Below are 130,447 nucleotides of genomic sequence, written 5' to 3'. Positions count from 1 at the left end.
TCACTTTCAACTCAAAACTTTAAAGAGAAATGGTACCATGACACACTTTTACTTTGACACAGAGTATAAGGGTAAAATAGTCTTAAAAGTGTAAAATTTTGTATTTTTTCAAGAAAGAAGAGAGTAAAAAGTAAGTAAGGGTAGTGTCAAATGAATGTAAAAAATTTAGGTGTGTCAAAGAATATTTTTCAACTTTAAAGCAAGAGTACCCATACATTGACATGTCAACGTGTCAAATACATTCATTTCATACAGTGTCATGTCATTAATTTATAAAATAACCCAATGTGATTGATTGAATAAAACTATTATTGAGACCCAAAATGTGTCATTTGAGTGTCAATGAATAACCGTGTCAAAGTATTATTATTCTTAAAGTAATAAATTTAGGTTTGTCAAAGAATCATTTTTCAATTTATAAGTCCTCTATTTTATATATTCTTCAACTTTCTCGTTAAGGTGGAACTTAAACTTACACTTACCTTCCTAATAGCTATGATTTGGGATGTAAATAAAAGGTGATGTTGAAGGTGGAATGAAGTTAAGGATGAAATGAGTACATTTTTCCTCAACTAACACTTTTGGAAAAGTTTTGGAAGAGTGTTTATAAACGTAGCGTACTCTGATGAACAATTACAAGGATAATATGGTTTTCAATTTATTATACCAAGCTAGAATTTGATCATTGGGGAGTTAAATTCTAGCCTCAATTATTCCCAATCAACCAAGTTCAATTTTCAAGGAATCAAAATTTAGTTGTTTTTTTTTTTTAAATACTATTAGTGTATAACTCTGCATACCAGAGTCTGTTATGTTAGTTTCTATAGTCAGTGTTTCTAATGTCTATATAAGGCTGTTTTGATTCACGTACTCGGTAGAAGAGATTGAAGCTTTGCTTTCTGCGCATGAGGAACGCTTAGAGAAGCACAAACAAACCTCTGATAATATCTTTTAGGTTAATGCTATCACCATATCTTCCTGGAATTTATCCACTCGTTAGCAAGACTCAAGATCGTGGTCGTGGTTGTTCGCCTTCTAACTCTATTCGTGGTGGATGAATCTACAAGAACAATTTTTCAAAACCATCTTCCTCACACCACAACAACGCCAACACGCGAGTTCAATGTCAAATTTGCACCAAGTTTGGACACATAACTACTTCTTGCTGGCATCGGTTCAATCAAGATTTTCAGTCCTTTGTTCAAATACATAATTCCCAGGTTACACCTTCCAATAGCGATATCAGTTTTGATCAATTTTCTTCTATATCATCTATGACTGAATCTTTGCGGTACCCTGTCAGTGGGGCTTCACATCACATAACAAGTGATCCTTCCAATTTTTCTTCAAAATCCACTTACACTGGTTCTGAACATGTTAAACTTGGAAATGGACCAGGTTTGACTATTGCTCATATATTAGTTCTGCTAATCTTTCATAGTATGATTCTCATTTTATTTTACACAATCTTTTACGTGTTCCAAAAAATCTTAAGTGTTTCTAATTTTCCAAAAGACAGTTGTGTTTCATAGTTTCAAAACAACTCGGCCATCAAATAAAAACCATTCAAACTAATAACACACGTGAATTTTTACACTTTGATAGGTTTCTGTCAAAATCTGGCATCACACAGACACAGTTGAAATTGGCTTAAGTTTTCCAGTTGAAATTGGCTTAAGTTTTCTTGCTCACGCATCTATGCCTAGGATTTTGTTTTCAAAGTTGCGACATTTAGTTATTACAGTGATAATATTCATAACACACTTTTATATTCATTTAACACATATTACAAAGATAAAATAGTGTAAACTTTTATATTATTTTAAAAAAATAAAATAAAATAAACAAAAATAATATCAAATAAATGTAAAAAATTTAGGTATATCAAAAAATCATTACTCTAATTATTAACAACTTGCCTACACTACACTTACGTTACACTGTAAAACTCCTTATTTGAAGTTCTCTATAATCATCCCTCCAAATATCTCTATAAACATACTATAAAACTCTAAATTTATAGTATGTTTTTATTTTTGCTCTTATTTGTATTCACACTAAAGAGATTGTTTTTTTATTACATCATAAATATATATGAATTTTTATTAAAAAAATTCATAGATAATACTTACTTTTTTTTTAAATATTTCTGGTCGAAAATATACATATATCTTTCTAAAATTTTCTTTTACTGATGATAGCTACAAAATTTCTTGTGCTTGCAGAAAAAACTCTTGTAAATAATTATCATATGATAACTATAGCTAACTTGAGTTGGAATAAAATATAAGATGAAAGAAGGGAAACCATGATGCAAGGGTTAATATGCTGACTCATAGAATTAGTGTGAAAAATTCTTAAACTATATGCTAAGTAATTACTTCTAATAGGTTTCTGCTTTACCTTCAGCAGGTCGTGCTTTCTTTTTGTTTTGTACAGTTCAGAACTGTGTCTGACTAGTTTTGTTCCCTCTTTCCTTATTCATTGGTTTTTCCACTTCCTTTCTGTTACCACACTTCTCAAGTTATCTAGGATTCTAATAAGTTTTGATTAATCTATGTATATATAGTAGCAGTAGCCTCGGTAGTTTTCGAAACTATTATTGCTTTCGGGATTGTTAAGATATCGATGCTTGCAGCATTCTTGCATTGTCTTCAGAGGTAGACAAAGCCAGAAACAGAGATACAGATTGGGAAGAAACATATTCAGATAACTGATATACAGGTCTATGATTTTTTCTTTTGGTTTCTTTTTCTAATTTTCTTGGCAAGTTTTTCTCAATATTTTTTTGTAATTAATTTAGTACTAATTCTCCAGCAATGGGTAACTGGAACTGAAAAAAAAAATGTATAGCAGAATTGTTGAAGCTAAGAAAAAAATATTTGGGGCTGGGGTTAGCTGATTTAATTTTCAGAGTTTATTTTCTGTTCATGTGGTTTGATTGATATTTATGTCATTCATTATAATTTTAAGGACACAGAATCTGATATTATTAATGCTAAATACAGATTATGGGATGAGGTTAGCATAGACAGAAGTGAAGACTTAACTTAGAAATGGCCAACTATAGTTAAACTATTTGGGTGAAGATAAATTGGATTTCTGAAAATATAATTTGAAAATAAACTAAATTTAAATTCATATGTTTTTTAAAAGAACTTAGTTTAAATTTTCATAAACCAAAATCTAAATAGTTAGATTGAATTTCAAATTCATAATTTTCAAAAGAAAATAATTTGTATATTTATATTTGGGTTTGGTATGAATTTTAAAATTGATATTTTTTGAAAGTTAATGTTAAATTTAAAATGACTTTTAATTAATACATATTTTATGATATAAAATTTTTCATATTTTATAAAACGGATCATTAATTGATAATTTACAAATAATTTTTTGTATATTTCATATGTTTATTTATAATAGATTTATGCTTGATAGGATGTGAGTGCATGTACATAAAAAAAAACTAAAATAGTGTACTTAGAATTAAAGTGTGAGAATTTTTTTTAATATTTTAATAGAAAAATATATAATAAATATAAAACTAAGATGAGTGTTTTATAAACATAATTTTTTAAGGAGTTGGCCGAGCTTTTTTTCTTTTTAAAAAGGAATCATAATTTATTAAAAAATAAAAAAATGAAATATATATATATATATATATATATATATATATATATATATATATATGGTAAACCATATTTATATGTTTTTAATTCATATCTATTTAATGTTTATTATTTTTTGTAAATATAATATAATATTTTTTAAAAAAATATCCCATCATTTTGAATAGAGTTACAAATCTGTTAGATTTTTTTATGTTATATAACCTATTGAATGTGTAATATTCTAAATATTTATTAATCTTTAATTTTGAATTATTTTGAATCTCTATTAGTTTAATAAAAATATCATTTTTAAAAACCCAAACCCATCTGTGAACAAGAAAATTATGTGTTTAGAATATATAGATTTAACTTGCAATTGAATAATGGAATTTTCCCCCTCCCTGATCTCCCATGGCTCTTATCTTTTGCTTGTATTTTAGTTTTGCAAACTTAATGGACATTACTTCCTTCTTCTTTTCCTTGAAATTTGGATACGATGATCCTCATGTATATTGGAGAGAAGCATTTGCATTTGCGTCTTCATTTTCATGCTTATTTCTTAATAAAACGTGCAAATGCAAGTGCAGTCTATTTTGCCTGCATGTATGATTTTAATATGATGGAGAAAAAGAAAAGTAGAATTATTGTATGAATAACAAAATCTCATTTTGACTCCCACAGTGGATTTGATAAAGAGAAAAAACACTTTTCTACTATCTTTTAATGGAAACAATCACTGACAAATCCAGAGATCAGTCAAGAAACATGGATCATAACCCTGTTTCAGCTAAGACACAAGCAGATAAAGATCTTGTATCATCGATCAAAGAGAAGCTTGAAGCGGTTTCATCTTTGAAATCCATCTTCAGAGTCCCATTGAAACTCCTAGAAGTAAATGAGAATATGTACATCCCTGGCACAGTTTCTATTGGTCCTCTCCATCATGGCAAGGATGGTCTAAAGTACATGGAAGATCGCAAGTGGCATTACCTGCTCACACTGCTGAGTCGACAACCAAACCAGTTAGAGTCAAGTTTGCACGAATGTGTGAATGCACTGAGCGATTTAGAGAAGCCAGCACGAAATTTTTATGCAGAAGAACTGAACCTCAGAAGCAACCAGTTCATCGAGATGATGCTAGTTGATGGGTGTTTCATCATTGAGCTTCTCTTGAAATATGCTCTAAAGGGTATAAGACGTAGTGGTGACCCCATATTTGTCACGCCAGGGTTGCTCAATAAGGTTAGATGTGACCTTATATTGTTAGAAAACCAAATACCATTTCTCATTCTTCAAAGGTTGTTTCAAATTGTACTCGTTCAAGTACAACATGACCAGACCCTGACCCTCTCTGAGCTTACCTTTCGTTTCTTCAGAAAACAGTTGCCGGGGGATAGAGAATTTGTGAATGAGATGTTTAGCCAAGAGGGTTACCATTTGCTTGACCTGATTCGCCAGTGTTACCTTCCAAATTATGCAAGAGTAGTGTCCAAGAAAAGTGTATCTCAAGGTGATCTTGAGTCGGCAACAAAGCTCAAGAAGGATGGGATTAAGTTCAAGAGATCCAAAGCCAAGTGCTTACTAAACTTGAAATTTTCAAATGGGGTGCTTGAAGTTCCTCCCTTCACACTCCATCATTTCACGGAAATGCTATTTTCCAATATGATAGCATTGGAACAGCACCAGAATGATAGTCAGCCTTTCACATCTTATGCCCTTCTAATGCAAGCCATGGTGTGCACTGAAAATGATGCCAAGTTGTTCCACAAACTAAGGATACTGATCATGAATAGTTACCCTGAGAAAGAAGCTTGTGATCTGTTTAAGAGGCTTTGCAGAAAAGTGGATTACGAGGAGGATAAGTTCTATTTTGCAGGTCTGATTGAACAAATTTTGGAGTATAAAAGAGTCCCGAAATCATGGAGGAAGATATTGAAATGCAGCTGGCTTAAAACTCGTACTACATGAATCGCATTATGCAAATTTGGAGGATGTTGGTTGTTTACTTGCATATATCAATCAATCTGTTGCATTATATCTTGGAGTGCTAATGCGGATAATGTCTTCTGAGGTTTTCAAAGAGATGCCTGAAGTTAAATAAATATATTTTCCTTAAACAATATTTCTTTTTCGATTACCGAAAACAACATATACCTGAAAATAGACCTCCTTAAACAAATATATAAAGAACCAGAGTTAATGTCAAATATAATTTTAAGCAAACACATAAAAGTTAATTAGCACGTGTACGTCCCATTTGAAATAGATGCCTTCAATCTTTATATCTTATGTGAAACTTGACTTTGGTTTTCCCCTACTTTCAAAGTATTTAATATTTTTCATTTTTGATGATGATCCAGTATTTAATTTTTTAAAAGATGTATTGATTAGTATTTATCTTTTGCAAGCTTTTCCGAGGTGAGGAGAAAATGTATCAGAACCAAGAGAAGTGCCACCTGTCCCAGTTCATCCATTCCATCCAAATATGAAAGTAGGAAGAGGGGTCTTAGCACGGAGTATGCTGATGCAATGCAGCAGTTCATTTTTATTTTTTTCTTATACATGGTCATTGTGAAAAGTACAATGTTGTTTGTTGTTTCCTTCTAATTCGTTCAATTGAACGATAGCTGTGGATGTTCTTAAAACAGTTAAATCGCTCCACTGCTCAAGTGTCAAGTGTGGCGAATTTAAGATCTAAATAAGACGTTATTGGTTACGGCTGATTTTGAAACGAGGAGAGAGAGTAGAAATCTTTTGGTGTTTCGGTTGAATAGATTTTGCATGTGGGTGTGTGTTACTCTATGATGGTTTCTCATTTATGTTGTTTATTTTGTTTTTAATTAACATTGCAATGTAGATGGTTTTATTAGTTATCACTAACCATGCAGTGTGGATGAACCCTAGTTTGAGCATAAACAATTTTTGAAAGTGAAGGTTTTTTAGTTTCCTTATTTTTGCTCCTCTTCTTTCAAAGTAATTGTCTTCTATTTTATCCAACGTTGTCACTGATGAGTACTTTTACGTCAGTACGCATAAACTAGGATAAGTCATAACCAAACAAAAAAGCATCATAACTACCATATCGTAGACCCTTGCTCACGAACTCAAAGCTGTAGTATATACTTATATTTATATTACAACAGTTACAAGAGATACATACGTACACATGAAAAGATCATAAAATATCATTTCAGTAAATAAATGCTACACTTCGCTGTAAACTACCATCGGGCCAAGAATCTTGATCTTTAAGCCAACATGAGCAAGAATTAATCTAAGACTCATCCATGAAAACAGCACCATGTCCTGTAGATTTAACGAACTTCTTCAGCAAAAGAACCACAATTGCTATAGTAAGTCCAATAGCAGCCAGCGTGAACAATCGGTCGTCTGGTTTTGGAGCCCTTGTCTCTGGTTTCATATTTTGAACCATTGCATCTGACTTTTGGATCAACTGGTTTCTTGGGACACTAGATGTGTTCTGCTTTGAAACTTCAACTCCTGCAAGGTTAGGATTAGCATTGGCAGGATGTTCTTGTTCTTCAATTATTCTGTCACCTGCTATATCTGGAATCCCCTCTCCTGCAGGTAAAGGCTCCGGATGTTGCAAATTCAACAGGGTCTCAGCCTCCTCTGTGATGGATTGCCCCTCAGAAACTTGTGAGGGACCAACTTCTGGAACAGGGGTTGATTTGCTTAGCATATTCTCGTGTATCTGGCATAGAAGTGCTCAATCAGTACATATTACAGAAAGTATGCACCAAGATTCAAGAATAGACAACATGCAACATTTTACCTAGTACGATCAGCATAAGATAGCACTGCAAAAATGCACTGGACAAAAAAATGAACAACATTTTACCTCATCAATAAGTTTTTGACGTTCAGAAGTCCCAAATTTTGGAGGTGCTTCACGGGATTTAATGGCTAGGGAACGCCTGTCTTCTTTCTTGTAGCTTAATGAGCCCAGCGCGCCATTTGGGTTGGTGGGCATGAATGCAATCAGCGCAACTAGAGCAGTCCTCACTGCCAATATAAATTTGCATCAACTCAGTGAGAACTTGCTTCATCAAAAGCAAAGAATGAAGCTTCAATATTTCAAATCAATGGCTTTTAACAAGAATTGCAATATATGTTTTAGATGATGGGAGGAAGAGAAGCAAAATTATGTTCCCTCCCTCAATTTCCGTTCCTGTTGGAATAAGCAACAACAAACAAACTCTAGTTTAGCGTATGCTGCGAGTGAAGGAGGAGGAAGAAATAAAACTTACCACTCCATGATGGTTGCCAATGCTCAGGGTGATGATTTGAAATGCTCAAGCAAATCTTGGTTTGGGTCTCAAAACGGCCACTAGGCTGAAATGATAACAGTGTGAAATTAAGCATGGTATTAGCAAATCAAATCAAATCAAACCAAACCAAACAAATTCAGATAAACATTTCAACATAAGAATCAACTAACTCCATAGGGAAACAAACATCTTACCGTCAGCAGCATAAATGAAGGAGGTTTGAAGGGATATTCTGAAGGCAACTGAATCCGTCCATGATAAATACCACCCTCAAATTCAGTATCACGAGGTCCCCTAATCGCAAATTGCCATTCAAATATATTTTCCTGAAAGAAAGCATCACACTGAAGTTGCTCAGAAAACACTTTCAATGAAATAAACCCCTTGGTAACCTAATTTGTTATATAGGCTGATTTTTGTTTATGAAAAAACTCATTTTTGTTTATCTAATTCTTTTTTTTTCTCATATATTTATGAAACAATATATCCTTACAAGATTGTTTCTTTTTTAAAAAATGGTCCCTCCCTTTGCATCTTCAAAAAGGACCACAGGTCAAAATGTTCACAATTATCGGATCCAAAAAAGAAAAAGAAAAATTCACAATTATCCGATTCTAAAAAAGAAAAAATATCTGCTCACAATTATATAATCAAATCAACAATATTTTTTATTAAATTGCAACTGGTAGCAAAATAAACTGACCCTGTCAGCAAACAATTTGTTGAACTGAAGACCGAAAAGTAGAGACGAGGCAATGTAAAACCCTAAGAACAATTGAACAAAAGGGAAATATGAATGAAAAATTGAAAAGGGAAAAAGAAAACCTCGAGAGGGAGACTGAGGTAGTCATCGGAAGGGTTTGATTGCATCTCTTTCAACTCTTGGAGAATCCGTTTGACGGCTGGATTCTTGAGGTTGTGTTTGTCGGCCATGGCGTGCACCCAATTCTACTGTGAAACCGAACCACAACAAATGCACTGCTACAGGAAAGTACTATGGTGTATTGTGTTGTGTTGTTTTGTTCTTTATAGTGATTGGGAGAAAATATCAGAATGGATATTGCAGAGGAGAAACTTTGGTTGGCTCCTTGGGACACGTCATGATCTATGTGTTTTTCTTGCGTGGCACTCTTTCATTGGATTTGATGGAACTGATGTGTATACTCTCTTCTATTGACTTCGGAACCTCAAAGTCATTCAAAATTAATTAAACGATAAACTCTCACAAAAATAATTAATAATTTTTTAATCAGTTTATGTAACTTAAAAATCAAATCAAATTTGGAAATGGTATTACGAATAATTTATATAAACTAAGCCTATTTTTGTTTTTTAAGTTTAATCTCATTTCTTTTCTTGATCATAAAATCTAATTAACAACTATTTTGGTAATAGTACCCTTCGGTTTTAAATGAATTTTTTTATTGTTGGTTTTAAATTTCGTGTTTAAGTGTGAATATATATATATAAAATGTTTATTAATTTATGTAACTTAAATTTAAATAACAAAAAAATTCCTATTCATAAAAAAACATACTTTCAACACCAAATATTTTAATAATTTTTATTTTTAAATTAAAAAAAAAATAAAAATTTATTTAAATACTCTTTAACTTTAAAATTTAGAATCTATAATATGTAAGAATATTTATATCAACTAAAATTTGATACATTTTAAAAATTATATAAACTAGTATATATATATATATATATATATATATATATATATATATATATATATATATATATATATATATATATATATATATATATATATGAATTTGCTTCCAGGTTTTAAAATGTACTAAATTTTAGTTGACAAAAAAATTCTTAATCATAAAAAAACATACTTAAATATAAAGATGTTTTAATAATTTTTATTTTTAATTTAAAATAAAAAAATCAATAAATTATTCAAATATCTTAATTTAAAATTTATAATTCATAATATATGACAACATTTTTATAACTAAAATATGGAGATTAAATAAGTTACAAATTATATATATATATATATATATATATATATATATATATATATATATATAAATTTAAATATTATAAGAATTTGTAAATGTAAAACTATTTGAACTCATCAATGTTCATAATTATATTTACGAATTCTCACAAATTAATATTAATATTTTTTTTCATTATGGAAGAAAAACTTATAATTATAAAAGTTTTATTTAAAATATTTAACAGTAGTTGACATCTCTTCTTAAAAGTATAGATATCTAAGTCATAAACAAAATACAAATATATTTATAGAAAACGTAAGTCTTTGCGAATATATACATTTCTATATTTTTTATTAATCTCATTTAAAAACGTTTATATACATAAGTACTGACATGTATTTATATGAAATAAAACTTGTTGAATAAGAAATTAAAATTACAATGATATCATAAATTATAATCCTAACAACCCGGTAAGACAGGATTTATTACAGTAGTTTTTGAATCCAGAAAAAATAATTTTATCATGATGATCCTACATAGCTTCCTTAAATTTGCCTGGTGGAAAATATAATAGTATAGCAAAAAAGTTGTAGAATGGAGGAAAATTGTCATCAATTAGCAAACATGATCCATAACTTAAGGATCCAGCAAAAGATGGGCTTATAGGTAAGGTTGACTTTGAAAATTGAGGCCCCAAACAAAGGAACTGCTTGGGCCTTAATAAACATTAATTTTTACAAAAACTTATATTAATTATAATATTAAATGAATTTTAATTAATATAGTTATAATTAATAATTTACTTGATGAAAAAAATTAAAAAAATTAAAAAAAAATAAACTTAACATTCTTATACTGTTTTCTTAACTATTTTATTTATTTAATGTTGTTAAAAGTTAAAATAAAATAAAATAAAAAAATGAACTTAAACTATCATATAAAGCAAAAAAAAAAAAGTAAGCAAGTCAGAATATTAACTATCAATAATGTGTTAAAAATTTAAAATTATTTATTATTTAATTATTTTAATTTTTTATGTGCATTAAATAAATTATGAATTACAAAGAAAAACTATTATTAATTATTAAAATCTTTACAACTATATAATATTTATGAATTTATATTATTTTAATTAAAAGAACTAATTATATCGTAAACAATGTTTTCGGATATTAGTTAACATTCCCCATTTTTCTTTTACTATTCAATAAGTTAATTTAATAACTATCCATCAATTTCAACTTTGAACTAACTTTCTAACTGTTTTATTGACACGTATATATTGCATGCAAAATTTAAGCTTTTATGAAGAAACTTTATTAAAATATTAAACGAGCAAATTATATTCTCAGCCAATAGTTAATAATTTTTCTTCCATTTTTCACTCCAACCGACATCGTTTTGATAATGGTCTCATTTCCTCGCGTAGTGAATTGTGTGGAAAGTACTAATATTTGGAAAACTTGGACACTTGTAAGGGCTAAGCCCGTCAACATTGCCAGATGTACTTCTGCATGCCCTTCGACTTGCTTCAAACCCCACGTGGCACCAAAAGTTTTTGCATTATAAAGTCATTATTAATTCAAAGTGCTATGCTGTTTTTTTTTTTCAAAATAATTTTTCAACAATATCAATACCAAACTCTAATTTCCATATAAACACCATTTTTTTAGAATTAATTGTCGATGTACTCTTAACAAAGAAATTAGTTTTAATAAAACAACATTATATTATATATATTTTTTGTTTTCAATTTGTTTTGAAGCCTATAAATGTGAATTGGCTGTGAAACAAGAGCAGCAACAGCTAGTGAGAAATCGATATGATGGAGCAAAAGTCAAAAGAGGAAGAGAAGAAGGTCGGTGTGATTGAGACATGGTTGAGGAAGCATCCTCTTCCCTTCAAAGGAGCCACAAGGCACCCTCTTATTCTTAGCATTCGCGATGGTTCCATCGACATAGCTTCCTTCAAATCATGGCTGGTTAGTAATACTTTGTTTTTCTTTTGTCAGATTATTGGTTTCTGATTTATATTTCAGGTTCCTGACATTATATTATTTAGTACAATTTTGAGTAGCTCTGTCAAAAATTTAACTATTGTTTCGCAATTTGTGCAATGTCGCACAGTTTTTTGTGTTATTTAAGGAACTCGGTTTCAGAATACCTAATTTTTAGTGAATTTTAGTTGATAACAAAATTTGTGTTGGAAGAAGTTTGCTGTTTATATAGTTGTTGTATTCTTGTTATGCAGGCACAAGATTACTTGTTCGTTCGGGCTTTTGTCCCATTTGTAGCCAGTGTGTTGATAAAAGCTTGGAAGGAATCAGATGAGAGTGGTGACATGGAAGTAATATTGGGGGGCGTGGCTTCCCTGGAGGATGAGATATCATGGTTTAAGAGAGAAGCTAGCAAGTGGGGTATTTCACTCTCTGAAGTTGTTCCTCAGCAAGCAAACAAAAAATACTGTGGGTAGGTTTGCTGTTCTTCTGCCATCACATTCTGATCAATGTATTATAGGCAACAGAATTTTCTCACGTTTCTGCGGGAGATTTAAGAAATGATTGAATTTTGAAGTGGTCAATAATGCCAAGGTTTAATGAACTGTAGACTAGATTTTTACGGGTTAGATCCTTTCCTAGGTGTACTCTAATGTAATGAAACAAAAATCCCTCGGATTCTAGACATGGATACATGGAATTTTAGACAAATCATTTGGTACTCTGGTCTGCTAGGTTGTTTGTATTGTGTTGTAACATATGAAACACTGTGGCAGGTTGCTGGAAAGTCTGATGAGTCCGGACGTGGAATATACTGTGGCTATCACAGCATTTTGGGTTATTGAAGTAGTGTATCAGGAGAGCTTTGCTTACTGCATTGGAGAAGGCTCCAAAACTCCGCAAGAACTGAAAGAGACTTGCGAAAGGTGGGGCAGTGAGGCTTTTGCTAAGTATTGCCAATCCCTGCAAAACATTGTCAATCGGCGCTTACAAAAGGCTTCTGATGAAGAACTCAAGAAGGCTGAACGTATGTTCCTAAATGTTCTGGAGTACGAAGTTGATTTCTGGAACATGAGCCGGGGAAATGTGTGATTTTGTTCAAGAATCAATGGTATATTCATATGCTTAAATAATCAAAGCCTAGGAAAATGCTACATATGTTGTTCGGTTGGACCATTCACATATCAAAGTACAGCATGAAATGTTTATTTCCTAGAGAAATAATTCTTAGCAAAATCTCAAGCATATGGACATAACATGAGTTTGGAATCTTACATTTTGTTCAAGTTTTATGCCCTTCATTTATCTCAAGTGAAAAGAAGGAAAGAGGCTTTGTTTCTGCTGAATGCTTTAGTTGGAAAACCATTACTAAACAAAAAACCAGTTAATTTTAAAGATCGTGTTTATGAAATTGCAATATTTCATGAGTTTGTATCAGTGTACTTTCATATCAATTAACAGTGAAAACAAATAGGTTCATAGCATGAAACATCATATCTCTCGTTTAAGTTATCGGACATGCTACTTCCTCAATAATTTTTTCAACAAGGGAATGAATTATTTGACAAATTTCTAACTAGCATTATAGAACTAGATCGGTTAGAAACTGCTATGACAGTGATTAGCATTACAGTGGTAGTCCCGAAGTTGAAACAACTACAGTTGTAGCAGAAAGAACATGCGAGTACTAACTTTTGGATGTGGTAAAGTGGTGCCGACAGAACTAAGCTGCTTTTCTAAGTTGAGTTTAAGCATGAATTAAGAATGTATTTTGAACAAGGATCATGGATTTCTTCTACAGAGAGTAGTATTGCCAACAGAGTCAAGCTTTGAGCGCCAAATTCTTCTCTATCAAGCTAAAATATGCAAGGAGATTCGTAAATAATCGATTAACTTTTATAATAACGTAATAAATAGACAAATAAACAATGACCATAGTTTCAAATAAATACCATGGAGTTAGTTTGTACCATATCTTTGACCAGTAAAAGATAAACTTGTATTTTATTTATACGAAATTTAATTTGAAGTGTATTACAGCAACATGAAAAAAAAAACCTATGATGGTCTCCTATCAAAATCGTTGCAAGATGTTTTTTTTAACTAAATGTGCTTTAGCATTAAAAGTAAATAACTGAATGAATTTTCCAAAGAATTATTTAGTAACATATTCAACTTAATAGAAGTCTTTATATTAGTAAACTATTAATTTCAGTCTATTATATATTTTTAAATAAATTTGTAGAACCGTATAACCAACGAGGTGGCTGTAGTTTAGTGGTAAGAATTCCACGTTGTGGCCGTGGAGTCCTGGGCTCGAATCCCAGCAGCCACATTGAATTTTAATTTTTAGTTTCCTAGGAATCAGATCCCCACTCTAAAAACTTCATTTTGAAAGTTTCTCCGATTACAGTATCCCTGTTATGGTTTTAAAACAATTTTATTTCATAAAACATTCAGTTTTAGTTTTAAATATATTTAACTTTATATAATATAAAATAAAAAATTTCCTTATATATTTTCATTATTTTCCTGTTTATTTGATGTTTGACGTATGAGAGATTGAATGATAAAATCTAGATCGAGTGATTAATATGTAATAAAAAATTAAATTAGTAATTGTTGGCTATTTTTCTTCTTATATTGGTATTAAAAATCATTCTTTTATGTAAGAATAACTTATAACTATTATTTTAGGTGATTATGGATGATTGTAGTTAGAATATGGATATTATATTGGTTTGTTACTTTTTTTCTTCCTCCTACTGCTTCCTTAAATAATTCAAGGAAGATATGGATAAGTGACTTAACAGTTCTGATGTTTTGAATTTTAAGATTTCTTACATTTATCATGAAGACGGTCATTCTATTTATCCTATTTATAAACTAAAAAATATTGTAATTAATAAGAGTTAACTTTATTTGCTTAATTATCTTTCTTCTTGTTTTAGTTTTATTTTTCTTAGTAATAAGTTTCAATTCCTATTTATTTTTGTTTTATTCATTATATCATTTGAAGGAATTTAGTTATGGGTTTTATTTGGTTGCCCCATATTTCTTATAAATGTTTTCTTCCTCTTGTATAAATGTACTTTTTCATGTCATGACATATAATTGTTAAATATGATTGTTACATATTGACGTGTGAACTTAGTTAGGATACTAGCTAGTATTTCATAATAATGCTTAATATATGAAACTTTTTACGTATAAACAAATATAATTGATTTATTCAAATAACTAGTTAATTAATATGTGATTACAAGATAATTAATTAATCATTTTTTTAATGTCTCTCTTCTTTTTGCCTCTCTGTGTTTATTTCTTTATTTGTTTCATTTTTTTTTCTATTTCTTTCTCAGTGTTTATCTCTTAGTACTTAGCTTCTTCATTGGTGAATTCGTTGTCCTTATATAGGGTTTAACCAATGTGTATCGTTTACATCACTAACATAGCACGTCTTTTTGTTTAAAAGCTGGTATTGATTTATTTTAGATAATCTAATGAGTATTTGAATAATTGTTTTTATTTTAAAAATAGATAAAAATATTTATTTTTTCTTTCTTATTTTTGATAAAATATTTTATTCTCTTTCTATACTTTATATTGTAAAGAAGATACTTACGTTCTTTTATTATTTTAGATAAATATTCTCTTGTATTTTTATTACAAAGATAATTACATTTTCAAGATAAAATATTTGAATATAGTATGTTTTTCTTTTCAATGATAAATTTCTTTTATATATATTTTTACCATATATATATATATATATATATATATATATATATATATATATATATATATATATATATATATATATATATATATATATATATATATATATATATATATATATATATATATATATATGGGGTTTGCTAACGTGCGTACGCTTGTTTTTCAGTTGGTACATTTTAGCAATGTATCGGGTTTTAGTAGACAAAAATACCCTTATATATCATGGATTCGAAGTTTTAAGGTTAAGGGTATTTTAATAATTTTCATTCTCAAAATTAAAAAGAAACCCCCTAAACCCTTACTCACCTCTCTCATTCCTCTCAACCCTTTCTCTTTCATCTCTCTCACTCCAACCTTTTCTCTGTCATCCCTATAGCCCAATTGAAAAAAATCAGAAAACAATGTCTTTGTAAAGAGTTGAGTCATTGACATATTCACCTTAAGACAAAGGTTCATTCAAGATCTCTTCAATTTCACCATTTTTACTAACCTCTCTTATTTCATCATCTTCATAGGTTGAATCATCATCTCTAAAAAAATCCTCCAGGCCAATTACCAATTCCTTCAGATGTCATTATGCCTGTGAAATTTAGATAAATGATATACGACAAAAATTATAAAATAAAAACTCATTATAAAATCATTTTTTGTAAGAAATTGTTTAACAACGAGTGTTTCTGATTTTTTTTCAGGCCAATTACTAATTCCTTTGATGTCATTATGCTTGTGAAAATTAGATAAGAAAAAAATTATAAAATGAAAACTCATTATAAAATCATTTTTTGTAAGAAATTGTTTAACCGCGAGTATTTCTGATTTTTTCCAGGTCAATTACCAATTCCTTTATGCTTGTGAAAATTGGATAAAATTATATAAGACAAAAATTATAAAAGGAAAACTCATTATAAAATCATTTTTTGTTAGATTGTTTAACAACAAGTGTTTCTGATTTTTTCAATTGGGACTAGAGAAATAGTTGGAGTGAGAGAGATGAAAGAGAAAGGGTTGAGAGGAATGAGAGAGGTGAGTAAGGGTTTGCGTTTTTTTTTTTTTTAGTTTTGAGAATGAAAATTATTAAAATACCCTTAACCTTAAAACTTAGAATCCATGATATATAGGGTATTTTGTCTACTAAAACCCGATACACATTGTTAAAATGTATCAACTGATATATATATATATATATATATATATATATATATATATATATATATATATATATATATATATAATTACATTTACAAAGCTTTATTAATAGTTGAAGACTTTTGCTGGTGCTTGAAAGTGTATAACATATTAAGGAAACCTAGCTTTGATAAAAAAAAAATCCCTATATTTACAACATTAGTAATAAAATTCATTTTTTTTCAACATAGTTACTTAGATTTTTCTTTTCTAAATTAAGATTATCGTGGAGAGATAAATATTTATTATAAAATAATGTAATTTTTTTAAAAAACGTGAAATTGATTATAAAAATTTATAATATTTAAAAACACTCAGTATAGCGTTTATTAAATATATTATTTTTAAATGTAATGTATAAAATTTTATGTATGTATATTTGATACATCAAACCCTAAATAAAAGTATTTCGTTAGTATTTTTTTTAGAGAAAAAGAAACATACATAAAAAGATAATCAAAACCTTGCAATTGATTCCTGCATCATTTTACAGAATATTCACAATTAATGTTTGTAACGTCTCAGATTATATAGAACTATATAATTTAGTAGTCCACATTTTAATATAAGAAGAAGACTTGTAGATAAAGTCTTAAGGTTACAGTCATCCCAAAATAGTTATTATTTAAAACTTTAACACAATAGAGTATTTCAAAATAAACAGAAGTCTATGGATCCTAACTAGGCTAAGCAACAATGTCATCTCCCTCCAAGGCATGCTCCAGAAGCACCTCATCTACTTCTGCTCACATCCAAATGAATGATCATTGCAACAGAAAACACACAAATAAAAGACAAACACAAGTAGAAGGGTGAGCTAGATATACAAAAATCATGTTATAACAATCACACCCAACATGTAAGTTTAATTCATATATATTGGGTTACTTAACACAACTTGTTACACTTTAAACTTGACTTGTCCGGACTTAGAATGATTGCCGAGCTATGGCGGGTCATGCACTCGTGGTGGCCTCTACTGCTTTGCAAAGTCATTGCCAATGGGTTTCACCCTACCACACTCACGAGGTTAGTCCGTTATCACTCACCTTGGGCCATACTGGAAGCACCCAAGACTAGGACCTCCTACTACTACTCACGACATGGTTCAATCCTCTCTACTTGAGAATGATTGACCATTGTAGTTTTAGGATAACCCCCAAGACTGAGCTTCCATGCAAATCATTCTAAAATACACCAAGGGCACCACCATGGATCTTCTCCTTGAAGATCATGAAATTACGTCCAATAACATAGGGCACCACCATGTAACCTCCCTTTGAGATCCATGGAATTACGTCCATCAACCATACTTTTAAAACCACATACTTTGAATCACCAATCATACCTTTGAATCACATACACTTTCACTTTAACAATATACAACATGTTTGAATCCCATCATACAATACAATCTGCTCCAACACATACTTCACAAACCATACAACATTCAACTTTATGTGAAACAATACAAAAGAGAAGATAGAGAATAAAACCTTGAATGTCTCGCACAGCGCACTCCTTCGCACAACGAGACTAAGAGCATTTCGCATAGCACACACTACCCGTAGGGCGAATTAACTTACAGAGGTACCAGGCCTCAAATCTCTCGCATAGCGCACCCCTTTCATTCGCTATGCGAATTAACTCGCCAAGGCTACAAGCCTCAGGTCTTCTCGCATAGCGCACTCAAGTCGTTATGCGAGGGCTTAAATAGAGAGCACATCCCCAAACCTCTTCGCTTTGCGCCCCTCTCACCTTTCGAAGTAAAATGGCAGTGACTCCAGGTCACCACCAGTCGCACAACGACTAGATTCGCTATGTGAATCACCAGACAGAGAGCAGCACTCTCTAGTCATTCGCACAGCGCACCAGTTCGCACAGCGAATGACCCAGACAGTGAGCACTCTCTACAGGGACTCACATGCGAGACAACTCACATAGCGACTCTACATCATCTGCAGAATGCAAATTCTGTAGAATCATGCACTCACACCAGCCCTTACCATTTCTAGGCCTTTTCTCCAATTTTTAACACCCTTAATTCTTTTTTTACACCTAATTAGACTTATCTAGATGTTCCTAATCCTTCTTACTACACTTCTAAAGGGATTACACTCAACTTTTACTCCTCACCATCAATTTCCACAACTTGAAGATCCCAAACCCAATTCTAACACTTTGCACATACTAGGACCACTTTGGTGACTCAAGCAAGTCACAATACACTTGCTAACACTGCCCCAATAGCCAAATGCACTCTGGACATCCAAAGCTCAAAATCACTATCTCACTTCCCCTCAACAGTTCCACAACACTAGTATTTCATACTTCTTCTTCCAAATCCAGGTTATAACAACCTTCTACTCAAAATACTACTAACATGAACAATTTCTACAGTCCAACGCATCCAATATAGTTTATTAACATCACCTTACAGGTTCATAGATTCAACACTTCAGCATACGCAAATTAAGCTACCAAAATTAAATAACATCTCAAACAGCATACCAGTTCAAATTTCAACACACATACACTAAAAAAATTAGAAGAATGTTTAGCTCCCCTTACCTCAGAGTTGAACTGCCCAACTCACAAGAACGCTTCTCTATAGTACCTCACACAACAAAGACCCAACTAAACCCTACAAATAACCACATTAATGGTAGGAACAGCTCTTAGAACTACGATGGAGTAGAAAAGGAAAAAGATGAAAACACAAGACGCATGCAACCAGCAAGAATGTATGTGCTAGGTTTAGAAACGGAGAAGAAGTTGCATGCAAGGACTTACCAGCCTAGAACCCGAAATGAATTGGTCAGTTCCGAAGCCCTCTACGTTGCGGACGTTTGGGCGCCACCTCCTCAGAGATCCAATGGCTCAGTGAAGAGAAATGGAAGAGAGAAGATAAAGATGTGGTAGAGAGAAGGCAGAGAAGAGGAACTAGGGCTCAGAAGAGTGACAAAGTTTTCCTGAGATAATGAAATGATCTTAAGTCAAGAGTTCTTATATTAAAATTATTTTATTTTAAATATCCAATCCCATTATCTGCTGTCACGTGTCCTCTCCTAGAGCTAACTTCTTCCCGTCTTTATAATGTTTTTCTAAGAAATATAGTTTTCAACTTATATAGTCAACTTTTTACATATTTATTATTGATTAATTTTAAACTATAGTATAACTAAAACAAAAAGTACTTAACTCCAGTGGGTCATCAAGAGAAGAGACACCATTTAATCTTTAAGTGTGGATAAAATAATCTCTTATTTATACAAGATTTTGCACATTAGTGGAAATTATTAAGTGCAGAACCTGCAAAAATATTTATTCAGCAAAAAATAAACTTGTAATTTATTTATAAGAAATTTAATTTGAAGTGTATTACAGCAAGATGAAAAAAAAAACCTATATTTAATGTTTGATAGTCGAATAGAATGATGGTCTCCTATTAAAATCGTTGCAGGATGTTTTTTAACTAAATATGTTCTAACATTAAAAGTAAATAACTGAATGAATTTCTCAAAGAATTATTTAGAAACATATTCAACCGTATTAGTTGATAGAAGTCTTTATATTAGTAAACTACAGCATATATGAATTTCAGTATAGTATGTATGTTTAATAAATTTTGTAGAACCCTTCAATCAACAAGGTGGCTGTAGTTTAGTGGTGAGAATTCCACGTTGTGGCCGTGGAGACCTGGGCTCGAATCCCAGCAGCCACACTCACATTTTAACCTTTTAGACAGCTTCACCATCCTTCGCATCTTTTTACGTTTTTTTTTTGTCGAAACGCGTTATTTGAATATATGCTTTCCCAATAAATAAGAAAGGCCAACAAATTCAAACCGCATCTGTTATATCAAGAACAGGAAGAAGATGCTTCAGTGTTGGAACTTCTTTTGATTAAAACAACGTTCCATCAAACGGAACCTTGTACTCCACCAAGAATAACTTTATTCGACAGATTATTCACTAACAAAGTGAATGCTTCTGTGTTAAGTTTCAGAACAACCGTTCTCTCCTTCATCGTGTCTATATAAAAAGGAACCCTCTGTGATGCATTCTGACAAATAAATCAACAATATCTGAAAGAGAAAAGTTTTTATATGGCAGACCTTCGTCAAAAAATTGAAGCTCTGAAGGGTCTTGTTGATGTGTTAAATAGCATGGATGAGGGTGAAAGTGGTCAGAACGCAACGCCACCACCCAACAACGGCGGTGCTTCTGCGGCAGCAAGAACAGGAAGTAAGGGGCGTTCTGTTGGAAAATTCAAGAACACCGGCGATCAGAAGATTAAAGGTCTCAGTAACCAAACTGGTTTCACCGAAGGGAACGGTAATGGAGCTATCAACTTTGGTGATTTGGAGGTCTAAGTCACTGAAATTGAAGGAATAAGGAATGTATAACCTACGCGATTATATATGTATGAACTATGAACGTCTCCTGAAATACGTAAATAATAAATAATAAGAATTTCGCAGTTTACGTGTGGCTCTAATATTTTCATGATGTCTTCTTAATTAGGTTAACGGAAATCATGATCCAGAGTCTGCCACCAACACAATTAAAAATAACTCAATTCATCAAATCTCCATAGAAAAAGCTAATATTTATAAATTTATTCTTACTATTATGATTAATGTTATTTTTTTAAGAAAGTTATATTTTTAATGAATAGTATAACCACCGATCTTGACTAATAATTTTAGAAATCAAAATAATATATTTAAATTAAATATAGCTTTAATATCCAATTTTCATACAAAATTATTATAGTTTATTATTTATCAGTGTTGTAGAGGAAGTGAACAAGTTTTTCTTTTTATCATCTTTACCTTGCCAGTATAGTAAGTAATATGGAATAATTATATTTCTTTATTCAGTAACAAATTCTCAAATTAAAAACTTTGAAAGATCTAAATGAGATTGGAAACCAAGAATATACCATCTTTTATAAGCCTCGCCACCACCATATGTTTGATTTTCCTCCCTTAGTTGTTACATGAAAAGAAACAAATTCTTGCAAAATAAAATAATTTGCAAATTATATGATTTTTTTTAAAGACAACCTTTTACTTAAAGAAAATTAATTTCGAATATTTTTTTAATTTTTATTTAAATATTTTGAAAAGAATATATATATATATATATATATATATATATATATATATATAGACATATAGACACACACGTACGTACGTGTGTGTGATTATGTGTATAGTCGTCGCTTTTAAAAAGGAAATATCCTATCTAAAGGACATTCTAAAAAGATGGACTAGTTCTCGAGTAAGTGAATTAATATAATACATTGACGATCATATAATTTTATATAATCGCTCTATAACCATTTTTATTAGGTTTTTACATAAAATAATCTACTTTACATTTTAATTAAATATTTTATCATGAAGGAATATTAAATAATTATTTATGAAAATTTTCAAACTATTTTTCTTTTAAAATATGTATATGCACATCTTTTAGCTTTTGGTTATTAATATATTTTTTTAAAAACTTCTCTAAATTTTAATTTTTGGATAAGGTTGTCTGGTTGGACAAAAATTCCCTTAAGCTAACAACCACGTGATTTTTCATAAAAGTTATTCTGAACGAAACTTTAACCAAGTGGAAGAAAGAATGTTGCATAAATGAAAAAAGAGAAAACAATTTTGAAAAAGAAAATAAAAGATGTAACGAATGCAAAGGGAATAATATAATTGTATCACCTTGGCATTGGTTCTCTGATCACACATCTTTTTATTCGATGTGTGAAGGAATATATAACTAACCTATTATAAAAAAATATAATATAATAGAATTTAGAATTTTCTGCTCACTTATAGGAACTGAATCCCTATGCAATTAACTTGATTGAATAACAAATTATGATTCAGCAAATAAAACAAAATTATATATGATTCATGGGTAGGTAGATAGAGAAACCTTTGGGAAGTCAATACTCAATTATTAGTGATTTAATTATAAGATTTTCAATAAAAAAATAGATATATATTCAAAGTCCATACAGTTATACGTAATTATCCATTAATGACAATTGAATAATTAATTATCGCTTGATGCTAATCTAAAATAGATTTAATATTCTCCTACTTGGATTATATCAAATAATGAATATTAATAATATATAATGATCATTGAAACAAAATGAAAATTATGATCAACATAATTCTTATATATCACATGTTAAAGACTCCAAATTATTAATAATATAGAAATCATAATTTCTAAAACAAAAATAAATGTATTTAAATATGGTCAAAACCTCTAAACAAGTTGTAAGAGATGTTTTTAAAATAACGTGAATAAAAGATATCCTAATGATAAAATTTCACAATATCATACTACCAGCATAAAAGATCTTAGTTAAACTCATGAGTTATACATTTATAAAAAATAAAATAAAATTCTAAGCACTTCCAAATTTAGTTAGCATCTCTATTGAAAATGTTATCTGAATTTGAAATTCATAATTTTTTTAATAGACACGTACAACCATCAATATACTATGCTTTTATGGTACGTTTTTTTATGCTTGTAGTTACATCAATCAATCTTTAAGTCCATCGAATTTATAGGTAAGCATATGATTCCTGGCTTCCTATATCTCACAGAATATGAACAAAAAAACATGATAGGACAAATACAAACTGAAGCATATATATATAAATATATTAAGGATAATAATTTATTAATCTTTATTTTTAACAGGTAAATCTTGGAATGACTTCTCCCCACCATTGGATCACATCAAATAATGCGGACAGACATAGAGAACCAGTAATTGAAGTGAATATATGATCATCACTAAAATGTTCTTCTTCCTAAGAGTATAAAAATGTCTTTCATTCCTCCAAAGCTATCTATCTTCAAGTTTAATTTGCTGAAAAGAAAGTTCAGAAGCTAGAGTTTTCTTTCAATATTTCAATGGCAGGTATTGCATCTGGAATCAGCAAGCTTGCCGTTGGCCCAGGTGATGCTCGACGCCGATCACTACAACCTCAAACTACTCCAGACAACAACCCCGACGCCAACAACCCCGACGCCAACAACCCCGACACCAACAACGTCGACACCAACAAAACCGACACCAACACCACCTCTAACACCGACAGTAGCAGTAACAGTGAAAGTTCTGAAGAGTTCGGTTATGTGAATTCTGCGAAGCAAGATATCAAAGGTCTTACCAACCTAACTGGGTATGTGAAAGGCAACGCCAACGGGGTCATCAACTTTGGCACCTTGAGAGCCTCCGATCCTAGGGTCCAACCATGAACATCAATAAATAAATATATATATATATATATATATATATATATATATATATATATATATATATATATATATATATATATATTATATAAAGCTGCATGCAACTCAATAAGGATAACCTATGCTGTGATGGTGCCTATAGATTGTTTTCATATGTTTTACACGCCAAAACCATCATTATAGGAATAAAATGGAGCGTGGGTGTACGATCATTATCTAAGTTCAAAAATGTTGTTATTCAATAAAATAAATTAAAAGGAGGTTTACATAATTGTTGACTGATATTTCTTTCAGCAATAATTAATATATATATATATATATATATATATATATATATATATATATATATATATATATATATATATATACATGAAAAGGCATTTGGATACTAATGGGTACATATAAGTGTAATGTAATAATAATAAAAATAAATCACTTTATATTCATATTTTCTCTGAATTCAATCTATATAGGCATTGTCACTATTTTTAATTTAAAACATTAAAAAATAAATTTACAAGTCTTTTTATCTTTTAAAGTATTTAACTTTTTATTTTTATTTTTAACTAATCTAAAATTTAAATTCACTTGAATTTTCAACAATTTGATGATATAACAAACTTGATATTATGCATGAATATAATTTAATAAGAATGACTTAGAGGTAAACTAAGAAAGATGTGAAAACGTTGTGGGTTGAACCTTTTTTATTATCAATTTACATAGAAGTGTCTAGCCCCTAATCCATGGATTGATTCTGACATTTTCTAAAATAAAATTTCAATTTTTTAATCCACTTATTAGGAGTTTTTTAATATGTTGGGATACGGTTAGGACGAGACTAACATTCAAACTAAATTAATTCATTTTAATGTATTTTTAATTATTATTTTTATTTACTTTCTAGATTCAATAATTTTAAAATTTTATATGATATTTTATTAATATCTTTTTTAATTAAATTCAAATATATAAATATTAATTTTATCAAAAACTATTCAAAATAATTTGTAATTGTAATTATATTTTAAATATATAATTTTATTATTTTGAAAAGTTAAAAATATAATATATATTAAATTTGTTTAAGTTTAAATAAAGTAACTTTTTACTAATATTCTTTTTCTTTCGATATAAATATATAAATGTTGATGTTATATAAAAAGTTATTTAAAATTATGTTTTAATTGTAATCATTTCTTAGATATATAATTTTATTATTTTGAAAAGTTTAAATATAATATATGATGAGTTTGTTTAAGGTTAAAAATAAATTAATTTTTTACTAATCATAATTTATAAAAAGTTATTTAAAATAATTTTTTTAATTATAATCATATTTTAAATACATAATTTCATTATTTTGAAAATTTGAAAATATGATATATGTTGAATTTATTTAAGTTTAAAAATAAGATAATTTTGAAAAAAAATGTTCAAAATAAGTTATAGAATTGAATAAAAATGCACACAATTTTATAAAATAAAATAAAATAAAAAAATTATGTTAACAATTATAAAAAATTATGAAAAACGAGATAATTGAGTAAATATTATTTAGACATATGTATTTATAAACTTTCAGACATAGATAAAAATATATAAGACATAAATAAAATAAATAAATAAATATTTATCATTTAATTATATATATATATATATATATATATATATATATATATATATATATATATATATATATATATTTATATTTTGTTAACTTTCGTAACCTGTGTACCAAATTTTAGTTTATAAAAATAGTCTTTATGAATTCTAAGTTTTAAAGATAAAGATATATAAATAATTTTTAATATTTTTTATTTTAAATTAAAAATAAAAATTATTAAAATATTCTTATATTTAAAGTATGTCTTTTTTTATGAATATGAATATTTTTATTAACTAAATTTTGGTACACTTTAAGAGGTTATACAAGTTAGCAAATTCATATATATATATATATATATATATATATATATATATATGAAATTACGTAAGTTAATTCAAGTTACTATTAAATATATCTTCGATATTAGAATTGGTTAAGAAAAATTACAATTGAGAATATTATCAAAAAATATTGAGAAGAGAGTAATTTTTCTCATTATGTAAAATAAACTTTTTTAATGAGTACAATATTTTTCTTTATAACGAGTCAACAAATTAGTAAACATGATCTTATAGTTTTTTTCATGTTTTTAATGAATGATACACGACGATATTGTTTTCTTTTTGTTTTTATCACAAAATATATTGTATAAAACACTTTTATTTTCTGAATTAGGGTTAAAATAAATATTGTGATTAGATATATAAGAAAAAATAATATAATAAAATCATAAGTATTATCCAGATATTTGAAATTTTAGAGTTCCTATGTAGTTATTTATTGTATTTGTTTTAGGTTGAAAACACTATTTTGTTAATTATTTATGTTTAACAATTGATTCAATGATTTTTTATTTATTTATTGTTTTATGTGAATTTTATATTTTTTAAACTTTTTGTTAAATTAATATTAATAATGTTAATATAATTATATTTGTCAATTCTAAAAAAGAAAGCTCATTACCTTAATCCATAGTACTTTGGAGATATTTCACCCTGTAGATTTTTTTTAATAAAAATTCTTTTTGACCTTATAGCTTTTTTGGCTCCAACTCACGTGGGTTAGGACCAAATTCCATTATATAGGCTTATTTGACATGTTTGATGGGTTTGGAAAAGAGGGCATGAGAGATTGTGAATTCAACTTTCAGTAATAAATGTTAACAACTAACATTGTCCATAAAATAAAATAGAGACATTTTCCAAGTCTTGTATCATCATTCTTTCTCTAATGAATTCTTAGTCTTTATGAAAATTCATCTTAAGCATGATGAGAGATAATAATATGTAACCAAACATTTAAGGATTAAAATGTTTTGTATTTTAATTTTATTGTAGATTGTGTCATTTGGAAATTGTAAAATTGTAAATTTACATCTCTTTTATATCCCATTTTGATCCCTTTAAGCACACTTTTTGTGACTGCTTGCCTTATGATTGCTCATAGACTTTCACGAACAATAAAAAAATGTGAACTTCTTAGATCGACTCCTATTAACCAAAATCGATTTTTAGTTGATTTTAGACAATCTTTCATCCATTTTATCCAATTACTTATAAATCCCAATATTTCCAATATATTGTGGAAAAAATCCCCTGTGAGAGAATATACATTTTTGTAATCTACCTTTACTATGATATATACGACTTTTCTTTTCCCCTCATCCTTTCCACCACTTCATTTGCAACTAGTATGCTATATAACAATCTCCTTTCTTCAATGAACACAGATTGTGATTGGTCTATAATCTTAGGCAGGACACATTTCAATCTAAAGGAAAGTACTTTTTGAGACGATTTTATACATGTTATTCCTAGGTAAATCCTCCTTCCTTTGGTATCGTGGTGACATGTATTTTTATATTTCCAATGCATATAGCGTCTTGTCTCCTCTCTTGTTCATTAGTATCATTCACATTAAATGCATATATACTATCTAATATCAAACGAACATTGACGTTATGTTTTGTCTTCCTTTGTATATTTAGAAATATTCTAATTTAAATCATCATACATGTTCTTTTCAACATGTACATATATACAGTGTCATACATTTAACTTATACTAATGCAGAAGAGTCAAAACAAAAATTGAAAGAGAAAAAAGCAAAAAAATAAAATTAAACGAAACAACTCTTAAAATAAAAATTTAATAAATGAATTTTGTGTATAAATTTGTAGCATATTTATATCATATATAAGTTTTGAAATATGATATAAACTCGAGTTCTAATTAGATTCATATATACAATTACAAAAGTTTAGGTTAATATAGATAACATCTAATCTACATGAGTTTAAACTAAATCACAAAATTTATCTCAATTTCTAAAATAAATATCTACAGAAAAATACAAATTAAAGTAAATATATACATGAACCAAATTTATCACTATTAAAAAAATAATTGAAAACTTAAAATAAAACATATGAAGAATGTACAATAAAGCTATAGTTATATATATCAAATAAGTGTCATTATGACAATATTTGTGGAGTCATTTGATTATGTTCTTTAAATAGTATAATGACTCAAAAATATTTTACAATTAAATATATGTTTAAATTGAAATAAAAATATGAAAACTAAATTTGAAAAGTAACATAGGCGCTGATAAACTGATAGAATTAACATGTTAAGATAATTTTTTTGATACAATATTAAAAACTAATTTCAGGTTTAGATTAACTTTACAAAAATCATGTCACCCTTAACAAGAACTTATAGTTTCAATTTCAACGAGAAATTGTGAGTTTAGATGGATTAAAAAGGTAGTAGTTGATAAGGCTTCCTTTCATTAACTGAATTTACTTTCACTAAGTGATGACTTATGCATAAGCTATAACAGTATTTTCTTCCTGACAAAAAAATCCTTAAATAGTTATGCAAGGCTAACATGTATTTATTTTATTGAATAGCAACATTTGTAACATTGTGATATTAGATAATAGTGGTACACCCATACTCCTGTTTTATTCATAGTACGATAGTTTTGACTGGTGAAACATATGAAAACAACATAGAGGCAACATGAGTAGCAGAGATTATTTAGTTAATGATTAAGTTGGCTGTAGCTTTATTATGAGAGGATTGATGTCTACGGTTGGACACTAGGACTAGAGGCTGCCATGGAAATCTCCGTAATGTAGCCCTTCAAAAATCTTGTCGGTGAGATATTTGACACGCTGCTTCACAAGTGTTTCATAACACAACATTTCGGAAGAGTCACTCTTATTGTTACTGTCGGTGTTGGGTTTGGTATCGGTGTTGTTGGTGTCGGTGTTCTTGGTGTCTGGAGTGGTTTGAGGTTGTTGTGATCCGGATTGAGCCTGGCCTGCCATTGGAATCTTGAACCAAAACTGTGGCTTCTGAAGTTTGTATTAGACTTGAAGATATATAACTTTGGAAGAACGTGTGACACTTTTATACTCTACTGGAGAAGAACATTTTAGTGATCAGAATATATTCACTTCAACAACTAGCTATGTCCAGATTGTTTGATGTGATCTAATAGTGGGCATGAGTCATTCCAAACTTTACCTGTTATTCCATGAAGCTAACATAGGGATGCAACCCCTACAAAGTGAGAAGAAAATTCAGTTATATTTTATTTAGTAATATGTTTAAAATGATATTATTTCTTGTTATCTGGTTTATTAGGGTGGAATCAGAACCCGTTAGTTATCTAACGTGTATGTATATATGCTCGTCCTAATTTTAATATCAATTTCGATCTTCATTTGACTCTCTACTACTAAAATATCTATAATTTATTATATAATTTGATAAGTTTATATATATATATATATATATATATATATATATATATATATATATAAAAGGTTTTTTAACAATCATTTAACGGCACATGTTGACATTATTAAAAATCAAAAGAAAACACATTTTGAAAGTTTTAAACAATGATAATTGTTCTTGAACAATTTGCTTACTTGTGAAGCGGTAGAGATAAATCATAAACAACAAATCTTCAAATACATGTAAAGTATCATTAATAGATGAGGATAAGACTCGCGACAAGGGTTTTGAACTGTGCGGAGAGCTTTGCACATAAACCTTGTAACATAATATAGAGAGCTTCTCAAAGAACGCATGGGTTTTACCACACGATGCTAAGAAAACAGTGTACAATAAGATCGATAGTGCTTCACAACTATCAGAGGTTTATGGAGGTTCACCACTAACGATAATTAACGATAATGGTGCTTTTGTAAAGAGAAAATAAAAAAAAAAGTGTGGGGGAGAGAAAATGAAAGAAAAAAAAACACTTAAATAAAAGTTGCCCAAACAAAAGAAACACTTCTTTTTTTTTTCTTTTACAAAAGTAGTATTACACGTTTAATTATGCTTCTCTATATACTGATAATTATATCTTTAAGTTTTAACTATGATTATCTATACAACTGTTATTATTACTTGTCCATCTCACTTTTAATAACAGTTAATGACAATTATTTAAATAATTATTATTAAACAATTCACATAAACTACAATTTTGTCACAACACTTTTTCTTATTACGATGATTTGTTAAATGTCATGAATAATATCGTGAAAAATCCTTTTTCACATTAGTGGTATATATATTTTGTACAATTATGTTCAATGATGTATCAAATATTTTTTAAGATACACAGTTGATAACTTTTACTTTTTATAATAATTTTATTTATTATTTTTATCTAAAATATTATTTTAATAAATTTTTATATTATTATATTTAACTCATTTTTATAATTTTATCCTCATAATTGTATTAAAATGTTTAATTTACCATAATATAATAATTTAATATTATTATCATGAAGTTAAAAAGAAAATATTTATATTTAGAATTTGAATTATTATTAGTTTAATTTGTTTTTGAGATTTTATTTAAGTAATGTATTATAATACTTATTAATGTATAAAAGAAATTATTATAATTTAAAGAAAAAAGTGAAGAAACATTTAAAATATTTTTAATATTGAATATTAATTTTTTTTTGTAATTTTTTAAAAATAGTTTTTAACTTTATCAACAATGTTTTCAAAATTAATAGATATTTTGTAATTCTTCAATAGTTCAATTCACATTTAGTATTTTGATTTATAAAAATTAATTAATTAATATTAAAATAATAAAAAAATTAATTCGAACACAAGTATAATATTACACAGTGAGAATAGAGATGAAATACAAATTTAATAAAAGTATATGTTTTTATTTCGAGGATGGAATGAGCCTCTTATCATTATTGTTTCCATTATTATTGTCTATATGTATATTCGATGTTTGTTTTTCAAATTTATTATTTAAATAATTTCTTAATTAAAATAGTTATTTTATCAACTTTAGTGTTTTTTTAACTTAATTATCTTTTTAATTATAAAACTATCTATAAAAAAAAATTGTTCCTCAACACAGATTTCTCATAATATTTTGAACCCATACTTAGTTTAAAATTGATTTTGATAACTTTGGGCGGATTCAAACAGATGTAGCGGTTGATTAGGCTTCTTCTTCTCCTTAAATGACTGATGCATAAATTGAATCTAAGTCGAAGGTTATTTTATTATTGTTGTTATTGTGCATAAACTTTTTTATATGGTAAACAATTAGCAAACCACCTTATTTAATTTGCTGAATAACATCTTTTGAACTTAAGATAATAGTCATACAGCCATACTCCTTTTTTATTGCTATACTATAACATATATGAAAACAATATATAGGCAACATCATCATCAAAGGTTTATATATAGATATGTATTGTTGTTCATGGATGGACACTGGGATCGGAGGCTGTCAACCTGTCAAAGTTGATGACTCCATTGGCGTTGCCTTTCACATATCCAGTTAAGTTCGTAAGACCTTTGATATTTTTGCTTAGCAGAATTTACATAACTGAACTCTTCAGAAATATCACTGTTATTCTTACTGTCGGTGCTGGTGTCGGTTTTGTCGCAATAATTATCATATATGCTTGAGTTTGTATTTGTCCTATCAATACTTTTTTGTTCATATTCTGAGAGATATAGGAAGCCAGGAATCATATGCTTACCTATAAATTTGATGTACTTAAAAGATTGATTATGATGTAACTACAAGCATAAAAAAAATGTACCATAAAAGCATGGTATATTGATGAACTACTCATCAAGTGGCCTAAACTTTGATTTCTAACTTTTATATTGTGAAAAGTATTTCTTCCACTTATGAATGTTCTGAATTTCTAAAACAATAAAAGTTATTCTTTTATGTTAAGTACGGGTTTGTTAAAACATTTACAATAAAGAGATGTTAACTAATCTAATGAATAAATTTGTAAGTGCTAGGAATTTTTTTGTTATAAATGCATAACTCATATGAGTTTATTAACTAAGATTTTTTTATGTATTAGATTAATGGGAAGTACGATATTATGAAGTTTTATAATTAGGATATATTTTATTCACGTTACTTTGAAAACATTACAATTTATTTACATGTTCTGACCGTTTTTAAATACGTTTATATTTGTTTTAGAAATTATGATTTTCTATATTATAAGAATTGTGAGTCTTCAACATGTGCTATGTAAGAATCATGTTCATCATAATTATCATGGTTTTTCAATGCTTAATTGTATTTTGTTAGTGGTCATTATTTAATATAATCCATGTAGAAAGATATTAAAAATATTTTAAATATTATAAATTAGTGTTGGAAATAATCTAAATATGTGTTTAAGTTCTATAAAAATGACAAAGTGTGAAATAATATATTTAAATCTAATGTTTTTGATTAAAATTTGTGTGGCTTTTACGTGGATTTGAATTGAAGTTACATGTATGTAAGTTCTCCTTAATAAATCCTTCTAAAAGAAAAAAAAAAAACTCATAAGTGATATCCGAATGTTGTAACCACTTAGACCATACATCCTTGAAGAGAATATAAAAATTCACTCTAAAATAAAAAATATTAAAAATAATTTAAGTATAAGTCTAAATTCTATCTAAATGATATATATATATATATATATATATATATATATATATATATATATATATATATCAATTATAATTAAAATATTATTTTGATAATAATTTTATAATTAAGTGATTAATTCAAGATTGACTCTTGAAAGATTTCTATTTACCTAATAATAAATTTGTTATTTGTTATTTCAATAATTTAATTAAGTAGGAAAAAATTGAGTAGAGAATTTTTAATTAATTATATTATAATTATTTACTAATAGATTTTTGTGTATCTTTGAACCTTTACAAAAGATGAGTTATATAACTAAATAGAAAATAACATTTCACAATATTAAGATGTGAGACTAAATTAGGTTCTACAATACTATAACAAACGAACCAGTCTTGACTGGGTAGGATAAAAAGATAACCTTAATGAGATGATGTCTAACCAGATGATGATGTGACGAGATCCAAATTAGTTCTAGTCTAACTTGACTAATTACATATTAACATTAAATTGGATGAACTTGATTTCAATTGGACTTAATTAAATGTGAAATCACTCTAACTTGATTTGCAATGGATATTGACCAACTTGACTAAATGACCTTGATTACACCCAACATGCGATTGATCCAATTCGATGTGAGCTAAAATCGACTAAACTCAACCTTTTAAACAGTTCTGGATTTAATTTGACAATTTACACTCTTCCTAAAAAAATGGTGTATAAATGAAAAGAGAAAAAAGCGATTATGAAAAAGAAATAAAAGACAGCTAACCAATGAGCAAACGGAATAATATAACCTTTGAATTGGTTATCTGATAGACAGACGTGTGAATGAATATATAACTAACCTAGGTTCTTTTTCCACTCCCACAAAAAGATAACAAGAAATAATATCATCTGAAAGCTATTATTAAGTAAATATAACATAACTGAATTGATAATTTTCTTCTCACTTTCTAGGGATTGAATCCCTATGCAATTAACTTGATGGAATAACAGGTAAAGCTTGGAATGAAATGACTAATCCCCACTATTGGAAGGTGGAAAAGCATAGAGAAGCTGTAATTAGTAAAAATATCTGATCACTATATCTTTTGCGATCACATCTCTCACTAAAATGTTCTTCTCCAGGAGAGTATAAAAGTGTCACCCGTTCCTCCAAAGCTATAGTCATCTTCAACGTTAATAAACCTTCAAGCTAGAGTTTTGATTCAAGATTTCAATGGCAGGTGAGGCTCAATCCGGTTCACAACAACCTCAAACCACTCCAGACACCAAGAACACCGACACCAACAAAACCGATACCAAACCCAACACCGACAGTAACAACAAGAGTGACTCTTCCGAAATGTTGTGTTATGTAACACTTGTGAAGCAGCGTGTCAAAGGTCTCACCGGCAAGATGCTTGAAGGGCTACCGTAATGGAGACATTTCCTTGGCAGCCTCTACTCCTAGTGTCCAACCATGGACATCAAACCTCTCATATAATAAAGCTACATATAGCTGCAGCCAACTTAATCATTAACTAAATAATCTCTGCTGCTCATGTTGCCTCTATGTTGTTTTCATATGTTTCACTAGTCAAAACCATCGTATTATGAATAAAACAGGAGTATGGGTGTACCACTATTATCAAAATGTTGCAAATGTTGCTATTCAATAAAATAAATACATATTAGCCTTGCATAACTATTCACTAAATATATAAATGAGAATGAGTGATGATTTATTTTCTGACAAAATTGTAGTAGTAGAAAATGGTTAAATATAGATGACTTTAGAAGTTACGAGTAATTTTTAATCTTGTTAAAACTTTAAAATTGATTTGTTTTAAATATAACACCTCGACAGAGCATTTATGGATGAACCTTCCCTGCTAACCCACCCTTCTTCCATCCTTGCATCTGAAGATCCAGTTTTAGATATTCTCGTTCCCAGTGGGTAAACATTTGTGTCATGCGACATATTCTTGCTCCTTTTTTATACAATATGATCAACTTTCTCCTTCCACCAAATCCTTTGTTGCTTCATTAATGCTGTCTCAATTCCGAAAACAATCACCAAGGACCTGACTCTTGATGGAATGCAATAGAAGAGGAACCACATTGTCATCCTTACTTGTGACACTTCGATGGTTCTAAATGTGAAACTTAAGGTTACAATCTGAACTAGATAATTACATGAAACTGGTTGGTAAACTTAATTATCATACTATGACACATTGAGACATTTCTTTCCCATAAAGTATAGTTAGTCATTTCATTTTATTTTCTCAAAGTCCTCACTAGGATACAATATTGTACATCTCAAGGTATTTGGCAAGAGAACTAGTGATAATTAATTTTTAAGACAAAAAGAACAACAAAGTACAAAGTTCACCTCTCTTATAGCCAACTGAATTTTCTAAAGATTAGAAATAGACCGTCAACAATATAACAATAATTCTTTGACCGTATATTATTAGGATTTTTTTTTTACGTTATTTTGTTTTTTTATTATGTGTGCATACATTAGTTATTATTTATCCACATATTATCACTTCAATAATGTTAACATTCTATTGTATTTTTGTGTGATTATAAGTATTGTAATTAATGTTTGTCTTGGTATTGTGATACGCAAAAATTAGCAAATTTGTATAGTATTGAAATATTGACATATTTGTCTAAGTGTTTAACCCATTAGACTTGAAATTTGATGAAAAAATTTATCAATAATATTATATAATTTTATTGACAAATATATTTATCAGTAATGACTGCACTTCTACTTATGATTTTGATCTGTCAACAAAAATTGATTATCTACCAATTTTTATTATTTTTAATAAAGTTTGACAATTAGTAATACCATTTTTTTAGTGTAAACTAAAGTAGCTTAAAATAAAATTACGACATTATTTAATAAAATTTTGTTGTATGAAAAAAGGTTATATAAATGAAAAAATAACAATATATTTTTTGGTAAAACTTGTTATTTTATGAATGCATTTTTAACCGTTCACAAAGAAAGATGGCTATTTAGCTATTCACGAGAGAATAAGTAATTTGAAAAGGAAAAGAAAAGTAGTATAAGAAAGAGAAATTTGAAAACGAAAGAGGAATAATTAAACAGCCATTTCCTTGTGGGAGGGATGGGGACTAAACTAATTCTAGCCAATGAAACGATAAAAAATTATTAACATGTTTATTTTTTAATACATTATAATAAAATTATTAATAAGACTGATAAGAGAGCTTATCACAAAACTTTAAATTTTTTAACAAGTTTTTATTAAAAGGCGTTAAAATTTAAAAGCATATATATCTTCTGACAAAACATGCAAAGGAAAGTAACTCACTTGCATTTATTCTCCCATTCATACAGTGACAGAATGAATAAATAACCTTGTTGCTTTTGCTTTTATTTTTGTTCCTCCACATATACAGCTAATTATTGAATTAAAACTAAATAAATGTAACATCTCATTTTTAACCTATTATAACTTATAAAAAAGAATACTCTACATAAGAAAGAATTCTCATTTGTTATCAGTATATAAATCATCACAACAAAACAAACAAGCACGGAAAAAACACTAAAAGAAACAACATGATAAACTAATGTGCAAAAGAGTTTTCATAAAACAAACATAGAGTTATTATCATACATCATTCATTCCTAAAAACAATAAGATCATACAGAAAAACTCGTTCTAAACTCAATTATCAAAATAAAACATTGATATGTGAAATTTCGAGAGGTCTTGCACTTGGTGACCACTACTGCTCAGTAGAGACATTTTCAATAAATTTCATCCTATCACACAAAAGGTTAGTATGTTAATATCTTTGGCCAAGGTAAAACCCCTAAACTAGGACATTCTCCACCTCTCATCATATACCCCATTCTACTCTACTTAAGCTTGAATGACTATTAAAACTACAAATCAAAAATCAACAAGTTCACACAATTCAATCATCTAGTCACTCTACCATGCAATTATAATTCTATATTTCAAGGTACACATAACTTAAAGTAGTGCAATTAGTTTTCTTTTTTTTAGAGATAGATGAACTTAATCTAACTAATCTCAAATCCTTTCAAGCTCACAGGATGTCCTAGCCATACGTAAGAACAACACAAAAATGATTAGGATATACTGTTATGATCACTAATCAACAGAGACTCATGTAGATGACTAAAAAGACATATGCAAGTGAAAGAATGCGCACATGTTACAACATGTAATAGAAAAGACCGAGAAAAGAGCTGAAACTCAACTTACGCGAATGAAAAAACTTACCGATCCAAATTAAAGAATTCGCCGCAATGATCAATATGATAGTCTCAATTTTCCAATCAAACGAGCTGAGAGTAAAAATACTCTTAGAAAAAAATCAAAAAAATTTAAAAGAATGGTTTTTAAAAAAATGATATATTATAAAATAATAAATGCATTCATAATAAAACTATTTATATTAAAATATTTTAATATTAAAATAATTAAATCTTACTATTTTTAAACTATTATCATTTTAAAAATGTCATTTTTTTAATCTTCACGTCATCTCGTAAACTTTTCATTAAAATCAATAAATTAGAATAGAAAGCCAATAAATAAAATTAAAATCGTTAAAATGAATGATTTTGAATAAATTCAACATAATTACGAAAGAAAAAATTATTCTGAGCATTTATCATCAAGAAAAGGTGGACAAGCATTAACTGGATTCGTATTCTTCTGAGTCACAGAGAATTCACACTCATAAAATAGAATTCTTTTCACCACCCCAATGGAGTCTATAAAAAGGGTATTTTATAATCGCAAAATCACACCAAAGCATTCTCACAATACACCAACAAAAACCCTAATATTATACATAAAAGCCGAAACATTGAATGGCAGGTATTGCGTTTGGAATCAGCGCCCTTGCCGTTGGTGCAGGTGGGGCTCCACGGCAACCAACACAACCTCAATCTCAGTCTTCTCCGACCACTCATGACCAGAACAACACTAACCCTACGCCCTCCGAAGAGTTCGGGTATTTGAATTCTGGGAGGCAAAATATCAAGGGTCTTACGAACCAGACAGGTTATGTTAAGGGAAATGCTAATGGGACCATCAACTTTGGGACGCTCAAAACCTCTGCAAGGAGGGAAGCATAAGCGTATTCAATATATATGAATGTTGAAAAAAAATATATAGCTCGAGGCAACTCAATAGTTAACTAAATAATTACTTCTGCTATATCTCTTATTCTGTTGCCTACTTGTACTATATATACTTTTATGTATTACTTGTCAAAACCGTCAAAACCATCATAGTATGAAGAATAAGATGGATGTTTTAACAGTTCTTCAAGTACTATCTTTTGAATTAATTGATTTCTAGCCAAATATATCATCAAAAGCCATAAAGTAGTTCTGGATTATGAACTCTGAGAATAGGTAGAATACAAAATTTTTCACTTTCTAATACTAGTTGTATCAGTCCAGAACAATTGGTCTCTGCAAGAACTAAAAGTTCTAATCAGATGAATCCCAATCAGTCCTTTTAACCAAAAACAGAGAAACCATTTAGCTTTAACGAGAGTTGTATCTTATTACTCTCTTATGGATGATTTAAGCCAGAAATATTTTTACCATTCTTTCATACAAACACGATCTACAATACTAATTCTGTGAACAGTCGATAGTTATATTAACCTCGAACATTTTGAATTTACTTTGATACTTTTAAGTACATAAATGGGCTAAAACAACTATCAGAATAGGAAAATTTTGCTTTAGAAATTTTTGTTGGTAGTCCTCTACTTCTATCTTTCCGTTATTAAATTTTTTAAAAAATAAATTAAGTATATGTTTTAATATAAAAGAAATAAATAATATTTACCTCTCTTTAAATAAAATTGTATAATTTATTTTATATTTAAAAATGAGAGGCGAGAGACTCTAAAATAAATACGTCTTTTACGAAAAAAAAAAGAATAGATTTTATATTCTTTCCATATTATAGCAACAAAGGTTGTAACAGTTAGATATACGGTGAAACTGGTTCTCAAAATTTGATGAGTTAGGGTTGAGATTTTCTACTGTCAATCCATTTGGTCTGATTAATAATTAAAGAAATTGTATTATATTACTCAAATGATATAAATACAAAATATATTATAACTTAAATCATTAATACTTACAAATTAATTTTTAATTAATAATTATAATAAATTAATTAAACACATAAAAATAATAATTATATTAATTTATTTAATTAGATAATTAATTAATTAATTTAATTAGATAATTAATTAATTAATTAAAATTTAAAAAATATCTATAGTATATTTTTAATATATATATATATAATTTTAAAAATATAACATTAAAAAAATTGATGAATCAATCCGTTCTATCAATCCCTTTTGACTATGGCTGGCCCGTTCTACCTAAATTTTTACAGGCAGGACAAACAAGTGTAAAATGAACGGACTGATCCATTTTAGCACTCATAATAAGAGTGACTAGCTTGTAGGTTCTCTTCCTCCGTCAATTTTATCAGTTGATATGTATTTTATTAAGATTGCTTTGTTTTTATTTTTTATTATATTTTTTTATGATATGAATAGTGTTAGGGTGGTTGATAATTTAGTAAAAGAAAACTAAACCAAACTAAATTAAACTATATATATAGAAATTCAATAATAAATCGAATTAAACTAACATTATAAATTTAGTAAACTACTTCTATCATAAGGTAAATACTTTTAGTAAACATTTTTTTCCTTAACAATACTATTACAGTTACTTAATTATTTTATTTTGCTGAATTAAAACAAGCATGACACTAATATATATATATATATATATATATATATACATATTCTTAAAAAATGCTAAAAATTTAAAAATAAGAAATTAAAAAAATAATAAAAATAGATTAAAACTAAGGAGTTGAAATGATTTTTCATAAATTTAAATGATTTAATTATCTGAATTAAATTTTTATTACACAATAGAAAGGAATACAATAACGATTTATCATTTTATTTCGTTCCAAATAAATTCATTAAATATGGAAGAAAGTAAAATGTTAATAAAAAGTAAAGTTTTTTACCATTGAAACGTAAAAAGTGTTGTCATTTTTTCACCATTTCAATTAACTATTTTGGACTGTGATGAGAGCTTAAGAGAGAGTCTTTGTCCATTTGAATTTGGAGTTGCTGATTTTTTTTTTTAATATATAGAGGTTTTGATAATGTATTATTTCCATATTCGAGTATAATTCATAATCATATAATAATAATAATAGCATTATTATTATTATTGTTATTATTATTATTATTATAATATGAATCAAGTTTATATTAGAAATTAATAATATTTTTAATTCAAAAAATTTAAGATAATGAATTTATGTATTTTTTTCTTTTATATATATATATATATATATATTATTTCTATCTATATAAGTAGGCCAAAGAAATTTTTTTGTGTGATACACTAATTAAAATACAGCAGGATTTATATGATCACACATTTTAAGCATAAAATATCATAGAGCTCTGCAGTGTTAGCACAGTGAGATTAACTCAGTTGGAATATAGCAAATGACTCAGCACTCATATTAGAAAGATGCTTTCTTTTTCATCTTCTTTTTCTTTTTCAATGGATAGTTGCAGTGATGTTTTTCTCATTCATCAAGAGAGCCCAATAACTAAGAACCGCAAAACACGGTAACAAGAAGAGAATAATTTTATCTTTTTTCAGTATTATGCATCGAATAAAAAATTATCGTTTTAAAATTTAATATTTTAAATTATGTCACGTCAATATTTTTCACGAAATTTTCTTATAAATTTTTAAAATCTTATAAATATTTTATTTTAAATATAACACTAAAAGGTTATTTAAAAAAATAAATTATTTTTTTTAAATAATAAAATTGGTATTAATTTAGAATATAATCTTATCCTAATATACTTTTACTATAAGTTCATATTAGTGATATCATTCCACTCCACGCGAGGAATCACGCAATGAAATATTTGTGTATATATCATTATTTTTTGGCATACATATCCCAAAAGAATATTTTCATCCAAAAAAAAGTGTTCTTGCGACGGCTTATTCTTATTATACATGCTTTAATTTAAATATACATTATCCTCTTATCCAGGGGAATTGGAAAAATGTATAGAATAAAAGTGCTAATAAAATCAAGTATGCAGAAAATTCTAGTTGATCATGAAGAATTTGAAGACACTTTTTTTCCAAAGGAATGGAATTTGGAATCCTCAGCTTTCTTCCTCAATACACAAGCATTTTCAATGGGAAATGTTGAAAATCACACTTAGTTGTCTCAAGAAAATTCACTCTTACAAGAAAGTGATGTGACCATTTAAAGTTCCTCAACTATTTTGTATTATAAAAATAGGGATTAAATGATAATTTTATAAAGTTGTAATGACAAAAATAAAATAGTAGAGCGAAAGTGATTTTTAAAAGGTTACATTTAATTATTTTATTATTTAAAGTGTTATATTATAAATAGATTTTTTATGGATATAGTTTTATTTTATAAAAATCATCGTTTTCTAAAATTATTTTCTAAAAAAAAAATTCTACCTTCTTTTTTATGTCTTTGACTTCATTGTTCATTTATTTGAATATCAGAAACCAGAAAAGGATCTTTGCATATAGTTTTACAAATTCAACTGCGATTAAATTCAAAACAAAGGAAACTCACAATTTACTTTCTTTTGAGTTAACGTGTTTCTTTGGTCTATGCATGTGATTCAAAATAACTCGAGAAATCTATGTTAATTCATGATCATGGATATGTATTCTAATATTTGATAAGTTTTTCTTTTTTGTAGTTAGAGAATCATGTACTAACTAGTGTTATTTATTTATTTATTTTGATATGTTGTGAATATATTGTTTTTTAGAGTAACAATGTACATGATTGAATTGTCTCTGAGCTTGGTTGAAATAGTTTGAAATTGTGATATGTATAATGGTGTGAATTTATTTTGAATCAAATAAATCTTATAGATGTAAGATTGATAAATTTATATATATGATGGATAGATTTGTGTTATTGAAATGAAGTGGTTATGAAATTGTCAAACTTGATTCATTATTAAATAGGAAGACATGTGAATTGGGTGAATGATATGTATAATTTGGTTAATTTAGTATATCTGAAGCACCTTGAACTTGTAAAAATGTCATTTGCTAGCTAAGAAGTTTTTAAGAGTGTCTAGAGATACCAAATAACTTATCAGATATGCATAGGGACTTTTTGGTTTATGTTGTTTAAGTTGAGTAATTTTATAGGTCTGATTGTTTTGTTATTTGGTTGGAATTTCATTGCAATTTGGTGTTGATGGGTTTTGAATTATTTTTGCAATAAAATGAATGGATTTCTTGATAATTGAACATGCTTAATAATGTATCAAATGAGCTAATTGAAGATTTTTTTTTTTGGCTTAAATTGAGTTATAGTACAAAACTATCATTTTACAATTATGTATTACGTCAGCTTAGAAAAAATCATTAGAAAACTAAACACGATGGCTTTTTATAATGAAAGGGACTAATATTACATCGGTTGAATAATGACTACGAGATTAAAATCACACCTTTCACACTATTTTCTCTCACTGCTCATTATTTTCTCAATTCCAGTTCGCCTTATTACAAAAGTATTTAAATGATTCAAAACTATTCAATAATTAAGTTATAAGCGTATTCGTATTATTTGAGCTTCCAGCTTTTTGTAACATTATAAGTTTTAAAGAGATTTGTTTTCCTAAGCTTTTTTACTCCTTGACTTTGTTATAGATTATTTGAACTATAATGATTTTTCTTCAATTTCTTCTTATATTGGTTCTAAGATACTTCTGTATCATAAGTTTTCCTACTTTCAGTATGTTTGTTTGAACTTTGGACCATTATATGACTCTAATAGTATATGCAATAGTTTATGTACAATAGTTTATGTACAATAGTTTATTTTGTTAAGCTTTTTGTTTGGAATTAATTTTATTAAGCTTTGTTTAGAATATGTTGAATTATTGTCTCGAATGATTGTAAAATGAATTTTGAAAAATTATGCAAGAATTGTGGATTTCAAAAAAATAAGTCTGAAATTTTAAAAAAACAAACAAACACTTTTAACTATGATTGTTTGAAATAATATAAGAATTCTAATTGACGACATTATTTTACGCTTTGACGATGCCTCTCATAATCGTCATCGTTTTATTTAAACTTTTAGCAACGTCCTAAAGAATTACAACCGAAAGAACATCGCCAGATACCTATTTTAACACTCGTTGAAAGTTTAATCTGCATAATGTCAGTGACTTTATCTCGGGGAAAGTAACGTAACTTTAATTCATTTTCATGTGTTGAAAGATCAACTTTAATTTTTTTTAAAATATAAAAAAAACAATTAAAAATTAAATAAAGTTAACTAAAACTACGTTATTTCTTCTTAGAAAATGTCACTGAATTCGTTAACCTCTTCAAGGACATTAAGGTTGTCGCAATGTGGTTAAAATGGAGTGTATCATCTTTATTACGTAATGATACGAGAAAACGGGTAATAATAACATTCTTACAAGATTTATCTTTTTCTTCTGTTTATGAAGATGGTTTTTGTGTACTTTTTCTTTAGGTTATATTCACTTAAATTAACATGGTTTTTTGTGTACTTTTTCTTTAGGTTATATTCACTTAAATTAATTTGGAGAAGAATGATTGAATGAATTTGAAGATAAATTTTTTTATTGTTTATTTGAATGAATTTGAAGGTAAGTGAGAGTGAATTTAGAAGTAAATTTTGTGATAATTAGTGTAGAATTTAATTAATGTGACAGAGTAAAATAATTTACTTCCAAATTCACTCTCACTTAACTCCAAATCTGCTCAAATAAATAACAAAATAATCACTCACTTATTTCCAAATCTGCTCAAATAAATAACAAAATAATCACTCTCCCTTAGTTTCATTAAAGTGAACAAAAGTTTAGTTTTTTTTTTCTAGTAATAGTATTTCTGTATATTATAAATGTATAAAAGGTTACAACAGCCTATACAATCTTTAAATAATATTTATTTTTTGAGAAAAAAAAAAGCGAAAAGTTTTTGCTTGGTGTGGAAGCTACAACCCTATATTCCGCACCCTCACCCTGCTTATAAAAGCATTCTCAAACAATCAAAAATAGCGCAGAACAGAAAAGTAAAGTAACATTATAGTTGAAAATGGCAGGTCTTGTCGGGCAACTGTTTGGGCTACTTAATGATGGTGGAGAACCTATGCAGACAACACAGCCACGGCGACGGTCTCAGAATCCTGCTGCTCGTTCTGCCCACACTGAGGAGGAGCCAAGAGCCTCCTTTAACAACACAGGCACTCAGAACATGAGAGGTCTTATAAACAACACTGGTTATACCAAGGGTAATGGCAACGGATCCATCGTCTTTGGTGGCTTTAACTCTTCCACAAACTCATATTAATATCTATTATATATCATGTACCATCGCCTACTATTTCCAATAAAATAAAGAGGTTTTTATACCTCCCCTTTATAAATATATACATCTCTATTTCTTTTTTACTGTACAATATCTTCTGCGACTGTAATGCTTCTTCAAGCTAAGGCCTTACGCTTTCCGTGGAATTCAGGAGATAAATATTGGAGGAAGGAAAACAAGGGAAAAGGAAGAGAACTAAAATAAATATAACGGAAAAATTAACAAAATGAAGAATATAAAAAATTCTAGTCATGTATGAAATGAATTAAAAAATAAATTTTAAACTTAATCCAAATTTACAAAAACTACCGGTCTGCATCTATTTATATTTTAAATTAAAAATTAAACTTTATTAAGATAGATTATAATTTATGATTTTAATAGTATGTATTAAAAAGTGATTTTAATATAAGTTAATTTCATAAAATCAATTTGTAAAATAAAATTAATAAAAATATTAATATAATGAATTAAACATATGTATAGACTTTAAATTTAATTGTTATAATGTAATAAACAAATTAACTTATATGAGTATTGGGGTCCATATTCCTATTACAACTAATGGGAAAAGAATAATAATTGAAGTTAATCAAATATTTTAAAATTTGTCTTTTTATATATTAACTCTTCCGACAATTCATCAATGCTATAAAGCTTTCTCTGTATGTATCATCACCCTATGTGTCACCTCTAATTTCCAATAAAATTGAGGTTTTTATAGCTTTTTATATTCATGTCTATATCTTTTTATCATCTCCTGCAATTTCCTAATAACATCCCACAAAAATTTAGGAAATCATGGAGGAAGGAAAACTCAAGAGAGAGAAATGGAAGTAAAATTAACATAATGTGAAATGAACGAAAATAATAAGAAGAAAAAACAAAAAAAAAAAAACATTTCAGCATGTCTTCAAATGAATTGATGAATTAGTAAACAGTTATAAATAAAAATATTTTTGAAAAAAATATTAAACCCTCCTATGATGATGGATATTGAGCATGTGGAGTATAAGGTCATATACTTATTTAAACTTTAAAAATGGTTTTGTTCTTTTATATACACTTTTTCTAATATTGGAGATCCTCCTCTTCATGAATTCATAAACGAAGAGCAATTATGCGTTGTTGAAAATATCGTCGTGATGAGTTATGCCAAATTCTATTCACAACTATCCTTCAAAGTTATCATCTAGCATCCAGTGCTCTCTGGTCCTGATTTTTCTTTTCATAGACACGTAAAATCATATATGACCTGTTTTTTTAGAGCAAATTAAAATTAATTTATACATAACATTACTAGGGACTTATAGTCGACCGATCGGATACGGTGACGAACTGGGTGGAAAAGACCGAGCGGTTGAAGTTACTAAATGTATGGTAGATTACTTGAACCAACGATCGTCCACTTATTAAGAGAAACGATCGTTTAGGTTAACTGAAACGATCGATTAATAACTCAGGCGACCGCTGTTGATAGATAGCGTACGGTCGTCCTTAACCGATCGTCTACTTATTAAGAGGACCTTAATCGATCGTCCACTTACTGAGAGGAACGATCGTTTAAGGACATCCTAGGATTGGTCTCCGCCACCATTGACGTCAACCGTCGTAAGCGATCGTTATCTAACGATCGTCTGTTGATTGAACAAAAGGGCGGTCGGTCCGACATCTTAATCCTGAGAGAGCAGTTGTTGGATGTATCCGGTTATAAAGTCGCAAAATACGGAGTCAACTGACCCAGTATCTAGCACGACTTAACGGTTGTACTCTCCAGAACCAGATTCTCAACCAACCGAAATTTAAGGTAAACGGTTCATTATTACTACAATAAATATGCGAACTAAAGGAGAAAAAAGGTACGTTTTTCCCCTAGAGAGAAAATTAAGAAAGAAAATAATATCTTCTTCTAGTGAACTGAAAACAGTTAGATTGATCATTTTTCTGACTTGAGTGTCGGAGTGCCTTCGCAGGTACCCAGCTCATCTTCTCTCAAAGAACTTTCTATAGGAAGGAGACGCGACGACCACAGTATCAGGGGAAGGAGCGGAGGTGATTCATTGCGCACGTATCTCGGCCTACACAATTCCACTAAAACACTAAACATCCGCTCGGTCTCGACAACAGTTGAGCAGAATTAATGTTGCAACTGTTACTGTCGAGTGGTTAAGGTTTGCATTGATGATCATTAAGAGAAGTTACTAAACATTCGCTCGGTCCCCGACAACAGTTGACGACAACAGTTGAGCAGAGTTAATGTTGCAACTGTTACTGTCGAATGATTAAAGTTTGCATTGATGATCATTAAGAGGTAAATTAATTGGTCAGATTCCTATAAACTCTATAAATAGAGGATTAATTTCGAGGTAAACCCACTTTGATTCATAACTAAATTACTATAGACCTACAGAAAAAAATTCTAACTTGAATGTCATAGTGTATTCTAGAGGTCACCCCCACACTGATCGGTTATACAGAGCGAGGAGCGGAACGGAGGTTCGATGGAAACAAGAACTTCACACAGACGACATCCTCATCCCATTTCAGCAGAAATATTTTGGCGCTCACCGTAGGACCAAACGACATCCTCTGTATCCACAAAGTCAAACGAGCGTTCGGTTTCAGCATCACTATTTCGGATTTCGGCTAAACCCCTACATGTTGACCCTGATCAATAACGAAAGAAAGTCTCACTACCAATATCACCAACTTCGACCCTTACTTTGATTTTGTTCAAACATACATATATTTTATAACTATTTTTATATAACAATCTTAATTTATTATTCTTCGTTGAATAATTTAATTCCTATTATTGTTAACAAAATTTTCCATTATCCCTGTTCATATGTTTTTATCAGCATCAATGGGATCAAGAAAAACATTTCCCTAATTATAAGATAATTGCAGGCCAGATGAATTTCAAAGTGAAATCAACACTATATAATCAGATATCAACCCAAAAATTAAAGCTCAAAAACCACACTGCTTTCATTACGGCCATCATCGGTGTGCTGCTACAACGGCAATTGGCAGAAATCTCACACTCTAAGGAATATGCTAGAAGTTTATATTATTCTCAAAACTTCTAACTTCTGAAAATTTTGATGTAGTTTCACTATGCAGTATGGAAAGGGGTGGATTGAGTTTTTTCAGTGACAATGCTGAAGGAGAAGAGAAAGAATAATGCAACCTGGACAATGGAACAAACAACTTAAAATATTTTGGGTAAAGGATCTCGATCCTACCAAAACACAAACTATAATTTATATATAGTTTCTTCAACTACTTTAATATATATATATATATATATATATATATATATAATCCAATTTTAAAATTTATTTTCTCATTTTATTTCTTTAATTATAAGGAAATTTATACACACAGAACCCTTATAACAACTTCTTTATATTAGTTATAATGTTAAGAAAAAATATTTTGACAAACCTAACTCCTGATTATAACGATATAGATATTTGACTCAATATGTAACCTAACTCTGGATTATAATGTGCGTGCGTGAGTGCGTTTATATTTGTTAATTCACTTTACCGTAATTCACCTTATACTAAAATAAGGTTGTCATATATTGTTTATAAGAAAGTTGGTTGTAAATGTATATTGATTAGAGAAGGCCAGACATGTTTGAGGGAAATAAATTGTCACTGGTGTACATGAAACTAAAAATAATACGTAAAATGTCCGAACACAATGTTCATGATACTAAAATAATTATTATATTAGTACAAATATGTGATATGGTTCATGGATATTCATATATTTCAAATTTCATTTATATTTTTTTTATTTATAATTACTTGTTATATCATATTATGAATTATATTTGTACTTCATGCTTCCTCTTTTTTCTTTAAATATCAAAAATCGTTGGGCATGCACAATTCTTAAAGAGAATAATATACAGTGGAACTTTTCCACACAATATTCCTTTAATCTTTGAATTAATTCTGATTAGACATTAATACATTCGTCACCCTGTGACATGTGAAACCTCGTTCATGATTACGTAGTAGAGGCTCAATAATTTGTTCTAAGAAGTCACATTTTCAATAAATAAGCTAAGAATCGTTAAAATTGTTTAGAATTCCATCAGGATTTTATTTTTAAAATATGAAAAAAAAGAAAAATATATTTAAATTATTAAACGATATGAAACTAATTAGGTGTGATAAAAAATATAAACAATAATAAAAAATAACTTCATATCTCATTCTTCAAAGTGAATAACATATCAAATATAATAATTTATTTTAATGAAGCAAGGATTCCAGGTCATGTCAATTACATCAATAAAATAAAATTAAATATTCTTATTTATTAAATATAAGAATCATAATATAAACCGGTAAGTTCCACATAAAAATTACGGTTTAATTTTGTTAGTTGATCTCATTTATAGACCTAGGTACCAATATGCATAAAAAAAATTAAAATAAAAAATAACCTTATTTTAATGTTTTAAATCTTTCTTATACTTTATCAATCTATCATCGATAATAAAATTTAAAAAAATTAAGTAAATATAAAATTAAGATCCACATCAAATAAATATTTCAAACTTAAATCTTTTATGAAAAAAACATAAAATAAATTATTGTCTAAGTTAGAAAAAACTATCACAACTAATCAATACTGAATGCAGCCAAAAAAAACTACTTTAGGAATTCAAACATAAAATAAATTAATAACAAAATAAAATATAATAAAATATTTCTGTCCAACTTAAAAGATTAAAATATAATAAAAAAATTGTAAATTAAGCAAGCAACTCCGCCTTTTTCTTGGAAGCTAGCAAACAAATGCACATGACTCACCTCAGATTGTCGTGCTAAGTATATGTCATTTATAACTTATTCTAGTTAAATTTATTAAAACTTTTTTACAACTTAAAAATTTCTTAAGTCAATGTTTTGGTGTTCAGGTTCTTGTGTGTTGGATAAGTTTGCTCTATGACAGCATATACCATTCTGGTTGTTATCACAAATTTAGATATATGAGAATATTGTAACCCCACGAAGATACTAGCTTTGCATTGATGCTATAAGCATCACTATCATGTGGCCAATTAGAGAAGGAAAACAAGAGTAGAGGTAGCTATAATTCTCTTCATGCATCTATAAAAGGCTAATAATATCCCTCAACACCATACACAGCAATTGAAGGAAAAGCCAAAAGAGAGTTTCTTGTATTAGTTGTTAATTTTTCTTTGACTTGAGCAGGTAGGTGGTCTGATGGCAGGTTTTGTAAGAGGGTTTGCAGATATGATGGATGGAGGTTACAGCAGTTATCCTCAAAGGAATCCCAACATGAACAGTGCTCCATTTGCTCCTCTTCAACCTTCTCCAGCTGCCCTTCTCAATGGAGACAATCAAAAGCTAATTGGGATTACCAACAACACCAACCTAAAAGTCAAGGGTGATGGTAATGGTGCCTGCACCCTTGGAAACTTCAAATGAAAACACCACTTTTTATTATCAAAATCTCCTATCATATAAATAACCTTTTTATATTTTCAAAATTAGTTCATGTTCAAATTAATATCTCTAAAACATACTTGGTAAATGTTCAATGCAAAAGTACTGGAAAAAAAAATAGAGATATTAATTTTAATATGACTAGTTTCAAATATATAAAATCTTATTTCACTCTATAAATATAGTATACTATAATAAGCGCATGTTCATGTAATAAAATTTCAGGTTGCTTGTCCTGCCTCATTATGTAATAATATTATCAACAGCTTGTAACAAGTTAACCTAAGTTGCTGCTACAACATATGAATTCACTTGCCACATGTTTTAAATGTTTATATATAGGATCTGCTAATTGAAAAAATAGTTTAAATAGCTATGTAGAAATTTTTACATAGCTCTGAAGCTTTTTACCAAGTTATTTAAACCTCTCGTATAAATTAAATCTCGCGTATATAAATACTGCTAATTTAACCCTAGAATTTTGAAGTTGTGAATTTTTTGCATCATTCCTTCCGTCAGCACGAATTTAGCTGCAATAGACACACTCTTTAAGAAAGTGCAATCGAGAAAACAATTATATTCCTCCCACATCATGGAAGAGAAAATTGAACAAAGAAATATAAATTTGAACAAAGAACTAAATGAAGCCCAAATTAAAGATGAAAGAATAAAATATTATATCACTTCTACACCATTAGGTGCGAAGTAAAATGTTAAGAAAATAGCAGGCGCTGCCTTTAATGGAAGAGGAGGAAAAATTAGGCATCAGTTATACATTAGAATAAAAGAAAATTAAACATTTATTGAAAAAACTACTGTAAAACTAAAACATATTCATAAAATCGAAAATTAGCCTTACTGAAATCAACTAAATCCTCTTTTAATAAAATAATAAAATTTATAGAAAAGATTAATGAATTATTGGAATTTAATGTAAATTATTAACTCAAATCTAATAGAAAAAAGCGTTTATAAAAAAAAATTGAAATTTAGATGTCTGGGCAAAGTAAAGTATAAGAATTAATAAAATAGAGTTCAATATGTCTATTTTTGTAAATGAGATAAAAAATTATCAATTTCGGTCACTCCTAATTCTAAATCATCCAAATCATAAAGAATAATATCATTTTGTTTCAGGCTAATTCATGTTATTCCTTTCGATAAATCCAAATATAAAGTCCATGACACAACTTTTGTTAGATTTATTTGCTTTTTGAATAACGACGGATTGGCCTTGCATAGATGTTTTGAACTCGAACAAACAATATGTAAATTTAAGGTATTGGACCATTAATCAAGTCAAGAGTTGATTAAGGAATTTAAGGTGAACAACTACTAATTGTGAACGTCTTCACACAAGTAAATTTTTATATACAAACAAAGTTTCTCACCTAACCAACGTAAACCTTGACTTGCGCAAGATATGAAGAGTTCTACTCTCTCCAACGGTTGCCACAAGTTGGGTTGCAGCAAACAAAATTGAGTGCCGAGCCTTCTTCCCCTTTGGCCGTTGCCTACATACATTCAGAAATTTCAGAACACCCCCAATTAACTAAAACATGGATTCTTGGTGAATTTCTAATCACGGATTAAGATAAGAAGATGATTCTTTTGGTTAGGAATAGTGGAAACAAGATGTTTATCCTAATATGTCATTAGACATTCATTATTCCTTAACATGCAGACTGAAGTTTTAAATTGCAATGAAAAGAGCGTTTACAATGAACTCATTTTCACCCACACATCATATATGTATTAATATTTGTGAGCAGATAGCATGTTCGAATGAAATGGCTTAATTCAAGGATATTTACAAATAATAGGAGTCGCCTAATTGGGGTTCTCTGCTCAGTGTCCAGTGCTAAGGAACTATTTTAGCATTTCAATACAGAAGGTAACTTCCATAAAATATAAAAGACTTCTTACACAACAAAAGAAAACTAATGTCAGTATTGGGTAAAATGTATTATCCCAAATTTGGTCACAATATTGCATCTTCTGATTTCAGTAATGAAACTTTCCAAAACTTTAAAAACTTGTATTGATAAATAAGTATTAGTGTAATATGACTTATACAAGCTTTGTCAATCAGATGAATGATTGATTCAACAATATGGTTTAAATATATCTTTTTAAAGATGTCCTAAGCTATTCTAAAATACTGGATATATCCTAACATGATCTCTCAAACATGAGTTTATTTACAGACCTTTAAATACATGTTTTGGATTTGATTATTTTTAAATTTTTATTGCCAACAAAAACTCACTCGGTATTGAAAATATAAATTTATTTTAACACAGCAAGTAAATCCAACCTTGTTACAAAATAAACAGGATACAAAAGTTGAAAAAACTCCTAAAAATGCAACCGGAAAAGAATTCTAAAAATATTTATCTCCTTAAACCACAGCTAGAAAGACAACTTGAGGAGAGGCCATACACAAGATGGCCATGGGGAAAAAACATAGCACAGATGGTGGAACAATGGATGTACAGACCATAGAACTGGTCATAAAGTTGCATGACCGAGGAGGAAGAGACATCACTGCCAGGATACACAGTGGTCTTTGAAAATATGCACAATGGAAATCCTAATCATGTGGAATTAACACTCTATTCATAAGCATGAAAACAGATCTTCTCTTCCATAGTCAGTAAGACTTAACCTTGAAAAAGACAGCTTCTCCATGGTTGCATTGAGAGCAGCGAATAGACTTGGTGCGAGGAAGTGTTGGATCTGCAGCTACATTTTCCAGCTCTCGAGTGCGCCTTTGAACAGAGTGATGTAACTTATTTCTATAGACAACGTTAGTATCTGCACGCTCCTGCTAAAAAGAGAAAAACTGATCACACAGGCATATCCGTACTTAACTGATAACATCATAGCTGTATGTGGTCCCTTAAAATAATTTCTTTCATCAGAAAAACAACGGTGAACAGGACTTTCTTGCCCTGATTTATATGTTTCCAAAAATTGGTGCAGTTGTGTAAACATCTGATTTCCATGGCACCAATTGATGACAAGAATAGTATGATAGATAAGTAAAAAGAATTTCACTCGTTACTGGTTCAGTATTTTACATGGTAGTTGAGTCAAGTTGCAAAAGATCTATTTTACATACTGTGCATCCAAAACCGTGAATTACGAAATTCATAATCAAAATTAAAACCTAATATATAAAACTAAATAATACATATAGAAGCACACAAAATGCAATTTGGAGGTTTCATGAATTCAGGTGATTCATGGTCCAAGTCAAGCACCAAAATGATTTGTTCATCAAATGCCATTGCCATAGTGTGAATTGTATCATACATCAATCAATACTGATAACACAGTGATCTAAACAAACTTAATAAGTAAAGAGGAAAATAAATAGACATTGAATACATAATAAAGGAGAGATTTTAAGGAAATACTTGGCCCAACTTATTTTGAGCTACTCTTTATAAAATAGAAGCTGAGGAAAACAGAATTTCAAGATAAGCATTTTTAAATGAAGAAAGATTCTGAAAATGGAGCTTTTAAAATTTTAGCGTTTAGGGTTTAACTTCAAAGTAACTTTTAAGCCTTAGGAACAATGGTAAGACACGTGACATATCAAAGAATACTTCATTGTCTTTTACTAGAAGTTGAAACACATATATTCACTAATGCATGGCATTTGAACTGGAAAGTCAGAATAAAAAAGCAACAGCCCTGTACAGAGGTCAAATGCCTATGCAAATACAAGTCAATTGTCAGTAAAGCAAGACAGGCTCTTTGACACATTAAATCGGTATGAGATGCTTTCCTCGGGACCTAACAGGAAAATAGAAGAAATGTCACTCCTATTAGTGATTCCCAAATTCAATCTCCAGTTTGAAGGCATATGTTAAGACTTAAGCTCAATAGGAGAGATATACCAAAAAAATTAGTCTTCCTAGTTAGAATAATTCAAGACTTACAAGTTTAGCTTACTTAATGAGGATTCCAATAGTTGTCACCCTTTAAGGACCAAGGTCCACAGTAACTTCACCTTTGTCCAAACTAACTCGGTGGTAGCCCTTCACTCGTCTGCTAATATTTAGTTTGCACCTTAATCCAACATCACAGGAAGTCATTTCCGTAGCTTCTTATCTCTTAACAAGAGTACCAAACCCAAGATACTCATTAAGGTAGAGAACTTCAAGGCTTAACTATCAAGGCAGTTAGCTTATATTTTTCAATGTGGAACTCCAAAGAGCATCAAGGTCTTTCAAGGTTTAAGGGCATCTTCAAAAGCAACAAAATGATACTAATTTCATTCCCAAACGACTAGATTATCATTCACTAGGACAACTAGTTAGGGTTTAGAAAAAAAAAACGAATCGCAACATGGACGCCATGGAAAGATAGTCGAAGAAATTAGAAATGGAAAGGAAGAGAGATAGAAGAAGGACCTCATGATTGCAGTAGCGGCAAGTGTGGAGAAGAACCTTGTTTTCCTTGTCCTCTGTAGGGTATAGAACATTGTTGCTGCAAAATGGAGAAGAAAAGAGGAAGAACCATTAATAAAAACAAATGTATAACAAGATTCACATCTATTGGGAACTCTCAGGAAAACGGTAACAAACCATCCACCGCAAAATCTCAGTGTACTCATCCTAGAATCATCCAAATGCAAGGAAGAGGAAAAAGGTTTTAAATATATATATATATATATATATATATATATATATATATATATATATAGATTAAAAAAAGAAAGATTTATATTAAAAATTCAAAAATTGTTTTAGTCTAATTTATAACTTATTAAAGCATAAAACCGAATAAATAATTATAGAATGTCAAATTATTGTGTATGAACAACTTTATTTTTTAATTAGTTTTCATAAATTAAAGACAGTATATATAACAAGAAATATATATATATATATATATATATATATATATATATATATATATATATATATATAAAGTTTGTAAGAAGTCCATGAGTAATAACAACTTGTATTTCATCTTACTTTAACAAAATATCTAAGAGTTGAATATTGTTAGTTTGTTTTCATTCAAAGTTTGAGAATAAATTTTGCACACAAAAAATGAGCATGTTTAATTATATAAAAAATATTAATACATATATTACTTATAAAATAATACTAAGTATTTGGTACAGAACCATCTATTGGTTTATATACATATATAAAAATTCATCTACTTTGTCACACCAATTTTTACTAATAGATATGTATTAAGTGTGATAAATTAAATTTCAAAATGAGGTGAAATTTGAGGTAATAAGGTGCACAGGATCAACGTTGTGGATGACCTCCATCGTTTAGGACAAATGAAGTTTAAATATGCTACTCCAATTTAGGAAATTTATAATTTATCTTTTAATTCTATATTTTGAACAAATATTTGTTTTAGTAAATATTATTAAAAATTATATGTAGATAATTAAAATTACAATTGTTTACGTGATCGGTAGTTAAATGTTTTTTTAAAGTATTTATTTTGACAACATTTCAATATAAGGTATTTAAATAAAGTAAAGCATGTTTTTTTTCAAATTATAAGAATTAAGAAACAATAGTTCGATCGTATGTTTAGTAGTATGTGGGGGTTCCAAATGCCTCCTTGACACTCACAAATCCATCGATTTGGGAGAGAGAACAGATACCAAATTTGGCAAATTTCCGTACAGAATGTACCTACCAAAAAGCAGGAACATTTCAACCTAAATAGATTTGGGGCAGGAATTTTTTCTTAAAAAAATAAAAAACACTTGTTAATGGAAAGTTTGGTGATATGCAGTAATTTGAAATTTACGGAGAGAACATAAACTTATTTCAAAAACGACAATACTTTGAGAACATTTTTGTGATAATATTTTAACATTATCTATCTATTATTCTGTAATTGGTTCATGTTAGTATTTATGATTATTTTTATTGATTGTGGAGTAATTTTAGACCAATCACATAATAACAAGTAGATAATGTTAAAATGTTATAAAAAAATATTGTCAAAGTATTATTATCCTTTAAAAAATGTGTTTCCTGACAATAGAGCTATATAATATATGAAATTGTCTTGTCGGTCATGGTGTAATAAGGTGAGTTCAAAGTTTTGTTTCCCATTTATTCGATAGATATTCTGCACAAATTCTGCCCCTTAAGTTAGCTTTACCTCAACAAGGAGGGTGAAGTATAAGACTAGTATGGAGCCGAAAGGATGTAGCAGAGGTGATGATATGATTTTATAGACAGACCGAGAAATACATGCTCCCTAAACAATGTTGGGATGGTTTTTGTTTTGTCCAATGTTTTGTTGCATTAATGAAGCTACATAATTAAGTGAAGCTTGTTAAAAGTGAGGAGGCTGCTGAAGGCTATGGAGATGGTCTTCACATGGGAAATTAATCAAACAACAAGGGTTGATTTTGAGGTGATATAAACTGAATGAAGGGTTGATTTTATTATAACTACGATTCTTTTATTGTTGATAAAAAATATTTTTTGTTGTAGTTTAGCAACAAATCAGTTGCTGATTATTAAAAAAAAAACAGTAGTGTACCAGCATAATTTCAGTTAAATCATAGCTTTGCAAGACCCAAAACGCTAACACACGTATCACATGCTTCCCAAGATAAAAGGATCCATAGAAAAGTAGGTAACAATAATACTAATTACAACTGAAAATGGAACAAAGCAAAAGATATCCACCTGAAGCATAAAAACCAAGAGCTAGCGGGGTTCATATTATGCCCACAGATTAAGCAATAAGCTTAAGGTCCATTAGTTTGACATAGGCTGGATGCAGGAAATACCTCAGGGATAGAGAAGATGCAAGAACCAACTTAGTAACCAAAGCCTCGAAATTAAACAAGAATTTAGCTTTAAATGAGCATCGGAGTGTTACAACATTTAAAAATGGCATCAATTGCAGAAACCAGCCATGCTCTTAAGCATCAAGGTATAAAATAGAGCACATCCACAATTGTATCACTTAAATCGCAGTGAAGTATGACCTCTGGCACAGACAAACCACGCAGGCTTCCGGAGATAAGAAGATTCATCAACAAATGTTGGTAACAAGACAAACTACAATTGAATGTAGAATACAACATTAGGGATCCACCAGAAGCATGGAAACTAAAAGCGGACTTTAATTTAATCCACGAGCTATAAAAAAGGTGTGTGTTTCTGTGTAGGTTTGGGTGGTACCTGGCGTGTCAATCCAACCGAACATATGTCTGATTGGCGGGTTGGGTAATACAGCTGATCTTGCAACAAGCTCAAGCTCAGTTGGTTTAGTGAAATCTAGATGCCCGAAAGCCCTCTGAGATATAGACAATATGCAAGAAACAACTCTGCAATGAAAGCCTCAAAACTACACAAGAATTACATTGCAGATGAGAGTATCTGAGTATGACAGCATTCGAACAGTAGCAAAAGCCACCCAATTGCTTAAACATATCAGTTTAATATAGAACACATTCACAAAGTTAAATGTTGATACATTAAGCCAAACTTGCAGGTCTCTTCAAGAGAGCATAGGGACAAAAGAAAAAAGAAAAACACAACTTCGCATCTATCAAAGCTTATTCTACATTAAGGACGTCATAAACAAGCACCATATCTACCGAAACTTCATGATCGTATCTATGGACGTGGTTGTCCCCTTCTCACCAAACCCTTAGTTGCAGCACACATTCTTAAGTCTCATTCAGCGTCTTCGATTATGCCTCTTCTTTCTCCGGCTGCTTTTATCATCAGAATCAGAGTCTGAAGCAGAATCAGAATCAGAATCAGATGATTCTGATGATGTACTGTACCTCTTGCGTCTTCCTCTCTTCTGCTTCTTCCTCCTCCGTCTTCGTTCTTCCTCTGAATCAGAACATGAACTGTAACCTGAACTACTTCCAGAAGAATAATCTGATCCCGTAACAGACGATGACCCACTATCACTATCAGTCTCAAAAACCGAATCCTCGCTATCACTTCCAGAATCAGAGTCAAACCTATGTTTCCTTTTGGTTTGTTTGGAACTTGCTTTTGCATTTTCCTCCTTAGCACCATCAGCAACACTCTCATCCAAATCATAAGTCTCTGCCACATTCACCCTCAATTTAGGGTTTTTCAGTTGCTGCGTCCGAGAAGGTCTTGAAATGTAAACCCTTTCATTCTTGCATTCATACGTCCAGTGGCCACTTTGGAAACACTTTTGGCACTGGGCAGCCCCACCGGAAGCCGACATTGCAGGCTTAAGGTCTTTCCTTTCACCCAATTTAACAGCTTTCTCAGTACTCATCAAATACATCTGCCTCTTAGCTTCTCTTTTCTCCTGCCATCTGCTAGGCCCTTCTTCCTTCTGCCCATAAGCATTGACATTTCGGGACGCCGCGGCCGCCGCCCTTTCAGCCTGGGTACGGCTAAGTCCCTTAGCAGCGCTCAGAGCCGCAGCCTTGATTCTTTCAGCTGCAGCCTGAGATTTCTCTTCCTTCTTACTTGACATGTTCTATATCATATACGTCCTCAAATTTGACTTTAACAACAGATATATAAACTCTGCGGCATCAATATTCTCCGAAAACTAATTCCAATTTGTGAAAACCCAACGTCTGTGATTACAGCAGCTCACAAACTAACGAAAATCAAAAGAATAGGGTTATTATTCTACAGTGATAAGAAAAAGTAAATCGAACAAATCGAAACCCTACACAACATCCCTTCCAGTCATTTTTCAATCAGCATTTGGAATGAACGATTGAAAGAGTTGAAACAAAATAAAAAATAAAAAAAATATCACTCACCTCATCAGTTTCCTTATGCGCCGGGTCCGATACTTGATTTGGTTGTTCAGAGAAAGAGAGAGAAAGAAGATATATTCCAGTATGAGAGAGAGAGAGAGTGATAGTTCGTTAAATTGCTACGTCTAATTTAATTATCGAAAGAAAAAACGTGTCAATTGACTTTGTGTTTCTTCTCATATAGGTATTTTAAAAACAATAGTTATAAAAAATATAATAAAGTTACTAACAGTTTTCCGTAGGATTTTGTAATTATATGGGTCAATTTGCTTTGTCAATGGTTTATATGGGTTTTTTTTTTTTAAATTACAAATATATTAGTTCTATTAAGGTGACATAATTTCACTACCTATACTCATACCTAATTTATAAAAAGTATTAAAATACTTATTATAAATGGATATCAATTATCCGTGTGGACTATATTCATATATATATATATATATATATATATATATATATATATATATATATATATATACGAATATGAATATTTTAATTAATTATAATTTTTTTTAAAAAAATTAATAATATTTGTTAAGTGGAATGAACAAGAAAGCTTAAATAAAAAAAATAAACATTGTTAGGGGATAAATAATCCCATCGAAAGTTCTTTCATCTTGACGTAACAAGTTGTATATGTTTATTTCATTGGTTTAGTATTATGAAACATAAAGTATTTTACAAATATGTAATTGAGATTATAAAAAATAGGGATGTACATTCACTTCTCAGAGACTATTAATTGAAATATCTTTTTTTTTTTGTTTCATTACATAATATCTCAACATTCAAGCCGTGTGATTATCCCACTACTTCAAAAAGAAAAACAACATTAAATTCATCATCCAGTTAAATAACTTTTCTATCATGCACAATAAACTGGAATCAATTGAAACTTTCACAACTTTAATTAAAATGTAAAAGTATTGAAAAGTGATTATCTTCCAATATTTATTCTTAATCAATTTTCAAATAAATTATCTTTACCCAACCGGACTTTTAGGTACACAACTTTGATTAATGCTAATTGATTGCTCTTGAATGGTGCTTGAAATTAATAACTTTATCATTTACATGTTCAAAAATCTAAACATGACCTCTTCATAACGTACTGGTGTCACTTTAGTATGACTTAACTATATTCATAATTTTAAGAAAAATGAACTTATATTATCTAAAGAGTCAAATTCAAAAATCAAGTCTGAAGTATCCCATAAGATTCTTTCACAGGTAACATAATAACCATGCAAATCTACCAATATTGTCACTAAATTTAAGAATATTGATTGTAAGGAGGAAGGTGAAGAATGAATAGGCATATAATACAAAAAAGTTAATGTGAAAACAATTAAAAGATGAACTTCTGAAATTTGTAAAGTAAACTACTAATAAATAATTGTTGTAGAAAACAACTACATGCCTATTTCTTCATGATTGAAAAATCTCAACCTCAAAAATAAGAGATTAATTATTCAAGGTACCATTTGATTCTTTAACTAAATTGAATTAGCCAATATTTGATTTCTTTCATTTAATGTCAAACTAATTCAGGTTAACTTATAAATATAGGTAAAAATAGAAGGAACACATGTCTTTACCTATCCTTTACTTTCTTTTTCTTTTGTTAATATCTTACTTGCTATCTTTCAACTACAGTTCTAATTCTTTTGATTGTTGAAAATCAAATTATAAGTTAATTAACTAAGAATAATTAAATTAAGCATATTTATAAGGATCACGATTTGAATTGGAAGTGATATAAATCTCATATATAAGATGGACTTATATTTTATAGATGTTGTATTTCTCCATTGATATTTTCTCAAAATATTCATCAATGGTATTCAAAGAGAAAGTGTTAATGTGAAATGATTCACACTTAAAAAAAATTATTACAAATTTAAGTGATAGATTAAATCATACATTAAATAAAAATGAGAAAGTTGAACGATCATGAAATAAAATCTCATAAATTTATTGTTATTTTTTTTGTTATAAAAAATATTAATTCCTTAAATAGAGTAAACTTATGTATTATTCGTATTGTATTATTCAGGTGCTCCGTTATTGAAAGACTTATAATCGATTAATGCATGAAATCAGATTTAACCCGGGAGATCTGTGGAAAAGTATGTTATTTCCAATGAGAAATTTCCATTTGGCATGAGTTCCCATGTAAGGACATCAGGTACAACATTTAGATTGGAAGATACATGGATTTAATGATGCTAAAAATGTTCAACACAAGGTTGTTCCAATCTCGTTGAAAAGAATAAACCCAAAAAAAAAGGAATATAGAGTCTGGTCATCCAAAGAAATAGAAGTATAAGCCCTGTGGACCTATCTTAACGATCAGTCTTGAAGAAATCGAGAGTCCATTATTCACCACTCTTCATACAGTACCTGCTTCAACATCTTTCCGAGTTTCAAATATCTTCCAAAGATTGTATTTCAGATGTCTTGACCAATACCAACTTTTCTGAACTTTGAAAGCCACCTCAAATCCAAGATTGTATTTCAACTTACCGACAACAACTTAGGTAGTGAATTTTCTAATCATTAATTTCCACTCTAACTTCATGAATATGGTCCGAATTGCAGATCTAGAGACTCCCAAACCCCAAACGTCCAGTCTTTTTGTCTACATATATCCTTCCAATAGATCATGCACACTTTTTTATCTTTGGCTATATCACCCCAATCAAAGGATGAACACATTTTATGAATAGCATCACTCACAAATGCAGTACCAGAAAAAACGTGTGCAGGGTTGCTTTTCTTGGTGAAAAGATTTGGTGAGTTATTTTTGTCAGCCATAGTAAGAAGTTACCATTTTATTTATTAAGCATGTTTGGACTTTTGTTCCACTAAACTGAACTGAGGTTTGATGCCCTTATAATACACTGACTCATTCCAATACACTGTTTACTAAGAAACCAAGAAAATGTAAGTTTGAGATAACATTGGTCAAAGACATCATGAACAGAAAAACATGTATACTATACGTCTTTCGTTTCAAAGTATTTTTATTGGCATATCACGGAGAATAATAACACCCCAAATCGACCAGTTCACATTTCTAGAAAAGCAACATGAATTGATTTTCACAACATCGGTTGCACTACTGACATACTTAGACTCTCGAATCCAGTCCACACAGATCTATTGTATGTAATCAGAACCAATCTATATAAAAAGGTACGTTAGTGTTAAAGAATAAAGCCTGGGCTACTGCAAAATTACAGTTTCGGCACAAAAGGCGTCGTAATACGAAATACGGAAAAGAAAAAGACAAGATCGATGCAAGGTTCGCGGCAGCAACACGCATCAATAATTAACCAATGCAAAATCCAGTTACGATGTAGAAAAACTGCATAAGAGTTCTTTGCAATACTCAACAGTTTAATAGATTTACAACGGCTGACGATTCCCTACATTAGTGAAAAATGGGCCTTAGATACTCACTGCACGTATTCCCATAACCGAAATAAAGGAGGAAAAAAGACACATGGAAGAGCTGTGTAGGACAAGATATTGATGACCTCAATCATGAAGTTCAAACACTGAGAAGGGATACGATATGACATGATTACCCCTCATTTGCACCTTGGATACCCTGACAAACTTCGAAAATAAATGAGCTGGAAGAGGTAAATTTTGGGGACGGGAAAAGTTAAGAAAATTATTTCAGGAATATCATACAAAAACAACCATTAGCTCAAAGGCCCAAAATAGCAAACTGAAGAATTGGAGCATATCCACCCACGTTGCTGTATTAATATCTCCCCGCCTCTCAGTGGCACTGTACAGTATTCTCACGTCCTCGATGCAACGCATAAGCAGAATTTACCCCTTTGTAGGTAAATTTCCTTCGTTTCAAAGCTCTATGTATGTAGTCAGAACCACTTACCCACCAGCAAATCTAGACATCAAATGAAACAAATAATCTCCCTTCCTGCATGAGTGAAAGCTTACGATCCATTTACAGCCATCTCTGGTGAGGACTTTGGGGCAACCAATGGACGCTCCTCTCCACCCAATTGTATGTTATCTGATTTTGCATGCAAGCAATCGGAAAAGTTTCTAGAGTCTTCAGCCTCTTTCTCTATGTGATTGTCTTCTCCTGCAGTGTTGCTATTATCGGAACTGCTTCTAGAAATACTTTGTACATCTCCCTGATTATTTTCACTAGAGCCCATCCTCCCCTCAACTATTCGAGCACTCGTCTGAATGCTGATTGACGTTTTCTTACTAGGTAGCGCAGCTTGGCTCAATGTTGAACACAAGGCAGCAAAGACACTATCTTTAGATTTAGAATTCTTTGATAACTTCTGTTTCTTCACAAGTTCAGGTTCCTTATCTTTTGAAGGCAACTTCCTCTTCAGCCTGAGAGACTCCAGTACCCCATCATCTTCCTCAGAAGTTTCAGGCTGCTTCCTTGGTGGTGGTTTGTAATCTTCATCGTCCTCATCATCCTCATAGTCAACCAGTGACCTTGGACTAAAAAGCAAGATGAACAAATAATTTTATAGCATATGGACTACAGAAAGTTAAACATAATACTAAGAAACAGAAGTCTACCTTAACTGTGAATAGCTTGAAGCAACTCCATTGGACAGATTAGGTTGCTGGTGTCCTTTCTGATTCCGCGGAACAGATGCAGAAGCAATATCCTCCTCATCACTAATCAAATACTCGAAAAGTAAGACTCCATGCTAGTTATATAAACAACTGAATCTCCTTAGAATGATCAAGAAAGAAGATAATGTACCTGTCCTCATTAAAGTATCGTTCTTCTTCTTTCTCCAAAGCACGCTCATCATTTCGTCTACGAAGGTCCACAACAGTAGCAGCATCTTTTGTCCCACCATTATCCAAACACTGCAAGCAAGCACATAAATTCAAGCCTGTATTTCAACCGCAAGTCATGCTCAAAGAAAAAGATTTACCTGCTCATATTTTACTTTCAGTGAGTGAATGGACGCCAAATACTCAAATTTCACCAGCTGGTCCCAAAAAGAATCAACTATGTATTTCAGCAATGCTTTAAGATTCTCCTGTACAATGCAATGTATCAGTTCAACATTTCTTGAGGCATTTAAGATCCACAACACTTACTAAAGATTCACACCTTCCTAATAAACTCAAAAAGCTCCAGAACAGCAGAATGGAGCAGATTGTAGCGATTGCCGTTAGAAACAAAGGCATCAATGATTGGTTTGAGTACATTATTCCTAGTAACATAATTTATCAAATGCTCATCCTGCAGTTTAACACTCCAAATTGTTAGATAAAATGCAAGTAAATCAGCCAATGAACTGTCTTTTTAAAAGGAAAAACAACCTTGGTAATAAGGTTTACAAATCACATGATTTTTACAATAATCATGAAGTATATTTAAATGAGAAAAAACATTAAATTCTTTTCAGGTTTTCACTGCAGCAAAAGTCAGTTTTATGATAGACAGCTGTCATATCAGAAGCCATGGTGACAATACTAAAGACAAAACCCCCTAAATTATCAAACCAGGCCATCAATGCAGCTGACAAAACTGAGATATCTACCACAAAATAAAATTCTTGTCTTCTTGCACCAATGGGTATTATCTCCACAAATCATAATGAAACAGTAAAAGTTGTACTTTATTTTACTGTATTTGTGCCCAGATTTATTTCTCAATCACCTTTTATTTGGACAGATTTGAAACTTTAGCTCTATCATAAGAATGTAATAATAGGCCTCTGTCCACATATTGTAAATACCCCCCCTGAACAGTGATAAAATCAGATTAATTCTTTTTGAAGTCAAGGCAATTTGAACTTACATGACGCGAGAGAATAGTTCGTACAAACCGGACAGCACCAACAACTAAGTACCTTTCTGCTCTTCGTGTCAATAGCAATATTTTTTCAAACACATTATTAAGAAGAAAGTTACACCTAAAAACAGCAAAGAGAAAACCATAAACATAATGTCCATGCTTAACAGTACAAAATCAACTGGACACTGCAGAGCAGCAAGAAAATACTTTATTCTGTATGGATGATGTAGGACGCAAAAGCATAGTAATTCACATATGTTTGATAGTATCTCTGGCTTAGTTCCACTTTGACAATGAGCTCTTCGCCCAGAACCTATTGATTTGTCACTTTCACCAGCAGTAATTTCCGAAGGACAAGATGATGTTATAACCTCAATCAATTGCCCCAAATGCCTCTCAAAGAATATGTCAATAATAGTGTCCCTCTGTCAGATAAAACTAAAATCGTCAATAAAACAAGTTCAAGAATTACCCATCATACAAACATAGAAATAGACTTCATCTTACGTGAAACTTTAACTGACAAGTTTTTCCAACAATTTTCAGCAGATATAATATAAAATACAATTCAACATTCAAAATTTATCCCTGCACAAACAAAACTTAGTGTGTTGGCTTCAAAATGCAAGAAAAGAAAAGAACGATGGAACACCAGCTGATAAATTGAAAAATAGTATTTTTTTTTTTTAAATCATAAAAAAGTACTGCAGACTTTGGCTATCACATGGTCAAAAAGATGTTAGATGAGTTCACTGTTCAAATTACCGGATAAGACATCAGTCTTCCTATTACACATTAAATGAAATGTAACTGCTCCTAACTTTCTCCATCAACATAACAGTTACTATTCATCATATTCTAATAACCCATAAAAACAGTTAGTATTACATGTTCTAGTATGTAATTGTTTCTGTTCCTACTTTCTGCCAATAACTATCTTAGGTGTCTTTAAATTTAAATTCTCACTATTAAGAAATGGATTTTAATCCTAATTCAATTCCACAAAACTAGCTTATAATGTGAGATTTGTACCCACATATATATTTTAAATTGACATTATCTTTAGTCGATGTGGAACTTTCTAACACATTCTTCTCATACCGAGATATATACATCTTGTGCGTGGAACTAAACATTAATGAGTGATTCTAAATTTAAATCTAGAAAGAAAAGGAACACCCAAATACAGTGACTCCAAATGAAAAGCTACCACCAGTAGATTCTAAATTGCACCCTCCACCATCAATACATGTTATTAGTTTTCATCAAAGTATAGCAAGCAAAGAAATTCACCATAATAAAATACCACCATAAAAACGTATGCAAGTGCAAAAGAAACTAATATCAGGGCTTGAAAATGTATGTAAATTTTAAGTCAAAGAATTGATTGACAAATTATTAATTTAAGATGAGACACTTAAAAATTAACTACTACAAAAGAAAAACAAACATAAATATATCAGTCAAGAAAGATATCGATCATACAACAAGTTACAAGCAAGGTAAGAATTGATAGGCTCCAGAAAATAGCAGAAATCATGAACCTGTGATCCAGTCAATGTGCATGAGTCCAATAAATTGCGAAGAATTTCAAGAAACTGGCAGTGCATGTTCTCTTCAAAATCTGTTAGCATTCCTTTAACCTGTGTAAAAGATAGCATGCGTAATAAATATGAGCTGGGCTACCCTTTCCAATAAACCATAACTAGATATATAGCAAATCAACTAGTAAATATTGAAACTATGTGGATAGTTTCCACAAATCGCATATTATGTGCAGGTGTATAACTCCATTGTATATAGAAGTTTGTTATTATTTGCTGTAATTGATTTAGTTAGTTAGATGCCTGTTACAACCATTGTGATCAGTTGTTACAAACATTGTGATCAGTTGTTACAACTGTCATGGTCAGTCACAACTGTTTTACCATTGAGTCTGTGTCACAACCGCCGTGGTGTTAACAGAAAAGCAGTAGTCTTAATGTGCAATACAGTCAATAATACATAAACTCATTTCTTTTCAATATTATGCCTCCCAATAATTACATTTTAATTAGATCCAGAGTGAGGACATGGTGTGGCTGCTTTATCTAAAGGTGGTAGATGCAACACAAGTAGTTTATATAATAAAAATATGCAAAAGCTCACCTTATTAATTTTTATTTTGCAATAAGAAAAGGTCATAAAGACACAAACATAATCTGAAGCATAACTAATTAAAGATATAATAAATTTCAGAATCGTTTTGGATACACTTATTTAAACAAAAATGCATTAAATTTCAGAATATTTTTTTCCATGTTCCCAGAAATGCAATCAAAAACCCAGAAGCAAGCATCAGTTTCATTAATTTGTGCACGTGAGAGCCTGGTGACTGCATCTTCCAAACTAAATTTACTACCAGGGAACTATATAAAGGCCAAAACACTATCTCCCCCCAAATTGTTTTGAAAAAAACTCACAGAAACATCACTGCAATGAATCACTATCCAGCTTATGGATTTCCAGCCACTTAATTATATTTGGAATTGGAACATCAGATTGGGGCTTCGAATCTCAAAGGAAAACAGACCAATCTGCAACCCACAGATGGGGCCCAATAGAATAATAAGGAACCAAGGATTAGATCAATGGAAAGAAGGCCTCTTCCTATCCTTATCAATGTGGCTGTTAGTCAGAGCAACAATTTCCGCAAGTCAGAAATGAAACAATATTCAAATTTCAAAAAATTTGTTTACTGATTCTAGGAAGAACTTATTTTTCAAATCCTGAGTTGCTTCCAAACACAGGATTAAGCACCCAATTCCACTGAACTGAATTATCCTACTTGGATGATTTTAAAATTTTGTCAGATGCCCATTTGTCAGATGATTTTAGGTTTTGAAATAAAAATAGAAGTTTGACAGCATGCTTTTATCAACTATTTTAAAAAGAAGAAAACATAGTACATTACAATCCTATTTAGAGTTTCACCTCAGTAATGAGATACATTTAATAAACATTAAAATATCAAAGTAAAACTCCAAATTTGATTGGAGAATAGCACCTACAGTACCACAGATACCGTACGTAAGTTTTGTTCTTCTGAAAATTCAAAATCAGAAAACTGTCTTTAAATTTAAAAGAATAAAAAAAGCTTCTGCAACTTCTAAAACTGTCATAAACAAATTTCTTTTATTTTCTTTTCTAAAATAAATTGTAAAACTATTTTGCAAAAAAGTATAGAAAAACCAAAAACAAAAACACTGAAGCACAATCAAACTTATCTATCTAAACCTATCCCCAATTTTCCATTTTTGCCCAGACTTTTTGCAGTAACTGCTCAAAGTTAATGCTAACAGAACAGTCCTCTGGTTAATCATTAATTTCTTTCCCTTGGTTTTGAATCGTTAATCTTTATATCATGACCTGTATTCATTCTTTGATGTCCGACATCAGTTTTACCATCACTGAATACACATTTATCCTACAACAGTTAGCAGCACTAATACAAGGAAACAAGCAAAACACTCCACTAAATAACACAACTGACTTCTGGTTTCAAAATGCAGTTTAGCAACAGAGAACACCATACATAGGTTCACCGATAAAAAAATTCTGTCTATTATAAATCTCTGTATACGAATGTCACATAGAAGATATATGTAAACTCATTGCATACAAAACATACCAAAAGTCCTAGAAGGGCAAATCCTTCCTGTCGAACAAAATAGGATCGCAAGAGATTAGGATCTTGATTCAAGAAAAGAATGAGGATATCTGTTCTGCAACCATCACAGTGATTTCATATTAGAAATTAATCATAAGGAATGTACCAAATATAATAATTGAATTTTACACAAATCAAATTCACAAGGGAGCAATACCCAGTTAGCACAAGCTTCTTGTCTTCACTTTGTAAGACATCAGTGACAACATCAAAGATGCCTTCGTTCATTAGATCCCTGCATACATTCCAATTTGAAATTAATAACCAATGGGATTAAATAACTCCTCAGTTCTATAATAAATAAATGGCATTACAAATGTAATCAGCGTGAGTCAGGTACAAGTATTGAGTCAAAAAAGTGTAGTAAAAGGTTTCCTACAATGGTTTCATTTAAAAGCTACTATATACATGACTTATCACAGACTATCAAAAGTTTCCTTGAGAAATGTGTGCAAATTGTTCTTCAGGTGTTCCACTTGAGCTCAATCAAAAAACCTAATTGGGCTCACCATCACATACTCCATAGCAGACTAAGGAAAAATGTTTTCCACTGAAAGGTACTGAATAACTCCAAAATAAATGGAAGGAAAGCAAGAAGCATCTGTTCATTTAAGAGACCAGCTATCTCATGAGACCATTCAAATGTAACATACCTAAAAAGCCGAAGCTGCTGGACCATCTGCAAGCTCTTGCTCAAACTACAAAATTCATGCAAGAAATAAACCTGTTCACCCCAATAAGAGGAAAACACTGTTTAGAATATAATCTTCGGAAAATCATAAACATCAAACAAGGCATTATTTGGCCACTAAAGAAATATAGCCATACAAGATAGGAAGAACTAATAGTATATAACCTCAACATAGATGATAACAGCTACATAGACATGATTCATTTTAAAGAAAGTAAAACATAGACCCTATTCTGATAGTGAGGTATCTACCAAGTTACTCTATTATGGTGCATATGGGTTTACCTGACTTTTTTGGAAGAAAAGAAATGTGAAGAATAAACAAAGTATTAGAAAGTGGGTTTTAAGCCTAACTCAACCCCACAAAACCGACTTGTAAAGTGAGGTTTGCACCCCATTTATATATTATAATTTGGCCTTATCTCTAGTCGATGTGGAACTTCCAACACACCCCTTCACGCCGAGGTATAGACATCTCGTGCGTGATAGTAGAAATTGGGTGGTCTGATAACAGTCCGATAGCGGGTGGAATAGAAGAATAGAATACCCACATAGATCTCGCTAGGATAGGCTTCAACCATAGCTCTGATACCATATTAAGAAAGTGGGTTTTAAGCCTAACTAACAACAAATTATCGCTAGAGATAAGGCCAATTCATAGTTTATTAGTGGGTGCAAACCTCACCCTACAAGCCGGTTTTGTGGGGTTGAGTTAGGCTTAAAGTCCACTTCTAACATGGTATCAGAGCCATGGTTAGAGCCTATTCTAGCGATATTTGTTGTTTACGCTCGAGATGTATATACCTCAGCGTGAGAGGGGTGTGTTGGAAGTCCCAAATCGACTAGAGATAAGGCCAATTTATAATACCTCACCCTACAAGCCGGTTTTGTGGGGTTGAATTAGGCTTAAAGTCCACTTCTAACATGGAATCAACACCATGGTTAGAGCCTATCCTAGCGATATTTGTTGTTTACGCTCGAGATGTATATACCTCGGCGTGAGAGGGGTGTTGGAAGTCCCACATCGACTAAAGATAAGGCCAATTTATAGTTTATAAGTGGGTGCAAACCTCACCCTACAGGGGTTGAGTTAGGCTTAAAGCCCACTTTCTAATACAAAGCACTTCACTATTTTCGTTTCAAGTGTGCTGAATGGCATCATTTGATCAATGTAATCAAAATTTCCAAGGGAGATAAGGCTTTGTTGTTGTTACTGCTATTATACTTACACATATGACACAAGAACCTACAAGTATCTGCACTCGGACATGCTTGACAACCAGCCAACAGCATAATGCAGTTACAAACATACTTGCACTTATTTTTCACAGCTAGTGCAAGGATTTTTACAGTCATGAGAAGCCCTCTACTTTTCTCAGGGGAGATTTGCTCTAGTCAAATCCGATTTACACACAGGTACTTGCACTTACGTCTGATCACTATGACTACAGCATGCAGAAGACCTTGGCCCCAAGAAAATCCAGTTGGGACTCAGACAATTTGCAGCAGTCCAGACCAGTTTATGTATGGATTGATGACATCAGTGTCAATTCATTAGCACACCCGATTCAGTATCTAAACTGAACCAGTGATTGGCCTGTTTCATAGTCAAACAGGTCCAGCTGGTGGCCAAGCTTGGTCAGATTTAGTAACATTGATTACAACTACCTTGGTCTAAACTCTATCAATATATATCCTCTGTTCAATCAAAGCAGATGTCAAACTAGCAGATGATGTGAATGCACCACTGCAACTACAAACACTTCAGATTACATGGGTTCACTTTAAACAAACACATTCTTCGAAGGTTTGAACATCACAGGTTGGATATTTAGTTTGTGATCAAGGTGAAGACCGTAGAATAGGAAAACCTTTACTGGAGTAGACAGTGCCCAGCAACAAAGGACATGCATTGTTCAAGGAAATCTGAAAGTGGAGCACAAGGTGTTCCACACCAATAGCACTTACATTGATTAACAATAGAAAACACGACTCAAGACAAAGTATATATTCCAAAGTTTTTAACCATAAAAGCTGATTAGGGGGAATAAATGAAACAGAACAGAGAGACCATTTACAGGGATTGTATTTCTTTTACAAGTGAAAATGTAAAATTTAACCAGATGCGACCTAAAATGTGTAATAATATAAAGCAGGACCAAATTCAAATATGATATGACATCAAGATGGAATTGTACAATAGCACTGCCATATATAAGTTTATTTATTAGATGAGTGGACGTAATAGGGATGGAAGGAGAAGAATTCAAACTCAAGGGATGGTGATCTATGTCCAGAGTACAGAATGTAACTGGAAGGGAATGTTATCAAAAATCATTCCCCTCAATCACTCATATTGGTATGAGCATGGTTATCAAACTCGTGAATTTACTCGTTAACACATGAGTTTAAGTTTCTACACACGACGTCCGAGTTAACTCGGAAGTAAACTCATTTTTGGAGTAAACTCGGTAGAATTAGAAGCAAACTCAGTCAACTTGCTCAAACTCGTGAGTTTGCAACCGAGTTGGCAAGTTCAAAGGAGAAATTGTTTAAACCCAAAACAACAAAAACCATAGTCATTTGTGTGCGAACTGGAAAACAAATAACTCGCCGTGATTAGATTGGGGTTTCACCACTCCTCACTGCGTCACCGTCACTTGCCGCTCATGGCGCACTGCTTGCTCACCGCGCTGTCATTCGTGATGTTGAGGTTACCTCCATTTCGTTCTTCTTCAGCTTTGTGTAGTGGGGCTCTTTTATATTCCAAAAGGTGGGTCTTTTTGATGGTCAGATGCAGCATCGCACTGTTTAGGAGGAAGGGATTATTAAGCAATTTTTATTGTGTGGTGGTGTGCCGCAGCATTTTGGAAGGGCAATATATATATATTATATTAGACTTTTTAGTTAGGAATTAGGAAATTATTAAGGACTTTAAATTTCATTTTTAAATTAAGAATTAGGGATTATTTTTAGTTATTTAATAATTGTATAATATTTTTTTAATGTTGTAGTTCAAAACTGAAATCAGCAATCAATTTAAAGTGACTAGGAATGAACCAAATTTAATTGAGTGCAGTCTAAGCGTATCCTATTTATTAAAAATAGAAGCAAAAATGCTTAGGAAGAGGTTAGATATTTAAAGTATTTTGAATTGAACTTGTATTCGTATGAACTTGTTTCCTTTGACTATTTTGATTAATTATTTTATTGTAATATTTGAATTAGTATGTTATTTACAATTTTCTTCGTGTGAAGTAAACTCTTACAACGAGTTGAGTCTCTGAGTCAAGTTTACAAAACTTTTTCAAGTTTATGTAAACTCTTGAGTTTGACAACCTTGGGTAAGAGATCAAACCCGCAAAGGAGGAACAGCTTTCTTCCGAGTATAGCAAAGGAAAAGCAGGTAAAACAAATCTTCAACAAGGCTTACCAAATTCTTTTTTGATTCTTGAGTCGTGGTGGGTGATTTTAGCCTAGCAAACAACTCCTGGATGAATGCACTGTCATCCTTTAATGAAGAGACAACCTAAAAAATAACAGCAGACAACCATAAAGACAACATTCACCAAACAAAATGATATGTCTCCATTCTTTGTTAATCAAATCTTACATAGGCATTGTTTGAATGTATTATGGAGTTAAGATTTGCACCAATACCCTCATCCAATAATCTAGCCAGAACAACATCCTGAAAGTGAGAAGGGAAGGTAAAAATCATAGTGAAGAGGAAAGCAATTAGCCATGAAAGCATAATATAAACCCAAACCTTCAAAAAACCAACTCTATATGTCTGATGAATCTTTGACAGCACAACTGGGTCTTTTATAGGTATAGCCTACAACAGAAAACAGGCAACATACTATTAGGAACAAAATTCCTAAGACATTTACAGAGTAAAGATCCACCTAACTTACAGCTTTCCAAAAGATAAAAAAGAAATAGCATATGATACCTCCTTAAAAACAACATGCTCCTTTAAGAATTTACGATGATGTTGAACATGGGGAAGCTCTGGATCATCTGCATATTGCTAAAACAAGTGGTTCAGAAAAGGTGGAGAGAAAGAATGAAGAAATGAAATTGGGTAAATCACGTAAATCAAATTTAAACCTTTATAAGCCCTGAATACAGCCAACAAATTATTATAAATATTAAAGCAAAACCACATGAGAATAGACATGAAAAAGACTAAACACTTACACTCGAGGGCACCAATAATGTCCACTATAAAGTCATCACAAAAAATTCTCTCAAAAATCGCTGGACTATTTAGCAAAACTGCAATGCAGAAACATATCACTAGAATGAATGAAACATAATTGACAAAATCAGGATCCAAATGAAAAGGGTTTAAGATTGAAGACTGACCAATCCCTTTGACTATTTTGAAAATCATGTGAAGGCCATCAATATTTTCTAAGTCTTCGCACATTCTGAATACTTCCATCAGCTTCCGAAAAAACTCTTGCTGCAATATAAACCCCAATGAAAAAAGAATGTACACGTATATAATATACTAGAAGAAAAGCAGGTAGTGCAGCTCAAAGTGACAGAGTGATAGCACCATTCTCACATGCATTATATGAACAACTATGATGCTCAAATCACAGTGAATTTGATTATATATAGGAACTGGGATAAGGACTGTCCTAGGTCTGTGATATGCACCATTACAGTAAACTCTCTAATCAAAACATAAATTAAAAAAAAAAAACTATAAATCATTATACGAAAAGCACAAGTTTGCAAAATGAAGGTCACCAGTGTACCCAATGAAGAAAAAACATGCACAATCACCGGAGTTTTATGTTAGCTTACATCACTTAATATTAGTTCTGTAAGCCGCAACTGATCTGCAAAGCCAGTGTCAACCACAGTCTGCAAACCAAAAGAAAAAATCAACAAAAACATATTAAGTTTAGTGGTATGCATGCGTGTATGGGTTCTATTCTAGAAAGATATCAAAAAATCCCAGTCACTAGAAATATGCTCATAGTGTATAATCGGATGCAAACCTCTCTTTACAAGTTAATTTTATGATATTAGGTTAGGTTTAAAGTCCCACTTTGAAAGCAAAAAATAGTAAGATTAACATAATGTCCAAACCTTTAAAATCAAAGGAAGTGTTGAAAGCTCAACAGCAGGCAACTCCCTTGGTTCACTATTGACACTGTGAAATGGCTCATCTGAGATATCCAGAAAAAACAATCAGACTTATTCAATAAACCCATAAAAAAGTACATAAATAGCACAATTCAGCGGTATACATTACATTCCTATGTTGCAGACGCTAAAACTAGCTCATAGGAAATAATATTCATTGGTGATCTTTTGAACATTCAAATATTGACACAAAACATATGCACATCCAACAGAGAGCTAGTAATGAGATTAAATTCGCATTACTTACTATTTAATGTATTAAAATGCATATTCCTCTGCACATTGCAAATATGGTCCCTAAACAAAACATGTATGTTAATTAAGCTCGATATACAGCAGCAGTAAAAAAAAACCAGAAAAATGCAACTTAATAGACAATCATAAGTTAAGTTTTAACCATATGTAAGAGCAACCACTAGTCTCTTGAAAGCTAAGTGCCAGTTCTGTAGCATATTCTGGATCTCTCCATGAGATGATTGTATCTGAAGAGCAAAAAGCATCCATCAAACTGATAAAACAACAGCCCCTTATATTTCAAACATAAATGAATGACAACTTCCCTTTACAGAGAAAGAGAGGAAGGAAGCATAAAAGCTACCAACTACCTTCTTGTTTCCTATAAATATCATCAGAACTGATGCGATGCAACAGTATGGTCTCATTATCGTCTTCATCATAAACAAATAAGCCCAGCTCTTCTGATCGCTGCATTAAGATTTATACTTTAATACTTTAATTATTTTCTATGCAAGGAATCTCAAAATTTGTCCAATAAAAAAGAAAAAGAAAATATTAAAAACAGGTATAAATGACATGCATTTACATGCAGTAATACCAAATAAGAATATATTTTGTTAATACACAAACCATATTAGCTCTACATCATATACATTTTATCATGGGGAAATCTGAAGATAAAATGGTACTCATATCAGAAGACAGCAGAACTCACCAGTAAAATTAATACTTTCACCAATCCTTCAAATAATGTGTATTAAAAATAGATAATTTTATAATTTTCCAATTCAAAGACAGATAAAAGGCTCCATGGTCGTTAAAATCGTGAACTGATCATGGGATTACGCAACTCAACAATCTTCAGTACCCTACATGAGCTGTTTTTCATGCAGCATCTGAAATTGGTGAAATTGACAAGCTGGATTATGGGATAGGTCCATTCATTAGTTATTATGGTTGCCCATTTCACAAACAGAACTTTAACATAATTGAGGTTTAAGAAGATAGTTCAGATATAATTCACAGAGCAAACACTTTAACATAAACTATTTTACAGTCTAACCTCAATTCAAGACTAACAGTTCACCCATTTTATCATGGTGCACCCAACTTTCTACCATTCAAAAGCCTTAACATGTTGTAGACTATTTTATTAACCCTCAATCACATTATAATCGAGGTGTGACTATATGAATACATTGTCTTACAAGGATGTGGTTGATCCGGAAAACCACATATGGTTGACATATAACTTTTCAAGGACCAACTCAGCTTGGAGGTCCTTTAGCAGGAATGATAGTTTACAAGATTCCAACAAATTGGTGGGAGCATGGGAGTCTGATGGAGATGAACACGTATTTTTAAAAATGTCAATTGGAAATTATGCTAGAAATGTATACTTGCAGTTCCTCAAAGTGTGAACATAACTGAGATTTGCTGTGTTAACATTTTCAAGAGAATGAAAATTCTAATCCGTTGTTAGCCTTTTTAAAATTACATGCTAGTCAACTACTTTTTCATCTTAAATCTTAATTGCATTTGCTTTTGTTTAGGACCACCCCAAAAAGAAGAAATTGACCAAAGCAATAAAGAGATGTTGTATCAATTATGCTAAATCTAGAATGCCCAGAAAGCAATCCAACAATGACGCAACTGGGAGGATGGTGGTGGAGACAACAAAGTTCGGATGTGGACAACTTGGATGGGGATGCTCCAAATTGAAGATAACATGGTTCAAGACATCGGTGATGCTTCTAATTGGAGAATTTGGATGATGGACCAAGCAAATATCTTTTGGAGGGTCACTTTTTTACTAACATTTTAGATATGATAATTATATATATAGACTTTAATTTCTGTTCTTGAGTTTCAAAAACTTCATACTGAGTTACTAGTTTATGAGTTATAACCTTATAGATTATGAACTTTTTAATGCAAGTATTTTACAATGACTTTAAGTCTTTGTGTTTTCTTATTAATTGTATATATGTCTGTGAGTGTAAAATTAATAGATCATGAATTCGTAGGATCTTATGAACCATGTTACAATGACATGATTTAAAATCTTCAGTCCCCTTCCCAATTATAAGTTAGATCTTCATTCTAACTACCTTCAAATAACAACAAAAATTGGCAGTATGTTTGAGTGAGGAATTTTGTGAGAGGAAGTCAACTTTTAAGTGAATTTAACATACCACATAAAATTATTTGTTTTTGGCATCATATACAAAGAACTTTCAAAATTAAAGGAATTTTCTACGGGAATTTTTTTCAAATAAAATGAAGGGGTTGCAACTTATGTCTAAAGTGAAAAAATTTGGAAGTTCATTTTTACCATGAACTCTCTCACCTATGTAAGAATCTAGAAAATCGTTTAAGAAAATATATGGTTTTATAAATGACACTCAAATATTTTATTATTAAAAAGTCAATCTATAAATAGAATTTCTATTAAACAAGTTTCATTTTATAAAAACATTCATCTCTCTAAAACTTTTTCTCTAAACATCATCAGCCATCTCTCTAAGATTTTGACTTCATCCTTTGTCTCTTTGAAGATCCGAGCCCACCTTAGGACTCCTAGTGTAGAGACCATCACAACCAACCGATAATATTTGTGATTAGAGTAAGTTTCTCTTTCTCTTGAGTCAGTATTGATCATGGTTGCATGTGGCCTTTAAGGGGATGCATGTGACCTTAGGTAGCTCAATATGAATCACAGCTCTTTTGTGGTTATTTTGTGGTTATGAGAGTATGTTCGGATCATTGATCTGGTTTTTCTTTGTGTAATTAGAGCTACTTGTGACAGTTGAGTTGTGTGGACACATGTGGGTGTGTAAATTCTACTTTTGAGGTAAGGGAAGCTAGTAAATTATACAGAGCTAATTGAGTTTGAATGGTTAGGATAAAGTAATGGTTTGATTGATAGTATAATTGATGATTGTACTGGTGTATTGAGATAGTTAGAACTGCTGAAGGTGAAATTATTGTTTTGCAAATTGTTTTTTACAGTATAAAATTGGTGTATAATCTGAAATTGTGGGTTTGATCTGCCAATGGGACCAAGAGGGCATAGTTTGGTAAATGAGATGTTATGAGATGAAATGATTGATAAATGAATTGTTATGAGAATGAATGAGGGCATAGTGGCTTCCAAGGAGGAAGTGTTATACTGAGTGAGTTTAGGGTGTATTGAGTTGTGATGAGATTATCCTAACTCTGTGAGCATCCAACTCACATAGTTGTGAAAGTCGATGGAGGTTCCTACCGATTGGTGCTTCAATATGAAACAATCAAACCCCCATGTATAAAGAATTTACCATGTCATTCTTGAGGAGGGCCATTGGTCCTAGTTTATTGCTCCATGGGAGTGTGAGATGGTATGACAAGTGCAAAATCTTTGAGTTTACTCAATACATGTGTCTTCCAAAAGTAGAGTCAAATGTCTAAGTAATTGAAAGTCTTGTCAATGAGGGCAGGTATAAACATTTGATTCTTGATAAATATGATGAATGGTTGAATTGATGAGAATTGCCTATGTTGTACGAGAATTGTATATCTTATTAGTTTATTACAATTGCACTAGCTTACCTTGTTGTTTATTGTTTGTGTTTTGTTCATCTGCTATGATGTTATACGTGAGAAGAGAGTGCAGGTGGGAGTGGTGGACAGCAGTAAGACTACTAATGTGTTGTTTGGCAAATAGTATTTACACCCTTTATATAATTGTATTTTGTACGTTACTCCTTTGTTAAAAGAGTATTTAATTTTGAAAGATACTATTTTTTTATTTTGAAGGATTGTAAATACAATGTATATATTTATGTGCTTGTTTATGCTAAATATAAAAACTGTAATGCTCTAATCAGTAGTAGTAGAATTATACTAATATAGGGTGTTACAACCTCAACTTTAGTGCATCCCTATCCACATTTCAAACCCACTACTAAATAAAAAATAATAATCGAAGCAATTAAATTCCCATACATTTCAAATTTCTTATAATTTAGCAGTTATCAATGTAAACACTACGTGAGGGAAAACAAAGCAGCTAAAAGTGATGGCAGGTCATTCACTAATGAAAGCTTCAAGCAAATCAAAAGCCTTTTTTCCACTATGTGTAACAAGCTACTCAAATTAAATGATGTCGTTAACCAAGCTGTCATATCACAAATTAAAGCTTCAAAAAATAAAAAAAGATTCACAAACCTCTAGATAATCAACAGTGACATGACCAGTACCCTGGTCATCCCATTTCCCTTCATCATTTAGACGATATACCTTGACACGCTGAAATCCAGTTAGGAGAGAGATTAAGTAAAAAGAAATTATCATGTGTGCTTCACAACCACACGTTATAGCAATACAGAAGCCAGGAAGAGCACATTGCATGTCAAATACATAATATTGTGTTACAATATAAGTAAAAACAAAACCAAAAAACAACATGCATAAATCTTCAGTAGACAGCTACGGTCTCATGCAAATATCTATTATTCATGTTATTGAACATGTGAATCTAAATTATAACGTATTAATTCAAAAACAATCTAAATATTCTGCAATAAAGAATGTGAAGCAACTAGCAAATAATAAAAGGCCAAAAAGGAAAATATTTAGTATGAGCCAAATGAAACAATAATGCCCAAACTTCCAAAACTGGTTCGAGAAAAATCAGAAGAACAACAAAGAAGAAAAGAAATATATAATGAATTGCAAAGTATAACAAAAACAATTTGTCTTCCAAGTTGATAGTAGTTAATAAACTGAAAATTAATATCAACATTATTATGAATCCTCAGTCCAAAACTATACAATTCCTGTCTTCAGTTTTGAAGACCAAGTGGATAATGTTTAGGCTTCCTAATTTATCAACAAACATCATTTCCAATCATTTCTCTCAAAAGAGTACTAAAGTATCTTTTCAAGTTAAGCTGTAAAGATCAAAGGAGACGAATTCTGTTAATTTAAAAACCTAGTCCTAACTGTTTGACTAAATTGGCACAAGAGAATAATATTATTGAAATGTAACAAAAGTTTGAACATGCCTCACATGAGAACACGAAAACCATATGATCTACTTTCCACAGATGTAATAAGCATGTTTCACAATAAAACCAACATTAAAGCATTAAACAGATATATATAATACTATTGAGTACCAATCTTTTAATACAGAATCTGTTTTCTAGTTTACAACATGTAAATCCCCATGGCTTAATTAATACTTTATTACATCAAGCTTCCTATTCTACGAAATGCAGGACTCATAAAGAATACTAGACATCGTGTTCTTGATTTAGTTGATCGTTTCCCAAGTGATTAATGCACTTAAATTCAAATGTAATCAGAGATAGAACATTCCTAATGTGAAAATACTAAAACCAGATATAATATTCTTTCCTCGATTGTAATGAGGGTGTTTTGCAATAAAGCCAACGTTTAAGCACTAAAAAGACAAATATACTACTTGTGAGCGTTGATCTTTGAATAAAAATCAGATTTATTAGTTTACAATATGTGAATTTTTTATTATTAATGAAATTGATTGATAAATTCTCATAAAAAGTTAAACTAAATAACTGACCAGTCTACACATGAGCCGAACAAGTAGGTGAAAGAAAACAAGCCAAAAGACAAACAACTACACAAACATCCAATTAAAATTCCAAAGAAACTATAACAAATGGATATATTATATTTTTAGATTTAAGTATGATGCCAACAATCACTAGGGAAACAATCAACAGTATTAAGAACACAGTACCAAGTATCCTATTATGAGTCTCGCATCCCTAACACATTGACTAGGATAGGAAGCTCAATGTAGCAAACTAGTAGTTTAGCCATTAGACTCCACCTGATGAACTAGTCTTTCCAGTCGGCTTCTCCTAATGTGCTTAAGGCATAACAATTTTCTCCTAATGTGCTTAAGGCATAACAATTCACGTTAAAGCATTGATAAAGTGAACTGAGTACAATTTCAACTCTGAATAGAAGGTAGTAGTAAACACGTCACCACAGGCTTAATACTGGGTATTAACAATCAAAAAGGTTGAGAAAAGTAAAAAAGGGAAATGAGTGCAAGTAACTCACTGAAAAAAAATGCTTTGTACATTTAATGACCACCAAGCTAACAGCAGCAAATCATAACAAGACTATAAATTGGACCATAAATACATAACTGGCTCACTGCACTGTGACAATACAACAACTGCACAAATTCTAACCACTCTGCACTGTGACAATACAACACTGCTGGATCCTTGTCAATAAATTCCAACCGTCATTATCTCCAAGACAAGTCTAAAGACAAACTATATTCTTAACATTCACTTCAATTTCTAACATCCTAAAATTCCAGGGTATAATTTCCAAGAAATTAAAACCATATATTAATATAACAAGATAGCCTACTTGCTTTGATTCTTTAATTGACACCAAACAATCCCAATTCTCTAAAAGCATAAAGCATCTAACCATGTTTCAATTGGTAACCAGTCCCAGACGATTCAAAGTCAATATCTTATGAGACGAACTTGCTACCATACAAACCACATATATACAAAAGGATCCGTCAGTGACAAAAACTAGATTGCATACAGCATGGAACCATCCAAATAAGCTGTTTACGAAACCAAGCAACCAAGCAAGGGAGGAAGCATACCGGACCCGTACCGGGACCCGAGTGATACCATATGAAAACCAATCCAAGTGAATTTACGAAGCTAACACTTAAATACATTAAAAGGCTCCAATAAATTAAATCGAAACACGAAGTCCAAACAACATCCAAAAAGCAAAAAAAAAACTGCAGACTCTATATTCTAGGAAAGAGCATAAGGTGTCAAATTAAAATAGAGAAGCTTGCCTGCATCGAATTAGTGCTAGCCTGTGATTTCTCTGGCGCTCCCATTGCAGCTCCTCGAAATTGAAGCAAGAAATGACACACTTAATCTTGGGGGCTTCGAATTAGGGTTTTTGAGGAGAAGGAGAATGAGAAGGAAAACAATTACAGCAAAAGAAGTAAGTTTCGCGGGATCAACAAGAAACCCTAACCGCCATCAACATAGCAGTGCGTGAACTTTCTCCTCTCCTTCTTCTCTCTCTCTTTCTCTCTCTCTTTCTCTCTCTCTTCTCTCTTCCCTTAAATATTTTTCTCTGTGCAAGACTGTCCCCGACCTTCTATTAAGCAAAAAGAGAACTAGAAAACTCTTAAGGCATTGAATTAATGACTTGGAATCGCATTAATACCCTTGGAGGTTTCACAAAATTTACAACTTGACCATTGACTTCAGTGCGATCCGTGCGATTGCGCGCTTCTTTCTTTCTTTCGCAATTTAATCACATGGCATGGGTAGTAAGTACTGTTTGGAACTTTTGAAAAACTATACAAAAACGATTAATTGAGCGAATGTATGTTTACATTGTCATGCCGCTATAGCTCCTGTGTTTTGAATTTTCCTGTTTTTCATTGAGATGAACTACTAAGTGATATATTTTAATTTGTTTTTGTATATGGTCTTTCTTAGATATAATTTAGTTAGTGCAACTTTGCGCAAAATATATATATATATATATATTTATATGTTTTTCAAAATATTTCATATCATAAGTACATAAGTAGGAATAGTTTATATTTTATTGATTTTTTTAATAAATACTAAAGTTTTAATAGGAAGAAAAAGTAAATATTAGGGTTTACTTAAATAAAAGCTAAATTATTTCATAAACTTCTTTTACTGACATAAATGGGTGACCTTCCTAACTAAGTGATGTTTGTTTTTGACCAATTATTTTTACATGTTATAACATATTAGTAAAAACACACTTTATTGAAATTAATTGATATTTATTTGACAAACTGACAACATTTGAAATTATATGAAAGTGAACTATCTAACCCTCCCATCAATCCCATATTTCTTATATCTCAATCTTTTTTTCACTTGAAAGAAGTTATATATATATATATATATATATATATATATATATATATATATATATATATATATATATATATTATTCAATTTTTTATAATATTTTTTTAATTATGTATATAAACTATTATGCATATAAGTGACACTTTAATTTTACAATAACTCACATATTTTCTTTTCATAGGTTGAAACAATGTAAACACACAAGTTTTTCTGTTTAGTTTGAGAAATCACATGCTATATAAAAACAATGGTATAATTTGAGGGATTGATTATCAAATAAGTAGATATTTTAATTCAAAATAACACCTTATACCAAGATATTGACGGATGAAATTAAATAATATTTTATACTTATTTGACACAAAAAGTCCTTAGGTGATAGATGTATATTATTTTTGTAAGTAGAGAGGTGATAAAAAAATAAATAAAATTTATATTAATATGTTGAACTATAAACATTCAACTACCTACTACTTTTCCATATAACTTTTTGAACTTTTGAAGTTGATGGTTAGTGATAGATTTATATATTTAATAGATAAATATTGAATATTTGGACTCTTAATATTGAGTTTTTATTATTTATTCTTAAATCTTAAACACGTTTAAATTAATATAGAGATTTTCAAAAGTATTTTTTTGTGTTTTTTTTTCATATTACTTCAACGTGAGTAAAAAATAAATTTTTTGATAGAATTTTACAAATTTTGTTCACAAGATACATCATATTTGATATTTCACTTAAAAATGTCACTTTATTAACATTATTAGTACTGATTTAAACTTATATAGCTATTTTAATATACTATTATTATAATTATAAAAAATTATCTTAATTAATATTTAGACCTATGATAAGATTCATTGTGGATTTTTTTCTTAATTCTATACTCGATGTCTTTGACTTGAAAAGAAAAGGTTGGGAGCATAAGCATAAATAAGACTAAATTACACAAAACAAAACAATTTGTATTTTATTCAACAGAATTTGTAGAATTAAGTAAGATTTAAACTCGTTAATATAATATATAAGATTAAATTAATATATATATCCATTCGATTAGATTATATATATTACATGTACTTTAATGTAAAATATTTTATAAATTATAATTATTCAATTATATATATATATATATATATTATTTTATTTTGAAAATTCGTAAAATTTATTCATTTTATACCCACTTACTATTTTTATATTTGTTTCATAAATTCAGTAATAAAAAAAATTCTTTTATTATCTTGAGATAAAATAAAACACATGGAAATGTATTTTTACTTGTCTATAACTATTATAAATGGACCGTCTATTATAAAGTTTTTTTTTTTAATTGCGGCTATTTTGATATATACATTGTACTATCAATTTTACCCTTATGTACAACTATTATAAAAGAAACCATTTTATAAAAATTTGTAATATATATATATATATATATATATATATATATATATATATATATTACAATTTGTTTTTTTTTTCACTTTCTGATCTGATTCATAATTGATTCATAATGAATTAGTAAGTCAGATACAAAATTAGTTCATATCAAAATTTATTTTATTTTTTTTAACTTAACCAAATTTAAATCTATTAAATTAGATTGATTTAGATTTTAACTTATTTTGATAATTCTAAAAGATATTTTAATTACGTGAAATTTAAGAAGTGAATTTTGATTTAGAGTTGAGAAGATTTAAAAAAAAAAATTCTTTGAAATTATTTTATAGGATAAAATCTCTCGGTGTTATTATTTGAAATTTTTTTAATATTGGTATGTTTTTACATTACATAAAAATACTGTTTTAAAAAATATTTACTAATTTTAGTTTTAATTTATACTTAGGAGATTATACTTTTAAAACCTTATTTTATTTGTGAAAGCCAACTACTATTTTACCAATTTAAATTGACTTGATATTGGATTATTTAAAAATGAATGTTTAGTGTTATTTTATTTTTTTCAAAAAAGAAAAGTGAATTGCAAATCTCAATAATTGAATTACTGTATTTGTGTGATTTATCATATGGTATCATTGATTGTAAATTCTGACGTGAATTTGTTATAACAGTGTTATTATGAAAATTTGAATATGGGGATTTTGATGACTAACACTTTTTTTTTTATTATTAATAGTGATTTTGGTAATTAAAGATAAATAAAATGTATTAAAAGAGTATACTTTTATGGGTTATAAAGTATTAATCTTGATATCCATATTTAGTAAATAACGAAATTCTTTATTTGTCCTTTGAACATAAAATGTACTTAAGACCCTTACTAATAGTATATTTGAGTATTGAGAGAGTGAGAGATATGCATACAACTTAATAAAATTGTACTTAGGACCCTTATATTTTAAATGTTATGTCAGAGATGTTTGTGTGATTTAAGAGGTCCCATTTTCGTGATGAAGCCATTGTGATTTTGATATGAATATTGAAAATGAGGGAATGTTGAAACAGCAAAAGTACAAGAAAAAAGACAATCAAATGGGTTGTTCTAGCTTTAAGAACATTCAAGCTCATGAAAGAAAGACGAATGACATTAGCCTAGTGTGATGAGAGACACACGTTTCCTCGTAATGAAGAAAGTGACGAGGTTGGAACATTGTGTCAACTTGTTATCATTTAGTACAAATAGTGAGATCCCAAAGAATGACATTTGTGAAAATGGTCACGTGTGGAAGTTCCGTCTACAATGAGTAATATGCTATAAAATGACGGAGTCTTTTTACCCTAACTTTTCTTAGCCTCTCTTACACGATAAAAACTAATTTTAAATATTTAGTTGGTGAGACAAACTTTCTCATTAAATGAAATTATAAAAAGAATTATTATACTTAAAGCATAACATTATTATTTTATCACATTCAAAATTACAATTTCATTTTAGCGATAACAAAACAACGTTTAGATTTATATTAAAAGAAGAGAAAATTAATACATTTTTTTAAAAACTTTTAATAACTATTTTTATTACAGTATATGACATCGTAAATAATACCTCTCTCCGTATCTAAACTTATATTTCTCGTAATTTTTATCATAATTCATTTTATTTTTATCAAAATTTTTATATTTTAAAATATTTTATAAATTGTAAAAATAGTATTATTGAGGAATTAACATAATCTTGTTCTCTTATAATAAGTACAAAATTAATGTTAGAAATTAAAAATAAGTCATAAATTAACAAAGTAATAATTGATAAATTGTTGAATATAAAAAAATGGTAAAGTAGAGGAAAAAAAATGTGAATAATAACGAAAAGTTCAAAGCAAACAAAAGTAGTTGATCGACCGCTCTTTGATTTCTCCGCCTCTTTCTTCTCCCTTCTCACTGTTCATAACTCCCAACGGACTCCTCGAGGTTTCATTCTCTCTCATATACTCTTGTACTCTCTAGCTCTGTCAGATCTCGTTTTCTCCATATATCTACACTTCACCATTTCCATTTCCATTTCCGTCTTCCTTCAAAATGCAATCCTCGCTTTCACTCTCGTTCTCTGCCACCTCCACCTCCGCTGCCACCGTCTCCAGATCACGCCACTCCTTCCACGTCCCCGAGGTCACGCCTCTCAATCTCCGCTTCTGCGGCTTGCGGCGTGAGGCATTTGATTCAGGTCTCTCTGCTTCTCTCAACCGCCACCACTCCCACCTCCCTCGCCGCCCTCACTCCGCCGCAGTCTCGGCCGCGCTCTCCACCAATGGCAGCCCTCCCAAATCGTTCGACTACGATTTGCTCATTATCGGCGCCGGCGTTGGTGGCCACGGCGCAGCGCTTCATGCCGTCGAGAAGGTTCGATCTGGGAAAACATGAACACATTCCAACTTGTTATTGCGAGATTCGTATCTGATAATCAAATTCAAAACTAAGTTACTAATCCGATATTTGATGTGGTGACTATTCTTTATAAAATGAATCCAGAAATAGATAGTTGTTATGGAATGCTGATTGTGTGATGAAGCGACTTGAGTTTAGCATTACATTTTTATGAAAAGTTTTAACGGAAGAAGTGCAGGGTTTGAAAACCGCAATTGTGGAAGGAGATGTGGTGGGAGGGACATGTGTGAACAGAGGCTGTGTTCCATCGAAAGCTCTTTTGGCAGTGAGTGGTCGTATGCGAGAACTGAAGAGCGATCATCACTTGAAGTCCTTCGGCTTACAGGTGAGAGCGTTGTATTATGTGCGAATAGTTGTGCAATGATGTCGGAATAATGAATTTATTTAAAATGAACATTGTATATCACATATAGAGGTGCATGGTAAGGTTTGTATAAGAAAATACGCTATGTATTGATAGGGAAAAATAATTTTACTGTGTCATTCAATCACCAAGGTTGTTGAGTTTGAGAATAATTATCTTATACGGTCATACCACAGGTAATTTATGAATGGTTAACATTTTTATAATATCTGAAAGTGATGTGAACACTGATTTCTGATCGGTTGACTACAAGACTGCTAAACTCTTTGAATGCTATTATCTCTTGGTAGAAGTGTAGAGCAAGTTACATGATCATTTTTCTCTATTTTTTGTTCGCATTAGGTATCTGCGGCTGGGTATGACAGACAAGGAGTCGCTGATCATGCTAATAATCTTGCTTCGAAAATTCGTAACAATTTGACCAACTCAATGAAAGCGCTTGGAGTGGACATACTTACTGGTTTTGGAACCATATTGGTAATGTGACTTTGATATTATGCTGTGAGGTTTCTATGGCATTATAATTGTAAATGCTTAAATAGATATTAGTATGATCACTTACTTTGAGTTTGGAATGTTTGAAAATAGGAAATTATTGGAAGAAATTGATTTAGAAATAAAACTTTTGCAGGGCCCTCAAAAGGTGAAAGTTGGCTCTTCAAACAAAGTAGTAACTGCTAAAGATATCATCATTGCTACTGGGTCTGTTCCTTTTGTACCAAAGGGCATTGAAGTTGATGGTACATATCAATGTTTTCCTTCCTCATTCAAGTTTTACTGAATTCAGTGCCTTTTAGGCTTTCCTTCCAGCTACAATAAAGTAGAAACTAGACTGCCATCAATTGAAAAAGGGGTGATCAATTGTAAATTGGAGATACTCTTTTTCTGGTAGTAGGTAGGATAATAGACTCTATTGACATTTGCATAAAGAAAGTCTTTCTTCAGTGTAGAGGGATATTCTTATCTCCAATCTGAAAAGTCAGTTCAGTGATTCATGCAGTCCTATCTGTACTCATTTTTTAGGGGAAGGGATATGCTCATCTTTGTTTTTTCAGAGGTAGCCTGCAACGATCATTATCTCTCTGGCAATTAAATATTTCAGAAAACTTCCCTATATGCTAAACATAAGGATATATATTCAATGTATAGTTTAGCTTCCATATAATTTGAAATTTTAACATTTGTCATATATTTGTCATGAGGGAATCTTCTCCCTAATTTATGACACAAGTTTGATAAAAATTCAAACCTTGTACCTTTATTTTTTTTCCATCTTTCTAACTTTTATAAGATTTATTGGGTATAATTACTCTTTAGTGAAACATTTTCTAAAATTTATCTTCAGGGAAGACTGTGATTACCAGTGACCATGCACTTAAACTGGAGTCTGTTCCTGATTGGATAGCAATTGTAGGAAGTGGGTATATTGGCCTTGAATTCAGTGATGTCTATACAGCACTTGGAAGTGAGGTACCATATCTTTGTGATTCTTTTTCTCTCTTTTTTCATTACGTTTTGTACTTGGAAAATATTAACAAATAATTGATCCCGTCATTTGAAATCAGAAAAATGTAGATGTATTGTTAAATCATATTGATCTTTATACTTTTTATTTGTCCAAAAAGTTAACAAATATTTACTCTTTTTATTACTTCCTTATTTGTAAAATTCATGATCCCCAATTTATCACTGAAATGATACAGTAGTAATTGGTATTCTGCAGGTCACTTTTGTAGAGGCTTTAGATCAACTTATGCCTGGATTTGATCCTGAAATTAGCAAGTTGGCTCAGAGGGTCCTTATAAATCCCCGGAATATTGATTACCATACTGGAGTTTTCGCCACCAAGGTAACTACATATTGTGACATTTTATATAATTTTGTTTGGCTACTTTGAGACGCAACAGTCCTCATGTTATTGTATATAGATCACACCTGCAAGGGATGGAAAACCTGTCTTGATCGAACTTATTGATGCAAAAACTAAGAAGCCAAAGGAGACTTTGGAGGTAACTTAATCTTTTCTAGAAAACTTTTTGGTTTATGTATATATCATTGATTGTTAACATTTCTCCCATACAAGGGAGAAAATTATTAATTGTTATTAGAACTTAGAAAATATATAAAATGTTATGTTGTTATTGTAACATAGAATCTCTTAGGGATAGTTCCCATGTTTCATTATTTTTAATTTTATTCTAACTTAACTAATTCAATTAGAATTAGAAGTCTATTATAGGTATAAATAGGAGCTGGTGCTTAGTATATATGTTATGATACACCATATCACTGTAGTATTGTCCGTGTTTCCCTACCTAAACTTCATGATTTCGCCAGTGTGAAAGGAATCACTGGAATATGTCTGGACAGCCTTTTTCATGTATGTGCTGCCTTTTTTTCCTTCCACCTACACCATTGTTTGGCTCACTGTACCTTCTCCTTCATTGTCTCTGCGTGCCATCTTACTGTCGCTGTTTGACTCCTTTGGGCTTCAATAAGAACCAGCAATGAAATTAACACAAGGAAATGGAAACAATAGTTGTATTATGGAATTTGGTCTGATCAACTTGATTCCAGACCAAGTCCGTTGTTATATTATGAAATATCATAAAAACAAAAAGACCGTTGATGGATAGCAGAGCGGGACTGTACCTACTTTGATACCAACTTGATACATTGAGAAGATAAGTCAGTTGCTCATATTGTCACTCAGCTGTATTTTATATACATACATACATAAACACACACACACACACACACACACACACACACACATATATATATATATATATATATATATATATATATATATATATATGTGGGTGTGTGTGTGTATATATATATTTATATAAGGAGCAATGGATTCACTGACAGAAAAGAAAGCAGAGCAAACTGTTACTATAGATGGCAACAGGCTACAATTTAGAATAGGAGAGAAGAAAACAACGTCTTACAATTACAAGAAGGATATGTAATATATTAGTTAAAGTCAAGATGTAAATTAACATATCATTGAGGGGGGACCAAGTTGGGAGGTGATTCTCTATTTTGTGCATTTTCACAAATGAATCATACTGGTGCTAACTTATCTCAATAATGATCCTTGCGATTATGATTTCTTTACCATTTGTGAGTCATACTAATGGTGACTTATTTTGGTCATGACTCATGCCAGCCCTATCCTTGTCGTAGTCATATTCTTGCCCAATCTCTCTCAAACAATGTTTCTGGCTGTCTCGATTCTCAAAACAAGTCCCACCGGAACTGTTCTCCTGTCAGGCTCAGCATGAAAGCGGTCGTGCACAATATTGATATCAAACTGTTTGATTCAAACGATCAAACCTGGGAAAAAAATTGGTTCAACATAAAGAAATGACAATTGTAACTTTTTTCCTTAAAATGACAATCAACTTAAAATATTAGTCATTTTCTCTTTTATTCTACATATAAACTTGTTATTATTAATAAATACTGCTGTATATTGTTGAAATTTTAATCTATGATACACATTTTATTTTAACTTTAAATGTTAAGAATCTATCAATTTATGTTTTATTTTAGTTTTTAGCTTCATAAAATTTCGATATTATATATTTGTAATATTATTTTTGTGTATTTTTAATTATTAAAAATAATTTTATTAATATGGGTTTGATCCTGGTTTAATCCCGGTTGAACCATTAAACCTTGAAGCCGCGCCTTGATCGGTTTATGACTGGTCTAGTTTTCAAAACATTGTTGGCCATAGATGCAATTACATGCACTGCATTATTTCTTAATTTTCTTTGGCCTGTTTCCTTCCGTAGAGGCTATTATGTATCATGGGTCAAGACATCAATTTTACTTTTTCTTTTTTTGTGGATTTTTCAGTTGTATAAAGTTTAAAGTCGTCTAAGCTTTTATCTTAAGCAAGACTTTTTGAATATCTAGAAAATATTTCATAATATCATTATGGCATATTAAAAAATTGCAGACTATCTTAGATGATTACTTAGGAGTATTTGTTTTTTCATCATATTTTATGATCTGTTTCCTTAATTAATTAGGATTAGGATGTAACCAGGTGAAGATTGATCTCCCATTTCTTTTACCTGTATATTTAATTATTGCAGATTATTTACTAATGGTTGCCTTTGCTTTGCTACAGGTGGATGCTGCACTAATAGCAACTGGCAGGGCTCCATTCACACAAAATCTTGGATTGGAGAATGTAAGCAATTATATCAGAGATGTTTTTTGGGATTAGGAGATTTTCTCTGACAAAGTAATCAAATACTTTTTGTAACTTGTACCAACAGATTGATGTCGTAACACAGCGTGGCTTTGTTCCCGTGGATGAGCGCATGCGTGTAATTGATGCAAATGGCAAACTGGTCTGTCTCCATTTCTTGAATTATCCCTCTCCGACTTATTGTTACTGACAAGATTTGGTATGTCAGGTGCCGCATTTATTCTGTATTGGTGATGCAAATGGCAAGATGATGCTTGCTCATGCTGCCAGTGCGCAAGGAATTTCAGGTAAGTGGTAACTGATGTAATTTTTCCACAAGTTCTAGTTTTGGCTTCAATATCATTTGATGAAAAATTTGTCCAACAGTGGTTGAACAAGTTACTGGAAGAGATCATGTGCTGAATCATTTAAGCATCCCAGCTGCTTGTTTCACTCATCCTGAAATAAGCATGGTTGGGTTAACAGAGGTATATCATAATTTTTTTTTGTTTGATGTGTCATTCACCGCAACATGTTATAATGAATGAGTTATCTTTCATTTGTGGCTAAATTTCTCTCTATTCTTTTATCCTTTCATACTTTTTCCCCTTGTATTATTTATACATATAATTATTACCTTTCATTTGTGGTTACATTTCTTTCCATCTTTTACCCTTTCATACTTTTTCTTCTTGTAATATTTATACAATATAATTATTACTTGTAGTTCTTTACTTGAATTCTTATGTGTTGTGATCAAACATAAAATCTACAGCCTCAAGCAAGGGAGAAAGGGGAAAAAGAGGGGTTTGAAGTAAGTGTTGCCAAAACAAGTTTTAAAGCAAACACAAAGGCCCTAGCAGAAAACGAAGGAGAGGGACTTGCCAAGGTTATAATTTTGTATTTTTCCTCTTTTACTATTCCCGTATAGAAAGATTATAAAAGTTCTGAAATTTGTTGTCGAGCCCTCTATTAGTTACTTTAGAAGTGCCATACTTATTTCGTCACGAGACTTGTTCTACACACATTCATTTTCTGTGGATGCATTTATATATCTGTTCTCACCCACTTGACATTGCTAAATATCATTTATGCTTTCTTGCAGTTGATATACAGGCCTGACAATGGAGAGATACTGGGAGTTCATATTTTTGGTTTGCATGCAGCAGATCTCATCCATGAAGCATCCAATGCTATAGCATTAGGGACACGTATTCAGGTAAAATTTCTACCGTTGCTGTCATTTATATATGTGCCTGGCATTTTGTTATCAATAATGGCCCTGAAGTCGAATCTTAGGCTGCTTGTTTGGTAAATTTCAACACTGTGGTACACTGCAGGACATAAAATTTGCAGTTCATGCACATCCAACCTTGTCCGAGGTTCTTGATGAACTATTCAAATCAGCAAAGGTAAGCTAATCCGTAATATTTTCTATTCCATTATAGCCAACTAAGACAATGACATGGTGTGAGTGAATTAATGGTTGCGAATTCTTCTTTTGATTTAAACATAACACGAGATCTGGGAAAAGGGTTGGGGGGGTTAATAATACGGAGTTAAGAGTTGAAACATAGAAGATACACCTTCAGACTTGCACAGACAGCTAGTTTATTATGGCAGGTGTATTAATACGTGCCATTTTATATTACTGAGACAGGTTAAAGAACAAGCTTCTAGCCCAGTAAGTGAACCAGTTGCAGTCTAATCTTCCCAAACAAAGTATAAAATTTTGAAGAAATTTACTTGTATTAGGGACTTCCAAATTATAATGCATCTTCAGGAGGAAGACAAGACACTCAGAATCCTGTAAATGAGGGGAACAGTTGGAGGAGGGAGATCAATAATGGCCTGATAATGGATGAACGCCCAAGAATACATGTTCTGGTTTATTTTCTACTTGCTATTCTTAGTGCCTGTAAAAGATGTTTATCTTCATTATTATTGCATTTTTTAAACTAGTTTGCTTCATCTAATTATAGTCAATGAGAAAACCTTTTTGAGAAAGGCATATTTTTTCAGTGATTCAAGCTTTGCACCGAATCCGTGTGTACCATTGACAGTTTTCCAAATTATCCTTGTTGACACATTCACCACGTAAAGATTGAAATTGGTCTGTCAAATTTATTTATTGGTATTGCATATGATTGATGCAATGACAAATAATTCCTCTTCAAGTGTCCTTTAAAGTTTTTTTACTTTAATAAAATATTTAGATTTTCGATTTTACTATTTTCATCATTGTATTGTACTAAATACATATATCTAAACTAATAGTGGTAAAAGGTAAAATTATAACTGATAAAAAAAAGTACATAATATTATCTTGAACTTTGTAAATATAAATTAAATCAACTATTTTTTTTTAAATGCCATACATATATTGAAACAGTGAGAGTAAATAAGATAATATTAAAATACTGTGGAGACACATTTAATATATTTTGAATTTTACGGCATGTAAAACATGTTTAATCTACATTATTTAAAAACTTTTTTTTTCATCTAAACGAAAACGATTTTAAACTCATTTTCAACAAATTTAAACAAAAACTAAATTTGATTATAAATTGTATATACTTATTATTGAAATGATATCATTATTACACTTGTTCCAAACACACTCAACCACTCTGATTTATGAGATAAATCATTAACTTTCTCCCCATTTAGCTATTCATTTGTAGCTTGTTAGATGTTGTTCACGATATTATCATATTCAACCATATTAAGTGTTGCTTAATATTTCCCAAAATACCAGATTCAGAATAAAGAGAAACAAAATGTGATGAGGTTATTTAGGCATATGAAATATTAACTAGCAAAATCGTTAATTTTTCAGTTTACTGAGTAGGGTTATGAACTCCCATTGTTTAATTCTTATGGACAAAAAATTACAAACTCATTTTAAAATGCCCAAATGCTCCATCTCTTTAAGAACATTTGATCTTTAAAAAATTTCAAACAAAATACCATCCCCTTAGATTGAAATGAGAAAAATACTTTAATTCCCTAGATTTCATCCAATAATACTATTGCAAAATTAATTTTATCCTTAATTTTTTTTATTAAACTCAACAATATTCGTAGTAGATATAATTTAAGAATAATTTATAAAAAGTATCTTTACTGAATGAAATAAAAATCTTGACGAATTTAAATACTCTTCTAAATATGTGATAGTAGTTACTTTTGCATGTAGTTGAATGATGACACTAATATTTAAATTCGTTGTCTGGGAAACACTAATTATCAACAAGGCGTTACTTTTGTAACGTGTAAAAAATAGTATTTCTTCTCTGATACATATATTTTATGGGAGTATTTTATGAAGGATTAGCATTTTCACATTAAAATCTTGACCACAATTTTAAGTAAATCATAAGGCGTTGGTTGGTTGAAGTGTGATAGATTTTAACCTATTTCTTTGGTTTTGTTTATTCCACACTAGAACAATCATGGCATAAAACATAAGGGATCATGATAAAACTAAAGATCAAAATTACATAGACTAACTAAAGATCAAAATTACATAGACTAACGGATGAAGTCTTAAAAACACAGGATTTGTCATCGGTTTTCAATACTGGAAAGATTATGCTTAAGAAAACAATACTTGAATGACTAAATCGAGCCTAACAAACTTATTAAAAATTATACTTAAAATCTTCGGATAGTTCAACCAACTCACCAAAAAACTACATAAAAGAATTCACCAGACTATGTTCAGAGATATTAGAGATATTTGACCAAAAAGGAATCATCTCCCTAATCTTCTCTAGCAAACGAAAAATCCCATCTCTCCGCCTGCCCAGTTGAAGTTTTATACACATAAGCACAATTGAAAAGTAAAATCATAACACAAACAGTTTGAAAGATTCTTTTCCTTATCTTTATAATAAGAAAGTAAACTAGTAATGAATTTGACATAAAATATATCATCTCGTTACGAATAATCAAACTCCTTGAGCATATGCAAAATATAACCATTAACATGTATACAATTAAACGTAAACAGTCTATAGCAGTTACTGAAATCATAAGCAACTAAATAATAATCCATTGATAAAATTTCAAAGGTCGCATAACAAAAACAAGCAAAGATGCTATAAGAGTAAGTACTGCATTCTCTGGATTAAATTAACTCATAAAAATGACTATACTACTGAGGATAAATTTGACACAAAAACACACCGGGCTTGAATAATAAAACAAAGAAGATAATCATCATAGCCCCATCTTAGAGTGACACTTTACTCTTCCTCAGAGGCTGTTTCACCGCTCTTCTTGTTGTGCTTCCTCGCGTACCTCTGGTTCCTCAAAAACTTGGGATCCATCTGCAGTTATTGCCAGCAAGAAACCATTAAAAAAAATAGTACATTTTTTATGCATAAAATGTGAATTATCCGAAAATACGTAAACGCAACTCAATAAAGAAAGAAAAACCCAGAATAGAAGAAGAGGAGAGTACCCCTTTGGTGGAAGTGTGGCGATGCCTCTTTGGCTTTTTGATGCCATTCTTGTGGGCCTTATAGGACTGGTTGTGAGCAGTGTGGTTCTTCGACTTTGCCATCTCTGCAATTCAATGAAAATAAAAAGTTACACAAGAAGAGGGAACACAAAAAAGAGTGAACATGCAAATGAAATCTAAGAGATCGAACCCTAATCGTGAAGATCCGGTTGCGCTAGGGTTTTCTGCGGAACAGAACTCTCTGGGAAGAATATACAGCTATATATATCTTACCACCATATGAGGCAAAACCCTAAGACTTTCATTGAAATGACGATAATACCCTTGCTTATCGTAAGTTGCGTGGGTTGCTGTAAGGGGAGACATAGGCTTTCGGCCCATGAGAACAAGACGCTTGAGGCCCAATTATTAAAAAAAACAAACATAAAGTTGATTTGAATGCTTTGTGAAATAGTTGAGAGTTAATTTATATCTGAAGTTGAGAGTTAATATTAAAAAATATATTTTCTCTTTTTTTAATTTATAATTCTATGGGATAACTCACATCTCTATTTATTTCATTCTTCAAATTATTTTTATTGAAGTTCGTTCATTAAAATAGTTGATTTTAGTGTATTTTTTAAGTAATTAACAAATTTGATTGAATCCAATTACATATGTTTTAATAGTTTATGAATAATTAAATATATTTACTCCCTTAGTCATTGTAATTGTAAATTTTTATAGGAATATTTAATCCAGTCATACACATAATGTTATTTTATAATAATAAGTATGTGTGTTTTTGGATAGAATGAGAATAACAGTCACAGTAGAGAAGTTGTTTTAGAGGAATGGGTCCCTCGCTCTCTGTTCTTAGTTAGATGTGGTGTTTGGAAGAAAATAAAAAAGAAAAAAAGAGGAGAATTCCTACCACATGTGTTTGAAACGCTGAATTGAATTAATTGCCTAAAAAGACAATCAATCTAAGACTTGGTTTGGTGGGATCTAGGTTAGTTTACCTTCTCCTCTTCGATCTGGGACTTCTCGTTTCTCCCCCAACACCGACACAACACCTACATCTGCAATTCAATCATGTTCCTCTTCGACTGGTTCTATGGCATTCTAGCTTCCCTCGGCCTTTGGCAGAAAGAAGCCAAGATTCTCTTCCTCGGTCTCGATAATGCCGGAAAGACTACCCTCCTTCACATGCTCAAAGACGAGGTTTCTCTTCCCTGACGTCACATACCCTTCTATTTTTCTAATTTATTTTTCTTTACTGGAAAAAGTTTTCATCTTTCCGATGCAACTGCAGAGATTAGTTCAACACCAGCCGACCCAGCACCCCACTTCGGAGGAATTGAGCATTGGAAAGATCAAGTTTAAGGCTTTTGATTTGGGGGGTCATCAAGTTGCCCGTAGAGTCTGGAAAGACTACTATGCCAAGGTCAATGTCTTCAATCATTTTGGGTTATCAATTTTGGATTCTTTTCCTTTTCAATGATAAATTTTTGTAATACTGGGTTTTCTCAGTTTCTTACATGCAAGACTTGGTAGCGCCTTATAATAAAAATTAGACCTACTTGGATATCATTTATGCTCTCTACTATTTAATATAGTTAGTGCATTGTCCCTGTTAGTGCCTTGGGAATATTTGCTTTCAGTTGGAATTGGATGTGTAGATTTCTGATTTCTCTTTTCAAATCTTGATAGTTTGCCTCTGGAAAATGGTACTTCTTTTGTGCTTCTGAAGAAAAGGGGTGGATTTTTTCAGGTGGCTAGGGTGCATTTGTTATCACTCTGTCACCAATCAGCCCTGCTATACATGTGCATGTTTTTCAAATGTTTCCGGATAGTTTCGTAGTGAAGATTTGCTCTCTGTTGGATGTGATTGAACGTTGTTCTTGTTTGATTCTTGGTCAAACGTTTCCTCTCTTCCTAAATGGGAGGTCTTTTGACTTGCCCACTTGTTGATATTTTGAAGATCCAGTGGCTGTAGGGCTGTCTTATTTATTCACTTCCTATTTGATGTGCCTGCTAGCTTTTTATACGAGTTGCTTTGTCTCTACTCTACATTCATGTCATATTTTGCTGATGTACTGTTGCTGTTCTGAAACCCTACTTGATTTTCACATGTGCTCACTGATTTAGATTTCAAATTGTATTTATGGTCTGATTCATTAGAGGTAAATATTGTCTGTGAAAATTTTACAGATAACACTTCTTTCAACGTTGTAGGGTAGGGTGTACTTTACTAGTATATTTCCTGACATGCCTAACATATTCTTGATGATTTTTAGAAAGAAAAGAGCACACGGATAAAGGTTTTATAGATCTCTGAAAGAGCTAGAGTAGATACATCTATTCAATTTAAGAAGTAGTGAAAATTCTAAATTGATGCATTCTCCTAGTCGTGAAGGTAGATATTCAATAAGATAAGCATGAAATCAGTTTGATGGTCATCACCTATCAATGTTCCCAATTCAAGTATATATTTTTATTTCACAATTTTTTTCTGCGAGTGTGCAATGCATGGCTAGTCTTCCATTGAGCTATAATTTATTGATGATGGTGGTTTCCTAGTTTCTTCATCAATGGCTGTTTAATGTGCAATGACAGGAATGGTGCTTAGAATTATTTGAAAATGGTTCAGAATTGACAATCACTTTGCTTTTCCAGGTGGATGCAGTGGTTTACCTGGTTGATGCCTATGACAAAGAGAGGTTCACAGAATCAAAGAAGGAGCTTGATGCCTTGCTTTCGGATGAATCATTGGCAAATGTTCCATTTCTTGTGCTAGGGAACAAGATTGACATTCCATATGCTGCATCAGAAGAAGAGCTACGTTATCATCTGGGTCTGACCAATTTCACCACAGGGAAGGGGAAGGTGAACCTGACAGAGTCCAACCTTCGGCCTCTGGAAGTGTTCATGTGCAGCATTGTCCGCAAAATGGGATATGGAGATGGCTTCCAGTGGGTGTCTCAGTACATTAAGTAGATTCTGTCATCATTTCCCCCTTTCTTTGATCTACTAGCACAGTCTGCAGTTACATCAGAAGAGGTTTTTTCTTTGGTTTTTGCTTTTGATGATTTCATTTTCATTGGATTATTTGATACAACTGCAGTGATGTTATGTGTCACAATTTGTATCTTTAGAAGTTTTCTGTTATCGGGGGGATATTTTCTGTCTGAAACACTGGACTCTGTTGTAGGGACTATGTATGATTTTAAGGAACACAGTAATAAATCCGGTGATGTCTTCTTCCTCATCTTTTCCAACGATTTTCTCTTGTCTTTTTCTATTGTGATCAGATGATGTTTGACAAATATGAAAATAAAGGAAAAGGCATCTGAATTGCTTTGTGCATGTCTCATGGCATGGTTAGAAAATGGAAAACTTATTATTTAGTAAAATAATATAGCTTAGAATGTATATAATCTTTAAAATTATGTACATTATTTTTTAAAATTATATACATTATAAATTATATAATCTTTAAATTATATAGACATTATAAAAAAAATGTGGACATACATATCTATGTATGTTATTTTTTATTAACTATAATAGAATTTGATTTTATTAAATATGAAATTATGTGATCTTTTAGATAAGATTATTAAATAGATTGATTACCAACAAATTAGAATTAGAAATGGATATAGAAAAAATGGTTACTAGTGTAGTCTTGGAAGTTAAATTATTTGAAAACGAGTAAATTGATAAAAACTATTTTTGTTGTAGTTTTTGTAAACAGTGAAGAAATTATACATATATACATAAAGATAAACATGTTATTATCTATGTTTATTTAAATTCATTAGACTTACGAAATTTTGTAATGTCTTATACAATGATTTCGTAATATAATATTGATTATTATAGCTACTCTTGGACGTATATTTTTAATAAAATATTTTTGTTGTCAATATCTAAATTCAATAAATCTTATTTTTTTAAAACGGTTTAATATGTCATGTTAATTTATTTTTAATATTTAAAATATATATGTATTGTAAATTTGGTAATTATATGTGTATCTATATAATTTGTTACTTTATATACAAATTGTAGTGTAAATTGTTGTACGCACAATTAAATTAACTTTTTTGTATTTTATTAAAACAAAAATAGAATTGTTGCACCATTTAAAAAAAAATTATGATGTATGTTGTTTTCTTCAATACGTTGCATTTTGAAAATTAAATCTAGGGATATTTAATTCTGCTGTAGAGAATTAAATATATTTATGTATAATATAAACGCGATGTCACAGATTTTATTTACCATTTTTTTTTCTTGTCATTGATGAATAGTATTGAGTTTAAATGTAAAATTTTTGTGAAAGTAAAAAAACAAAAAATGATAAAAAGAGAAAAATACTTGGGAAAGAAACATCATTTTAATGAAGTACATTTGCTTTATGGAGTTGAAAGGAATTGAAAAACGCCTTTCACTCACGCCATTCTTTTCGTAGTTATGTGACAACAACTTTTCACGTATTGTAAATTTTATTTGTTCTCTTCTTTAGCTTCTTCTGGAGCTAACATGTTCTGAAAAATCTGTGTTTTTATTATTTACTATATATATTTATATATATAAACTGTTCAACCCAGTGACGCGTACCAACCAATCAAATTCGGACAACTGGAATTTTCACCCGATACCAGGCTGCTCCGGTAACTCCTAAAGCATTTTTGCTTCAATGTTCTCTGCGACTGCTCAGTCCATATTTTTCACCGGCCTAGCCGGTGACCACAATTCCACCATATATATTCGATGTGATGAAAAGTAACTGAAGGCAGAAAACATAAAGAAAATAGAAAAGGAGAAGAAAACCGGTTCTTTTGGCCTTGCGTTTTCTTGGTTTATCTGTGGATTCTTCTTCTGAACTAATACTTAGGAAGTTTAGTTTTCTCTCTTGGGTTTGCAGGTTGGAGTTGCCGGCGACTTTGACGGCGTTGGAGATTTTGTTGTTTATTTTTCACACCACTTTTGAAGGTTTCCGAGAGAGAGGAGGATTATAAAAAAGAAAGAATGTTTCTTTTTGATTGGTTCTATGGAATTTTGGCAAGTCTTGGTCTGTGGCAGAAGGAGGCAAAGATTTTGTTCCTGGGGTTAGATAATGCTGGCAAGACCACTTTGCTTCACATGCTCAAAGATGAGGTTTTTTTCTTTTAAATTTTTTTAACTTTGCTTTTTCTGATTTCCTGTTATTGGGTTATTATACCAGTTTGAAGGTTTTCTTTGATGATAACTTCAATTTGTGCAGAGATTAGTTCAGCATCAACCTACTCAATATCCCACCTCAGAGGAGTTGAGTATTGGGAAGATAAAGTTTAAGGCTTTCGATTTGGGGGGCCACCAGATTGCTCGTAGGGTTTGGAAGGATTATTACGCCAAGGTTTGTATATTCTTTTTTTTTTTTCAATTGTTATTTCATTTTCTTGTTAAGTTTCATGTTTATGAATACAGGACATTTGAATGACTTTGGTTTATTACTATTGTTGAAAGTATTATTGGGCGTGGTATATTAGGATAGTAGTTTGAGTTTACATCTTATTATTAGGTTTTTTAATTGATGGTTCAAAGCATGCTCGAACTTTCTGTCTTGTAAATACCATGTCACTTGAGTATGGATTTGGCAAATGCTAAATGATGAATACATTTTATAAGAAAATGCTTAATAAACGCACAAAAAGAGATGAGAATGTGTTATTTTTTTAGTTCATTAAAATGTTCGGTTTTTGTTGGAAAATGAAACTGTACTTCTTTGAATTTTCAATGCAATTCTATCCTTCTGATCTTCGTCAAAACAAGGACTGTTGCTTGTTGTATCTGTAGTTCTTGCAAAACAGTGTTTGGAACTGTGTACCAATGCCGATTCTATAATCTGAATCATCTTGTCTTTTTCTGTTCCCCGTTTTGTTTTTTCCCTTTACCAGTGGTTGGCATTAGCTGGTTTTTTGGCCAATTAAGGAAAACAGTGCTGCTTGGTGCAGATTTTTTATCTGGTTTAACACGAAATATACTAATGTTGATTGCCTGGTTGTGGAAGTATCTTTTCTGCACGGCTTCTTTTGCTGCTTACATATGGTAGGAAGAGTGATGGGGTTTTAGGTGTAGGGTCAATTGAGTATTAGGAAGACTAAAACCTACATATCAAATTACTTACATGGTAGCCATCTACTTCTCAAATCAAAACATTGACATGGACATGAAACTTATCCGAGTCCAGATTCTTTGCTGGTTTTTTGGTGCTGTCCTCTGTTGGGTATGGAAAATATACTGTTGGTATATTAAAATTCTTTTTAATATATGTTAAAATATCAAAATTAGTGTCTGAGTGTATTTTGAAGGCACTGCAGAGGGACGGAAAGAAAAGCCATAGAGAATCCAAATTCAATTTATCATATTATTGTGATACTGGGAATTGTAATTTGCATACTGATATCATGATGATGTAGGTGGATGCTGTTATATACCTGGTTGATGCATATGACAAAGAAAGATTTTCAGAATCAAAGAAGGAGTTGGATGCACTTCTTTCTGATGAGTCACTTGCAAACGTGCCTTTCCTTATATTGGGAAACAAGATTGACATACCTTATGCTGCCTCAGAGGATGAGCTACGTTATCACATGGGTCTGAGTAACTTCACCACAGGCAAGGGCAAGGTTAATTTGGCTGACTCAAATGTTCGTCCTTTGGAGGTGTTCATGTGCAGTATTGTCCGCAAGATGGGGTATGGTGAAGGCTTTCAGTGGCTCTCTCAGTACATTAAATAGAACAGATCAAGTGTGTTTCTAGACGTATCTGCTCATGTAAATTCAATGCTTGAATATGGTGGTTTTACTTTTTGTTATGAAATATGTAAGCTTGTGTTGCTGTTCTGTATAGGTTATTGAAATTACAGGAGTAATAAATAATGGCTCTTAATGTTACTATGCTTGACAATGTTTTTCGTTTTAGTTGACAATCTTGGGGAAATTGGTTCACATCGGTCACAAGGAGAATGTTTTTGGTGGTTGGTAGGTAATCTTAGGATACTTTTGACAATCTCACGTTTCCAAGAAAAGCGGCTTGAAAGAGGTCTTATAAGTGATCGTACCTCTAACTCGGCAATAAATTCGGTACGCATTTGATTTATTTGAAGAAAACAACTTATTTATTGGTTATGATTCCACAATTTAATGAAATATTCATAAACACAATTCTGAAATAAGTACTTTTGATTAAGAAAAGTGTGTAGCGACATGTTTGAAGTGTATGAATCACTTAATTATTATCAAAATAGATATCCTTTTAATTGAGAGAATTATACTTATTTGATAATAATACGAGTAAATGCTGTATGCCAAAGGTTCACGGATCATTAAGGAAAAATTTGATGAAGTGGAAAAAGAAGGAAATGAAAAGAGAGATTCTATATGAGTAATGTAGTATAGAAGAGGGGCAAACAGGTAAGATTGTATTTGATCGTTGGTTTTCTCTGAGTGTTTCATCTATTCGAACAAAGTTACTCACATTTCAATCAAGCATATGCAAACACAACGTTAAAAAAAAATATGTCTTTCATATTTTAATCTTTAATCATTCTCGCAAGATCTAATAATCTATTCTAATTTTCGATTAAGAATATATCCTTATAATTATGTCCGGCTTCATTCAAACGAAGGTAGAAGTTGCGTGCAAAATGAAAGGGCGTGTTTTATTTGAACTAAAAGTTATTTAAAAGTTATATGAATATGACTTTAAGAAGAAAAAAAACATGATTTATTTTATTAATCTATCTTCACTCATTTCACATGAAATAATTGTCGCCTTTATTCTCTCTACACACAAACAACACCGTGGGGATATAAATTTGCAAATCTTTTGAAATAATTTTGAATATCATGCAATATCTTCTACTATTTTTATTATAAGTATTTTGAGTGCCTCTGCCTTTATTCTCTCCACACACAATCAACACCATGCGGATATGATTTTGCAAATGTTTTGGAATAATTTCCCCAGTTATTGAGGCGAGCATGATATAATATAACAACCTTTTAATCATCAAAGAGATCACTGATATTGGACATTGTACGAATCACAAAAAGTTTCTTTGTACATACAGGCTAATTTTGAAGATGTGTGGGAGCCTTTGGTTGCCTCAGTTCCTATCTGTAACTATTCTAGTATTCTGTAAATCTTTGGGGTGCCAGAGTGTTTCAATTGAGCCAAGATCTTTGTATGAGAATATAATGAACAGAGAGGCCAATGACACATGAAAACCTAATATGATGTCCCATTCTAGGATATTAAGTTAGTCTAAAAGGGTGAAAGGGAACTTACAAGATCCACAGGATATATAAAAAAAGATTGCAACCCTAAAAGAAGACTCTGCTTGGGTAACCTATGCCTTCAGTTCCATGTCAACTTCAGTACTAAGAAGTTGTTCGTATTCCCGTTCCAGCTGCATAAAGGAATAATAGTGTACAGTGAACAAACATGGAAAACCAAATCCTCCAAGTAGTAATGAAATGTATAATTTAAGTGTCACCTTTGCTTGATCTAGGGCCACTTTCATCCTCCTATACTCTTCTTGTGCTTTCTTGGAACGGAACATAGCCTGAACCCTCACCACTGATCTCTCAACACGTTCTTCAGCCTGTTTCCTACCAGTCTTAAAGAATTCCTCCTCTACAACATTTTCCTTATCCTGATCTCCTTTTCCCACTTCAACAGTTCTGACATGGAGCCCTCGGAAGCCCCTTCTCTTCAAACGCCAACGCAGCACTGCTTTCTCAACCACACCTACAGACCAAAGAATTTTGCGATAATGCTTCCGTAGTTGAAAGCACCGGAAAGCAGCCTGCGTTGTAACAAAGATGTTAGTCAATTTATCCAACCAAATCAGCTGTTAATATATGAGCCAACTGGCAGAGAAGATTTTACTTGAATTTTAACAGCCTGACGACGCATGAGGAGAAATTCTTTACGAATCTTCCATGTGCGGAATGTACACTGAATGCGAGCAGCAGCTCCCATCATTTTCTTTGTCTCGAAGTTCCTGAACGCATGTTGAATTTTCATTGCTGCAACTATTTTGCGTGCTTCAGCCTCTGGATTGGAAGACATAACTGCGTTAGTTCTCAGTTTTAGATTGTGCTCCCTAAATGCAGCCTGTATGCGGGCAGCTGCATCAGCAGCGGTTCGGTAAGCTGCCAATGTGTCCTTCATGTTCTGCTGCTCATCAGTAACGCTTGCAGAATTTACTGTATCAGTTGTGGTAGTTTCCAACGAGCCGCTGATATTTCCAGCTAAGCTCATGTCATTAAAGTGCTGAACCAGACATTTTTCTGAAAGATAAGCTGCTAAGCCATCATGACCCCTCATATAAGCAAGATCAGCAGCAGTGCAACCACCAGGATTTTTTGGCGTGGGATCAGTAACCAAATTTGACTTTGCCCCGGCAGACAGCAGAGTAGCAACCATTTTTTCCCTGAAGATACAAATTTTAAAACAAATATATAAGAAAATTTTCATTCAAAGTTCAAGCAGCCTACTTATCCAAGATCATGCTAAATTCAATTGATTATTTTAATGCCTGGTTTTATATAGGAAAAGAAGGAACACAAAGAACATGAATAGTGAAACCTCGTCAGAAAAGGATTTTTTTTATCAATGTATCTGCAGAAGGGTGAACAGTGTAAACAAGTGGGTGTCTGTGTATTATACCTTCCACAATATGCTGCCCAATGAAGAGCTGTCCATCCAAATCTATCACGGAAATCCAGCGACAAGCCTGACCATGAAAATAAGGAAACAGCCCAAGTATATCCTAAAATAGCACACAAATGGATTACACTCTGGCCATGTGAATCATACTCAGTCGTCTTATAGCCTAGAACAATTCTTTCGAAAAGCCATTCCCTTAGCCTGTTTTTCAATGCAATTCCAAGGAGGGCATCTTTTGCTTGTGAAAATGGAATCTGGTTGTCTTCAGTTGACTTGATTAAATACTGCCAACTATTGGAAATAAATGATGTTCTGAGGGCAAATTGCCTAGCTTCCTTAAGTCTATTAGGTGGTACTTTAAAGGAGATAACATCTAGGCTCAGTTGTTTAGCAAATAGCAAATACGTAAGCCTCATTTGTAGTCGAAACTCGTCCCAATTGTTATTCTCTTCCATTGCAGCTGTAGGATCATGCAAGACAAGCGTACGATATTCAAAATTAACAACTTGGCTAATAGGCTTATGGCCATCAAGACTCAAGTAGAGATTCACGATTCCTGGAGAATGTGGTGGTACCCAGCACCGATAGAATCCAACCTGAACAATTTCTGCAGGAACGCTAACATCACCACAGACACATAATAGATTGGACTTTGAAAGGTGCATATAATCCTTATGAAAGAATCCAGTCACCAGGACCTGCAAGTAAAGTAATTCAGAAATCAAAATAACAGGTAGCAAACATGTGAATTCATCATGCAGATAGAATGTACTCTGTTAAATACAGTTACAATTTACCCCCGCATGCATGTACCAAAGAGCAACTCATAACACCAATTAAAGAATAATTTTGGTTAGACTGAAAATAACAGTTATTCATATTCCATGGTTTATATATTTGCAGTTTTCAGCTTTGGAATTCAACAAGAGTTCAAGATTGAAAGAAATGACGCATTAGAGTTAATTGTAAAGAAAGATAAGCTTGTTAAAGAAAATAATTGATACCAAGTAGATATACAAGAAGGGAAAAGGAAACCTTTGATTTCTCAGAGGAAGACACCCATGTAGGGGATACATCTGTGATAGTAAATACTTGTTCTGGCTGAGAAATTTGCAGACCATCCACTACCGGGGACAAATATGGTTCATGAACAGACGAAACTGGTGACTCGAGAGCTTGGTCATCTACTGAACATGGTGAATCAGACATGATGTGGTTCACCCACATTCCAAAACTGTCCTGGCTTTGCAATCTATCACTGACCAAAGGGTCAAAGGAACCAGCACTTAAAGAAACAATATTATTCCTCTGCTCATTTGGATTTGCTTGATTGCCCATCATCTGAAGTGTGGCACTTTCTGAAAAATTGTAAGTAACACTGTTGCTCCCAGCATTTGGCAGAGGATGACAATTAAAAGAAGAAATTTCTGCAGATTGATTCTTGACTACCTGGTGACAAAACAAGTATACCAAAGGAGTGGCTATTACAAAGCAAGTATCCCGAGAAAAAGAAGGAAAACAAGAAGAACCAAAAAAAACAGATACAGATGAGGTAGAAAACATAAAATAAACATGTTCTTCACTATACTTTCAAGAACTCTTCTTCAAAATGGCCGTGGCCTTTTTATACGTGATTACAAATTTGAAAATAGTATCATAAAGGTAAAATAGTATCTTAAATCCTTATCATGTATAATGAAACTGTTGACTGGATGACTCATGGAACTGATTTTTACATTCTTGCTAGTTTATAGGACCCGTGATTTTTTGTGTATTTGTTAGGAACCATCTGATGTGTATTTAGCGGGATTTTAGGCATTAAGTAGAAACTATTTTCCAGTATTTCCATGCTCTCTTCTCTAAAAATTATGATCAACAAGATACACTTCATATTTTTATGTATCCAACAGAAACAATAATCTGATGGTGAAAAAACACTTGAATGCTGAATGCCTGAACATCTATTAAATATGTTGTCTACAAAATATAACAAATTCTCTACATGCATACTTAAAAGAGGATGAAAAGTCTTATGATAAACTTCAAAGGACAGACAATAAGGAGGCTAAAGTTGTGACACTGCAGTTTTTGCAGCTCTTTGGCCCGTTTGGTTGAAGCAGATCACCTGCCATTTTAGAATCTCTTATCCGCTTTAGTTTGCTTAAGGAGGTTAGTACTTTTAGCTACTCTGGTGATTACCACATGGTTATTTCATAAGTTTCCACTATCAACATAAGAGAGTTTGGGCAGCCTTGCTGCATATTGGAAACTTTCTCCTTTCTTGTCCTTTCCATTTTTAATATTAGAATAGAGGATATTTTATCCTCGCCCTAGTTATTCTCGGTGCTTTACTCAGTTTATATCGAATAAAATTTCTTTTCCAGTGTAAGGGAAAAAAGTCAAAGAACTAAACTGCCTTTTACAGAAATCACGTTAAAAGGACAATAAAGAAGAGAATAATGAATACAAATAAAGGAAAGATAATTATCTTACATTGCTGAAACTGCCATTCAGTAAAATTTGATCTTGTTGATTAAAATATGCAACACTACCTGCAGAAAGTTAAGTTAAAATAAATTCATGATGCACTCCAAAAAAGTGGCTGACTGTGCTTTAATCAGCTACGATTTACCTCCATTAGGCATGGTAGAGGCATTATGATCATTTGCATCCACTAGGTCATCCCACTCAAGTGTATTAATCTCATGAAGTCTCAGTTCATGACTTTTGTCTTTTACATTGTCAGTCATGTCTGTTTTTGTCCAACCAGAAAGGATGAGATTATACACCTTATCAACCAAACAATAAGAAATTCGTAGCTTTATAAACCAACAAAAAAAATATTATTTTCTTTTCTTGCAAGCCGTTGTTTCCAGACAAACACTTGCCATTTTCAAAATTAAAATATGATATTTTAAGCAACAGCCATGAGCCCTTCATACTGAGAGCTTTCAACAGTACAACTTTTAAGAAGATATACAGCAAAAATATAAGTTATTTCTCACCACCAGCATATGTGGTTGTGGTCCCTGAATCTATTTCATCCAATACAACCCATGGTGCAGGAGGATCAGAGACAGAACTGGAGTGTGAATTAACAGGAGTGACGGGAGAACCTTGCATCTGTATCACAAACAACAATCCAAAGGCAACAAAGCCAAGTTATATCCATTTTCACAATAAAATTTAGAACCCAAATGGAACCTTAAACATGAGTTTGTTTCTAATTATAAAGATGTTTGAACTTCTAAGAGTCATTAAGAGAAACTAAATGATTAAATCCTATAACTGATAGGTGTTTTTGGAATACTAGATTTTATGTTTATAGATAAAACAAATTAACTTATTCTGAAATGCAGTTTTCAATATTTTGAAAAAGTAGACTTCCCATATACTCAATTTCACAAAACTGACTTGTAAGGTGATATTTGCACCAACTTATATACTATATATTGTCATGTCTTTAGTTAATGCGAGATCTTGGAACAAACATAATGAAACAATGAGTGGGATATAACTTTTACATTAGCAAACGGTTTTAATACCACTGCAAGGAAAACAACCTTCAAGTCTTTTAAAAATTTCCATGGATATGATATGAATCACCTCTGCCATAAATGCCATGAGTTACCATTTAGTTAAAAAGAAATACAATACAGATACGTAGACTCCAAGTCTAGGCAAATTTGAAGTAAAAAGAAAGAGGATTATATAATACACTAGAATGTATAAAGATGCACTTGGACATCTTTTGATGCTAGATAATAAACTCTCATGCTCATACTAATGATGGTTCTGTTAATATTTTTTCATGGCCTGTGCAATCATCCAACTTATGAAATAAGACCAAAACACTGGACTTTAAAAAAATTATTATCCCACTTGTCTTGAAATCAGCTTTTGAAGCTTATATTCATCATCAAAACTGTTAAAAATATATTGTTGGACTTGGCTATCTTTCAAAGTTCAAATAAATATAATGGAAATCAAGACTATGAAAGAGTCTGTGCACACTGTACACAGAAAACAAATGAGGTTTCCATCCAGACCAACTGAAAAAAACATTACTGTAAGAAAAAATTGATATAGACAGAATAATGCTGTATCCAGACAAATTCAAAAGCATAAAACTACATTAAAAAACTTAAATCAGTAGATCACAATAATGACTTTAGATGTACATCGTCTTCCTTTTAGACAAAACTATAGTAAACACATAAATCATGGTTTGTGCAGTTAAATTGAACTTTTGAAAGGGAAAAAAATAGAGGAAATAGTGAACAAACTGACTAATGAATAAATATGAGTATGGTTTTTCTTCGAGACAAAGCAACATACAAAAGACACATAAACCATGGTCTGTGAGGTTAAATTCAACTTTTGAAAGCGAAAAAATAGTGGAAATGCTGAACTTAACACTACCTCTTGTGTTTCACGATAATGAACAAGGACTATGTGTTCCATACTCCTGAAAAGAAAATAGTGAAAAGAATAAAGTCAAATGTTATTGGAAAATTTATTTTAATTTTATGCTTTAATCAATAAATGCAAGAATAACAGAAGCACCATGCTACAACATAACTCAGCAGAATGAACATGCGTAAAATTTTAGAATTGGAGCTTTAAGAGACAACTCATATGCATACTTATCAAGCAGCCAATAACATCTTCGCACAAAATTTGAGTTATCCTGACCATGTGCATAATATACATGTATCCTTTCTTCATTACCAACCTGTTGGGTGCGGAAAAGAAATAAATGACAAAAAAGAAAGTAAAAAATCAGATATTATGGTAATTAATCAATGATAACAAAAAACTTGAGGAAGGAATTATCATCATAGATAATAAACACCACATTTGATGAAAAAATTAAGAGCAGAAAGCCACAAACTGATCTATCTGCCAAATGGCAAATACTACCCAGGAAGAAAGATAGATATACTGGATCATTGTACAAAAATCATATGACATACAAAGCGAAGATAATGCATTATGTAAATTAAATATCACCATAATCTAACAGTGGATGATATCTAAAACTACTAGACTCCAGACTCCCCTAATTAAAAAACTACTATTTATGGAGAGTACACAATAAATTGAACAGCATTGGTAAAATAGAAAACTGATCTCCAAGAAGCCTTATGTCTTTTAACATTTAACAACGTCTAATTAGTGTTTAGTTCATTCACATTCCACATTAACGATGAGCGATTATCACAAACAATCTGTTAAAGAAACAAAACTAAAATAAAATTAACTCGAGTGAAAACACCAAAGAATGAAAATCCTCACTTTTAAGTGCTCGTGAGCTTCTTTAACAGTTTTGCCGTCCTTTTTCTTTTTCCAGTTGTGTCCATCTTTTCGAAAGTTCCTAAGCATCTTGCGATCAAATAAGACAATAGTACCGCCTGTTCACACACAAAATAATAATAATAATAATAATAACAACAACAAACATTTTAAGTAGACATTTGACATTGTCTTATGACTAATAGTAAAAAATCATTTGGATGCAAAATAACTATATGAAATTCCATCAGATACATAACGAAGCCATTTGCAGTTACATTTTATATTGTCTTATTCATGTTATAAACAAATAACTGGCGTGTGCTTTTATGAAAGAAGAAAATCATTGTGAGTAAAACCAGAAGATTACAAAGAGATTTGAGGGAAATGAAACAAAATAAACTTTAAAACCAATAATTAAAGGTGTAGAAGCTTAAAATTAAGCAAATAAACTTGAAAGCACAAAAGTTCCAAAATATGATTATCATGGAATGCTTTCTACCAGTGGGTAAAAAGTTTATGGACGTTAAGAGATGCATACATAATTTAATATCTATAAGACATCACACGGCAGGGCAGAATGGAAACTATGCACCCACTATTTAAATATGAAGTACAGATAACTGATAATTACTTTTTGGCAAATTCACTGGCTTGACATTAATGGGAAAATACTTGTAATTACAAAGCATGGCATGAATTTCATTGGGACGAAGCCATCTGGTTCTCGCTTCCTCCATAATGCTCCTCACATCCAAATCTGAGGAATATATAAGAAAACATGTCAGAACAACAGCAATACAGATTTCCTTTCATTTTGACATAGCCTAAATAAAATCTACTTCAGGGGATAATCACTCCCCCAGATGACAAAAACTAACATCCATGCAACGCAATAGTAGGCTTACGCTTACCAGATGATTTATCAAACCTGGGGATCAACTTGCTCCAATTAAATGCTAGAACACAGTGTTTGAACATCTATTGCTACTACTCACAACATCCATATAAATTACTCTAATAGCTAATTATAAACTAACAAGAAACAAAAAACTACATCTTGGTCTTGATCGCAGACACTTGATCAAAATGAACTTAGGCATGATTCAGAAATCAACAGTGAAGTACGTACCTTGCAATGTGTGAAATCCATGTATCTCTGAACCAACAAGTTGTGCGGCCAAGTTATTCGCCATGTACACAAAAACCTATGGAGATTCCGAACACTTTTCTCTTGCCCCAAAGTCAGCAACTGCATATATTACATGAAAAAAAAAAAAAAAAAGAGTACAAATTGGTGATGACTCAACAAAAAAAAGAACAATCATCGTTCCCTACTAAAAAACAATAATCAAAATTAAGAGGGTAGTGAGAAACAAATAGAAAGCTGATAAATTTACCTAATTGCAGACAAGGGTGGGTCTATTGTCCGAATTAGAACAGATAGAAATATGATCGCCTCGTTAGAACTGAATCACTCTTTCTTCTTCCTTTCTGTTTTTTTCTATTCTACACTCTGACTCTAACTTTTATTATATTATAAAATATAAATATAATTCATAAGAAATAAAATAAGAGTATCTTTATTTATTTAAATAATTTAGGACTTTAGTAAATGTAATAAATAAATAGATGAGAAAATTAAAAGTTTAACTGTAAGGAAGGTATTCAGACATTCATTATGGGTATAAAAGTAAAAATAATGATTGTTGGAAAACTTTAAAATACGTTTTATGAAATAATATTGAAATTCTTTAATGTTTTTTTTAAATATGTTAAATGTTATTTAATAAATATTTATTTATGTTTAATTAAATATATTAAATTTTATTTAATCAATGTTCTTGTAACGTTTTAAATTAAAAAAAAATGTATTAAAATGGCATGACAAACATTTATTAACTGGCCAAACTTTTATACACACCCTCTTCTTTTTAAGATGGCATGACATTCTCATAAAAGTATTATTCACATTTTAGAAGTTTCATTTTATTTCAATGCTTCATCACAAAATAAAAAGAAATTATTTTAGTCTTCAACAATACCTTTGTTTATTTATTTGTTGTAGTATAAAACGCTATTAGACAATATGGTATATAACTTTACTTCAGTTTTTTTAAGAGGCCATTTTAATTAGAAAATATATATATATTATTGTTATAGGTGAAAATGTAAGGTCTCTCGAATGATAATTTATTTTAAAAATAAAAATAGACAGGGGTACAACAATTATTATTGGGGAATAAAATGAAAGCTTAAGCAATATTTAATACATTAACAGATTAAAAATATATACATGTTGAATAAACATTTAATCCTTTTTCATGCAGGATAAATCATCTATTTAGTTTTTATTTTAGGTTTTTGCAAATATTTTTAAGAAATAATATAGTAAAAAGGTTAAAATATTTGTAATTTTCGATAAATAATCATAATATGCTCGTTAGCTATAGTTGTACAATTTCACTTAATAAAAGATATTGTTTGATATTGCTAGTCACACAATAATAAAGTCACTAAATTGGAAGATGCTGTCTTTTGTATATTAGACACTTTAGTTAGTTAAAAATGTAGTATAATTTTATCATTTAAAATACTTTTAAGAATCATCTTATATAGTTTTTATCAAAATATATTTATGGTGATATATTCTTAACTAATATACCATTAATTAAATCTGATTGGTGATCTAGCTTCTATTTTGGCAGCATTAATACTTTTAAAATGAAAATGACAGTATATGTGAAGACCCAAATGAAATAGTATTATATTTTTTTTTACATTAAAAAGAAAATGGAGATAAAAATTTAATTAAGGTAAAAAGAGTTATTGGGCCTTATGTGGGGCAGCTGGTCCATCTCTCTAAGTAAATCTGACCTTAAGAAAGAGCTCAATAGATTCTAATTTTCTGAGCTTCTCTCTCTAAAAATTTCGAGCCCTAACTCTCTCTGCCTTCTCTCTAAATTTCCAGCTCTTTGAACCTTTCAATCTTGAGTTGGAGGGTGCTCAGACGTCCGAAGGCTTCCTTTTGAGCCGATCGCATTTTCGATTGAACCGGTGAGTCAACTTTTCCCTTCTCTGTCTCCAATCTCAAACCTAGAACATGCAATGCTACTGGTTGTATGTTACTAGGGGGTTTTGTTTTTATATTTTTTTTTGTTTGTTAAATCAAGCTCTAAGAGTTGTTACTGTCACCCCTTGGTGGTTTATAGCGTTTGGTTGAGTTCTCATTTGGTGAGACACCGTAAAGAAGAGTTCTTGTGAGCTTGGTAATTCGACTCTGAGATAAGGGGAGCTAATTATTTTTGTATGAATTTATTTTATACAAATATATGCTGGTTGAATGTTGAACTGGTGTGTTCTTATGAAGTTGTTGTAGGATGTTAATTTTTATTGGATAATTATAACTGAGACTGTGAAATTGTGCTTAAATAATTTATGCTTTGGTGTTGAACTGGTACATGTCGCAATTATGTTTGTAAGTGTCTCTGTTGAAATTAATCTGTTTTGGTTGAAATTGTTCTGGTTGGAGGGTTTGGAGTAAGGGCTATGTGATAGCATGTATATGGGCAGATACTGTTTAAGGTTACTGTGAGGGGAAGGGAGATATATATAATTAGGTATTTGATGTCTAGAACATTGTAGGACAGTTTTAATAAGTTAGATAATTAAATCATAACTTGTTAAAAGCTTTTCTTTGTTGGTAGGATAAAGGGGACTTAAAAACCTGAGTTGGCACATTCCTGATCATAGACTGGCCTGGTCCATTATGTTGTGACTAGTCATATGTGCTAGCGCCGAAGGTGAGTCTGATGCGTTCAGACATCTGAACCCTCTCCGGTGACCAATTAGGGGAAAATAAGATCTCTACTATGATGAAAATTAGACAAGTAATTTACCAAATAAGAACCATGAAGCATGATATATATATATATATATATATATATATATATATATATATATATATGTATATATATATATATATATATATATATATGTATATTATTAAATGTTATGGAAATATAAGTTAGGAAAGCATGATATATATTATATTAACATATGAAACGTATGATATAAATTGTTATCATAATATATATATATATATATATATATATATATATATATATATATATATATATATATATATATGAACGTAAACTGGTGCATGGAGGGGATCTCACTCATTTTTCTTCTTCTGTTTGGATTGATTGATGTTGTTTGACTGCCAGGATGTATGTATGGTGTTGTTGAGTGGTTGTAAAACATATGAATGTGAACTACAATGATGTAATTGAGTATGAAGTGGACATCTCAGGGTGAGATGATTGAAAGTGATGTGTGGGATGTTGATGTTGTTCTGTATAACTGTATGGAGCTTTGAACTGGTATATCTATCCCTACACTCGAAGCACTGTTTAGACATAGACAGATTGGGGGATTTACCTTGCATAGTGTTGGGGAGTGCCAGCTGAACTACGCAAGTGCAAAGACGACCAATAGTTCGACAATTATACTAATCCGGATGAGTCGTGTTGAGTGTTAGAGTCATGGTTTAATGTGTTATGTATTAACCGTTTTATATATACCAAGCATGATGATTATTAATTGATTGAACAGTATGATTACTGCCTGTTTATCTAGCTCACCCTTGCTTCTGTGTTGTGTGTTGTTTGTGTATGTTTTTCTTTGGATGGGAGCAGATGGGGTTGAGGAAATACCTCTGGAGCAAGAGTTGGAGGAGAATGATGCTGCTGCACAGTCTGCGTAGGATTTAGATATCTAAACTCTTGGATGTTAAATAGTCAGAACTGTCTGAGTTTAAAACTCTATATTATATTTTGGATGACTGTAATTTCGTACTTAATTGCAAGTCATACTCTAACTGTTCTCTTTATTTGGATGTTGGATGTTGACGCTTATATTATATAATTGTGGTTATTATATATTTGGGATGTCACAGTCTACATATATGGAAGTTTTGCTGAAGAGGTTATTTTCTCATTTTTGTTATCATTTTCATTTTTTTAATATTTTCTTACAATTAAATAAAAAAATCACTTTTATTATTTTCATAACATTTTCATTTACTTCACTCAAACCAAATATATTCTTAGCGTCTTCTCTTTCTTTATACCCTCTTTTGTTTTCATATTTTCTTGTCTGTTGTTTAAGTTTTCTTTCTTTTTACTTATTCCATTTTTTTTTATCTTCAATCCACGTTTTTTAAATTAAAATAAACGAAAGGAAAAACTTTTTGTTTCTTTCATCAGCATGAAGTTAAAAAAAGAATTTAAAAAAAAAAACTGCAGTATAAAAAATATTTACAACTTTTAAGGATATAGGAAATCCTGCAATTGAGAGGAAGAATATGTCGAAGTTACCTTACCACACTCCTGAGTAGAGATGTATGGTCGTGAAAATAGATTAGTTGTGGTCAATTTATCTAAATCAAGTTCTTAAAAGTAAGATAAACTAAAATTGAATTGGATTGTTTTTTTTTTTCAATGATTTAATATGACTTATAAGTAGAGTTGTGATTTGATCCGCTTACTTTATGGGTTGATTATAATCTCTTTAAAATCAAGTCTTTTTTTTTTATTTAAAAGAGAGTTTTGAAAAAGTTTTAGAAAGCGTTATATAAAGTGTGTTGAAATAAGACTGGGATATGATTTACCTTTCAAAATTAAATTAATTCATTTTTAATATATTTAATTATTATTTTCATTGTTTTGTAATCTCTAATATTTTATTAATATTTTTTTTCTTTTTCACTCTAAACATCTTTATGCATAACATCTTTATGCATGTTGAATATCCACATTTTATTAGACAATATAGTTTTTTATTATTTAATAAAAAAAGACATAGTTTATAGAAATTAGTCTAATAAAGATTTTGAAAAATTAGTTAATTTATATTTACTTATAATCTATTATCTCTAAAGAATATGTAAACATTAGTTTAATAAAAAGTTATTCAATATAATTTTTTAATTCTAATCTAAAATATACATAATTTCATTACTTTTGAAAAGTTGAAAATATAATATATGTCGAATTTGTTTAAGCTTTGAAAATAAAGTAATTTTTATAGAAATAAAATGTTCAAAATAAGTCAATTTTTATAAGTTAAAAAAGTATTTGTATTTGGATGCAATTGTAAAAATAATTTTCCTTTTAATTCCTTCGTTTTTTTAAAGTTTTTATGAATTGATTTTGATAAACTATTTTAAAAATATTATGTATAAATAAGGTTTTAACTTATTTTTAGTTTTGACATCTAAAATATAATAAGTGTGTTCCAGTTAAAAAAAATGATTTTCTCTCCTAATAATCATCCATAAAAAAAATCAAATAAATTATTATTTATACAAAACAGAGCTAATATAATATAAACATTTTTATATATCAAAATTGAATAAAAAATACATACAATTTTATAAAAAAAAACTAGATGTTAATATAATTATATAATTTGAATTAGGAAGACAAAACTAGTCAATATGATTAAATTAAACATTAGTTAGATCAATGTGTTAACTTAGTTAGAAAACTTTTAAATATTATTATAAATATATTATTGGAAATAAAATAATTAACATGTTAAAAGAAGATACATGGGTTGATCCTAATCCATATCATTTTATGAATATTTGGTCATATGAATGTTCTTAATAAATGATTTTTTTTTGTTTTGTCGGCTTTTCTTGTCCCAAACCATGTAAGTTAAGGTAAGTTAGGGTCAAGTAAGGTAGTTTAATTTGACAAGATTATGTATAAGTATAATTGAGTTTATATCAAATTAATTAATGAGTTTATGGATCTTTCATAAATTTCAAACTTTTTTAGTATATCACTTTAAATGAGTTAGGGTAGTTCGTTTACATAATTTATAAAAAAAAAAGTATTATATTTTTTTTACCACCATCTTATAACTTAATTAATATAATTTTTTATTTTAAAAAAAAGTTAAAACATCATTTTTATGTAATGAGTTTCTATAACTTAGTTAAATGTATTTGATTCAATTAAAGATATAATTCAAACATCAATTATATTATTACAATTCTAAATTATGATATATTTTTATTAATCTAATTTCGCATGTAAGCATAAAAAAAAACATATGCAACCAATAAATCAAAGAAAAAGGTGAATAGAAAAAAATTTATAGTAAAAAGTTTCTCCTCGATTAATTAAACTTATCATGTAACTTCGAAAAGAAAACTTCATAATTGATAAGGTTTAATAAAAAGTTTAATTGTCTACACAGAGTGCAAAATTGTTCAAAAATATGTGTTTTGAGTTAGTTTACAAAAAGAAAAATTGTAACATTAAGACTATGCTTTTGTATTCTTCCAAAAGTATATAATGTTTAGACATGGGTTTACTTATGTATCTAATAAGAGGGTATCACACAAACAACAGTCAACACAAAAAAGTAAATTACAGAAATAAATTATAATAAATGTGCAAATTCTAATGTTATATAATGCAATGCTAAAATATATATATAATTTCAAACAATTCATCATATTTATTCATATATATGCATGTATCACAAATATCAAGAATATTCACAAAGAAATATTTACGCTTAATACCCTATTTTGTCCACAGTTTCGCTCGAAAATGTCAAATTAGTCAATCCTTTAAAAAGTGCGTCAATTACGTCCTTACTTAATAAAATTTATATCAATGAAATTCCTTCCGTTAAATCCGTACAAACGGCGTTAATTATTTTATTAAGTAAGGACGTAATTGACGCACTTTTTAAAGGATGAACTAATTTGACATTTTGGAGCGAAACTGGGGACAAAATAGGGTATTAAGCCAAATATTTATTTATATCTTTTGAGATAATCATATAAAGCATTTTCTACCAAAGATTTAACACTTGAGTCATTTTAACACATGAAATATGCACACCCTTGACTATAAGTATTAGTGTAAATTTTAAGTATATTCTTATCCAAATTCGAACATATGTTTTGATTCATTTTTCCATACTCTAATGTGATTTAATGATATAATAAACTCACATTTAGCTTATCACTGTTTAATGTATTAATTTATGTAACTTGGATCACTAGTGAAGTTAGAAAATTGTAGTTCCAAATATAAATATTTGCTTAATATCCATAATTATACATTGTTCATATGTCATCCCATATTTGTAACCTCAAAATCGTATATCATACATAAGTATTCTATTCATATTCTATTACATACTCATTATATATATACCTGTGTGTGTGTCACAATCCATTTGAAACTAAAACAATAATCATTTAAGCACACAATTAAACAATTTCTACCCAATGATACATATACATAACGCATAAATTCAAAAAAGATCACCAAAATCACTCAAATACAAACATCAAACAATTTTTCTATATAACAAAAATAATTTTGTTAGGTGAGGACATTAAATTAAACATCCACTATAATAGCTCAGACAATATCATCGACAAAACACTCACTAAAGTGACTTAAACCAATACTCTCACTTGACAAATCTAATAAAACATTTACCTAACATGTTTACTTTCATCCAGTGAGAATATTAAACAAAGTACTCACTAAAATGACTTAAGTGTACTTTCATTTGATAATTCAATCTAAACCTTTTAATATCTCTCCTTATCAGAGTCTTTATTTTTAAAAAGTATCAAACTCACATCATAAATCATTTTACTTTAGAACTCTAATTGAAGTGCAATTGGATTATAAAAGAGAAATGATTTTGAATGAATAAATATATTAAAAATAAGAAAAAAAAAACTTTAAAAATAATGACCAAAATTAAATGAAACTCAAATTTAAAAAACATCAACATTGATAAAAATCATTTAAGCTAAATATTAACTTTGATTGATTTGACTTAAAATCGAAATAGATCAATTTTAATTTAAAGTAAAGAGATATCAACCTGATATTTAAAAAAAAAAATTTATTTATATTTAAAAAGAAAGTCTACTTGACCCATCTATAAATATTTTGATTATAGGAACTTTTTTAATTATGTAAAGTCTCAACCATGTTCGATGACAACTCTACCACCACTATTCTTAAAAACTTTCTTGATTTAGATAACAAAAGTGGCAAAAATAAAAATTAAGAGATAGGGTAATATCACAAGACTTTTCAAATGTTAATTTAATAAGGTCACATTAACATATAAGATGGACATCATGGGCTACTTTCAAACATCATCACCAAATGTCTCATCCACCTAATCCATTGGATTTTATTAATAATTTTGCTTGGCTGACGAAGGAGACATGTGGGAATTGGCCACTTCAATCTTCAACACTGCATAACCATTGCTTTCTGAAAAAGTTTCAGTAGCACAATTAATAATCTTACATTCTCAACAACTATCATTTAATATTTCATACAAGACAAAAACGAATGCCGTTCAAACAATCAATGAAAAACGCCAACTGTTATCGAAAAGGTAATTTTATTGAAGGAAAAGTTAAGAGAGTTTGGACTGTGAATTTTTTTATTTATTTAATAATTTTGCTAATAGAAAAATAAAATGAAAAATAATTTCTTTTTTCTTTATTAAGGTCGTGGACTTGGGATGGTGTAATCTATAATTATAGTTAATGCGAGTTTCTAACATGTGAGTATTCCATGTTAAGGATATAAGTGAGAGTTGTGAAGATTTCAAGATAGCTGACTAAAATAAATACTTAATAGTTTTGATACTATATCATCATATCGGAATTTATTTCTAATTTAACTCAAATTCTTTTTTAATCAGCACAAAAATGTTTTATTTTCTCTTCGTTCAAATTCTTGTGAGGATGAATTAAAATCTAGCTGATAGAGTTTATATGACTCGGAGATGTGTGCCTTCTAAAGTTATGGTAGATTGAAAAATATAATCACAACAGGCTATTTGAAACAGAATTTTTCAAAACTTTCAAAATCATGTTTATACTTATGTGAATTTTATTTTGAGTAAATCTTAGAACACACTATTAAAATAGACTCAACCCACAATAAATTTTGTTAAGATAAAGAATAACTTTAACATATTAACTTAATTCTAAAAGATTGTAAATGAGATTTGTATGTATGTGTATTTATATATTATAAATTAATTTATTTTTTAATTAATGTAATTTCTATTAATAATTTGGATTATATATATATATATATAATAAATAATTAAATGTATTATATTATTAGCCAAAATATTAAAGTAATATAATTAACTATATCTATAATTAAAATTATATATGTTATAAAATATTAATTGTGTAGAATATTATATGTAATATTCTAATTTGATGATAAACCAAATTATGAATATTGATTTTTAGAAAATAGTAACAGATAGAAATTATAAAGGTTATAGTTTCTATCTGTAAATAGGTACAGTTTTTTGTGTTTCTTTTTTTAATATTGAAAAATCAAATATCTTTCGTTTATATTTTTTTCAGTAAGCAATCCAAATACACTTTCATCTGCTTGATATAATTGAGAATAACTTATTATATAATAGAGTTTGATTACTTGTTTTTTATTAATTTTTTTTTCATAACCTAACACTTCCAACATATTTTGTAACTAAATTTTTCTTTGGATGTAATGTAAGGACCTATCTGTTTTTTTTTATTATTTAAAAAGGGGATGGGGGAGCAATCAGGGAGTCACGAGCTGCCATAAAAAGAGGAAAAGTTTGTTTTATTTGGAAGTGGGGAGCAAAGACGTCCGGATTTTACTCTCCTTGCTGGCACCATTCAACAAGCTGCAAACGTGGAAGATATAAGGGGGTGCTGGGTTCTGAAATGAGAGAGGAAATCCTTGCTACAAAATTGGTGAAGGAGGTGAAGTTCAGAGTTGATAGAGTTGCTGGAGAAGCCTTGGTTCTGCAAGTCTTGAGGGAGATAATTTCAAAGATTCACAAGGGAAGTCTTCAAGAGGTAAGGGAAGCTAGATTTTTCGTTTTGATTGTTGAATTTTACTGTCTTTGAAGCAAATCTAGAAATTTTGGGGATGAAAAATGGGTTTCTGCGTTTTCTGGAAAACTTCATGCGATTCTGCAGAATTCTGCAGAACGCTCGTACGTCCAATTTTGACTTCAAAATTGGACGTTCGTCCAAGTTGCTCGAACAATTAGTGGTCGGCAGGAATGGGTTGAGCGTTCGGTTATGGTGTTCTAAAGTAACGAGCGTTCACGTTCGTCCATAAGTAATGTTTGTAATATTGAGCGTTCGTCCTTAAGTGTTATATTGAGCGTTCGTCCTTAAGTGTTATACTGAGCGTTCGTCCTTAAGTGTTATACTGAGTGTTCGTCCTGGTGAGCGTAGCGTTCGGTCAGGAGGTTTAATCTTTGAGCGTTCGTCCAAAACAGTGAGGAATTCGATATGGTGTTCAATGGTCTAACGTTCGGCCTAGGTACTTGATATTAGCGTTCAGCTCAGTAGTGTTGAATCCAACTTTGTGTTCGTCCTTGAGCGTTCGGCCAATATGATTTGATCTCCTAGCGTTCGTTCTAGAAGTGTTCGGTCCATATGGTATTCGGTGAAATAGCGTTCGGCCTCAGTACTCGATTCCAGCGTTCGGCCTAAGTATCAATCTCAGCGTTCGGCTTCTTCTGAGCGTTCGTACAGACAGTATTCCTAGTGATCAGATAGTGTTCTTCTTTTTGAGCGTTCGTCCCTTTGTAGCAGCGAGCGTTCGGTCTTGATGTTGCTGGTTTTCAGGCAGCGAGCGTCATAAGTATTAGTGAGCGTTCGGTCTTGATGTTGCTGGTTCTCAGTTAGCGAGCGTCCCTGCGTAGTAGCGAGCGTTCATATTTATAGCGTTCGGTTTCATGACGTTCGTCCAAACTGTACTCGTTCTTACAGTTTGCAGTCTGATAGCGTACGTTCTTGTAGCGTTCGTCCTAAGCTTTTAATATTGGGTTCCAAGGCTAATTGTTGTTGTTTTGGATTTAATTAAGTGTGTGAAATGAATTATTCTAAAAGTATATGAGATATGTTGGATTTGATGTGATATTATGGGGGTATCTGGTTATTCATGACTTGGGATAAGGTTTAAAGTAACAGTATAATTCATGGACGTAATTCCATGATCCTCAAGGAGAGGATACATGGTGGTAATTTGGGGTGTACAGAATGATTTCATGGTAGCTCAGTCTTGGGGGTTTTCCTGACGCTCCAATGGTCTTTCATTCTCAATTAGAGAGGATTGATCCATGTGGTGAGGAGTAGCAGGAGGTCCTAGTCTTGGAGGCTTCCAGGATGCTCCAGGGCGCGGAACGGACTAACCTCGTGAGGGTGGTAGGGTGAAACCCATTGGCAATGGCTTTGCAAAGCAGTAGAGGCCACCACGAGTGCATAACCCGCCATAGCTCGGTAATCATTCTAGTCCGGACGAGTCGGTCTATAAAGCAACAAGTCGGGGTATAAAGTAACAAGTCTTGTGATGTTAGTTTACCATGTTTGGATGACTTTTTCATGTCGTGTGAAATTTTATAACATGCTTTTTATATCTAGCTCACCCTTGCTTGTTTGTATTGCTTGCGTATGTTCTTTGGCGATGATCATCCACTTGGATGGGAGCAGATGGTGAGGAGGATACTTTGGGAGCAGCTCTTGATGAAGACGGCAGTGTTGCAGCTCAGAATAACTAGTCTTATTTCGTGAATTCTTAATGTTTGGAAGAACTCGTGTGTGGTTTAAGTTTTAAATTCTCTGTAATTCTCATGGAGAAATCCTAATACTCTTGTTGTCATTTCCGCACTATTCTAAGGATGACTGTAATCCTGAATTAACTCTTGACTGCTTTCCTATATTATGCATGATGACGTCTTTATTATATATGCATGACGTATATAATTGGGATGTTACATGTAACCCGTTTCCAATTCTAAAAATTCTGTATTTTAGGATATTAAATTATCATATATTTTTATTTTATTATTTAGTTTTTAATTTTCTCTTTTATATTTAATATAATATTCAACTTAATACTTCAAATATGTACATAAAAATCAAAATTTATTATTCATGTATTATTTTAATTTTATCTTTTAAACGAAGTATGTTATTTTATTTGAGAGAGGTGACTATTATAAGAATAATTTTAAACAGATAATAAAAGATTATAAATATTTTTTTATTTATTATAATCCTTTTAAATTTATAATATTTCTGTAATTTTCTTAAGTATAAATAATTAAACTTTTGTTACATTGTCAAATAAATATGCCCAAAGGTAACAAGGTAAAATAGTTATTTGTTACTAATTTAACATTTTTCTTAATATCAGAATAGATATGAATATAAATTAAGTTATTCATGAGCTGCATTCAAAATGATTTAAAAACTCAAAACTACGAACCTCACATATATAAATAACTTTTTATTAATATTATTATATAAAATTGATTATAATATATCAAAATATTATTACCTTTCTTTATTACTTTATATTATTTAAGAAATTATATGCAATACATATATTATGTAATAAGTAAAACATATAATTATAATAAATTTCTTCAAGCACAATAAATTTAAGAAAATTTTCAAAGACTTTATTTACAAAATAAACTTTTAAACAAAATTTATAGTCAAACTAATTATAAGGATCCTGAAACTCGTTTTCTCTGCTCCTCGGTTTGTTTCCGACGTTTGGCACGTGGCACATGTTGTCAATTCTGAAACGGTGTTACTTGAATTTGGTCTCAAATAATTTAAAGGCAAATTAATTAGATTCATGTAACATTCTTTTTCAATAAAGAACATCAACGTCTTCAATTTCTCTATCTTAAAAGTTAAAAACAGGTACGGCGTGTTAAGGAAGTAACTTATTACAGGTAATTTTTAATTTAATAAATTAAAAAGCAATAAAAAAATATATCTAATTGGCTATTTTTCAAATTGAACCAGTCTATGTACGGTTCGGAATTTATAATTCAATTTGGTCAAATCGGTCTCATTAAATGTTTGATAAATTAGTACTTTTTAAGAAAATAATTTTTTTTTTGCGTAATTTTAAAAGTGTTAGAACTTTTCAGGAACATATCCTCTATTCTCGTATATCCTCGCTCAAATATTTGTAAAAATATCATGTGCTTTATGTGTATGGATTTCTATGTCAAAACGTTTATAGTAGGATCATAAAGAAAACAAAAATTATAATAGTTAGCTAATTATTTAATTGGTATATGAATATAATTAATATAAGACAAATTTTACATCAAATTTACTGATATTATACAAATTATTTCCACAATAACTGTATTAATACTTATACTATACATTAATAACTTAATATTACAATTTTAGTAACTACGTATATTATCACCAATCACGCACTGTGATTTAATTGTATATATGCTTTAGTTATAACATTATTTTAATTCAATTATCATAATAAAAATGTCATGACATTCAATTAATGTTGACTTGTTGGTACTTAGAGAATTTTTATTGGATAAATTTGAGATTGTTGAGTAAACTTAATTAAATAAATTGTTTAATGATTTCAAGGTGAAAATTGGAAGTCAACAAGTCCAAATAATACTATTCGTTTTAACTTAATTTACTTTCAAGAATCCAAATACTTTTAAATAAATTTCAAACTCCTTTACTTTGACACTACAACATTCAACATTTCAAAAGATAACTATGATTATTTTATAAAGCATGTAACAATGTTTATTAACTAACTCAAGCTATTTTTTTCTTCTTCAAATGATAGGTATTTTTATTTTCACTGAAACTTTCTGGAATTTCAACATAGGATTTCAATATCATCAAATCACATTATGATATTTCTATGACAGGTAATAACAAGTCAAGAGTATATCTGATAAAATCAATAACGTGGAAAAACATCACAATCACAATATTACCTAATCCAAAGTTGATTTACATGACTTATCTCACTTATCGATTATGTAAAATCTCAAACCATATAAAAAAGTGAAAAGAAAGATAATATAATAAGAAGTTTATACTATAATATACAATTGTTTAAATATGTCGTTATTTAAGTTTGTATCTTATTTAAGTCTATATTTGAAAATAAAAAACTCTTGAATCAAGTTTCAAATTATTTTCTCATCAATTCTATATTGTTGAACAATAGTTTACATGACCTATGAATTGAATTGCTCCAACGAAAAATATACAAAGTTTATATTGTTTTTCAGTAAATATAGTATTTATTATATGATCACTCATATTTCATAATTGTATAACTTTTAATATTTCATAATTATATATTTTATAATATTTCATAATTATATGATCATTAATATTAATAAGTTCGCATCAAACTTTCTAAATCAAAATACGTATTTAAATGATTGTATATTTTACTAAAGAAACTTATTTTAAAATGAAATCTACATTTTAAGAGTGATTCTCATCCATCATTATTTAACTAGTATTATCTCAACATTGAAAACAAACCTTTAAAAAAATTATGGAACTTCTAAAATAAATAAATACAATTTTATTTCATATACTTAAACGAAATTATTTAATTTTTTTTTTAAATTATCCTTGTTTAACACAAAAAGGTTTTACAGTATGTTTTATTTTCTTTATGTTTTTAAATTTTATTTCTGTAAAATAAATATCTCCACAGTTTTTTTTCTCTAAGTTTTCTAATATGTAACATTTTAGGTTTTATTGGTGACTTTATTTTGTAAGTTGTACAATTACAAATATTAGATAGTAGAAAATGTTTCGAAAAAATATACTATATATTTTCAAGTAGCTTTACATCAGTTAATCATAAACTATTATTTACGACAAGTTTATTACTTTTTATAAAAATAACTTATAAGCATAACAACCATCATTTTTACTTATAAGTATTAAACTTATGCTTAAAATTTGGAGTTTTATAAAGAAGAAAAAATCAATGATATGCAAATATCAAGTATATAAAAACAAATACTTACAAATAATGTGTTAACATTTAAAGTTTTAAAATTTCAAATAGTCATACACTAATTTAAACTGTCACACGAAATGTGTAGAAATTGTTTAAATAATTAACATTAGTTTGAAAGTTCATTTTTCTAAACCAACCAAATTATATTTTTATTTATTAAATTACAAAAATATATTAATATTCGATTTTTAAACATATGTTTTTAGTCATTAAATTTATATACAAAATTCGAAATTTATTTTTCTCGAAAAATTTATATAAAACTCATTCTTATAATAATACATGAAATACGTCTTACTTATTCAATGTGGTGAAAAAAAATTACCAAAAGAAATAATCTAAATAAAGATGTGTTTGATGTTTTTCAATACAAAAATAATTCAGACAACTAGCCCAATACTCAACTAGTCCATTTATGACTGCGATTCCACGGCAGGTGTTGCTCTCTACACCACCATTTCTTACTCTTCATTACTGTTTTTCTCTTCAGTAAAATTTTATTTTTAGGGTTAATATTTTTGAATTTTTACCCACTCCTAACCTATTTCAGTGACATATACCTGGTACTCTACATGTAGTGGCAAACACAATCTTTTCTTTCTCTTTAACGCTAAACTTATTCCTCTCATTCGTTGTGTTGTGTGAGACTGTAGTAGAATTTCATTACGTGGTGTGCGTGGAAGGTTGCAAAGGTTGGTGGTGGTGGAAGGAATTGATCCAATGCCAAGAGTCGGTCTTGGTGGTGTGGTGGTGCTCGAAGGTTGTAGTGGTGCTTCGTCCAGGTGCGTAATCAAATAAACCCTATAATAAAGAGTTAAACTTTAAACGTATGTCAACATCCTTCAGCGGATATCAACATCCTTCAATGGATGTCAACATCCTTCAACGGATGTCAACATCCTTCAACGGATGTCAACATCCTTCAACGGATGTCAACATCCTTCAGTGGATGTCGGACATCTGTTGAAGGCCAAACGGATATCTCACATTTGTTTTGGCCTACGCTTCTCCACATCAGGAATCAACACCAACAATGGAAGGAAGCAAAGGGAAAGGGAAGTGGGGAATAGAAAGTTGAAAGGAAAAGAAAGAGAAGGAAGAAGAAAACCTTGAACGAAGATGGGAAGAGAAGAAGAATGAAAGATGTGGTGTGGTGGTGGGGTGCAGCTTTCACGGGAGTGAAAGTGAGAGGTAAATTAGGATTTTAAAATATATTAAAAAATCTCAAAAGGTAAAAAGTAAAAAAATTGAAACAGAATGATAATTTTGAAAATAAAATAAATTAGAAAGGTGAAGGGAATAAGGATGGTGCTGGAGGGAGCAACACCCTTCCACGGCACAGTAACCTCCCATATTCGATCTAAAACAAACCACAACTTTAAGTAAAAGCCTTGAGCATGTTCTTCCTGCACCCCACAAATTGCTTTCTGCACTTATAAATTTTAAATACAATCGTCGCTCACCGTATCATTTCTGAAAATAGTATTGAAGGTGTAAACGGATGAAAAATATAGTCTTGCATGTTTAAGAATAAAATTTATGATAAATAATTATTAGTAATGATTAAATATATTTAATTTTTAGTAATTATCACGAATGTTTATTAAAGTAAAAAATAGTTATAGGATTTAACAAAAATAAAACCTAAACAGTTTGATAATATAAAACGTGAAAAAATAAATAGCATTGCGCTTGAGGTTGTAGTGATGTGACTCAAACGCGTAATGTTAACTTTTGGAAAAATTCAAAGTTTAAGGAGACGTATTAAAACGAGTAATTTAAAATAATCAAAACTCAATTTCAAATTAATCACTTTGAAACTAGGTAAAATGTAACATCGGAACAATATGTACCTTAAATGTTATACCAATTTTACGGAACATTTATTCTAAAATGATAAAAAGTTGTAGGAATTTTTTCATCTTCCATGAATAACTGCTATTTTAGGGGGTCATATGCTTGGTATATGCTAGTGGAGGCAAAGGCATGTGTATGTAATTAATTAATGGAGTTTTAAAAGGTATTTAAGTGGTTCAATGTTACCAAATCACATGTTAATATTTATTATGTTTTGTGTTTTTATAAAATATCATTTTAGATTTTACTATTTTTTATAAAATAACACAGTGGAGTTTCTAAGATTCCTCGAAGTAAACGATAAAAACCGAAGCTGATAGTATCATTTCATTTGGCACTGTAAGTTACAACCAAATAAGACAATATATATAATACAATAAATAGATAATACTTTTATTATGTAATCGTATTATTTTGAACTCGTCAATTTTAAAATCAATAAATCTATTACTTGATTAAATATAATTCTATATATCTACACACTAAAACATCTGAATAAAAAGCTAATGGAATCTAAACGTGCTTTTTCTTCTACGAATTGGAGAAAAGCATGATGAATGAATGATAACAAAACAAATTAAAATTCCACTTTCTTTTGCCTCCAAATACAGAAGCTAACAAAAAGAAAAATCCTGAAATAAATGGTCATGGCTGCTGAGAAGCACTGAATCAAACGTTCTTTTGGTTTCATTGTTGGTGACGTCTTATGGTTTGTTTTTGTTGACTGTGAGCAATCTCATTATTACACGAAATGACTACTATCTTTGACTTTAATTATATACTTATTTTTATACTATCTGAGAATAATAATACAATTTGCATATCTTTTATTTTATTTTCATGTAATATTTCATTAGTGTTAATTTTTCAAAAATTATTTGTCTTTTTTACAATACGATTTTATTTAACGTAGATAAAGCTTAACTAGTGATAGAATTTTTGTTCGTTAAACTAAGAGAACCCTAAACCAATTCAGCACAAATTTTATAATACCTGCTCTATTTTTAAATGTTTAGGATGATTTTAAAAAGCATAAAAGCTATGATTATAAGTCGTGTTTAAAATATAAATTAATTTTTTAAATATTTAGTAATATATTTTACAAACTTCATTGTCTCTTGGACTCTTTTTATTTTTATGTTTTCTCTACCTTCTTTTAAAAATTTTAAATTACTTTTGATCTTTTTTATCAATAACGTATTTTAGAAAATAACAAAGTTTCGACATTCTAATTTAGTTAAATTGTGTTTTTGAGTAAGTGTTTTTTTCTCAAGTCTCAAGTTCTTTTTATATATATATATATATATATATATATATATATATATATATATATATATATATATATATAAGGTTTTGTATATACGTACGAGATTGAAGTCGAATAATTTAGGTTATTGGTAATATGTTTGGTTTACGAATCAAGTATATTGAATAGCAAGTTGGGTATTCCCTAACTTTGCTAATTGTGTGGGTAATGTCCTAAACAAATATGGAAATTGAAGTAAGGAGAATTGATAGTTTAGTTGATTTTTATTTTATTCTTAAGTTAGATATTTGGTGAATTTTGATGAGTTGATGCTTTCCAAAGTTAATCAAACTTTGGATATTTGAAGTAACTAGTTTGCAACTTAATACTTTACTAAAGGAATATTTAAGATTGTGTTTGTTTTTAAAGAGAAATTTAAGAGTGTGGATTTGAGAGAAAACAAACATGAAAATAAGATTGTTTAGATTAAGGAAAAAATGATGAGAAATGAAAATATTTGAGGAAAAAATAGGAATTTTTGTGAATGATTGGATGAATTTGATAAATTAAAGAAAACGTTTTAATTATTAAAATTAGAAGATTATTATTTTATTTTTGACCGTAAAAGTAAGTTAAAATAAAAAAATATAATAAAGGTGAATTATGTTAAAATGAAATGTGAATTATTATTTTAAAAAATAAAAATGATAAAACTACATGAGATTGATAGAAATTAAATTCAAATAAATTATGAGTAAGTGATTAGTTCAAATAAAAATATTATTATTAAATGTGGGTTAGTATTTAAACTAAGAAAATTAAAATTAAAAATTATATTAAATTAAAATGAGTTGTGTATAAATCAAGTTGAAATAAAATGTTACTGATTACTTTAAATAAATCAAGTAATAATTTGAATTAGTGAAATTGTTTAAAGTTAATATAAATTAAAATGTAAGTAGTTTATTAAAAAGTATGTATTTATCGATGAAAAATAATTTAAATTAAATGGTCTACCGTGATAAAAAGGTATAACATAAAAGAGGTGATTATTATTATAATTTAAGATATGTTGACGTGATTATTTTCTCTATTCTCTCTACTGATACAAAGATCTCTTCACTTATACATGGACCCAGGAATTCAAACTCTCAAATTTGTATGCCCAAATTACTTCATCCAAACAACTTTAAACACCTGTATTTATTTCCTCAACTACAATAAATTACTCCAAACAAACACATAATTAGATTAGTTGTGTTTGTGTTTAAGAATGTTATAACATTAACAAGTTGGGAAATTGATCATTTACGATTGATGAATTGATTTAATTGAGTTTGATTTTTGGATTATTATTTTTTTGTTCAAAAGTAAATTGTATTAATGGTGTTCCAAAAATTATGAGTTAATATGCTATATTTGAATTGAAATGATTTTATCCTTGAATTTGAGACAGTATTTTTGAATTAG

At 30.4% G+C, this 130,447-nt stretch overlaps 13 protein-coding genes, 1 long non-coding RNA gene and 2 other non-coding genes across 23 annotated transcripts; 10 read left to right on the top strand and 6 right to left on the bottom strand.

The window, feature by feature from the left end:
* Positions 1 to 2,606: 2,606 nt before the first annotated feature.
* On the top strand, positions 2,607 to 6,484 carry LOC108338067 (UPF0481 protein At3g47200). The gene is made up of 2 exons (XM_017574742.2): positions 2,607 to 2,724; positions 4,296 to 6,484. Exon 2 carries the CDS (start codon positions 4,338 to 4,340, stop codon positions 5,580 to 5,582), a length of 1,245 nt encoding a protein of 414 aa, XP_017430231.1. The 5' UTR covers positions 2,607 to 2,724; positions 4,296 to 4,337; the 3' UTR covers positions 5,583 to 6,484.
* A 226-nt stretch (positions 6,485 to 6,710) lies between these two features.
* LOC108333525 (ubiquitin-conjugating enzyme E2 32) lies at positions 6,711 to 8,936 on the bottom strand. The gene is made up of 5 exons (XM_017568994.2): positions 8,732 to 8,936; positions 8,101 to 8,232; positions 7,886 to 7,970; positions 7,477 to 7,640; positions 6,711 to 7,329 (listed from the first exon to the last, which is right to left on the bottom strand). The coding sequence occupies exons 1-5, from the start codon at positions 8,837 to 8,839 to the stop codon at positions 6,889 to 6,891; spliced, it is 930 nt and encodes a 309-aa protein (XP_017424483.1). The 5' UTR covers positions 8,840 to 8,936; the 3' UTR covers positions 6,711 to 6,888.
* Positions 8,937 to 11,464: 2,528 nt separating this feature from the next.
* LOC108333422 (probable bifunctional TENA-E protein) lies at positions 11,465 to 13,140 on the top strand. Its single transcript, XM_017568857.2, has 3 exons — positions 11,465 to 11,851; positions 12,121 to 12,338; positions 12,643 to 13,140. Exons 1-3 carry the CDS (start codon positions 11,693 to 11,695, stop codon positions 12,956 to 12,958), a joined length of 693 nt encoding a protein of 230 aa, XP_017424346.1. The 5' UTR covers positions 11,465 to 11,692; the 3' UTR covers positions 12,959 to 13,140.
* A 989-nt stretch (positions 13,141 to 14,129) lies between these two features.
* On the top strand, positions 14,130 to 14,201 carry TRNAH-GUG (transfer RNA histidin (anticodon GUG)). The gene has a single exon. It is a non-coding gene; the product is annotated as a tRNA-His (tRNA).
* A 6,243-nt stretch (positions 14,202 to 20,444) lies between these two features.
* Positions 20,445 to 20,516, top strand: TRNAH-GUG (transfer RNA histidin (anticodon GUG)). Its single transcript has one exon. It is a non-coding gene; the product is annotated as a tRNA-His (tRNA).
* A 330-nt stretch (positions 20,517 to 20,846) lies between these two features.
* Positions 20,847 to 21,279, top strand: LOC108339763 (uncharacterized). Its single transcript, XM_017576968.2, has one exon. The coding sequence runs from the start codon at positions 20,901 to 20,903 to the stop codon at positions 21,165 to 21,167; it is 267 nt and encodes an 88-aa protein (XP_017432457.1). The 5' UTR covers positions 20,847 to 20,900; the 3' UTR covers positions 21,168 to 21,279.
* Positions 21,280 to 23,630: 2,351 nt separating this feature from the next.
* Positions 23,631 to 24,355, top strand: LOC108340535 (uncharacterized). Its single transcript, XM_017577995.2, has one exon. It carries the CDS (start codon positions 23,740 to 23,742, stop codon positions 24,085 to 24,087), a length of 348 nt encoding a protein of 115 aa, XP_017433484.1. The 5' UTR covers positions 23,631 to 23,739; the 3' UTR covers positions 24,088 to 24,355.
* A 25,010-nt stretch (positions 24,356 to 49,365) lies between these two features.
* Positions 49,366 to 54,351, bottom strand: LOC108336252 (DNA-directed RNA polymerases II, IV and V subunit 9A). 2 transcript variants are annotated; one of them, XM_052871740.1, is made up of 5 exons: positions 54,285 to 54,351; positions 54,111 to 54,186; positions 52,355 to 52,513; positions 51,078 to 51,200; positions 49,366 to 50,216 (listed from the first exon to the last, which is right to left on the bottom strand). In XM_052871740.1, the coding sequence occupies exons 1-4, from the start codon at positions 54,311 to 54,313 to the stop codon at positions 51,120 to 51,122; spliced, it is 345 nt and encodes a 114-aa protein (XP_052727700.1). In that variant the 5' UTR covers positions 54,314 to 54,351; the 3' UTR covers positions 49,366 to 50,216; positions 51,078 to 51,119. The 2 variants fall into 2 exon arrangements, with proteins under 2 accessions (XP_052727700.1, XP_017428129.1); XM_017572640.2 differs by lacking the exon at positions 49,366 to 50,216 and having other exon boundaries at positions 50,954 to 51,200.
* Positions 54,352 to 57,121: 2,770 nt separating this feature from the next.
* LOC108333196 (uncharacterized) lies at positions 57,122 to 58,609 on the bottom strand. The gene is made up of 2 exons (XM_017568571.2): positions 58,472 to 58,609; positions 57,122 to 58,302 (listed from the first exon to the last, which is right to left on the bottom strand). The coding sequence occupies exon 2, from the start codon at positions 58,171 to 58,173 to the stop codon at positions 57,385 to 57,387; it is 789 nt and encodes a 262-aa protein (XP_017424060.1). The 5' UTR covers positions 58,174 to 58,302; positions 58,472 to 58,609; the 3' UTR covers positions 57,122 to 57,384.
* Positions 58,610 to 61,805: 3,196 nt separating this feature from the next.
* On the bottom strand, positions 61,806 to 81,302 carry LOC108346306 (uncharacterized). Of its 3 annotated transcripts, XM_017585350.2 has the most exons (24): positions 80,967 to 81,299; positions 78,305 to 78,385; positions 74,464 to 74,563; positions 74,256 to 74,340; positions 74,106 to 74,155; positions 73,802 to 73,881; positions 73,514 to 73,573; positions 73,064 to 73,163; positions 72,896 to 72,973; positions 72,648 to 72,715; positions 72,462 to 72,530; positions 72,306 to 72,383; positions 72,126 to 72,221; positions 68,655 to 68,725; positions 68,159 to 68,236; positions 67,963 to 68,056; positions 65,837 to 65,935; positions 64,500 to 64,717; positions 64,296 to 64,410; positions 63,603 to 63,734; positions 63,421 to 63,528; positions 63,243 to 63,352; positions 63,053 to 63,154; positions 61,806 to 62,971 (listed from the first exon to the last, which is right to left on the bottom strand). In XM_017585350.2, the coding sequence occupies exons 1-24, from the start codon at positions 81,009 to 81,011 to the stop codon at positions 62,443 to 62,445; spliced, it is 2,646 nt and encodes an 881-aa protein (XP_017440839.1). In that variant the 5' UTR covers positions 81,012 to 81,299; the 3' UTR covers positions 61,806 to 62,442. The 3 variants fall into 3 exon arrangements, 2 of the variants coding, with proteins under 2 accessions (XP_017440839.1, XP_052727699.1); XM_052871739.1 differs by lacking the exon at positions 78,305 to 78,385; XR_001833798.2 differs by lacking the exons at positions 61,806 to 62,971; positions 63,053 to 63,154; positions 63,243 to 63,352; ... (2 more) ...; positions 64,296 to 64,410; positions 64,500 to 64,717 and having other exon boundaries at positions 67,963 to 68,051; positions 80,967 to 81,302.
* A 4,010-nt stretch (positions 81,303 to 85,312) lies between these two features.
* LOC108323818 (dihydrolipoyl dehydrogenase 2, chloroplastic) lies at positions 85,313 to 92,469 on the top strand. Of its 3 annotated transcripts, none has more exons than XM_052871736.1 (16): positions 85,316 to 85,843; positions 86,067 to 86,213; positions 86,595 to 86,729; positions 86,884 to 86,992; positions 87,598 to 87,722; positions 87,976 to 88,101; positions 88,181 to 88,261; positions 90,400 to 90,462; positions 90,551 to 90,625; positions 90,692 to 90,770; positions 90,850 to 90,950; positions 91,238 to 91,351; positions 91,568 to 91,681; positions 91,803 to 91,874; positions 92,123 to 92,146; positions 92,218 to 92,469. In XM_052871736.1, the coding sequence occupies exons 1-16, from the start codon at positions 85,523 to 85,525 to the stop codon at positions 92,422 to 92,424; spliced, it is 1,893 nt and encodes a 630-aa protein (XP_052727696.1). In that variant the 5' UTR covers positions 85,316 to 85,522; the 3' UTR covers positions 92,425 to 92,469. The 3 variants fall into 3 exon arrangements, with proteins under 3 accessions (XP_017412073.1, XP_052727696.1, XP_052727697.1); XM_052871737.1 differs by having other exon boundaries at positions 85,317 to 85,843; positions 92,246 to 92,469; XM_017556584.2 differs by having other exon boundaries at positions 85,313 to 85,843; positions 92,123 to 92,469.
* Positions 92,470 to 94,504: 2,035 nt separating this feature from the next.
* On the bottom strand, positions 94,505 to 95,273 carry LOC108337770 (60S ribosomal protein L29-1). Its single transcript, XM_017574360.2, has 3 exons — positions 95,124 to 95,273; positions 94,934 to 95,037; positions 94,505 to 94,799 (listed from the first exon to the last, which is right to left on the bottom strand). The coding sequence occupies exons 2-3, from the start codon at positions 95,033 to 95,035 to the stop codon at positions 94,716 to 94,718; spliced, it is 186 nt and encodes a 61-aa protein (XP_017429849.2). The 5' UTR covers positions 95,036 to 95,037; positions 95,124 to 95,273; the 3' UTR covers positions 94,505 to 94,715.
* Positions 95,274 to 95,742: 469 nt separating this feature from the next.
* On the top strand, positions 95,743 to 98,183 carry LOC108342213 (GTP-binding protein SAR1A). Its single transcript, XM_017579948.2, has 3 exons — positions 95,743 to 96,136; positions 96,228 to 96,359; positions 97,592 to 98,183. The coding sequence occupies exons 1-3, from the start codon at positions 96,008 to 96,010 to the stop codon at positions 97,910 to 97,912; spliced, it is 582 nt and encodes a 193-aa protein (XP_017435437.1). The 5' UTR covers positions 95,743 to 96,007; the 3' UTR covers positions 97,913 to 98,183.
* A 1,313-nt stretch (positions 98,184 to 99,496) lies between these two features.
* On the top strand, positions 99,497 to 101,859 carry LOC108342222 (GTP-binding protein SAR1A). 2 transcript variants are annotated; one of them, XM_052871735.1, is made up of 4 exons: positions 99,497 to 99,594; positions 99,849 to 100,081; positions 100,188 to 100,319; positions 101,383 to 101,859. In XM_052871735.1, exons 2-4 carry the CDS (start codon positions 99,953 to 99,955, stop codon positions 101,701 to 101,703), a joined length of 582 nt encoding a protein of 193 aa, XP_052727695.1. In that variant the 5' UTR covers positions 99,497 to 99,594; positions 99,849 to 99,952; the 3' UTR covers positions 101,704 to 101,859. The 2 variants fall into 2 exon arrangements, with proteins under 2 accessions (XP_052727695.1, XP_052727694.1); XM_052871734.1 differs by lacking the exon at positions 99,497 to 99,594 and adding an exon at positions 99,621 to 99,756.
* Positions 101,860 to 102,954: 1,095 nt separating this feature from the next.
* LOC108342207 (calmodulin-binding transcription activator 5) lies at positions 102,955 to 111,457 on the bottom strand. 2 transcript variants are annotated; one of them, XM_017579935.2, is made up of 14 exons: positions 111,337 to 111,457; positions 111,069 to 111,188; positions 110,571 to 110,696; positions 109,940 to 110,055; positions 109,288 to 109,376; positions 109,064 to 109,109; positions 107,647 to 107,764; positions 107,274 to 107,393; positions 107,135 to 107,193; positions 105,677 to 106,090; positions 104,642 to 105,339; positions 103,859 to 104,405; positions 103,464 to 103,775; positions 102,955 to 103,376 (listed from the first exon to the last, which is right to left on the bottom strand). In XM_017579935.2, exons 2-14 carry the CDS (start codon positions 111,130 to 111,132, stop codon positions 103,317 to 103,319), a joined length of 2,769 nt encoding a protein of 922 aa, XP_017435424.1. In that variant the 5' UTR covers positions 111,133 to 111,188; positions 111,337 to 111,457; the 3' UTR covers positions 102,955 to 103,316. The 2 variants fall into 2 exon arrangements, with proteins under 2 accessions (XP_017435424.1, XP_052727693.1); XM_052871733.1 differs by lacking the exons at positions 109,288 to 109,376; positions 110,571 to 110,696; positions 111,069 to 111,188; positions 111,337 to 111,457.
* A 1,370-nt stretch (positions 111,458 to 112,827) lies between these two features.
* LOC128194998 (uncharacterized) lies at positions 112,828 to 114,922 on the top strand. The gene is made up of 2 exons (XR_008246515.1): positions 112,828 to 112,993; positions 114,637 to 114,922. It is a non-coding gene; the product is annotated as an uncharacterized LOC128194998 (long non-coding RNA).
* The last annotated feature ends 15,525 nt before the right edge of the window (positions 114,923 to 130,447 follow it).

This window comes from Vigna angularis, chromosome 1 (genome assembly GCF_016808095.1).
Source record: "Vigna angularis cultivar LongXiaoDou No.4 chromosome 1, ASM1680809v1, whole genome shotgun sequence".
Classification (NCBI taxonomy): Eukaryota; Viridiplantae; Streptophyta; class Magnoliopsida; order Fabales; family Fabaceae; genus Vigna; species Vigna angularis.
The sequence above is the reverse complement of the archived record's forward strand: the minus strand, read 5'-3'. Positions and strand labels throughout refer to the sequence as shown.

Excerpts from the sequence above, each read along its gene's own strand:
- LOC108338067 (XM_017574742.2), top strand. The coding sequence starts at position 4,338 with ATGGAAACAATCACTGACAAATCCAGAGATCAGTCAAGAAACATGGAT.
- LOC108333525 (XM_017568994.2), bottom strand. The coding sequence starts at position 8,839 with ATGGCCGACAAACACAACCTCAAGAATCCAGCCGTCAAACGGATTCTC. Across the intron at positions 8,233-8,731 it reads ACCTCAGTCTCCCTCTCGAG|GAAAATATATTTGAATGGCA; the intron begins GTTTTCTTTTTC and ends GCTTTCTTTCAG. Across the intron at positions 7,330-7,476 it reads GTCAAAAACTTATTGATGAG|ATACACGAGAATATGCTAAG; the intron begins GTAAAATGTTGT and ends CTTCTATGCCAG.
- LOC108333422 (XM_017568857.2), top strand. The coding sequence starts at position 11,693 with ATGATGGAGCAAAAGTCAAAAGAGGAAGAGAAGAAGGTCGGTGTGATT. Across the intron at positions 11,852-12,120 it reads CTTCCTTCAAATCATGGCTG|GCACAAGATTACTTGTTCGT; the intron begins GTTAGTAATACT and ends CTTGTTATGCAG. Across the intron at positions 12,339-12,642 it reads GCAAACAAAAAATACTGTGG|GTTGCTGGAAAGTCTGATGA; the intron begins GTAGGTTTGCTG and ends ACACTGTGGCAG.
- LOC108339763 (XM_017576968.2), top strand. The coding sequence starts at position 20,901 with ATGGCAGACCTTCGTCAAAAAATTGAAGCTCTGAAGGGTCTTGTTGAT.
- LOC108340535 (XM_017577995.2), top strand. The coding sequence starts at position 23,740 with ATGGCAGGTATTGCATCTGGAATCAGCAAGCTTGCCGTTGGCCCAGGT.
- LOC108336252 (XM_052871740.1), bottom strand. The coding sequence starts at position 54,313 with ATGAGTACACTGAGATTTTGCGGTGGATG. Across the intron at positions 54,187-54,284 it reads CTGAGATTTTGCGGTGGATG|CAACAATGTTCTATACCCTA; the intron begins GTTTGTTACCGT and ends TCCATTTTGCAG. Across the intron at positions 51,201-52,354 it reads GAGAAGCTGTCTTTTTCAAG|GCAACGGCCAAAGGGGAAGA; the intron begins GTTAAGTCTTAC and ends GAATGTATGTAG.
- LOC108333196 (XM_017568571.2), bottom strand. The coding sequence starts at position 58,173 with ATGTCAAGTAAGAAGGAAGAGAAATCTCAGGCTGCAGCTGAAAGAATC.
- LOC108346306 (XM_017585350.2), bottom strand. The coding sequence starts at position 81,011 with ATGGGAGCGCCAGAGAAATCACAGGCTAGCACTAATTCGATGCAG. Across the intron at positions 72,974-73,063 it reads CAAAATAGTCAAAGGGATTG|TTTTGCTAAATAGTCCAGCG; the intron begins GTCAGTCTTCAA and ends TCTGCATTGCAG. Across the intron at positions 72,716-72,895 it reads CATTATTGGTGCCCTCGAGT|ATGATCCAGAGCTTCCCCAT; the intron begins GTAAGTGTTTAG and ends AGCAATATGCAG.
- LOC108323818 (XM_052871736.1), top strand. The coding sequence starts at position 85,523 with ATGCAATCCTCGCTTTCACTCTCGTTCTCTGCCACCTCCACCTCCGCT. Across the intron at positions 86,730-86,883 it reads CTGGTTTTGGAACCATATTG|GGCCCTCAAAAGGTGAAAGT; the intron begins GTAATGTGACTT and ends AAACTTTTGCAG. Across the intron at positions 90,951-91,237 it reads GCATGGTTGGGTTAACAGAG|CCTCAAGCAAGGGAGAAAGG; the intron begins GTATATCATAAT and ends TAAAATCTACAG.
- LOC108337770 (XM_017574360.2), bottom strand. The coding sequence starts at position 95,035 with ATGGCAAAGTCGAAGAACCACACTGCTCACAACCAGTCCTATAAGGCC. Across the intron at positions 94,800-94,933 it reads GCCACACTTCCACCAAAGGG|ATGGATCCCAAGTTTTTGAG; the intron begins GTACTCTCCTCT and ends CAATAACTGCAG.
- LOC108342213 (XM_017579948.2), top strand. The coding sequence starts at position 96,008 with ATGTTCCTCTTCGACTGGTTCTATGGCATTCTAGCTTCCCTCGGCCTT. Across the intron at positions 96,137-96,227 it reads TTCACATGCTCAAAGACGAG|AGATTAGTTCAACACCAGCC; the intron begins GTTTCTCTTCCC and ends ATGCAACTGCAG. Across the intron at positions 96,360-97,591 it reads GGAAAGACTACTATGCCAAG|GTGGATGCAGTGGTTTACCT; the intron begins GTCAATGTCTTC and ends TTGCTTTTCCAG.
- LOC108342222 (XM_052871735.1), top strand. The coding sequence starts at position 99,953 with ATGTTTCTTTTTGATTGGTTCTATGGAATTTTGGCAAGTCTTGGTCTG. Across the intron at positions 100,082-100,187 it reads TTCACATGCTCAAAGATGAG|AGATTAGTTCAGCATCAACC; the intron begins GTTTTTTTCTTT and ends CAATTTGTGCAG. Across the intron at positions 100,320-101,382 it reads GGAAGGATTATTACGCCAAG|GTGGATGCTGTTATATACCT; the intron begins GTTTGTATATTC and ends ATGATGATGTAG.
- LOC108342207 (XM_017579935.2), bottom strand. The coding sequence starts at position 111,132 with ATGGCGAATAACTTGGCCGCACAACTTGTTGGTTCAGAGATACATGGA. Across the intron at positions 104,406-104,641 it reads TGGGCAGCATATTGTGGAAG|GGAAAAAATGGTTGCTACTC; the intron begins GTATAATACACA and ends TTGTATCTTCAG. Across the intron at positions 103,377-103,463 it reads TGGCCCTAGATCAAGCAAAG|CTGGAACGGGAATACGAACA; the intron begins GTGACACTTAAA and ends TCCTTTATGCAG.